At 37.4% G+C, this 144,179-nt stretch overlaps 3 protein-coding genes, 1 long non-coding RNA gene and 2 pseudogenes across 4 annotated transcripts; 1 reads left to right on the top strand and 5 right to left on the bottom strand.

Annotated features, from left to right (window-relative positions):
* Nucleotides 1-13,066: 13,066 nt before the first annotated feature.
* On the bottom strand, nt 13,067-14,686 carry LOC143541677 (uncharacterized). Its single transcript, XR_013136789.1, has 3 exons — nt 14,560-14,686; nt 13,635-13,703; nt 13,067-13,328 (listed from the first exon to the last, which is right to left on the bottom strand). It is a non-coding gene; the product is annotated as an uncharacterized LOC143541677 (long non-coding RNA).
* Nucleotides 14,687-35,684: 20,998 nt separating this feature from the next.
* LOC143541676 (uncharacterized) lies at nt 35,685-37,225 on the bottom strand. Its single transcript, XM_077034442.1, has 2 exons — nt 36,762-37,225; nt 35,685-35,850 (listed from the first exon to the last, which is right to left on the bottom strand). Exon 1 carries the CDS (start codon nt 37,214-37,216, stop codon nt 36,767-36,769), a length of 450 nt encoding a protein of 149 aa, XP_076890557.1. The 5' UTR covers nt 37,217-37,225; the 3' UTR covers nt 35,685-35,850; nt 36,762-36,766.
* Nucleotides 37,226-45,589: 8,364 nt separating this feature from the next.
* Nucleotides 45,590-47,712, bottom strand: LOC143541673 (uncharacterized). Its single transcript, XM_077034439.1, has 3 exons — nt 46,837-47,712; nt 45,712-45,926; nt 45,590-45,632 (listed from the first exon to the last, which is right to left on the bottom strand). Exons 1-3 carry the CDS (start codon nt 47,710-47,712, stop codon nt 45,590-45,592), a joined length of 1,134 nt encoding a protein of 377 aa, XP_076890554.1.
* A 5,188-nt stretch (nt 47,713-52,900) lies between these two features.
* Nucleotides 52,901-59,801, bottom strand: LOC143541672 (raucaffricine-O-beta-D-glucosidase-like). The gene is made up of 12 exons (XM_077034438.1): nt 59,648-59,801; nt 59,509-59,578; nt 59,362-59,420; nt 59,046-59,121; nt 58,801-58,966; nt 58,385-58,625; nt 58,173-58,294; nt 57,714-57,958; nt 53,644-53,678; nt 53,446-53,554; nt 53,235-53,343; nt 52,901-53,162 (listed from the first exon to the last, which is right to left on the bottom strand). Exons 1-12 carry the CDS (start codon nt 59,729-59,731, stop codon nt 52,901-52,903), a joined length of 1,578 nt encoding a protein of 525 aa, XP_076890553.1. The 5' UTR covers nt 59,732-59,801.
* A 4,588-nt stretch (nt 59,802-64,389) lies between these two features.
* Nucleotides 64,390-109,085, top strand: LOC143541671 (putative F-box protein At1g49610; annotated as a pseudogene).
* Nucleotides 109,086-136,855: 27,770 nt separating this feature from the next.
* LOC143541670 (R-linalool synthase QH1, chloroplastic-like) lies at nt 136,856-140,178 on the bottom strand (annotated as a pseudogene).
* Nucleotides 140,179-144,179: the final 4,001 nt, after the last annotated feature.

Genomic DNA, 144,179 nt, shown 5'->3' with positions numbered 1-144,179 from the left:
TCTTTCAACATTAAAGCATTAAATTAAAACATCATAAGTCTTCAGATGCCAGACTCTCGTTCAGTGCCATGTGTCCCCTCAAGCGAGCTGCCTCATTCTACTCACCTGCGTGCATACTAAAAGTCAGCTACGCTGAGTGAGTTCTAGATAATCACATAATCATACCATTCACATAACATAATGTTCTTTCATTCATACTTTCATACTTTCATACTGTATTAACTTACTGTCATATCTTACGTTATAAAGAGCATTACGCCCTACATTCCTCGAGTATTATTAGGGCTCGGTACCCTCCTTCCTCGAGTATTATTAGGGCTCGGTACCCTCTTTCCTCGAGTATTATTAGGGCTCGGTACCCTCCTTCCTCGAGTATTATTAGGGCTCGGTACCCTCTTTCCTCGAGTATTATTAGGGCTCGGTACCCTCCTTCCTCGAGTATTATTAGGGCTCGGTACCCTCTTTCCTCGAGTATTATTAGGGCTCGGTTCCCTCTTCGTTACCATACAACCATACATTATCATTTCTTTCTTTTATTATCTTTATCACGTTCATACACGTAAACATACATATCATACTTACCTTACACCTGGCGTTACAACCTGACAGTACGTGCAATATCCGAAGATCGTTCACGTAACATCAAGCAATCATTCATACATATCATATCATTCACATAAGGCATACACTTATCTCGTAGGATAAGTGTATTAACAAACATATTGAGTATGCACACAGCCCCGAAAACATAACACATAAGGGGGCTAGAAACTCACCTGAATACGGTTACGTTCTCCGTTGATTGTAATTCCTTTCTTTAACTGGGCTCGGCTAACTGTATAATATTTACACATATCAATTAACTACTACTACCCGTTTTCAATAACTGCCTTAACACATTTCCCATTAGGTTTTTAATTCATTTTAAAAAACGAACTTCGCTTCAGGCGAAGTTAAACCTTAGGCGAACTTGGAAACAACTTGGTTCTGGCTTGATTCGATCGAATAGGAACACGTTCGATCGAATAGGAACACGTTCGATCGAATACAACACGTTCGATCGAATACAACACGTTCGATCAAACAGGAACACGTTCGATCGAATAGGAACACGTTCGATCGAATACAACACTCATTCGATCGAATACAAAACTCATTCGATCGAATGAGTTGAAGACCATTCGGTTGCTTCCCTATTCGGTCGACTGGACTTGTTCGATCTACGCATTCGATCGAATGGACTGATTCGATCGACTGGTTCGATCGAATGAGTCTGGTTCGACTCCTTCAAGCTGGCGACGGAGAAACCCACGGGTTTTCCAGATTTTCCAGATTTTTGACCCAAAATCGACGTTTTTGACATGGAAATGCTCGGGATTGAAAGGGCTATCGATTCCTTGTACTTTTAAACACACAAGCTTGCATTTTGACACCAAAACAAGGCGGTTTTTGACCCGAAAACTCAAGTTACAAAAACGGGAGTTTTTGCTCGATTTGAGGTCGAAAATGGTTATGAAAACGGATGATTTTCAAGAGGGACTTACCAAAAACGATTAGGAACAAGATTGTGGACTCGGATTTGTGATTCGAGAACTTTCTCTCTCTAGTTTCTCTCTCTAGAATTGAGAGTGTTTGGGTGTGGGAGTGAAAGGGAGTTGGTGAAAATGGTGAAAGTGTCAAGAACTTTCGTTTATATACTACGGGTTTGGTTAGGCTCGGTTGGCTTCCTACGGGTCGAGACAGGCCGAGTTCATAAAATAACTAAGCCCAAGACCCGTTCCTTACTCGACATTAAATAACTAAAACGTGAAATTACTAAACATAACTTTCTTTTATTTATCATTATAAAAATTTCGGGATGTTACAAGTCTTCCCTCCTTAAAGAGGTTTCGTCCCCGAAACCTAACTTATTCCCTATAAAAGGAAAACTTCTTATATTTACACGCTTTATTGAATCGCCTTCGCTTTCTGAGTTACCCTTCTTACTTCCGGCTTTGCAGTCATCGAATGGTGGTCATGTGTTTTAGCTATTTAAGGTAGCTTGTCCATGAGACCCTCGATGCACCAAGACTCATCTCATCCTTCTAAGGGTTTCGATTAGTACTTTTAACACTATTGTCTAAATCAACATTTCACCATAACATAATAATCATTCTTAACCAAACTCAAAATAATTACACACCACAGATAAACATAAGTTTTAAACCTTAACACAAAACAAGTTCTTAAGCAAATGTAATTTAATAGAACCATTGCATGAGCAATTATTCCTTCATCAGGTGTTCCTCTCTGCAGTTTCCCAAAGTCTTCATCCTTTCGCACCTACCGCCCCTGATTCCTTGCAATCCCTAGCCATGTGGTCAGCTTTTCCGCATTTGAAGCACTTTGGACGATCAGGGCATTCTCGAGAATAATGCCCACTCTTTCCACACCGATAGCACCTGTCTGTCCCAGTCTTGCATTCTCCCTGGTGCACTCGCCCACATGTCTCACATGTATCCTTGTTCCCACCCTTGGCCTTCCTCTCATCAGTTGTTGTCACCATCACGCCAGACCGCTTAGTAGAGGTAGCCCATTTCTTTTCCTTCTCTCCCCCCACCGTTCTTGTTTCCCCACAATCCCTAGCAAAGTGACCCGACTTACCACACTTATAACATTTCTGGTCCTCGGTGCAATCACGAGTTATGTGTCCCTTCTTCCCACATCGGTAGCACTGATTTGGACCAGCCTTGCATTCACCTAGGTGCATCTTCCCGCACACTTTGCACGTTTCCCTTCCCGCGACCCTTGGTATCTTTTTCCCAGCATACTCCACGACATCTACAGATCTTTTGGTTCCTTTCGCTCCTCCCTTTTCATCATCACCACTCTCACTGTCCTTTCCTGCCTTCAAAGTGGCCCTTGCATGGTTTTCAGCAGACCTGTCAGTACGAAATTTCTTCTCTGTAGCAGCTACAGCGTAGGAAATGGCAAATCGAACAGCAGGATCCAGCTGATATCCTTCATCGCTGCTTGGTCCTTGCAAAGTTTCACTTTTCTCCTTTCTCGAGGTAGTAACTAGTTCTTCAGAAGGTTTTCGGACAACGCGTAATCCAAGAGGACGTCCAGTGTGACCTCCCTTTCCAACAAACCTTCTTGCTCCAGCCATTAGTATCCTTAAATGGAAAACACAAACATCATCACTCAAGGAACTATTTAGTACAAGGATAGCAAGGCTAACAGGTAATAACAGTGGCCAGTTGTGATTAGCTGATCACGTTACTTTCCGTGTCCTATACACTTCCCTTTATGAGTCTATTTTTGCCGGTTCTACTTAAGCAGTTTGTCAAATCAAACAATCAATTATTCCTATCCCTGACGTTCACATATCTTTCTTTTCTCATTAACATATATCATTTAATCATACACCTTACCTTTACTGTTCTTGCTTGAGCAACACATGGCATTCTTGAACTGGCATCTTCTTTCCTTTCTTACTTATATCTCATACTCTGTTCGAGTCTAAGCATGTAGGATGCTTAAATCTCTCGAACCTGGCTCTGATACCAACTTGTAAGGCCCCGTTACCGGAAGCCCTACTTTCGCGTTGGATTTACTCATAAACACAGTTCTAAATATCAGAGTTAATTAAAACATTTACGCGGAATATAAAACTTTCATAAAACTTTGCATAATTCATAACTTGTCTCAAAACATTCTTTGTCTTTCAACATTAAAGCATTAAATTAAAACATCATAAGTCTTCAGATGCCAGACTCTCGTTCAGTGCCATGTGTCCCCTCAAGCGAGCTGCCTCATTCTACTCACCTGCGTGCATACTAAAAGTCAGCTACGCTGAGTGAGTTCTAGATAATCACATAATCATACCATTCACATAACATAATGTTCTTTCATTCATACTTTCATACTTTCATACTGTATTAACTTACTGTCATATCTTACGTTATAAAGAGCATTACGCCCTACATTCCTCGAGTATTATTAGGGCTCGGTACCCTCCTTCCTCGAGTATTATTAGGGCTCGGTACCCTCTTTCCTCGAGTATTATTAGGGCTCGGTACCCTCCTTCCTCGAGTATTATTAGGGCTCGGTACCCTCTTTCCTCGAGTATTATTAGGGCTCGGTACCCTCCTTCCTCGAGTATTATTAGGGCTCGGTACCCTCTTTCCTCGAGTATTATTAGGGCTCGGTTCCCTCTTCGTTACCATACAACCATACATTATCATTTCTTTCTTTTATTATCTTTATCACGTTCATACACGTAAACATACATATCATACTTACCTTACACCTGGCGTTACAACCTGACAGTACGTGCAATATCCGAAGATCGTTCACGTAACATCAAGCAATCATTCATACATATCATATCATTCACATAAGGCATACACTTATCTCGTAGGATAAGTGTATTAACAAACATATTGAGTATGCACACAGCCCCGAAAACATAACACATAAGGGGGCTAGAAACTCACCTGAATACGGTTACGTTCTCCGTTGATTGTAATTCCTTTCTTTAACTGGGCTCGGCTAACTGTATAATATTTACACATATCAATTAACTACTACTACCCGTTTTCAATAACTGCCTTAACACATTTCCCATTAGGTTTTTAATTCATTTTAAAAAACGAACTTCGCTTCAGGCGAAGTTAAACCTTAGGCGAACTTGGAAACAACTTGGTTCTGGCTTGATTCGATCGAATAGGAACACGTTCGATCGAATAGGAACACGTTCGATCGAATACAACACGTTCGATCGAATACAACACGTTCGATCAAACAGGAACACGTTCGATCGAATACAACACTCATTCGATCGAATACAAAACTCATTCGATCGAATGAGTTGAAGACCATTCGGTTGCTTCCCTATTCGGTCGACTGGACTTGTTCGATCTACGCATTCGATCGAATGGACTGATTCGATCGACTGGTTCGATCGAATGAGTCTGGTTCGACTCCTTCAAGCTGGCGACGGAGAAACCCACGGGTTTTCCAGATTTTCCAGATTTTTGACCCAAAATCGACGTTTTTGACATGGAAATGCTCGGGATTGAAAGGGCTATCGATTCCTTGTACTTTTAAACACACAAGCTTGCATTTTGACACCAAAACAAGGCGGTTTTTGACCCGAAAACTCAAGTTACAAAAACGGGAGTTTTTGCTCGATTTGAGGTCGAAAATGGTTATGAAAACGGATGATTTTCAAGAGGGACTTACCAAAAACGATTAGGAACAAGATTGTGGACTCGGATTTGTGATTCGAGAACTTTCTCTCTCTAGTTTCTCTCTCTAGAATTGAGAGTGTTTGGGTGTGGGAGTGAAAGGGAGTTGGTGAAAATGGTGAAAGTGTCAAGAACTTTCGTTTATATACTACGGGTTTGGTTAGGCTCGGTTGGCTTCCTACGGGTCGAGACAGGCCGAGTTCATAAAATAACTAAGCCCAAGACCCGTTCCTTACTCGACATTAAATAACTAAAACGTGAAATTACTAAACATAACTTTCTTTTATTTATCATTATAAAAATTTCGGGATGTTACAAGTCTTCCCTCCTTAAAGAGGTTTCGTCCCCGAAACCTAACTTATTCCCTATAAAAGGAAAACTTCTTATATTTACACGCTTTATTGAATCGCCTTCGCTTTCTGAGTTACCCTTCTTACTTCCGGCTTTGCAGTCATCGAATGGTGGTCATGTGTTTTAGCTATTTAAGGTAGCTTGTCCATGAGACCCTCGATGCACCAAGACTCATCTCATCCTTCTAAGGGTTTCGATTAGTACTTTTAACACTATTGTCTAAATCAACATTTCACCATAACATAATAATCATTCTTAACCAAACTCAAAATAATTACACACCACAGATAAACATAAGTTTTAAACCTTAACACAAAACAAGTTCTTAAGCAAATGTAATTTAATAGAACCATTGCATGAGCAATTATTCCTTCATCAGGTGTTCCTCTCTGCAGTTTCCCAAAGTCTTCATCCTTTCGCACCTACCGCCCCTGATTCCTTGCAATCCCTAGCCATGTGGTCAGCTTTTCCGCATTTGAAGCACTTTGGACGATCAGGGCATTCTCGAGAATAATGCCCACTCTTTCCACACCGATAGCACCTGTCTGTCCCAGTCTTGCATTCTCCCTGGTGCACTCGCCCACATGTCTCACATGTATCCTTGTTCCCACCCTTGGCCTTCCTCTCATCAGTTGTTGTCACCATCACGCCAGACCGCTTAGTAGAGGTAGCCCATTTCTTTTCCTTCTCTCCCCCCACCGTTCTTGTTTCCCCACAATCCCTAGCAAAGTGACCCGACTTACCACACTTATAACATTTCTGGTCCTCGGTGCAATCACGAGTTATGTGTCCCTTCTTCCCACATCGGTAGCACTGATTTGGACCAGCCTTGCATTCACCTAGGTGCATCTTCCCGCACACTTTGCACGTTTCCCTTCCCGCGACCCTTGGTATCTTTTTCCCAGCATACTCCACGACATCTACAGATCTTTTGGTTCCTTTCGCTCCTCCCTTTTCATCATCACCACTCTCACTGTCCTTTCCTGCCTTCAAAGTGGCCCTTGCATGGTTTTCAGCAGACCTGTCAGTACGAAATTTCTTCTCTGTAGCAGCTACAGCGTAGGAAATGGCAAATCGAACAGCAGGATCCAGCTGATATCCTTCATCGCTGCTTGGTCCTTGCAAAGTTTCACTTTTCTCCTTTCTCGAGGTAGTAACTAGTTCTTCAGAAGGTTTTCGGACAACGCGTAATCCAAGAGGACGTCCAGTGTGACCTCCCTTTCCAACAAACCTTCTTGCTCCAGCCATTAGTATCCTTAAATGGAAAACACAAACATCATCACTCAAGGAACTATTTAGTACAAGGATAGCAAGGCTAACAGGTAATAACAGTGGCCAGTTGTGATTAGCTGATCACGTTACTTTCCGTGTCCTATACACTTCCCTTTATGAGTCTATTTTTGCCGGTTCTACTTAAGCAGTTTGTCAAATCAAACAATCAATTATTCCTATCCCTGACGTTCACATATCTTTCTTTTCTCATTAACATATATCATTTAATCATACACCTTACCTTTACTGTTCTTGCTTGAGCAACACATGGCATTCTTGAACTGGCATCTTCTTTCCTTTCTTACTTATATCTCATACTCTGTTCGAGTCTAAGCATGTAGGATGCTTAAATCTCTCGAACCTGGCTCTGATACCAACTTGTAAGGCCCCGTTACCGGAAGCCCTACTTTCGCGTTGGATTTACTCATAAACACAGTTCTAAATATCAGAGTTAATTAAAACATTTACGCGGAATATAAAACTTTCATAAAACTTTGCATAATTCATAACTTGTCTCAAAACATTCTTTGTCTTTCAACATTAAAGCATTAAATTAAAACATCATAAGTCTTCAGATGCCAGACTCTCGTTCAGTGCCATGTGTCCCCTCAAGCGAGCTGCCTCATTCTACTCACCTGCGTGCATACTAAAAGTCAGCTACGCTGAGTGAGTTCTAGATAATCACATAATCATACCATTCACATAACATAATGTTCTTTCATTCATACTTTCATACTTTCATACTGTATTAACTTACTGTCATATCTTACGTTATAAAGAGCATTACGCCCTACATTCCTCGAGTATTATTAGGGCTCGGTACCCTCCTTCCTCGAGTATTATTAGGGCTCGGTACCCTCTTTCCTCGAGTATTATTAGGGCTCGGTACCCTCCTTCCTCGAGTATTATTAGGGCTCGGTACCCTCTTTCCTCGAGTATTATTAGGGCTCGGTACCCTCCTTCCTCGAGTATTATTAGGGCTCGGTACCCTCTTTCCTCGAGTATTATTAGGGCTCGGTTCCCTCTTCGTTACCATACAACCATACATTATCATTTCTTTCTTTTATTATCTTTATCACGTTCATACACGTAAACATACATATCATACTTACCTTACACCTGGCGTTACAACCTGACAGTACGTGCAATATCCGAAGATCGTTCACGTAACATCAAGCAATCATTCATACATATCATATCATTCACATAAGGCATACACTTATCTCGTAGGATAAGTGTATTAACAAACATATTGAGTATGCACACAGCCCCGAAAACATAACACATAAGGGGGCTAGAAACTCACCTGAATACGGTTACGTTCTCCGTTGATTGTAATTCCTTTCTTTAACTGGGCTCGGCTAACTGTATAATATTTACACATATCAATTAACTACTACTACCCGTTTTCAATAACTGCCTTAACACATTTCCCATTAGGTTTTTAATTCATTTTAAAAAACGAACTTCGCTTCAGGCGAAGTTAAACCTTAGGCGAACTTGGAAACAACTTGGTTCTGGCTTGATTCGATCGAATAGGAACACGTTCGATCGAATAGGAACACGTTCGATCGAATACAACACGTTCGATCGAATACAACACGTTCGATCAAACAGGAACACGTTCGATCGAATAGGAACACGTTCGATCGAATACAACACTCATTCGATCGAATACAAAACTCATTCGATCGAATGAGTTGAAGACCATTCGGTTGCTTCCCTATTCGGTCGACTGGACTTGTTCGATCTACGCATTCGATCGAATGGACTGATTCGATCGACTGGTTCGATCGAATGAGTCTGGTTCGACTCCTTCAAGCTGGCGACGGAGAAACCCACGGGTTTTCCAGATTTTCCAGATTTTTGACCCAAAATCGACGTTTTTGACATGGAAATGCTCGGGATTGAAAGGGCTATCGATTCCTTGTACTTTTAAACACACAAGCTTGCATTTTGACACCAAAACAAGGCGGTTTTTGACCCGAAAACTCAAGTTACAAAAACGGGAGTTTTTGCTCGATTTGAGGTCGAAAATGGTTATGAAAACGGATGATTTTCAAGAGGGACTTACCAAAAACGATTAGGAACAAGATTGTGGACTCGGATTTGTGATTCGAGAACTTTCTCTCTCTAGTTTCTCTCTCTAGAATTGAGAGTGTTTGGGTGTGGGAGTGAAAGGGAGTTGGTGAAAATGGTGAAAGTGTCAAGAACTTTCGTTTATATACTACGGGTTTGGTTAGGCTCGGTTGGCTTCCTACGGGTCGAGACAGGCCGAGTTCATAAAATAACTAAGCCCAAGACCCGTTCCTTACTCGACATTAAATAACTAAAACGTGAAATTACTAAACATAACTTTCTTTTATTTATCATTATAAAAATTTCGGGATGTTACACATACACAAGGTAAATAATAAAAGAATATGCAAAATCCATGTTAACATTATATATGTTGCATGGTGATAATGACTATATGAGAGAAACTAACAAAAAGCACAAATACCCTAACTGAATAACTAAGACTAGGATATTAAAAAAACAACAAAAGAGGAGTATGATGGGGCTTGAACCTACAACCTCTCACAAGTAAAACAAGGGACTTTCCACTGTACCAGTTCAATGTTAATAGTATGGGTTCCAAGTATTAATTTTTATGGGGTCCTTACAAAATTTAATATACCGTCTCTAAGTAATTTTTAAAAAACATCGGTGTCCCGGGACCCCGATCGGACCTATGTGGGTCCGCCCCTGGATGTAACATACCTCCTTGAACCTTTCCAAGTATTGCATTATCCTTTAAGTCTTTAATCATGGCATCTAACTTTATTTTAAATAATCTACATAAAATATCAGGTCTGTCTTCTGGCTTAAGCATAGTGTCTTCAAAAAACCTCTTAACTTCTGGCCACTTTGGGTTACATGTGATTGTTATAAAAAAATCTGGATATCCATACCACTTACAAAGCGACATGGCATCTAAATAGTTTTGCAACATGTACCGTGAACTACCAGTAAAAGAAGAAGGTAATATAATACGCTGACCGACTTTCGAAACATCATTGTTTCCCTGATTTTGAGCAGAACGTAGATTTCCGTAAGTCTCGCATCTTAGTTTATTCTGTTGATTGCGTATGTAAAATAGTCTTTCGCTTTCAACCATAGTATACGCATCTACCATCAATTGTTGAAAAAGCCTCCTTCCATTTAGAGGCAAAGAAAAAGTATTAATTCTATCTTAGAATCTATACGCGAAGAACTCCCTCATTGTACATGTATTTCTTTTAGTGTTGTTTGAAGCCGAAACATCTTGATGGCCGATGTCTATTCTATAACCATCGTCACCGTATGGACAAAATATCGGATATTGAAGCGGTACATACGAAGGATGTAGTTCACTGATCCATTCTATTTTACCTGTTTTAGTCTTGACAATAATATCTCTAGGTTCAAAGGAGCTATCAATGTCTCCAACTATTAAAACTGCAACTTCGAAAGCAGTTGGCAAGTTATATGTCCTTCCATCTTGCTGTCTTTTTGCAATAAGGCGTGACTTTAGATCCGCATGAGGATTGTTGTTAAAAAAAATCTTTTTCCATTTTATAAGATTGAACCAACACATTATGTGAATCTAGCATGACCTTCAGATCTTGTATAATCTCAAGATCTATAGTATTTGAACTTGATGTGGACACATTGTTGGTTTGACTGATTAGAATATGTAAAATACCAAGTAAGTAACGATTAAAAAAAATAAATTTTTACATAAGTTTATTCTAAATAATGAAGAGAAATTACCCTAAAGCGCCTTGCCTATTTGCAACCTCATTTTCAGTGTCATATATATATATAACTGAGAGAATTTAGGCTTTGATCCATCCATTGGTAGGAGACTTCCAATAGCATGGTAATTTTCACCGCCAAGTCTATATACAAATGGAGCATTACCTCTGTTAATGGACGAATCAACTTTTCCACTCATTGATGTAAAGGAAAACATTGAATTGTAACGACGAATGTTTTTCATAAAATGTTTGCTTTTTGAATCCAAACAACTAAAAAGATTTTTATAATCGGATGGCGTCTCCTTCAAATCTGGAAGTTTAACTTTACCAAAACCGCAACATAGAGAAAAGCTTGATTTAGATTTTCCATGATTGCTTCGTAACACCTCATCCTTCCACAATTTTGTGTTACACGCCTAACATATATGACTTTGATCGCCATGATCCAAGTAATCTGTTAATGGTGTTTAGTAAGTTTTATTACTATCTTATTGTATGGCAGCGTTGTATAACTTATTTTTATAATAAATAAATAAATAGATATTGAATATTGAAAAGTACCTTTTGTTTTACCAGAAAATGTTTTCAATGAGTAGACTATCATCATGTTCTTCTTCTTCTTCTTCTTCTTCTTCTTCTTCTTCTTCTGGTGTAAGATATGAAGTTTCTGTTGATATATTTTCTTTGTTAGATTTGCATTTACCCTTCAGTCGCAAATTATTGGATGAAGATGCTTGAATATTTTTACTGAAGATACATATACCTACGAAGTGAAGTAATATTTAACATCCATGTATATACATTTAAAAAGCAAAAATATTCTAGAAGTCGATTGTACAAAGTTCTATTAAAGAAATATTTGTTACCTTGTTTAGTTTGTGATACTTGAATAGATTTTAATGTCATTGAAGACTTAAATGTTACAGGAGTACATTTAATCTTTGCCTTTTTGCTATCAACAATTTGTTTTATGATGGATCAACTCAATTTGTGGGTTGCATAACCATCATTTTTAATTGAAACTGTAAACCATGAAGTTTGCACTAACTATTAAAGTATGTATTTGAAAAAAATGAACATGAATGATTAAAAGAGCAACAAATAAATATGATATAGATGGTATAAAAAGATTTTTAGAATAGTAAAGCTGAAACGAAAATTGTTGGTATATAAATGATTGATTATTATAATGTAAAGTATATTATGTTATATCATTTGTAATGTCTGATAGAGGATGTGCAGCATGAGATTTTGAAGATATAACATTGTTGTGATGATATGGAATTGAATTAAAAGGATCAACAACTTCCTTCCAATAGGCTGGACTTCCGTTAGTTGTGAATTTGTTAGAGGTGACTTCAATGTTGTGCAAAGCTATTTTTGAAAAGAAAAAAAAGAAAAAAAAATCAGATTATGTAAAATGTTGTTTTAATATGAAAAATGTATTTAGAAACATTTTACCTTTAAAATTGTTGTTCTTTTTTGTATCGAACTTTTGTTTTCTGATTAGTCTTTTTTCTTTTGAATCTATAAAAAACCAAAACATACAAGTTATTACATAAAAACATAAAAAGAAATTCAGTATATGTGTACCATTTATAACGTTAGATAATGAGCTTCCAATCTGTATTGAAGAACCAATATTGGTATGCTGATATGGATTTGATGTATAAGGACTAATGACCGTCATGCAAGAACCGAAACTTCCATAATCCGGTAATGAGTTTAAAGTGTTTTGTATGTTATGTAGGCCTAACATAAAAAAAAGGAACTTTAAGATTTTTAAGGGTTAACAATTGGAATTTGTATAACATAAGTTTTGTATTATAAATGACAAAAGTAAACCTTGAACGACTTATATCATGATGCATTAAAAATATATCATGATGCATTAAAAATATGACCTTTGACGTTGCAATCGGAATGAAGTACTTTAGATCTTTTGGCATCCAATTTTAATTTCCTCTTCTTTCGCATGAGCATTGCATAAATATATTGGATATTTGTATCTGTTGAAAAAATTAAATGACTTAGTAAAAATCAAATATTTGTAATAAGTAAGACTTGGAATTTTTGTAAGAAATTCAATAACTTGGAATTTGTAACAAAAAAGTTTATAAAAGAATGCAGATTTTTGTGATTCGGATATAAGTTTTTAAAATTGTGTTGCAAAAATATAATAAAATAATGTTACAACAAAACCATCACATAACCAAAACATCATAATACTTTAATCAAATTGTCTTACATCAAATACTCCAACAAAAGAAATTAAAGTTCATAAGACATAATCCTAGGAATGACTCCAACAAAATGAAAGGAAATTAGAGTTCATAACACAGAATCCTAGGAATGAAACTAAGTGAAATAGAAGTTCTTAGGCGACGAACCTAATTGCAAGGACATTTAAATAAAATAGAACAGCCCAACATAAAACATTAAGATTTTAAGGAGAGCATTTTTCAATCTTGGGAGTAAGGAGAACTGGCTTGCCATCAGAAGGAGGCATACTGGTAGACAATTCTTTAATCATCTCAACATCATAACTGCTAAGCAAGTTTTTTTTAAAATCTGGATTTTTTGACTTGCGTTTAAATGTTGTTGATTCAACCACATGAGTATTTCCAATGCTTTTGTCATTCACATTTGTTGCCATCGGAGTAGCATTATCATTTATACTTTCAGCACCAGCCTAGACATTTATATAAACAAATGGTGTCATAAAAATGATAATAGACTACTTGAAAATAAAATATCTAATGTATTTTTCAATCAGGTCAACAAAATATAGTAGAATGCTAGTTATATATATGTTCTTAAAAATATATAGATGTGAATCTTTATAACATGAAACCTAAATAATTGAATACCAAAACCAATATTTAGTCACTCAATATTATAAAGTCCACTATTAAAATTGAGTTTTTAAAGTTTCAATCATAGACCATAAACCCTAGATCATAAAAGAAGCATGAGCATATTTATGAAATAAACATACCTTTAAGTTGGCAATTTCTTATGACTGGATAATATCCAATCCCATGGTAAGATCTTCAGAACTACCAGTCTACATTATAGTTCAAATTATTATTATCACAAATTTGAGTAATGAATAAATATTGTTGTAATTAGAGGTGTTGGCTGTCCGGTTTTAACAGTTTTTAAGTCAAACCGTGAACCGAGCGTTAGTAACGGTTTTTGATATCAAAAACCAAAACGAAACTCTTGAAATCTAAAACCGAATCATTACTAACGGTTTGGTTTCACGGTTTCGGCTACCTTTGAACTTTTTAAAATGCGCGATATACAAAAAAAGGCCGTCCATTATTATATAAAGCATGTTAGCTAAAAAAACACGTTGGTAAAACAAAATGTACAGAATTACTATGTCATAAAAGTATTAATCCAAAATGTAAATCAAAGTTAAAACAGTTTAAAGCTGTTAAAAATGTAAATAACAGTTTAAAGCTGCTAAAAACACAAAAGCTATAATAGCATATGATTTTTAGACTTTCAGTTACAATGAATTGTCTAAAACAAAGTTACAAAACCCAATCCATCAAATTTAATCGATGAATAAATATCCCACTTCACTTTCTTCTCACCGATTTGAAATAAATAATTAATAATATCTAATATGAAATATAAAAAAATACATATGAATCTTATGGTTCGGTCTGGTTTTTTTATAAACCATAAACCAAACCGTTCACTCCAGTTTGAAAATTTTGGAACTGACCGACCGAAAAAGTAAAGGAGAAAAACTGACCGCGAACAGAACCATGAACACCTCTAGTTTTAATAAATTGAAAACAATATGATATGCATGATAAATGGTTCAAAAGGCAATTTATAAAGTTTAAAATTTAAAAAATAAAGATATAAAACTGTGAAAAAAATATAGCAGTTTTTCAAAGCAATACCTTTAAGTCAGCAGTTCCTTGTGACTCGGTATCATTGAATCCATTGTTAAGCGAGGCAGAGTTGTCAACCTACATATTAATAAGATTATTGATTAATAAAAAATGAGTATGATGAATAAATATAACTTAAATCGACAACGAAATTATAGTCATACCTCAAAATTGTTGGCCTTTTTTTCCAGTTCGAAAATGATATCCACATCATCCGTTAGTTTAGAAATGCCGAAAACAAAGGAACCTTTGTCAATGTTGTATTGTGCTATGTCAATCTTAAAAGCAATTTTTTTCCCATAAGAACATCAAATTCAACCGGAGTGTTAGCGTTATCACCCCCCTGTGATATGCATTTATATTTTAATGACAGATAATCTTAAAAGTATACAATATAATACCGCATCGTACGGTAAACAAATCTTACAGTGACATATTTGTCGATTAGAGATGATGCGTTTGTTTTGAGAAGTTTGGAAGCGTCACGATCAAACAATTTCAAAGAAATTGTTCTGGTTGAGTCTTGAACAACCAATGGAAGTCTAAGCCTACATAATATATTGTTGTTAACTTACTCCGCAACTATAAATTATGAAAACAAAATGTATAAATTTTAACACCTTTGCAAATAGTGAATAACATTGTTATTGCAACTCGGAGTTTTGCACTCATAAATATCCTCTTCATCAACCAACACACCAACAGGCTGATCATCTTTGGAAGACTTTTTGGTAACTTGAAGTTAGAGGATTGAGATGTTAGAGGATTGAGTCGAACTTGAAGAACCAGCCGAGTTCTGCAAAAGGCTGTTAAAAGAAAGTAATTTTGATGATCAAAAGAAGGAAATGGAAAAATATTAAAAGCTAATGTTTTAGTATAGAAGTTATATACCTATTTCGAAAGGAGGTGATCTCATCAATGTCAGAGTTGATAAAAAGTTTTGAAACATTGAAGCAATCGTTGACAAAAGCAGATTTTCCATAGTATTTCAATGCACCAAATTGTAGGATGATAACAATAACACCATCTTGGTCTCTACTCTACCAATGCTCTAGCATCGTATCAGGATAATGACAAGTAAATTTTGTTCATCCTTCAACAAATTAATCAAGGAAAAGGTTTAAAGAAATTGTTAAGATTAAAAAAATCAATAAACATGATTTAGGAAAAAGACAAACTCTAGATCTTGAATAATGGCATTTAGTTTCTTTGTATCGGTCCCCTTTGTGTTTTGAACTTCTTAAGGTCACCGACATCCGCAACAAAACCAATTACATCTAAAAAAAAGAATTAATAAAATAATGACACATATAAGTAATTTAAGTTACAAAATGAGGTAAATTAGATGAGGGTTTTGTATTACCTAATGGTTGATATTCAGGAAGACTCTGATCAACGATACCCATAAAATTTGTGAATGAAAAGCCATATGTTGAGCCAGAGAAATCATCACAAGGGTAGACGTTTGTGTCACAGTAGAGTCCTAGATTGGTTTTGTTTTGAACATACTTGTACTAGGATTCATTCAAACTAGGTCAGTAAATGAAACGAACGTTCGTTGAACTATCGTGAACCGTTCGGAGGGAAGTTCGTTTGTGTTCATTTATTTAATAAACGAACGAACATGAACAAAAAAACTGTATTCGTTTAATTAAACGAACGAACATGAACACATGTTCCGTTCGTTTATTTATGTTCATGAACGTTCGTTTATTTATGTTCATTTATGTATTAATAAAAAATAATTAAATATTATCTAGATAGGTCATCTACTTAAAAGGTTTTATATTTGTTAATTTTTGTTCATTTAAGTGTTTACATTTAAGTTCGTTTATTTTCGTTTGTGTTCATTTACATTTGTTCATGTATGTTCGTTTATCTTTGTTCAATTATGCTCGTTTAGATTTTAAACAAACGAACGCAAATGACCCTTTTTAAATAAACAAACATGAACATGAATATTTTTTCGATTAAGTGTCTGTGTTCTTTTAAAGTTAAGTGAACAAATATGAACATGCCCTTGTTTGTGTTCATTCAATTCATTTACAGGCTTTCATTATTCACATTGATTAATTTATCGGTCTCAATCTCTAGGCTCTGCCGATATTATTTGTGTTCGTTTTTGTTCGTGAACCGTTCGTGAACACATTAATTTCCTTAATGAACGAACACGAACATAAAATCTCGTTCAGTAAGTGTTCGTGTACCGTTCGTGAACACATTATTTTCTTAACGAATGAACATGAACAAGGCCTTCTTCATGTTCGTTCGGTTCGTTTAGAGCCCTAATTTAAACCAATAGTAGGTTTGACAATGAAGTAACAGCCAATAAAAATATAAAGAAAGAAAAAAAATTAATGTTGATAAATGTAAAGTATTTTGGTAAATAATATTAAAACAGCGGTGTAATTCTAAAATGTTTTAACAGTTTTTTTTACATATAGTAAACTGTTGTAAATAATATTAAAACAGCGGGGATAATTCTAAAGTGTTTTAACAACAATTTTTTTTACATAAAGTAAGCTGTTGTGAATAATATTGAAGAAGCAGGGGTTTAGTCGGTTTGACAATTGAATGAAAGTTAATGACAAAATCTTCTAAAAAGTCAATTGTGTTGTACAGTAGAAGTTCTAATCTTGAAAATTCTAATGTTTTTAAAACCGGACTGGTTCAGCGGTCCGACCGGTCGGACTGGGATTTGGTCACCTTAACGGTCCGGTTCGATGTAGTTCACTCGCTTCTCAAAACCTGGATGGTCCGAACCGGTGCACCGATACGACTTGGGAACCGGGCCGGTTCAACTGGTCAGACCGGTGAACCGGACCGATTCAACCGGTTTATTATGGAATTCTCATATTTTTTTCATTTAACATGTTTTTCAGAATTTTTAAGTCAAGCTGGTCCAACCGGTTCGACCGGTGAACCGGTAACTCATCCGGTTCAATGTCCGATCCGGTTATGAAAACAAATAATACATTTATACTTAGTAGAATAGTTACTTATATATTTGAAACAACAAATTTTAATAATAATAATAATAATAATAATAATAATAATAGTGACATTAATATTATAAGTAATCTTGTTTCAGCCATATATTAAGATGTATAAAATTAAAAAAATCAAACATCAAAATGTAATTAGTAAATAAATATAACCTGATTCGTTCAGAAGATGCTCAAAGCGAGAAAACCAGCGACGAAGAACATTGGCTTGCATTGTTGTACCCTGTAAGGATAAAATGAAAAATCATTATGTGTTATTTCTAAAAAGTACTTTGCAATAATATAATAACTTAACAAACATATACATGTTCATCAACCAAAATCATTTCAATAGAGTATCACTCTTTAGGATTGTTGTACATGGGTTGTTTCCATAACCGGATGACCCGAACCTTTACCGTATAGTCACGGCGAGACAAGTCAAGGTTCTTCAGGTAGGTAATGTCACCGAGTGCAGGTAAGCTATACCAAAAATAAATGTTTATCATTAGTATTAATGCAATGAGTAAAGCATTAACAGTGAAACATATGAGGTTATATGAATCACTATTGTATTAAGATAAAAAAAATTGTTTAAATGTACCCGTGCTCCATGAGTTGAGAAGAAATCTTGAATAATGCAAGTAAGAGACACTAAATGTGAGCGTGCAAAATTGTGAGCATGTGGGGGGAGTACTTATAAAAAATTAGAGATGAAAGAAAACAAAAATCTATTTTAGGGTATGTGGAAAAAAGCAGATGATTGATCTTTCTTGGTTAGATACATGTATAACTAAATTGTGAAACAATTTGAAATGGTTAACTTGTCTTTATAGTTGACCAATATGAATAGTGTTTTATAGATTGAAATGAAAAGTTGCTAAACATATTTAGGTAAGGTCAATATTATTTTTCTACATCTTTTTGAAGTTCAAAGAAAGCCATACATCAAAAGAGGAAACAAACATATTATATTAAGATTTTGGAATTTGAAAGACTATTTAACATTTTATGGAAACAATGACATGTTGAAATATTAAATATTTATTGGTATAAGAATTATAATATTAAGAATTTAATGTTTGAAAGTTGAATCTTTAAATGGGAATATTTTTAGAATTTTGAATAAGTTGAAAAAAAATTTTTGGAAACACAAAATAGTTATATCATTTTGTTAAAGAGTATTCATCAATTTCAAACATTTGTAACATTACATACAGATTCAACTTAATAATAATCTAAGTGATTATAATAACATGAAAATACAGTTTAAAAGAAATTACTCATGAAAGAAAACAATAATATATTTTAGGGTATATGAAGCCAAAAAAAATGATCTTTCTTGGTTGGATAAATGTATAACTAAAATGTGAAACAATTTGAAATGGTTAATTTGTCTTTATAGTTGACCAATATTAAATTCCCCAAATATTTGTACACAGGTTCAAATGAAAAGTGGGTAAATTTATTTGGGTAAGGTAAAATATATTTTTTACATCTTTTAGAAGTTCAAAGAAATTCATATATCAAAAGAAGAAACAAACAGAATGTATTAAGCTTTTTAAACATTATTCAAACTTTTTGAAAATAGTGAAAACTTGAAAGTAAACATTTATTTTTGGTAAAAAATAAAGTTTTTAATTTTTAAATATGTAATTCTTTAAATGTGAAGATCACAAAAATATGAATTGTAAGGCCCCCGACCCGGGTGCCCTACTTTCTCGCTGGTTGGATTTACTCATTCACATAATTTGTAAAATTCAGAGTTAATTAAAACATTTCGCGGAATTTAAAAGTCATTCATTCATACATATCATAAACATCTTGTCTTAAAATAACATAACATAAGTCTTAAACATAAAACATAAATGACACGGGTGTCTTCTCTTCATAGCGATGCCAGTCTTCCTTTTATTTCCACGTGTCCTCATCAAGCAACTTGCCTCATTCTACTTGCCTGCGTGCATACTAAAAGTCAGCTACGCTGAGTGAGTTCTAGTTAATTAACATACATTACATTCACTTACTTACCAATACCCGTCCGAAGATACGTATTAATACTTATCTGTTCATCTATCATTCAACCATACATTCATACTTCTTACAGAACACATACCTAGGATACTAAAAATATTTAGTCCTCACTTACCTTAGACATTATAAGGGTCCAGACCCTACTTACCTCGGAGTTAATAAGGATCCGGTGTCCCACACACCTTGGATATTATAAGGGTCCAGTACCCTACATACCTCGGAATTTATAAGGATCCGGTGTCCTTCATACCTTGGATCTCCTTAGAGTCCAGTCCCTACTTACCTTGGATATTATAAGGGTCCAGTGCCCTACATACCTCGGTTATTATTAGGGCCTGGTGCCCTTTATCATACCATGTCATTCTAACTTCGTTACATTTCCTTTCTAGTTCCTTCAATCATAACTAACATAACATTACGTGCATATTAGTTAAACAATCCATATCATTCACATTCATACGCACACATAGATCTAATATACACTTACCATTTAAGTTAAGTGTATAACTCTAAACACATCATAGTATGCACACAGCCCCGAAAACATAACACATAAATAACACACCTGGATTCTGTTACGTTCTCCGTTGATAGTAATTCCTTTCTTGAGCTGTGCACGACTAACTGTTAATAATGTATACACTTAAATCTCTATATTTGTTTGCTATTTATTTTCTCGAGTTAACGGAGTTAACTCTTAAACTAACCGAGCCGGCATGTAACCCTCATAAACAAATCATATTAGTTATTATACTTAACTTTATTTTATTAACGAACCAACTTCGTTAGTTTGCATACCTAAGAATCTTTACAATTATCACACACACACACACACACACACACACACACATATATATATATTATACTTCTTTCTTTATTGTCACACCCCGACTTAGGGCCTAGGCATGACACTCGTAGTTGGTACAGGTTTTGAAAATATATCAGAGTTGCGGGTTATTAACGGAAGTCTTTTGTTAAAATGAAATATTAATTTATTGTGAAAATCTTTTGGATAATAAATATTCAAATATTTTGGTTTACAAACCTTTATTTACATTATTTTATTTATTTAAAACTGAGCCATTTCCATCTGCGAGCTTCTATATTCAATATTGACTCTAATTCCTTGCTATATGTGCTATACTTGTTTTCCTTTAATGAGGGGGAAAAATACGTCAGCGATATGCTGGTGAATCGTTGACTCTGAAAACATTTGACTAACAAGATAGTTTTGGAACAAACTCAGCAGAAATGTCTCTTATTTCTGGGAACTTGTGCCACTGCATACACACACAATTATGGTTCTCCAATAACTGTTGCCCATTGGAGAACTTCCGTTATGTCTGTTAGCCTGCGGCCACGTAGCCTTGATTGATAGGTTAACAGATATGTTTGGATCCAGACACATGTGTACTCGGTTTGAGTTACTTTTATTATCTACCTTGTGACTTAGGGATCACGTAATCCCTTAAAATTAAAAGATCACGTAATCTCATATTTGACTGACTATTTAAGATAAACAACCCGTTTATCTGACTGTAAAAGGTTTAACGTATTCACCTGTGATTGTGATTGTGATTGTCTTTTGTGAATGATGTGGTGATCTCGTTTGAAAACCCTTGTGAATGATTGATGATTGATCTATAATAAAATACCAGATCGTCTCTTGATCCAGCTACAGACCTTTAGTCTGGTTTTGATAGCTATAAACCTTGACTGATCATTTGTTTGAATAAAATATTTAGACTCGTAGTCTTTTCATTTGTTTACAAATTATGTGTTAAGTTTCTTCTTCACGAAGAAACATCGATTGATAGGTTTCTTCTAACAAGAAACATTGAATTGACTATAACCCTGGTATGTAAAATCTTAAGTTTCTTAGTTGTGAAGAAACTACTATATCTACTTGTATGTAAAAACTTATGTTTCTTAATCATGAAGAAACATCATTTTAACTATAACCTTTGCATGTATAAAGTTATTGTAAACGTAATTATGATCAAGGTTTTGGGCTATATCCCTGACTATGGTCTAAGCCATATAATAATAAAATAATACTTGGGCAGAACCCCTACCTTAATAAGTACTCGGGAATGTTAATACTAATACAGAATGACGGCTTGATTGGCAGAACCTTGTTTCCTATTCGCTTAACTGATCTACGATGCGTCAGAACTCCGATTCTTGCACGAACTTCAAGAAAACTGAACCTCGAACTTCACGACAGCCGGGCACGATCTCTAATGTTAAGTGTGTGATTGTAATGAATATGGTTCAATCCCGCAGCCCCCTTTTATAGGCAAAGTTTTGGGGACCGTCGCGTAATGCGATGGTCTTTTCTCAGGGCCATCGCGTAGCGCGACGCTGCAATTGCTAAGGTGTTGCCACGTGGTTGGCCACGTGTCCCCGGTTTGCTTAATGGGGTATTGCGTAGCGCGATGCCCCCTTGATTCCTGGTCATCGCGCTGCACGGCGCCCCCTTTTTCTGATTTCTGGGGAAGAGCATCGCGTAGCGCGATGATTTAATCCATCCACCCATCTCGTAGCGCGATGGGTCTAAAAAACCAAAAATTTACTTTTCACCCCCCAAAGTTCCAGAAATGACACTTTTAGCCCAATACTTGAATGGGGTATTTTCGAGATGTTACATTCTCCCCATCTTAGAATGAATCTCATCCTCGAGATTCGCTGACTTAGGTTCGAATGATTAGATTCTCTCTAATCTGATACTCGTATTTTAATTCCGAGTTGATGAATAGTTGAAACCTTTGAATCGTTGCATCTTAATTGATATTATCAGTCAATTGTTCAGAATATCATAAGTAATTGTAAATTGCTAAGCACAGTGGCCAGTTGTGTTTAATTATTTACCTTACCTTTTGTATTCTAAACATTTACCGATGTTAAATAAAATGTCTCTTGGATTCAGTCTTATCGAATCCTTTCAACTTATTCATCTTGATAACTTTCAATGGTACTTCTACTTGTCTCACGTTGTCCTTTACTTTATGAACTTGACAGATTTCTTTCGTTTATATCCCATCGGTTATTTCTTTAAACTTTCAGTGTTCATACAACCGATACTCATTTTTATCCAATTTAATGCATCATTTTCTTTACTTCATCTTTCTATAGATGATGGACTATATTAACTATATAGTCTTTACAATCTTTTTGTATTTCGGATAAAACCGTCTCTTTTATGAATATAAGCATTATTGTATAAAGACACGTTCTATATGCTAATATCTTTCTTTATTTACATTAGGGATTTAAAGACCCTATTACGGTACAAAACTTCTCGTTTAAAACGAGTTTTACAAGCAGTTTATAAGAGCTAACTTAACTATTAGTTATTTCTAATGCCTTGGAATCTTGCACATTCATTTGGCATACTCTTATCTGCTTCTATTCTTGATTGTCAGATGCCTTTTGCATGTTCAACATGTTTATTTTGGCGTTTCCTTTCTTAGCTCTGCTTCCACTTGCATTGTTTGTATTCTTTGGACATTCTGTGCTGAAATGCCCATTTTCTCCACAATTAAAGCACACCACTGTCTTTCTTCTGCAATAATTTTCTAAATGACCAATTTTCTTGCAGAAGGTGCATGTGACAAATGGATTGGTTTTGGGAATGTTATTTGATCTCAAACATCTCCCATGGTGTCTCCTTCCACAATTTGAGCAGATTGGTCTTGTGAATTTAAATGATCCATCTTCCTTTTATTTGTTTTTATTCATTCTCTTTACCTTATTTTCTTTTTCCTTTCGCTTTTCATATTTATCTTCTTCTTAATTTATGATAAGTCCATTCATGAGATAACCAGCCAATTCCATGGCCGAGTCAACAGTTTGTGGCAGATTGGTTCTCACCATGTCTCTAATCTCTCCAGGCAGTCCCCAGATGTATCGAGTCACTTTTTTATGTTCAGGCGTTACCATGTGCGGTACCAACCTACAATACTCATAAAACTTAGTATTGTATTGTCTGAGATTTGTGCCTTCCACTTTGTGATTCAAAAACTTGGTTTGAATAAGATCTCTTTCATGCATGGGACAGAACCTTCGTATTACAAGTTCTTTGAATGCTTCCCATCCCATTTGGTACAATATTTCTCTACCCATTATCATGATTAGGTCATTCCACCATTCTAGAGCTTCACCCTTGAATAGTTGAGACGCGTACTGAATCTTTTGAATCTCAGTACATTGACTTATGATGACGATAGACTCGAGCTCCTCAAGCCATCGTAATGCTGATATGGCACCTTGATCGCCATAGATTTGGTCCATAAACTTGGAAAATTTGAAATTACAACCTTGGATTACTAACTTTTTCTTAAAATCACGATTGAGACTGTTATCAGCGCTAGAACTATGAACGCTTTCTTCATGGTCAGCAGGATTTCGGTATGGATGAGGTCTAACAGTTTTGTTTGAATGCAAAGATTTACTTTTATGTGATCCTCCTTTCATTGCATTGATGAGAGGAGTGATTGCATTATTAATCATTTCTTGTACTTTGACCATAAATTGCTCAGGAATCTCCTGTTCATGTTCTGATACTTCTCTGTTGTTTCTTTGGTTTGAAGCTTCAGCATTATTCTCTTGATTGATTTAATTCGACATTTCTGTAAACATAATTTATTTAGTATAAAAGAAATATATTATTGATAATAAACGTTCGCAATAATTGCGTAATACTTAAATAGACAATATGGGTATAAAATATCTATTTATGTTATGATTTGTCGTATTTCAAGAGAAATTATAAAAGATCTCTTATTGACTCTTCCTTTTATTTTCTTTGATCTCCAATATCTCTTTCTTGAGATTATCTATATCACATAAGGCACAATCTCAATGCTTTTACTTTGATTAAAGGATGATGTTAAGATAATCGTGACAAATTCATGTATCCCATCACCACTTTGTGATTTTTTGATTAGATTTGTTCTTGAATCAGCAGACCTTGAGAATTTCTCTTAATTCTCTTTCAAGGTCTTTTCCTATTAAAATACTTTATCTCTCGTTGACTTGGAACAATTTATCCTTTGAAATCTGTCCACCTGGACTGTTCCTTAATCTTATTGATGGATCTTCTTTTACTTCTAATTATATCAGAGATATTACTCGGTGAATTTGTGCTTTTTTTCTTGATATACTACAATAAAATTTTAAAGAAAAGTTCAATATTCGGGGAAATTAAAACATATCTTTTATTCATCTTATTGTAGTTTACAAGAGTGCACAAAATTATTATAGCTACACTTGTTTATAGCTACTACTTTTCTTATTATTTATTCTTTCCAACGGATAATTAATTTCTTGATCTTGCTATCCTTCTTGATATTCTCGGTGGTCTTCTTTTCTTTTCCTTTTTCTCTTTCTTTCTCCTTCTCTTCTTCCATCTCTATATCGTTGAGCATTGCTTCGGCTATTTTTGTAACATCAACTCTATAACATGTTGAATCATCTCTGATGTACAGTCCTTCATAATCTGTGCTCTAGCCTTTATTGTGAGGATGAGCAAAGTATGGATCCTGATTTGTTGGGTAATTAAAATATTCCTGCCCCTGAGGATTTTCTTCCGGATCAGTCATTATTCATTTTCCCTTTGACTTTATTGACTTCTGGGATCTACTTGATCCACTTGATCCTGTTCCTTGCACACCTTGTCTTCGAATGATATGGGCTAGTGGGATGTTGGAATCGAAGGAATCTGAATTTTCTTCCATTGAGGTCTGATATGAATCTTCACTACTAGATATAGGGATTGGAAGTAAGTCTGTTGATGTGTTAAAAGTAGTTTAATAATTATTAACTAAATTAACTAAAAATAAACACTAAGTAGTACTCTAGACTCTCTAAAACTCAACTACTAATCGGCAAGTGAACCGGTCGACTCTAGTAAAGCTAAGTAAGTCCGGATATCGAACCCACGAAACTCTCTAAATTACGTTTATTAGCTAATTAGACTTGACTACAAAAACGACTTATTAATTTATATTTGTTTGGGGGGTTTTTATTTAAAATACTAATTTAATACTATAGTTAAAAACTAATTTAAGAAAACAAGTAATTTAAACGAAAGCAAAGTTTGTTGTGAAAATATGATGATGATGATGATGATGATGATGATGATGAGAAAACTACCTAGGCTAGACTCCCTTAAATTTTAGTAATGACTTGACTCGGGAAAATATTTAGTTATGGACTGGGATCGTAAAATGGATACTTAAAAGAAAACCTGAATACTACCCCTGACCCTTCTCAAGAGAAAACCTATGGATTTCTAACAAGTTTTAATGCACACCAGTATTAAAAATCAAGTTCGCTTACGGTCACCCAATTGTTTATAATTTAGTTCCTTTATACGAAATCCTACCTTACAGCGCGGAAATCAAAGGCAATTTACTATGATTAATTGATTTGATAAACAATAATAAATAATCAACCCTAGACGGACTCCTCACGAAGAACTAAATCTAGCAAGATTAAATAGTAAAGACTTATCAATAACCTAGCACTTTACAAATTTTAGGTTAGCAGCTCACTTAGGTTTATTTAACAATATTATTCCTATGATCTTATCACGAAATCAAATCACAAAATAATCAAAAACACAGAGTAATTGACCTAATAGCAATCCTATCAGATGACAAACAATAATCAAGGAAAACTATGGAATAAAACTCATCAAACAATCCTAAGCACTCATATTCATCAATTAATTATAAGCAAATATTTTACTAAATCATAAAAACCATAACGTAAATAATCCAAAATCAAATCAAAACGTCAAGATAAGTTCATCATAAGCCTAGGCAGTCTATAACGTTTAGCCTAGCATCTTAAAATTAAACGAAACAAACAAAGAAGAATTCATGGTGTAAAATAAATGAAAACGAAAGAAATAAAATATAGAACCTGTGTTCTTCGTCTTCAACTATCACGCACAACACCAGCTGATTCTTCCACTCCAAAACTGCTGAAAACTCTTCTCGGTCGCCTCAGGATTCACCAAATTCGGATGTGGGGTTGAGGTCCCCTTAATGGTGAGTTTAGGGGTCTTTTTATAGGCAACAGGGGTCCAAAAATAGGTTTAAGTCGGTTAACGAAGAAGATTCTGGAATTCGAAAACCGCCACACACCCGCCGCCCCGCACGGCAGGCTCCCCCACCCCCGTTGCGCGGCGCACCGGCCCTAGGGGGGTCTGGTTTAACTTGCTGGTCCGGTTCACTTCCTGGTTCGGTCCGGTTCGTTTCCTGACACGTCGGTTCTCCGGTTCGGCTTGCTTTTGCTCGTTTTTCGCCCTCTTTTCACCAGAATTATAACCCGAAACCTAAAACATAAAACTGAGTTAGTAGTATACAAATCTTTCAATAAACCGACCAAAACTAATAAAATATTAGATAAATTATACACTGGATTCAAGTATAATAAACGTTATATTAGCTGTCCCTATACACCCTTTTCCTTTACCTGATGGAGGATGAAATGATCCTTGGCTGGATTGACGATCAGACATCTATACGATGTTAGATTGGGAATACGAGTCAGGTCTCGGGTTCGGGTTTCTTTCAAATCCTTGCATCCATATAACTCCTTTGTTATTTGGCTATGTGGTACCATTATTAATAGTAAAGTTTTATTATTATTATTATTATTATTATTATTATTATTATTATTATTATTACCAATGCCCCCTACCACCCCCCACTCTTCTTCTTCATCTTTCTTTCTTCCCTGCTTGCGGCTGCCATCAACCACCGCAGCCACGCCGCTACCGATTCCGGCCATTCACCAATCCCCACCACCATCGTGCTTCCCTAGCGCCGCCGTCACCCTATGCTTCGCTCTCCTTCCGGCAACCACCATCGTGTCATAGAAGTTGATTCGCATGGGATTTCGCGTCAGGTTTTGCATGAGGGATTTCGCATAAAGGGTTTCACTTGGAGTATTTCGCTTGGGGTTTTTCGCTTGAGATGCGAATTTATTGTTTCGCATCAAATTGTGTCGCGCGATTGGCTATCCGAGTCCACAGGATTAGGGTCTGGCTGGGTTCAGATCTGGTTTGGACTCCTGGTTACGGCCGTCCCTGAGTGCTCACTAATGTTCAGACAGAGGTTCGGGTTCTGTTTGTTTGAAATTTGGGTCCATCTCGGGCCCGTATACGTTTTCCGTTTATCAGAAACGAGTTCCACCTCGTCGGAGATCTGGGTTCAGTTTCAATATGGGTTTCATTTTCTAGATTATATTCATGCAGACTTGTTTATATGTGTATACTCACATCTTTTTGTACATTTATACATTTATGTATTTATATCACTCTTGCTTGTTTAACCATGACCGATTTCTCACTAGGCTTGGTCGGTGTTTGTTTATGATGGCTTGGTTTGTTATTCGTTGGTTATTGAATCTTAGGATAGAACGAGATGAGAATGGTAAACGAATATTAAAACATACCTCAAAGGTTAGATCTTGATTAGATGGAGTTGGATTTGGAATGTTTGCACAGGAGATTTATGTTGTGTGTGTATGTGTGTCAATGATTGGAATGATGATGGTGAAATGATAAGGATGAAAACCTAGGGTTTTAGGGGTTTAAATAGGTAAAGCCCAAAGGCTTTTAGACCCAAATCATGCTTAAGTCCATTAATCCCTCCTTAACTTTATCCATTATCTACATATCATTTTAATTAATTTAACGACATTTCACGATACGTCAACTAACATAAGCCTGTAACATTTTATTTATTATTTATAAAACGTGGACGTTACATGAATGTTTAAAAATTGAAAATATTACATTCTGTATAAAATATTTGAAATATTATGCAATTAGAAATTGAAAACTTTAAATGGAAATGGAAATTTGATTATACCTTACCAGCATACATGATAAGAGAATTTGATTAGTGTCAATCTTGGTTGGAGTAACATAATGCCATATGTCAAGAGATGCAAAATGAATCAATTAAACAAATGTAACTCTTAATAAAAATAAATAGAATATTATAAAAATAAAAACACATGAAATAAAAACATTAATCAATAAAGAAGATGAAGAAGATGACTTACTATTTTGAACCATTAGACATGAAAAGCATAATATTGAAGCCATATCTCAATCCGGATTCTAGCTAAATTGATGTGTACTTGCAAAATATTAAAAATAATTTTGGAAAGTAAATAGAATTTACTAATGTGGACAATTGTTAATTAAATAATAAATCTCTATATATGAAGAGTCCAACAGTACCTGATAATCTTCATCTTCAGCTTCATAGTTGATATACAAAAACATGTAAGAATCTAAAAATCTGAAAAAATAGCATAAATACAGATGGTTAAAAAACAAAAATAGAAGCTAAGAAAACAAAAATTTTGCTACAATTTAAACAAAAATTAATTACACTCACCTTCAACAAAGACGACTGACACAGGCTTAGATGAATTGACCATAAATGTGCCCTAAATAATTGAAAATGTATGCACTTTGTACAATTCAAAATTAGAACATATGAACAACAAGTTTAGATAAAATTAGGAATATGATTGAGATAAACATGTGTATAATTCTAAATTAGAACATATGAACAACAAATTTAGATAAAATTAGGATATGATTGAGATAAACATATTAAAGGTCACCTTGAACAGTGGGGCTTGACGGCGGCGGAGATGATCGACAACAATTCGAAAAATTAACGGCGGCGGAGATGATTTGTCGGCAACAATTCGAAATTAATGAAGAGAATTGAAAGTGGAGAAGATGATTTGTCACAAGAAAGGAAGAGATGTGTGATTTAGAAGATCTGCAATCACATATTTTAGGGGTCGTGGAGAAGAGAGAAAGGAAGAATAGGCTAAAGTTTGGGAGAAAAGAGGTTAGGGTTTGGAAGAATACTGAGAAAGTTAGGATGAAAAAACCGGGTTCAACAAAATGAGAGACGTGGCTTCCTATCTTTTGAACACAATATCAAACTAAACTTGGTGCTGACACGTGTGCCGGAGGAATGTGGAAGTGACACGTTTGAGAACCTGTTTTCATTTATTAAAGATAGAGATTATTATTATTATTATTATTATTATTATTATTATTATTACTACATTTTAAAAAGTTAGCAAAAACACTAAACACTAACCAACAAAATTAAAAGTCTAAACCATTATATTAAAATGTTTAGTTACCATGTGGGAATATAATGAATTATTATTTTGTGTTGCATTGTTCAGGAGCGATGGTTGGTGGCGATGGGTGGATAGGTAGTGCTGGCAAGCGGTGGTGGGCGGCGGGCGGTGGTGGTGATGGTCAGGAGTGATAGTAAGTGGTGGGCGGTGCTGGTAGGTGGGGGTGGTTGATGATGGTGGTGGGTGATTGGTGGTGGCGGGTTGATGGTGATTGTGGTGGGTGATTGGTGGTGGCGGGTTGATGGTGATTGTGGCGGGTGGTGATGGTAGTGTGGCAATAGGGCAAGGGGCGGTGGTGGGAGGGTGATGGAGGTAATATAGTGTGAAAGATGGATGGAATAAAAAAAACAAGGGGGTGGGGGTTGGATGGGATGAATTTAGGATGTTTTGTGGGTGAATAAAATGAACATGGTAATGGGTGATTCCATTATATTGATCAACAAAACACTTTTTTTTATTCCCTCATAATGGCTAATTTCATTTCACCTCTCATTGTTGCATACCAAACACTACCCTAATGTGTCCTTTTAATCACCAAAAACCATTCTGGCTTGTGAGAGACGCCAATGCCTTTGCAACATAGCGAACAACCTTGTGAACCAATCATTAATCTAGGAATTCAAACCCTCTTCTTCTTATAGCCTAGAAAACAAGGTCTTATGTATCCTCGAAATCCATCTACAAGTCACGGGCCAACCTAATTGTAGCATCAACTTTCTTTGTGTTGTCGCGTGTTGTAAGACAACCCATAACAACATCTTGGGAATCATCAAACCCCTGACCCCTTAATACATTATGGCTAGAATGGATCAAACTTCGATTCTCACCAGAATTACCGTGTTTAGATCATGAATAAATGAGGGAGGTTTGAAAACTTCTATTCTCACCAGAATTACCGTGTTTAGATCATGAATAAATGAGGGAGGTTTGAAAGAAGAATCAGCAACGTCTGGACTAGAAAGTGGATTATTATACACTAAGCCTAATATTTCATCTTGACCAAAGGGGTCATCAATTCTTGGGTGCTTTTGGGATCGTGGCCTGGATGTAAATTTAAATTATGGTTTAAGAAATTTGAATGTGTAATGCTTACTCGGTTACAAACTAATTAAAACGAAATCGTTTAAAATCAAATCAAATTTTAATTATTTAAAACCAAACTTAGTTATGTATAGGATTTTTTTCTGATTTTTAACGGAACATGTTACGCTTTGGGAAAAAAAAACATAACAGCAAATTTCATAAATTTCCTAAATAAATGGTAAAATCCATAATTTTTTATAATCCAATTGGCAAAGGTTATATAGGTAAAGTTAAATTACGAAGGACAACAAAAATGAGAAGGGTGAGAAGGAATCTAATCCATTGATCTTAGATTTAAATGGTGAAGATTAATTTAAAAAAATAAATGATGAAAAGGGCATAAAGGTAATACCCACTTTTGTTGATTTTATCTTTCTACATGCAAGGCATATATCAATTTCCCAACCATTTTAAAACGTCCATAACTTTTTCATGCAACATTATTTTTTTAAAAAAATTTCACCATAATAACAACCGTTTTTTTATCTTTAATATGAGTACCATATTGTTATAAAAAAAATTAGTGGGCTTTTAATATTGTGTTACTGATTGTTCATTATGATTTTTAATTGGGCTTTTCTACGCATTGTGTTATAGATTTTGGTCACTGTGTTATCAATTGATACTCATATTAAAAATACCAATTAAAACAAAGATTACGTTATTGTGTCTTTGCGCTCATCATTTGTCTTACTACTTATCATTGTGTTTTAGTCATTGTGTATTACGTTCATGTCATTGTGTAATATGTAGTTTCCATTGTGTTTTACGTTTCAGGTAATTGTGTTATATGTATTCACCATTGTGTTTTACGTTTCAGGTCATTGTGTTATATGTATTCATCATTGTGTATTAAGTTCAATGTAATTGTGTATAATATATATTCATCATTGTGTTTTATGTATTAGATAATTTGTTGTTATTTTATCATTATATTTACGTATTATTATTGCACAACCATATTATTAGCATTTTAAAAAAACACAATGATGATTTGAAAGACACAATGACGAAAAAAACACACTAACAAACAGAAAGACACAATGACGAAAAGACACAATGACACAATGACATAATTTTTTTTTAAAATTTTTATATAACAAATTGATACTTATATTAAAGATAAAAAAAATGCTTGTTATTATGGTGAATTTTTTTTTTTAAATAATGTTGCATGAAAAAGTTACGGATGTTTTAAATAATGGGGGAATTGACATGTGACTTGCATGTGAAGAGACAAAATATGTAGTACTCCCTCCATCCCTTATTATATGTCATGGACCCAAAACACACAAATTAAGAAATATCTTATCATTTTATTTTATGAGCTTTAAAATGACAATAATGTCCTCCAAGTTAATGACAATAATGAGTTTTAAAATGACAATAACTTAGTGAGTATGTAATAGTAAGAACAAAACTGGAAATTGAATTTATATGTACAGAAATGACATTTAAATTGGAACAACCAAAAATGGAAAGGTGGACATTTAAAATGGGACAGGGGGAGTATTACTTTTATACCTTTTTATCTTTCGTCCCTGCTTGACACATGTCAATCAACTATGGCTTCTCACATTTCTCATTTTTATTGGCCTTTATAGAATAACTCAACCCAAGGTTATATTTGTCCAGGCGTCCGGTGTCCACCACAACTATTTGGTTTCAAATCCAACGGGCTAGTTTTGGCTGAACATGGAATTCAAATTTTAAGTTAATTGATTTTGACTGTCAATATTTTAATAACTAGGTTGTTAACCCGTGTATTACACATATGGAAATTAGTAAAATTATCAAGTAAACATATATGTGTATTTATTTAAAGATATATAAAAATTTGTATTAATATGAACAGATAAATTTATATAAGTAAAATAAGTTTATAAGTAATCATAATTTTGAAGGAATGATTAATTTATACTATTAATATAACTATTAGTAAAATCAAATATTATTACACTATAAATAATGTATTTCATAAATATTTAATAAAAAAGAAAAGTAGTTCAAAAGTTGAAATAATACTAATACAATACAAAAGAAACAAGTTGTCATCTTCATTCAAACCCCATAACTGATCCCAAACTGAATGACCAAAATTTGATTTTTTTTCGTGCCATACTATCAGAAAAAAATAAACTTAAGGTTTTGATTCATAATAAAGAGACAAATAAATGGATTGTTTAAATACCTTGAGTGATACATGATTCGAATAACAACGGCGGGGGGGGGGGGGGGGTAGCTAAATACAAAATAGAAAACTATTAGGTGAAGGGAAGCATCTGCCAATTGGGGTGTGTGCTCGAAAAAGATGATAAGTGGGTATTAAAAGGGTCTAAAGAAAACATGTGTTTTAAGGCCAACAATGACAATTATTAATCAGTTTCATAAGATAATCAAAACTTTTTAAGGTGAAACAACAATTTAGTTCATTCCAATTTAAATTTAAATGAATGCAATAATTATTATAATTATTCCTACAATTCAACTTTCTTTAATTATCTATAAATCGTAACCGCCTTATGTTTTAACTTTACTTGAATTTTTATTTAGTGATATAAATCACTTACTTCATAACAATCCTCCAATATTACAAATAAGTTTTAGAATACAAAAATTAATGGATTTAACATAATTAAATTGTTAAATTTTAAAAACACATTTTCTAACTATTAGCTTATTTAACCATTTATTAGGATTTGAAAAGAATAATGATTTAAACTGTTATTAACAATCTATATATTATATTATTACGTCATAAGCACAAGTTTAAATGGCCTCTCATAAAAAATATTAAGTTTACAAAATTTGAAAAACGGTTTCACTATCTAAATATTCGTATAAAAACATTAAACTTTAGGGTATTCCAAAAATATGAACGGGTTGGGTTTCAGGTTCAAAAATTGACGAATGTCACACTTTACAAAATCATACAATAAGAACATGAATTATCAATTATCTCATATAACTAACAAACGGGTCATGAAATATTTGGTTAAATGGGTCATGGGTTATAAGATGTAGTAAAGGGGTGTATTCAATATGAGTTTTTTTTAATTTAATATAGAATTATTTTAATAGTAAAAAGTTTTAAGGTTGCAAATTATTAATAAAAAATAGTCAAGGTAAGCAATAGGAAAGGGCCATGTGCCCAAAAAAGGTTTTTCTTTAATATAATATATATAGATATAGATATATAGATATAGATATTGATTTCTTAATTTAATTCTGAGTCGTTGCGTAAGAAAATGGTCACATGTTAAAAATTATTTAATTTAGTTACTTATAATTTAGATTGTTAATAAAAAATATTAAAAATAATAAATGATGTTTTAAAGATCCACCTTGACTATAGTAATGTATTTTAAGATAGTTAATGCATTGACTATGATTTAAAGATAATTAATTTATTGACTACGATTTAAAAATATGTCTAATGGCCATATGATATAAGTTGGCATTCAATATGAACTTAAAATTATTTAAATGTGAATAAAATCTAGAAATGCTTGATATTTTATTTTCTTATTGAATTATTTAATTATGAAGAAAATAAAAGAAGTGTTTGTTATATATGAAAGTAATAAGGTTGGACCAATAAGAAAAGACAATGTGTTCAAAAACTCTATTACTTAAAACCGTATAGTTAGATATCCAGTATAAATATAAAAAATTAATAAAGTAACGTGTCTGTCAACAACTTTTATAAAATGTATATGATATTAAATATTGATCTTGATATAAATAGTGATTATATTAAATAAAAAAAACAAATTAAAAAGGATTTTGTTCAGCTAAAAAATTCACACAACTCAAAGGTTGGAGGGTTTTGTTTTTTTATTTTTTATTTTTTGTTTCTTTATGTAAACATTTTCCCAATGCTCACGAGAAATATTTTCATAACCGTATCAGATAGAACTGGATGGGCTGCCGGTTCACCGGTTTAACTGGTCCGAACAATTTTTTTCTTAAAAAATACGCTTAAGGGTGAAAAAACGTTAAATTTGAAAGAAAAATAATTTTTCGTCATAGTAAACGGTTCAACCGGCCGGACACATGAACCACTCCAAACCGACAGGTTTTTTAAAAACCGAGCGAACTACATAGAACCGGACCAGTCAGGTGACCAATTCTCGGTCGGACCAGTCCGGTCTCAAAAACACTGCTCACGACTCATTTAAGAGTCGTTTAAACCTCTGATAAGTGACTTAAGATGAACTTTCTTAAACTTCACATTGAGCTGAGTAAGAAAAAAAATTGAGCTCAACGAGCATCACTAAAAAAGCGAGCTCGAGCTCCTACATCGTACTCAATTTGGCTCGCAACATATTGTTTGTTTATAAATATAATTATAAACATAATTAAACGAGTCAAACAATAAAACTTACCTATTGTTCGATTCATTACCAAAAATCAAGTTGGTTAAAGATATAACAGTTAAATGTGTACAAGCTCCTGCAACAATTTTACTAAACAATAACCTTTGTTCAATGTAACAAAAATACAACTAAAATTCAGTTGACCCGTAATCACTAATCCAGTCGACCATTAAATAAACTACGACACAGACTTATTTTGGCCCGTTGTCCGCTCCTTTAGACAAAATCTAGACTAATAAACAATGGTACCAAATCCAAAATATACTTGTACAGTAAAGGGGGTTCAAACATTATGAACTCACCAACCTGAACGCAGAACCTAAGCAATCTTTAGTTTCGTTTCTTTTACAGGATAATAAGTTCAAGTTCAACCAGTTTCTTTCTTTCACTCTGAATTTTATTTTAAAAATATACCCATGAATACACTTTAATTTACATAAAATTAGAAGACAAAAAAAAAAACTATGACCCGCCAGCAGGCAACAACAGTGATCACGAAAGCCATCAGATGGTTATTGCGTCGATCATTCAATAATATGCCATGATTTGAAGAAGAAAAAGTAACGGTCCTGCACATGAAGACCATGTTCCTAACGAAGCATGCGAACCTTTACATCGTTTACCTGATATAAGATGTAAAAGTTTTAGCCAAAAATGTTAACTTTTGGAGAAGAACAAAACAATTAGTCTATCTACCAATGCATAAAACTATAGTTGACAAAATACACTGCGGAATGGGCTAGGTAATGGATCAAAACGGGCTCTGGTTAAATGGGGTCAAAACAGGTTGCGTGTGCTTGGGTTGACCCGAAACAGTTTTAGTTCATAAATGTTAATTATTTTTAAAGAACAAGTGAGTTGAATATGATTACATAAAGTGTATTATTTCAAAAGTAATCCAACTGCTTGAATAAAACATGATTGGGAGATTTACGAATCAAAAAGACACCTTGCATTGGATGAGTTTCAGCCATTCGACCCGTTTATTTGTTAGTTCCATGTTATTTTCTCATTTGACCCATTATGACAGTCTTAATTAATTATATAAAATTTTCAAAAATGAACAAAAAGTGACTCGTGACTCATCCAAACGCATTAAAATGATACTAAACTTGGAAAACATGTTTGGTTGTCATACCTAACTCGTTCAATAAACATGTTTTATTTGGTATTAATGAAACACGCCAACCCGTTTACGACCCATTTAACCTATTTATCACAATCCGCCACCCTGCTTAACATGTTTAGAACTTGTTTACAACACATCTACAGCGCATCAACCCATTTAACTCGTTTAGCTAAATGGGTTGCACCGGTCATGTTCAAAGTGTGTACAGGTTAAGATTAATGTCTTTGACATGAACTAATATGCGGGTCGTGATTCAGATTCAATGATCAACCCACCAATCCGAAAAACCGTCAACCCGACACAGTTTACAACCCTAAGCTGACCAAAATTTGCATAATAAATATTAAAGAACACAAACTTTCATCATTATCAAATACACAAAATTACAAGAACTCAAATCATTACCCGGATCACCGACGATCACGGTCCGCTTGTTCCTTAGCAATCTGCTGCTTCTGCTTTTCAACCAACTTATCAAGAGCAGCTTCAACAGCATCATGCCCACCAATAAGCAACCGAGTAATTACTTCCGGGTCCTTCTCAAACCGCGCATCTTCAAACTCCTTTCGCGCATTCGCTCTCAACACATCCCGCCACAAAACACCGTGCGAATCCGGCCACATGAAGTAACGGGTTGCTCGAATTATGTCCCGGTACAGGCCCAGTGCTTCGCGATGAGTGCTTGTAAGTCGTTGACGAGTCAAGATCTCGTCGTCACTGTCATCAAAGGTTTTCTTTTTCTTGACTACGTGTCGGTCCAGAAGCTCTTCGACTGTGTCCGGGCCGTTATTCATGAAATACCGACAACGCAGGCGGTGGGAAACTGCAAGGGCTCGATGTTTGGTGATAGCGGCTGCCATTGTTCTGTTTCATGAGGTTATTATTAAGCAATTGAAATGATTAAGGGGCGGATTGATTGATGAAAACGTAATATAATAAAACGAGATTAAAGAGATGATTAAGGGGCATAAATTTTGTATTGATTGAAAGGATACCTGGCGTTGAATTTGGTTCCGATGAAGAAATTGGGGCTTAGGGTTTCGCAAATTCCATTGCTCTCACATCAATACCGCAAAATTATTATTATTATTATTATTATTATTATTATTATTATTATTATTATTAGTTTCTAAATTATATTTTTAAGAAAACCGTAACTTTTGTCCGGTGAATAAAAGTTTCTAGAAATGTCTCATACAAACACATCATTGACAGCGTGTTAGGTCTCAATATGCCTTTCATGACATGTTAGCCTCCAACGCACTTCTTTTACAACATGTTAGCCTCTAACACGTCTTTCACAACATGTTTGTTCTATTAACTGTTTTTTTAATATTACACTATTATAATTAATTTAACTCATATTTGGTTTTTTAATAGCCTGTAATGCATAAAGTTCTATAAAGTTACAAATATACTGTTGAGGCATGCTTATTTTTATCAATGTGTTGGCATAGACTTTACTTAAAACGAGCATGATCAAATTTTATTGAACATTTCAATATCAATCTGACACTCGATTTTGAATAAAATTTAAGACAACATGTAGAAAAAAATAAACGCGTCTCTATGACATATTAGAAATTATATATAAATTTATATATTACAAGTTATAAAAGAAAAACCAAATATGTATAAAATTAATTATACTAATGTAATATTGAAAAAAAAATAATAGGCCAAACATGTTGTGAAAAACGTATTAGATGCTAACAGGTCGTGAAAGATGCGCGTTGGAGACTCACAGGTCGTAAAAGACGCATTTGGTGACCAAACAGGTCGTGAAAGATGCATTGAGGCCTAACACGTCGTCAAAGATGTGTTTGTAGGGGACATTTCTAGAAACTTTTATTTGTTGGGACAAAATTGGAATCTCTCCCCATTCGTGGGATATTTTGGAGATTTTCCCTTTTTTCCCCTAATTGTAACTAAATATGTACAGTCATGGATCCGAGTTGGATTCGGGCACGAACCTAAAAACGGCCAAAGCAACGAGTGTCGGTGAAGGAAAACGCCAAAGGGAGAACATTCCACAGACCCACGCCTAAACGGATACGTTCAAGTAAAGCAGGTACGTGTGAAGCCACTGCGACAGCCACACAAAAGAGATTGCTGCATAGGGGGCAGACCAGACATTCTCTTGACACGTGGCCTGGTAAGGCCTAATAAGCACCCCATACCTCATGTTATAAATATAAAACTTCACTAAACTGTAAAAGTTACACACTCCCTCGCTCGACTCTCTCATTATACTTATAACTTACCATACGTATTCTCACGCCGGAGAGTGGTTACAGAAATACCCCTTCATGTAACGAGGCTACGACATTGTTAGTGTAAGGCCCCGAACCCGGTGACCCTACTTTAGCGTCGGATTTACTCATAAACACAGTTCTTCAAATCAGAGTTTATTAAAAAACTTTTCGCGGAATATAAAACATCAATCATTTGTTACAAACATTAAATCTTTTCTTTGATACCATAACACAAAACTTTATATTTTAAACATCTTTACTTCTTTCTTCAGATGCCAGCCGTTCAATCCATGCCGTGTGTCATCCTCATGCTAACTCTATAATCAGCTCACCTGCGTGCATACTAAAAGTCAGCTACGCTGAGTGAGTTCTAGTTAATCGAACGCCATACAATACATACACATACATACATATCTGCAGATACATATCCATACTTCACTAGTTACCCTTCTGTTCTACATACATACTCGCTACCATACATACATACATATCTACAATCACTAACCTCAGTCTACCGAGAGTACGTTCATAGTTCACCGTCTATACCTGTACTCAAGGTCGTGAATACGTACAAGGTTCGCAGTCCTTACCTATGTTCACCATTTATGGTACGTACAAGGATCGCGGTCCTTCCCTATACCATAGTACATCCACAACACGTACAAGGTTCACAGCCCTTCCCTATGTTGCAACCTAATTCATAGCACGTACGAGGTTCGCAGTCCTCCCCTATGCTACAAAATCAGCACGTATAAGGTTCACAGTCCTTTCCTATGCTGAAATACATCCACAACACGTACAAGGTTCGCAGTCCTTCCCTATGTTGCAACCTAATTCATAGCACGTACGAGGTTCGCAGTCCTCCCCTATGCTACAAATACAGCACGTATAAGGTTCACAGTCCTTTCCTATGCTGACGCCTATTTACATTACGTATAAGGTTCGCAGTCCTTATCTACGTTTACATATATCATCTACTTCACGTATAAGGCTCGCAGTCCTTAACTACGCCATCACCAGCCGAGTCTATGTCCGACAGAAGCTAGAGGGATTTGCCATCCTAACTTACTATGTCGAACGTAGAACTCACATGCCATTCGTGTACCTATATACACATACTTACATTATAACATGAGAACACTCTAGGCATTCCTTACCTCATTCATTTAACAACCATACCCCTTGTCGTTACGTGCAATATCCGAAGATCGTTCACGCCCCGACAAGTATTCATTTGAAATATTCATACATCTTCGATATATAATATTCGTACCTTTATTTTTAACCTGACAGTACGCGTAATATCCGAAGATCGTTCGCGTACCGACAAACAATCATTCATATCTATCACACATATCACATATGAAATACACTTATCACTTAGGATAAATGTATTAACAACACATCGAGTATGCACACAGCCCCGAAAAACATAACAAGGAATGGGGCTAGAAACTCACCTGAACACGGTTACGTTCACCGTTAATCGTAATCCCTTTCTTCAGCTGTGCACGGCTGACTGTATAACAAGTACACGTATCAAACAACTATCACTACTCATATCATCTTTCCAGTCTTAACTACTACCCACTACGAACGGGGGTCCGGGGGCAGCGCCCCTGGCAGCGGGGTCTAGGGGCGGCAGCCCCTAGCAGGGTCCAAGGGGCAGAGCCCCTGGCTGGGGTCGAGCTGCCAGGTCAGCTTGGAAAAATTTTATTTATATTAACTGTCTTATCACATTTTCCATTAGGTTTTTAATTTATTTTCTAAGCGAACTTAACTTTAGGCGAAGTTAAACCTTAAGCGAACTTAGCTTTAGGCGAAGTTAAACCTCAGGCGAACTTGGCTTTAGGCGAAGTTAAACCTCAGGCGAACTTAGCTTCAGGCGAAGTTAAACCTTAGGCGAACTTGGCTTCAGGCGAAGTTAAACCTTAGGCGAACTTGGCTTCAGGCGAAGTTATCATCAGGCGAACTTAACTTTACAGCGAAGTTGCCATCAGGCGAACTTAGCTTGCAGGCGAAGTTCATCAGGCGAACTTAGCTTGCAGGCGAAGTTCGTCGCGTTGAAGGCGAAGTTGCCCAGATGAAGGCGAAGTTGCCCAGACAGCCGCTGTTCGGTTTCTTTCCAGCATGTTGAGCGATTTTAACACCCTTGCTATGGTTCAATCTCACCCACTACGCTTCCCGAACATTCTCGGTCGCTTATACACTAAAAAAGCTTGGATCTTTAAACTTCAAAGATCAAGAATCATACCTTTGAGCTTGTTGGATCTCGTTAACCTGCTAGCACACTAATCTTTTTCTCTTGGACCTGCCCGATTCTTCCCTTGGCTCGGTCCGGTTCCGGCGAAGTTAGTGTGTGGTGTGTGTGTTAGGGAGTTTGGTGAAAAAATGAAAGATATTTTGGGTTTAGGGGATATTTATATCCCTGAAATCCCATGGACCTAAGGCCCATTCTCATTTAACCCATCTCTATTAATCCAAGTCCATAACCCACATCCATTACCCGACACTAGCCCGACCCATACCAACTCCTATTCTTTTATTTATTTCCTGATAACCCGAGTAAACTTTCCCTCTATTATTAAGTAATATAATTAATATTATCTTGAAATTTCGGGATGTTACAGTTAGTTTTGCAGATTGTAGCACATTGCACACTTGGATTCCGGACCCTCAACTGATTATACGCTGTGTGTAACTTCTAGGAAAAACTCATATTTATTTTGGACTAAATTTGCCAACTTTGAAAGTTGAAGGATTTAAAAATAATTACAAAGATAAGTAATGGGAAAAATAAGATAAGAAAAAGAAAGCATCTTATCTTAACGAAATAAGAAAAATTTCCATCCCACATGGAAAGATGAAAAAAAAGAGGAAGCATTCCACATGAGTATAAATAAGGTATGAAATTTTTATCCCACATGAAAACAAGCAAAGAAATGGAAGCTCTTTATAAGAAATCAAGTTTCCATAGAAATGTTTTAATGTGGCCAACCACTCTCCATAGTCCTAGCGGAGGGTGCGAAGCACCCAACGCGCACGGATTCGGACTCGGACTCGGGCAATGGGCGTAATGTGACGTTTTGATGGCGCACTTTGCACTTCGCACGCTCGCATCGCTGCATAAGAGCCACTTTAGTATTTTTGGATAGTACAAGGACTGAAAATGAAAATCTGAAACTTGCATCTTCACGATATACGAAGTTGCAGATAAGGCATCTTCGCGCTATGCGAAAGACAAAAGACTTGAACCGACTTTGAAGCATCTTCGCGATACGCAAAGTTGCACTTCTGCATGCGTGACACGTGGGGACACATGACAGCACCTGGTGACACGTGGAAACCCTACTGATGACTCAGCAAACCTAGAGCATCTTCGCGATACGCGAACCAACACGGTTTATACGCGAAGATGCAGAATTTCGGCTATAAATAGAGGAGGGTTCGACACATCACAACTCACACCAACCACTTCACTTCTCACACGTTTTGCATCGTTTTACATGTCGACCTCAAAAAGCGTGCCGACTTTGTGAAGCATGCCAAGCTCCGAAGCTCTGGTGATTTAAGCAGTAGTATGCAAAGTAGAGTAGAAGTGCTGCTACATCAATCATAGGCATTTAACTCCAAATACCCACGTGAGGTCCGAGATAACAGTCAACCAATCAATCAATGAACCAGAAAGCTGAAAACAGAAACAGGAATCAGTAACCGAAACTGATTTACAAACAGGGGTCAGTAGCAGAAACTGATCAATATACAGGAATCAGTGTCAGAAACTGATTACAATCATAAAAGGTGAATACGCCCAAACTTTTACAACTCTTTTAGAGTCTGAACTGTTTACATAGGATTTACGAATCTTTAAAACTTTGTGTTACAATAATGAGAAACGGGCCTACTCAATTTAAAAGTATACATGTGTCTGGATCCATACATACATGATGACTCGGAGTTTCTTCGAGGCCATGCATATCATCAAACATGCCTCTGGTAGTCTACGGGACTGATCAGAGAAATGATATTGTGTATATGATTAATTGTACATGTACTTAGGGTAATTGTAACCCAATTGAGTTGGGTGCCTAATGAGTATTGTCACAAAGGTATTATTATTGTTTATGCAATGGTATTATTGAGTCAGCATCATTCACCGGCTGTGTGCTGACGTATTTTTCCCCACATTACAGGGAAACTGTAAATGATACAACTGACATGCAAGACTAATAGAAGATTGGAGACATAGATCTGATGGCTCAGATATTTTATTCAAACTATTATAAAATGTTATATTTTGAAATGACTGGTATTTAAATTATCAAAACGGGTATTCAATTTCCCGAGTTTTCAATATAATAATATTTCATCTGAAAAGACTTCCGCTAATATTTTATACAATATTCAAACGGGTATTCTGACACAACATTTTATAAATAAATATTATATTTTAAAGACTTCCGCTAAAAAAAACCCGCAACTCTGATATATATTCAAAACAGATACCAACTAACGGGTGTCGCACCTAGGCCCTAAGTCGGGGTGTGACACTGTGGAGGTACCTGTTTGACCTTGGTCGAACCCGTGTTTCTTCAGTAACTATTATTAACAACCGACAAAAACAGAAAACAGAAACACCCCTACCCACAACTCGAAGAGGAGCGCCTACCACAAAAGTTACATAAAACTAAATTTATACCATTTGGACCAAACTATATACATGCATTTGGACCTATGTTTGAACCATAAAAAGTCTATGAGACTTAATATCACAAATTATGTCTTCAATCTTGATTTCTTTATCGTCAAACAACTTCTCCTTCCTAACTCTCCAGAATCTCCAACAAGCAATAATCACGATACCATGAAAAGCGTTCTTCTCCCGATCGCCCCAATTTTGAGCTAAGATGTAACTTCTACAAGTCTCTAATCGAAAAGGCGTATATTGAAGGCACTTTGCACCACGAGTTCACAGAAGCACAAACCACCGAGGCCACCAAGCACCCAGAAAAAACGCTCGATCTACTCGATTTCCGGATCACAAAGTTGAAAAGGAACTTGTATATTTCTTTTACTTAACACCGCCTGGGTAGGAATCTTGTCAACCTCCACTCGCCAAACGTGAATTTTGTACTTAATTGGGACCCAATTGCACCACTATGCCACACAGTTGTTATAATTGGCCTGACTTTGGACTAGAAGATTTTTGACCGAAACTGAAACCGGACTTCAGGCCCAATACCATGTGAAATTCTCGTCACCTTTTTCGATTATTTAACTTAAATAAAAACTAGATTGTAGTAACCTTTACAAAGGTTGAGATAATAGGATATATATTTTCAGTGGAAGTAATTAACTAACTATGTTAATTTCAGTGGAAATTGTTAGAAAAAAGACGGGGATGAAAACACTACATAATGTATAATAACGGAAACCAATGAAAATAGTTAGAAAATACAAGCAATTTTGTAGGGTGTTCTCTAATTTTTGTTCACTTTAATTTTGAGTTGCATTTAATCTCAATTCATTTATATGACCACACACATGTTTATTAAACATAATTGTTTTGCTTTAAATAGTTTTGTTTACATTTTGAAAATATCTGATGAGGAACTCTTACTTCTCTTAATTGGTAGCACCCACTTTAGTTTTTAAATTATGTCATTGTTTTTTTTTTTTTTTTGTCAGTCTTCTGTGAGTTTGCCTTTCTTGAACCGGTTTTTATATAGCTTAAATTAAAGTTGCTTTAATTATAAAAAAGCTTTTACTTTTAGTAATCTAAAGACTAAATATGGTATTTTAAGAATATTGTAGATGGAATAATTTGTTTGCTCTCGTCATGTTATACAAAACTTTGCAAAAACATAACATTCTTGAGATAAAATTCCTTGTATTGAATTTACGAAAAACAGTTTCAAAATTCTTCAATACAAAGTACTGAATTATTTTTTATATTTAGAATGGATTCTTCCAATGAAACTGATGTCCCTTTGTAGCATAAAGACTCTTCTTTCAATATGTATTTAAAATTTTAAATGTGGTAAGAAGATTATTTATTACCAAACAAATCATCAACAGGTGTAAAGTTTGTCATACACATGGAGCTTCCAAAATTGAATGGAAAATGTACTATTTGTCCCACATCGCTCAATCAAAAAGTTTGGTTTCTTTAATCATATATAAAGACTAAAAAACCACAAGGTTGCCATTTCCTCAATCTTATATACAGACCATTTTGTTCCCTTAGTTTCTACATCTTCACCGACGCTTTATTTCTTGGGTTGTGTGTCCCTCTTCTTGTATAAGCAGTGACGAGCAGTTGATCAGTATTTCTTGACAGTGGGCTAATACTTGGCATTGTCACATATTATTGATGGAAATGTCAGTACCCAACAATACTGATTATCTGCCCATCACTCCTTATACGAGACACGGTTACACACCAAGTAATAAAGATGGAAACCTAAACCATTTATTTTCCCTGCAGAAGTTGAATCAGCATTCATCCTTGTTATCAAGTTATATATTTCCATATTCGATTTACATTTCAACCCTTCATTCTCCCAAAAAATCTGCGAGCACCATTCACATCACATTAAAATGCTCGCATTTGGCTCACACCCTTTCTAAATCATTGAATTTAAAATCTTGATTGCTTCATAAACGGGCCTGAGTTAATCAGAACGAATAACAATCATTATACATATAATGGCTTAAAACATAATAATTGATACATTAACACATAGAGCAAACCCCATCCCACATGAGTGGACATGGGCGGTCCGAGGGGTGCCAGGCCAAACTGGTCTTGATGCAGGCACTGTATTTACAATAATCCCTTGCTTAGCTTATCCTATGGGATCTAGAGTTTCCATGGATCATATAAGCATGAAACATATATTTAAGGTCCTATATTAACGAACGGTTCCCTTTAGAACACACCTCAACGTTTTCCAAATTTGGTGCATCAGCCCTACATTAAATAAGATCGTCGTCAGATTGTTGAACGTATATATAATATCTAATGTACACAAGTCAGTTAACCATGTAGTCATTTTTACACCAAGCAATACGTAGAATGTGAAAAATAAAAAATATACTTCATGGTGCAATTTGCAAATACCTCATTTGATACCATTGTGAATGTGGCGCCTAGAGAACCGCCAAGAAAATACTTTTTAACTTCAGTAGACATAGTTACTTCACGTTGTGTTAGCTCTCCTAGAGTAACACGAGCCGGATAAAATTTTAAACTCTTTAAGTTGACAAATGGAGAACTTTGATCCGAGATTAATTTCACTAATGAAAAAAAAAGCTGCAAAAAAATATCAAAAAATCAGGTATAAAAAGTAAAGATATATAAGTCAATCTCACTCATAAAAATACACATAACAAGAACATTTCGTTATTTTATACTGCTTGGTTTAAAAAGGCGTGAGGCGCTCGAGGCGTTATGGAAAAACGCTTTATTTTTCGTGAAGCGAGAAAAAACATGAAGCACCCTGAATCGGCGCATCAGCGGGTGAGGCGTGAGGCGTTTGAGGCAGCACTTCATGTGATGCAGTCCAAATTTAATTAAAAATGTATCTGTTTGGGCCCATCTGCATAAATATTAACGTTGGAACTCATTTGTAAAACATTACCAGCCATATTATATAAATTTATCATTCCATCTTCAACTCAATTCACTCTTTAATTTTCAAAATCAAAGTTTACCTGCTCCTCAATTATTACTCTCATCTTTTTATTCGGTTCAAGCTTATCTTCTCCTAATTATTTCACATCTTTTTATGACTCAAGAGGTATGTTTTCTTCATTATTCTTTTTTACTATACATTTATACTTTCTTTTATTATTAAAAGCTTGCGTAATACATTTTTTATATTCAATCAGCTCGTTTTTTAAGAATGCATTAAGTGTTTTGCAACTTTTAAGTGTGTTTTTATAATGTTAAACTACATATAAAGTATTCATGTTTAGTTTTATAAATATGTTTTATCTTTATGATTGATTAACAAGTAGAATATGTCAGGTATAATTAATTTTTAGTATTTTTTGTATTGAGCGCCTCACGTACGTGAAGCTCTCGCCTCGCGCCTAGCGCTTTGCGCTTCGGTTTTTTGGACCAAAACGCCTCATCTCGCCTAACGCTTTTTTAAACCAATATACTGAAATCTTTATTATATATGCACATAATAAACATTTAGGGACCAGTACCAGCATACCTTGACAAGTTCAAAGTTAAGTGTAAGAAATTTGACACAATGGAGCTGTTGAAGCAGACAAAAAAATCTGCAGGTATAGTCCTTGAAATTATGGAGACAGTCAATACACATATCAACCTTCTCCATATGACGAAGGTCATTCGGAAGCTGTAACAGGCCATTATCATTATTCGTGTGAGAATAATAATAAAATGTATAGCTTAAGGAGGAAAGGTTGGGTGCGGAAATCACATGCACCCCTCGCCAATTTTTTATAGTGAGATTTTTGAGTTGAGGTGTAGTCACATCGATACACGTATTACCATTTTCAAGTGTTAGACTAGATAGTCTAGGATGACTAATACTAAAACTATCCAACGCCTTGCAATTCTTTAAAGTGAGATTCTTCAAGTTTGTACAGTTGGAAAGAAGACCGGCATAGTTGTCATCGTAGAATGTGAGACTCAACGTTGTTAAAGTTGGCAGCATCCGAGTCGGGAAGTTGAACGGATAGAACATGTAGCCAGACAAACAAGCGATATTAAGTTGTCGGAGATTGTGGGAGAACGCATAGTCCAAAATTCTTTGAACAGGCTTGTGGCTAACCTTTCCACGAAAAGCGAGATTAACAGACACGACTTCTGTTTGATGATTTCGACCAGATAGTAAATGTGTGACGAAATTGGAGAGCGTGGGCCACTTACGAAACTCCTTGGTTGAGAGATTGAGATAAGGCATTGAAGTCCAGATATACCTCCATCTAGATGACAAAGCACTCGTTTGGACGGCATGTTTAGTGCTGATGTAAGATAAGATTTTATGGATAAGCTCGCCCGGCAAGTTGCTTAGTCTGTCATCTTCTACATTCTCAACGATTTCATCACGCGCAGTATCCATTCTCGCCTATTTCAACCTTAAAAAGTTAAGAATTCAAGGGTATTTTGGTTTTTTTGTTTGTCTCTCGTTTGCTAAACCACCAGCATCATATCTTGTCTGCAATTTGGTTGCATTCAATAGTTAGGAGAAACTAAACACTCAAGATACAAGTGGTTACATAAATAATAATGCCTAATTGAGGGAATTACAGCTTGATCCTAGGTCTTGCAAACCCGTTTCAAACCGAACCCGTTCCGATCCGACCCAACTCTGTTCTGATCCGAAACCCCAAAAACCGGTCTTGGCCCGAAACCAAATCTGAACTGAATGGGCATTCCGTCTCGTGCGAAAATAACAAGGTGGAATTTCAACCGACCCATAAACTGAGGATTTGAAAGGCTTCGGGTCAAGATTGCCCCATCTACTTAATCCTAATAATTTCAAATTCTGCATTGGAGACAATTAATTGTAGGCTCTAAGATCCACAATTAATTACCAATGGAACAAAATTTAATAATTCTTTTGAAATTGAAACGATAAAAATATTATGTTACCCCTGTTTGTTTAAAACCCAACCAGTTAAAAAGTTCAAATCAGTTAAAACTCAAACAAAGTTTAAAGCCCAAAGGAAGGCGATCGTGATTATTGCGTGTTGGACAAAGGAAGGCGAGAAAGGAGAAGATCTTTGAAGGTAAACATGTTAAGATGGAAGAATTAATTGAAGAAATTAAATCGCTCGGTTTTCATTGGTAAAAGTACAGGTCAAAAATTATGAATATAGATTGGTCAAAGTGGTGTCAATTTTTGTTCATGTGGTTCTTTTCTTTTGTTTTGTTGGTGGCTTCTCTCCGGCTATGGAGGTTGAAAAGTATGTTTATGACAAAAGTACAAGAAACATAATTTAAACCGGCAACATTCATAATTGTACTTTTTAAGATGTTAATCGAATAAAGAATGGCAGGTTGTAGAAATAGATTGTTTCATTTAACAAAGCTTGATGGCTTTACAAAAGGCGGTTGTGTGGTATATGAATGCTTCTTTCTTTCTGTTTTTGGGTTCACATATTTATTAATTATACATTTTATACTCATTTTGGATAATGGAAACATAAGCAGGTTAGTGTATATGATGAGCTTAGAATTCCGTGCAATTTGTAGGTGCTAGTGCATTCCCGGCAGCTTATATCTATTAACTAAACTAACTAAACATTACATTTTTCTCTCTCATATACAATTAAATAATACTCTTTTTAGATCTTTATCATTATTTTTTCTCTCTTCTCCACTCACAACCATTTCAAATCACCTTAAGAAAAACACACTTATTTTATACTAGATATCTTTATTTCAATTATCACATATATTCTTACAAAATATTTTTGTTTTCTAAAACAAAAGGTTATAATAATAAAATCTAAATAACTTATTATATGTTTGCATTGTTTTAGTAACACATATCTGTGGGTTTTTGATACTTTGCGGGCGACAATTGGGAGTGAGTTGTGTTTGAACGCGTGTTTTTTACTTATCCTTCGTGTGCTTGCGCTTACAAACTTTTCGTGTACTTGCGTGTTTAGTTACAATCATTAACGGTAGGAGCTATGATTTATCCTTGAGACCGTGTCTGAGGGGTGCAGGTAGGGTAGGAAATGGGAACGATAGGAGGTATACATTGCGTGTAGGTTCTTGGAATGTAGGTACCTTAAATGGTAAGTTGTTGGAATGGGTAGATATACTTAAAAAGCGTAGGGTACATATAGCGTGTCTTCAAGAAACTAGGTGGAAAGGGCAAAGAGGGGCCGAGTGCAATGGGTATAAGTTGTGGTATTCAGGGTTTGATGGGGCTAGGAATGGGGTGGGTTTTCTAGTGTCTAAAGAATTGCACTCAAATGTGGTAGAGGTCATAAGGCATAATGACAGGATTATGGTGCTTAGGCTAGTACTAGGGGATAAAGTAGTTGTTGTGGTATGTGCTTACGCGCCACATATAGGACTAGGAGATCAAGAAAAGAAAGAGCTTTGGGATAGTTTAGATGCAGTTGTGGGGGCCATACCTAGGAATGAGATAATTTGTATAGGAGGTGATTTTAATGGACACATTGGGACGGAGAGGGATGGATTTAATCGGTACATGGGGGTTTTGGCTTGGGTAATAGGAATGAGACAGGCACAGATATTCTAGACTTCGCGGTGGCTCACGACCTGGGTATCATAAACTCATTCTTTAAAAAGAGGGATTCGCATTTGATTACGTTTAGCAGTGGGGGGCGCAATACGCAGATAGACTATCTTTTGATGAGGCAAGGGGATCGACGTCAGTGGAAGGACTGCAAAGTTATACCATGGGAGAAAGTAGTAACACAACATCGATTGCTAGTGACAGATATAGAGATGAGAAACAGACTGCCCCGAAGGGAGAAGAAATATACACCCAGGATTTGTTGGGGAAATTTAAAGGATGACAAGTTCCTCTTTTCAAGAATAGAGTTCTCTTGCTGACACTAGTTGGACTAAATGGGGATGCAAGCTGGATGTGGGAGTCTATGGCGGCAAAGATTACCCAAGTAGCGAAGGAGACTCTCGGGGTCACAACAGGAATGATATGTGGGCATAAGGAGTCATGGTGGTGGAATAAGGATGTGCAACACAATATAAAGGATAAACAAGAGAGTTTTAAAGAGCTTATGAGGTGCACAGACGAAGCAAAGAGAGTGGGTTTGAGGGATGCTTATAAAAAGGCAAAGAAAGAAGCAAAAAAGGTGGTGGCGGAAGCAAAGAACACCGCCTTAAACGGATGTATGAATGATTAGAAACAAATGAGGGGGAGCATCATATGTTCAAAATTGCTAAAGCTAGGGATCGTAAGAGGCAAGATTTAGAGGCTGTGAAGTTCATAAAGGGGGAGGATGGATGAGTGTTAGTCAAAGAGCAAGACATCAAGTTGAGATGGCAGACCTACTTCCACGGTCTTTTCAACAACGGGAGGGCCTACCATGGCGAAAACGAGAACACAACGACACAAAGACAACAAGGAAATATTTGCTACTATCAGCGTATCACACAGAAGGATGTGAGAACTGCAATAAGGAAGACGGGAAGGGCAAAGGCGGTTGGCCCAGACAACATACCCATAGAAGCGTGGAGATGTTTGGGAGAGGAAACAGTCTTATGGTTAACTAATTTGTTCAATATTATCTTCAAATCTGGTAAGATGCCAGATCAATGGAGGAGAAGTTTCGTAGTCCCCATCTATAAGAACAAAGGAGATGCTCAATGTTGTGGAAATTATAGAGGAATTAAGTTGCTAAGCCATACTATGAAACTATGGGAAAGAGCTATTGAGGCTAGGATTAGACAGGAAACTCAGGTTACGGTAAACCAGTTTGGATTCATGCCCGGGCGATCTACTACGGAGGCGATACATATACTAAGAAGATTGATGGAAAAGTATAGAGAGAAAAACGAGACCTGCATATGGTGTTCATTGACCTAAAAAGGCGTATGATAGTGTGCCACGTCAACTGCTTTGGGATAGCCTTGAGGGTAAAGGTGTACCTAGGAAATATGTAGACATAGTTCGGGATATGTATACTAGGATTGAAACAATCATCCGCTCGCCTATGGGGATACTGCCTCCTTCCCAGTGGAGATAGGCCTTCATCAAGGTTCAACGTTGAGCCCCTTTCTTTTTGCAGTAGTCCTAGACGAGCTGTCAAAGTCGATCCAAGAGATAATCTCGTGGTGCATGATCTTCGCAGACGATATTGTGCTAGTTGCTGAGAGTAAACAAGATCTAAACAGGAGGCTAGAAGAATGGCGAATGGCTTTAGAGAGGAAAGGCCTAAGAATTAGCCGCTCCAAGACCGAGTATCTCCACTGCAACTTTAGTGAGGTAAATGGTAATAAGGAAATCCAAATCGCCATCGAAGGCCATGTGGTTCCGTAGACAACAAAGTTCAAGTATTTAGGGTCGTTTGTACAGAGTGACGGGGACATAGATAGTGACGTGACCCATCGCGTCCAGGTAGGGTGGTGTAGATGGAGAGCAACTACAGGAGTTTTGTGCGACTTGAGGTTCCCAACTAAATTAAAAGGGAAATTTTATAGGGTTGCCATTTGACCGGCGATGTTGTATGGAATAGATTGTTGGGCCATTAAGAAGGCACATACATGTAAGCTAGAGGTATCAGAGATGAGAATGTTGAGGTGGATGTGTGGGAATACAATCTCTGACCGAATAAGAAACGGCATCTTTCGGGAAAGATTAGGGGTAGCCAATATATCAGATAAGATAAGGGAAGGGAGATTGAGATGGTTTGGGCACGTGATGAGAAGACAATCGACGGATCCTGTTAGATTAGTAGAAAACATTACTATAGAGGGTAGGAGGGGTAGAGGTAGACGCAAATTGACTTGGGATGAGACGATTAGGCATGATTTGATAAACATGCATCTCTCCGAGGATATTGTTGATGATAGGACTTCTTGGAGACGTAGGATTAAGGTTAAGGACTTCTAGGGAGATGATATAGTTTGTTTTTGAAAATATGTCTTAGAGTCATAACCTTACCTCCTTAGTATAATTTGTTTTTGTTACTATTATTGTTTATCTTACTACTAATACTGCTATTTATTATAATTATTCTATCTACTTTTTTTCTCGTTAGTACTAAATATTACACTTTCCCAATAGTCTATTTTATACGTCATTTACTGTTCTACTATTATGTTGTTTATTTTTGGAGCCGGGGGTCCTTTGGAAGCAGCCTCTCTATTCCCCAGGGATAGATGTAAGGTTTGCCTACATCCCATCCTCCCCAGACCTTACTAATAGTTTTACTATGTGTGGGATTTACTGGGTATGATTGTTGTTGTAAAAAATAAATATATGATGAACAGTGTTCCTTCAATTTACTCGTCTCTTTAATCGCTCACAACCACTTATAACCCTCTAAAAAAATTTAGAGATCTCTCTCACATAATTATTATAGAGAAGCTATTAGGAATTTTCTTAGGAAGGGGCCGAAGATCTTTAGCCTTTCAAGGCAGAAGCTTTAGTTAATGCCATTTTCTCACGAGGAAAAAGGTTACTTCAATATATTTTATTTATAAAAATAGAAACTTCAACATCTGTTTAGAGTAAGGTCTTTATTTAAAATCACATCGAAGTTGATTCGATTACAAATTTATTGTGACTTGTATATTTTTATTCAAGCTCTTGCCTTCTTCAATTTTTGACTGATCACTTTCTCTGCCTTTTCTTTGTTTACATGGGTCATGCCCCGTTTTAGTATCTTCTTGTAGTCTCCACCAAGAAAATTCTTATACCAAATAGCTGATTTTTTCGGGTACCTTTGTAGCTCTTTAGCGTAATCAACGTAGATCATACCGAATCTAACACTGTACCCAGAAGCCCACTCGAAACTATCCATGAATGACCACACGAAGTATCCCATCACATTTACATCTTGACTGTAACCATGCATTATGCAGTCAATCAATATTTATAAACTTTATTATTATATAAATGTTTTATAGACTTACTCTCGGGCATTTTTAATGGCTTTGAGATGATCTTTTATGTAATTAACCCGAAAAGTATCCTCGCGTACTTGTTCAAAAGTTTTTCCTGTTTCATTCTTATCAGAAGACCCTACACATGATTAACAACACATTACTCGATCATAAATTATAGTTACTAGTCATACATATAGAAACAAAGATCTGCGCATAGTATGTTGTAAAGTTGGATTACCATTCTCCGTGATGATAATATCTTTAGTAACTTTGTATGTTTCCTTAATATGAACTAAGAGTTGTGTAAGCTGTTGAGAACAAAGACAAACCCACGAGCCTTCAAACGACTGCATGTCACAAACCCGTTCATTAAACACGATTACTTAATTATGAATAAGTGTTTTAATTTTCACATTTAAAGTTTATAACGTCTTACCGGTTTTCCAATGTAGTTGCCATCAGGGTCTTGTTCTAAGGAAACATAATTAAGATTTAGTTACAAGTTAGCAAAAGTACCTCTAATATATATATATTATATGTGTGTGTGTGAGAAAAAGAGAGAGAGAACACTTTCTTGGCCATTAAAGTAGTTGTGATGATTGGTTTTAACGGGGATTTTTCGAAACCATTATGAGGACAGCGGTTATCCGACAGCCACCACCGTCTTTCCGAGGATGTCGGCTATCCTGTAACATGTCGGATTTTCTAAACCCGTATTCGTTTGCGTTTAACCCAACCCAGAATATTTTGGGATCTTTATTATAAATTAAAAAACAAATATTTATAAAACTTTAAGTTACTAATATTCACTTTAGGCCCTTCATACTTTAAATGATGTTCAATACTTAATTTATGCATAAAAGATTCATTATTTATCCAATTCTCAAACTACAAGGACTAAAAGCGTCAAAATTCAAATTCCTCTCATTTTGGCTGGAGCACCACGTGATGGGATGGCCGCCTTGGGGTGTCTGCACAATCATTTAACTTATTTTCTTTCCTAGTTTGCTTTTAGCATCTGAATCGCTTATTTTAGGCATAAATCGAGTGAATTAAGGTCCAAGAAAAGGATATTAACTAACATACAAGTCCATACCCTTAGTTTACTGATAAAGCATGAAATCTTTTGGTTTATTTCATCGATTTGGTCATTAAACTCTTATTCAATTTCCTAAACGAGTAAATATACTAAATATGGTTCGTTTTTATAATCTCTATATAAACACATCATAATTCTCCAGCCAGAAACTTCCTCATACCCTAACTCACTAATCCCAGCCGTCACCTACCTCTGTTCATCACCCTTCGGTTTTTACTTACACGTTGAAGATACAAGCTTGGTCGTTTTACTTTGCATGCGTTTGGATCTTTGACTCATCGTATTTGTTGATGCTTTCACTTTCCGGGTAAGTGGTAAACTTTAAATCATTCATATACACTCCCTAGTCAATAACCTTCAATCGATTTCTGAGATTGAAGGGTGTTGACTGGTCAATCGCTTTAAAACTCGATAAAGGGCAAAATAGTCAACTTGTTTGACTTAACTTTCTCTCATACTTCTGGTCGGATTCAACGTTCGGTCCAGAAGACTTTTATTCTCGTAACGTAATTTTAAGGCTACTGACCAAAACCCGACTTCTGAATCGCTGTTTGGATTATGGTCAGTACCAGCTCGCTTAAATCTTAAAACAAACATAACTTGAATTCCAAACGTCCGTTTGGATTGATTCCAGCGGCAACGAGTTTGTTTTTATTTATATTATCATATCCTAAAGTCTCAGATTCTAAATTGTTTATAACGTTTGACATGTAGTGGACGACTCGCTTATTCGTTAGCTCGCTTATTCATATTTATATTCTTTTGTCATTAATCTAAGGTGAGCTTATCATTCACCTATTTTACCAACTTTTCTAAACGTTTTGGGGACATATGCGTACCTATCCGTATTATATATATATATATATATATATATATATATATATATATATATAACAAATGCAAACGTGTAATTATGAGTGACTTAATCAAATATATGTGTTACATGCTATTGACCAACGCCCGATTCGCTTGGCAACGGTCTACATACTTGTTTATAGTTTGATAGCATTTACCGCATTTATCATGTTATGCTTATTATACTGACATGCAAAACTGGTGATATTTTCACTCAACTTTATGTTGACAAACTCTGTTTTCTACGCATAGCCAAGTTGCTTGAAGTTGAAGTATTGATACTTAGAAAGACCTTAGGGTCTTAGTGAAGACAAACGTCATGGATTTAAGCTTGTTATATTTGTTTACTTGAATAGTTTTGTTGTATTTGGATATTGTGAGTGCATTTAAAATAAAATAATTAAACAGATATTGTCACTTTTATATTATGATAGTGTCTTCGAGTTGTGAGCAATCGGATCACGCCCCGGCATTTCCGCCTTAGGTTGGGGTGTGACAGATCCGACAGCCGTCACCTTCATTCAACTATGCACTGCCACCATCGCAATCAACCATTTGACCATACACCGTCACCGCCTCGTTCAGCCAAACACTGTCGTGTTCAACCCCGTTCAACCAGCCACAAACACCAATCAAGTCAACTATCCACCGCCACCGCCGTATGTGTATTTTCCGTTTTCCGTTTTTCGAGTTTTCCGACCGCCATCGTCTGTGTATTTTCCGACCACCGTCTACTTATCTTATCTCTCTAAATCACCTATGTATTTTTTGTTTTCCGACCGCCATTTAACGTTGCCGGGTTCCGATCCGGTACCGTTGGTGATGACCGGGTGATAGCGATGCTGTGGTTTAGCGGAGTGCCGACACCGGAGTTAGGATGTTATGCGGATTGCGATGATAAATGGGTATGTGAAGTTGGGGAAAGTGTAGGTTGCACGCCAATTGTTTGATGAAATGCCGAAGAGGAATAATGTGTCGTGGAGTGGATTTGTGTGTTTTTGTTAATAAAAGTGTGTTTTTGTTCTTGATGTTCTTAGCGTTTTTGGTGTAGTGCTTTAAATTTTGACTAAAATCTGGTGCTTTTTTATAAAAATTTTGATTATTTCTTATTAAAAAACACTTTTATATATCTTGTTATGTTCTTGATGGTGTGTTTTAAATTTGGATTAAAAAATGATAATTATAGATTGATAATGTTTCCATATAATATATAACACACTTGACGATAATACCCCTGGAGTGTTATAAAGCAGGTATTAAAATAAAACACACTGCCTAAAAAACACATTTTCCATCTAGATTATCAGATCACTTAATCTAACACACCAGATTACTTCTTACTTTTTTTAGACACACTTCACTTTTTATTATAACTCCACCCTATATATATATATAATTGAAATTTCTTTCAATTCAGTTTCGACCTAACTAACCGCTTCATTCATGTTTCTGGAAAATCGTAAATCAATTCACTTTTATAAATCATCAACTAAATAAGACATCGTCTCATGCCCACTAAGTTTAGAAATAAATTCTATTGATATGATCATATGATGAAATCGATGATCGATTGATGATTATTTGATGATTACGAGATTATATTAAGCGATTTCAGTATCCAATTTCTTGTTATAGAAAGATTAATTTCAGATCTAATCTCGTGAACGTTTAAAGTTTGTTCCAAATCATATACTTTTATTCTGAACTTCTTAGCCTTTTCTCCTAATCTTTTTTTGTTTTGAACTTCTTCAATTTTGTTCGGAGCTTCTTCGTTTTTTCTTCTGATCTTTTTTTGTTCTGAACTTCTTAGACTTTTGTTCTGAACTTTTAGTTTTTTCTTCTGAACTTCTTTGACTTCTTGTTTTGAACTTCTTAAATTATTGTTCTGAACGTCTTTAAGTTTTATTTCTGAATGCTTCAGTTTTGTTCAGAATGTTTAAAACACAATATTTTAAACCCTAATCGTAGCTCAGTTGAGTGTAATGTTCTGTAATTTCATAACCAATTGATGATTCTAAAGCCTCTTACACACCAATTCGATTGATTAAGTCATAATTTTTTGATCAATTTGAAGATCTAGCACCTGACTTCTTTTGTTGGTATATCTACTTCAACAAATGATTGAAATGAATAAAATTTTAGGTGGAATTGAAGAACAAACTGCAATTGTTTGTTTAACTGTAAAAAAAATGACCGATTGTGTTTTGAAGTCATATTTGCAGGTAACATACATTTTTAGGGTTAGATAACTCAATTTAGTTTGATATGGGTCGACGGTTGAATTTTATTAGTACGGATAGATGCTCGATGAATCAGTTGATGAATTAGATCGTAGAGTTAGATTTAGGTTATTTACGATTATGTCACAGCGTGAAGTTGAAATTGACGTTCTAAAAGCTCGCGTACGTAATGCACCATAACTGATTATTATACAATAACCCACCCTATATATATTTTCATTCTATACATGCCCTACACACACATATATATATATATAAACTGTGGCATCATTAAAACATACACAGAGAAATTAATGAGTTAAACTTATGCACCTGATGAAACATAGTGACCATCCATGGAATATCCAACAGCAATTTCATCATCAGGACTTGGAGATCGTGCATAACTTGCTGTGTAGTAATTTATTCCTAAAAAGTCATATGAATCAATCAACTTTGTACGTTCATCGTCGGAAAATTTAGGCAAAACACGACCATCCGGATAGTCTGAAGTTGGAGTTTGAGCAAACTTTTGCATGCTTTCCGGCCAACTACCTTTGGTTATTGGTTCCATAAACCTGAAACATGTATGCATTCTTTAATTACATATAATGTAAAAAAAATACAGGGTTGGGATCGGTTGATCCCGCACCCTATAAAGTAGGTTCAATAGGTCCCATAACATTGTTGGTTTTTTGTTTTTTCATCTGAAAATGGTTGGACTTTCTGACCAATTTTCTTTGGCAGGAAAATTTGTCATTTTCTAGCAGTGCAATATATGTTTTTTCTTACCATCCTAACTCAAAATCGTAGGCGTAACTGACCGCTTGCACATCTTGTGGGTATGTCGGACCACGATATGGTTGGTAATATGTGCAATTAAGTGTAATTCCCACTCTACCCATTTGGGTGTCCTAAAAGATCACACACGTACATTACGTAAAAGTAGTTTGTTAATATGTACATGTCTTAGAATCAATTGGCTAATGTTAAGTAATATATACCTTGTAATCTTGGTAATATTTTGTATAAGCAGCTGCATGACAATTGAGTAAGTTGTAGGCTATCGTATATGGTTCACTCTGAGGGTCACCATCTTCGTTGTTCCCGCCTCGACCAGGTGCCCATGTACCTTGTACGTAACCAGACTCGGTGAATTTTTGTGGTTCGTTTAGTGTCACCCAATTCTTTACCCTATCTCCAAACTCCCAAAAACAAACATCCGCAAAGTTAACAAAGTCCTCCCTATACATGTATATATGCTTTTAAATTAGAACAACATTATTTATTTAGCTAGCTAGCTATCTGAAGGATATATTAACATAGATAATAGAAACATGCACGATTTTGGGACTTAAAAAACCTATATACTCTTCTTATAAAGCATTTGGAAACATTAACATAAATAATAGAAACATACACAATTTTGGGACTTAAGAAACCCATATACTCTTCTTCCAAAGCATTTGGAAGATCCCAGTGAAACAGAGTGACAAATGGCTCAATGTCATTTGCTAATAACTCATCAATTAACAGGTTGTAGTGGTTGATTCCTTCCATGCATTTACCCATACTTAGTTTTCCACCTATAATAATAATTATAATATTTACTTTAATTTGAACAAAAATAACCAATATATGGTTTTTATGTAAACAACTATTTACCTGGTAATATTCTTGACCATGAAATAGAGAACCTATAAGAGTTAACACCCATTTTCTTCAAGATCTGAACATCTTCCTACATGTATAGTTATTTAAACACCAGTTAAATAAAATAAAATAAAATAGATAAAAGAAAACAGCACTTGATATATATACATATAAAAATTAAATTGGTTGAACTTTTTATTATAAACAATAAATTAACCTTTACATAAATTTAAATATCTAATATATCAAGTATATATGTTCCAATTACATTGAAAAAGAAAATTGTAAACAGACAAGCTAAGTCGCTAAGCATTTAAGATATTTTTACCTTCAAACGTGAATAACCTTCGTCACTACGGCATCCATTTGCACCCCCTTCAGTCTTATCTGCAAACATCATATCATATCCAACAACAATTTAATTCCTTAAAAACTTAAGACATGCACGAGAGAGGTAAGAATTTATCGACTGAACCTGGGTGTCGCAAACAAAAACAATCCCAAATGCTCAAACCTTTACCGTCTGCTCTCCAACCCCCTTCAACCTGCAGAAAACAATGAACCAATTAGTTGGTATAAAAAGCATTTAACTTAATTCGACAATATACATTCACCTGATAAGCAGATGACCCTACTCCAAATATGAAATCATCAGGAAAGTCATGACGCTTGATTTCCATCATTTCACTGCTACTCATAACGTATAAGAGAATATCTCTTGGGCTTGAGATTGCATCATGGTCATATGATGCATAATTTATAGAACCCAAATTAGTTATAGACACCGACCCTCGAGAAAAGTTAAACCACTTGATGCCACTACGCAGTGGCGGATCTAGAACCAATTGTTAGAGATAACGCTCAATTTTTTTTTTTAAAACCGTATTTCATACAATGTAATTAAACAAAAATAGAAACACGATGATAAATAAATTTAAACACATGGGCTGCATATTTCTCTCCTTCGGTTTTTGAAAGCTTGAAATTGAGACATCACATCCTCTTCTTTTACTTTATCAAGCGTTTCTCTTTCGACCGCACAAATTAAAGAATTATTCAAATACTCATCATCCATTCAATTGCGCAAATCCGTCTTGATAAGCTTCATTTTAGAAAAAACATCTTTCAATATTTGCGGTTGCAACCGGTAAAAGCTTCAATATACAGTAAACCAAAGAAAAAGTGATGTGTTTTCCGGTTTCCACCATTACACGAGCAATGCCACACATTCCACCCAATTTTGCAAATTTATCATCTTCCTTTAAAGTGTGATAACATGCCGTAAGATCATCTGAAACACACCATCTTTCTTCATTACTAAAGTCATTCGGATGCATATAAGAAAATACCATTATCTTCGATATGTCAAACTTAGAAAGTGAATCACAAGGATTTAAACCGGACATATTTTCTATTAAATTAGTGGAGACCTCACTAAATCTATTTTCAAGTTTTTGAATTTGCATATCCAAACGGTATTAAAAACTTCAACCTCAAAATGATGTCGATTAGTAATGATATTCTTTGGTTTCGTTGATTACCATAACTTTTCATTATATCTAACATCTTAATCTTGTTTTTTTTCACAAAAAAATGTCACTCTAGCCAACATCTTGTCAAACTCGTTTTGTCTTAGATTATTCAATGCTCGGTTTGTCCCGCTTATCAACTTAGACGCTTCTAACATCTTAATCTTGTTTTTTTTCCATTATATCTAACATCTTAATCTTGTTTTTTTTCACAAAAAAATGTCACTCTAGCCAACATCTTGTCAAACCCGTTTTGTCTTAGATTATTCAATGCTCGGTTTGTCCCGCTTATCAACTTAGACGCTTCTAACAAGTCTTGATTTTTTAAGATGCTTTGATAGAGCATTTGTGAGACCTAAATTATCGTCTAACAAGTGTATATAAAACACAAAATCAAGAATCTTAAAATACTTAAGAATACTTTTCGCATTAGTTCGTTGTTGCACACTCTCTCCATCTTCTTTAATAAAAGCAAGTACCTCAACAACTTTCGGGTATAATTTTAACAAACTTACGATAGTTCTATACTACAATTTATATAAATAATTATAATTTTAGTTAAAAGTTGAAGAATACCTAAATTGAGAAACTATATGTCAAACCGTGAAAGAGGGTCCGAACCGGTGAACCACCTTTTCTCGGTTGCAGCGTGGAGCGGTGGAGGTCACCTGGTCAGGTGACCAGAGGAGGAGAAGGGCAGACTGACAAATGGCAGCCCGCAGCAACGCAGTGGTGTTTGGTCACGGTGGTGGCAGTTTTTGATTGATTGAGAACCGGAAATTTTGTTTTAAGTGTAACATATATTATTTTAAAGGTTAATGGGTTTTATTGGTTTGGCATTTACACCTTTGTTTGGCCTTTAGTTGGGTCAAAATTTTAAATTGGTTGGGCTTAAAACGCATAGGGGTAACGTTATTTCTTTTCAGGGGTAACGAAACACCAAAACCTACCTAAAATTTATTTTTTTACACTACCGACGAGAAGTTGAGGGGTAACAGAAGCTACCCCTCATATTACACTACATCTGCCACTACCACTATGCCAAGTGGCCATCAAAACAACAAATAACTATTTATCCCAATTTAAAAAATTAAACAATATCGAGCCCATTTAATAATTAAGTATCTCAATCCAACTCTTTTGCCGTGTAATTATTTTCACATAACTCTTTTGACGTGTAATTATTTTCATATGTTGTTAATTATTGTGCGTAATTAGTTATATACGTTGCATAATTATTTAACTTATAATTAACTAGCTTTCTACCCGGTGCGTTGCACGAGGCAGATTGTAAAACCCGCGCAGTGTTAAAGCATAAGTGTTGTCGGTCCAGAACGTTGAGGCGTTAATTTGATGCGAATTCAATTGGTTTCGGTTACATGCGTTATGATACAAGAACTAAAACAAAAAATTAAACCAAAAGGTATATGAAAATGGAGGTGGACCAATGGGTTGTTGTGGGTCAGTAAAACTCGGGCGTTGTCGAACCCGAACATTGAGGAGGTGAGACTACGCAAATTCGTTCAGTTTCCGTTACGTTCGTTACTGTACCGGAACCAAAACAAAAAAATATATACAATTCTCGTTACATTTCTTACGGAATCAAAACTAAGCAAAACACGACGAATCTATGCGAATTCGGTCGGTTTTCGTCACCTTCATTACGGTACCAGAACTATAAAAAATTGACATTCGGTCAGTTTTCGTTACGGTACCGAAAGTAAAACGCCAAAAAAATACAAAATGTTTTGACCAATATGGTGCCACCAAGTGGTCCAATTTGGTCTTGACGGTACCAAAGTTCTTAATTATTTATATAACTAGTGTTTTACCCGGCATGTTGCGTCGGGAGCAGGTCGGTAAAACCCGGGCAATGATAAAACCTAAGTGTTGTTGATCCCAAATGTTGAGGTGGTAAGCCAACGCGAATTCGGTTGGTTTCATTTATGTGTGTTATTGTACCGGAACTAAAACCAAAAGAAAAACGAAAAATAATAAAATTTAAGGTGAACCAGTGGGGTGACATCGGTTGGTAAAACTCAGGCGTTGGTAACACCCGACCTTTGTCGATCTTGGGCGTTGAGGCGGTGAGTGTATGCAAATTAGGTTGGGTTTTTTTTTTAGTTTTTCACGTTCGATACGATACCATAACTAAAACAAAACAAAATCGTTATTCGGTCGGTTTTCATCATGTTTGTTACGGTACTCGAACTCACGGCCGTCTCGTGGGTAAGCTAAATAAGGCCACGGCTTTAGGCCTCTAGTTTTATAGGCCTCCATTTAAAAGAGCGGTTATGTATTTTGGGTTTTTGATAGTAGATTTTTTTTTTAGAATTAGTAACTAAGTGATGACCATAAGGAGAAATGACTCATATCTATTATCCCTATCCATGTTCAATAATTCTCTCTAATGCAGTAATGCTATAAGCATAAAAAAGGACTCAACATTTTAAATAGCTTTAGGCCTTCGACTAAGTTGAGCCGGCCCTGCTCGAACTAAAACAAAACGTGTTGAGTCGACTCGAATTCGGTCAGTTCCCATCATGTTCGTTACAGTACCGGAACAAAAACAAAACAAAATACAAAATGGACATTCGGGCGGACCGCAACTAAAACAAACAAAAAGGACTAATAAGGTGCAGCAAAATGACCCGATCGTGACTTTGCGGCACCAAATTTCTGAATTGTATTATATAATAATAATAGTAATATAATTACTTATAAATATTACATAACTGTTATGTCTTAGAACGCCTCTGTACGCTTTTGTAACTTAAGCATCTTTGTAAAAAGCAAATTTAAATATGATTTTTATTGTTTTAATTTTCTGGGAATAAAATGATATTGAATATATAGTAGGTACAAAGAAAACCTTGCAAATGATATAGCTATTAATTTGTTGCGTTGGGTACTCAAACATCGACCCTTTATGTATTTGGTTTTATATAGGCAAGTACCACTATTTATGGCTTGTTCTCCATTTGCTTTATGCTAAACAACAGAATGTTTTCCATCAAGTCATCAACCTAAAATAATAATAATAATAATAATAATAATAATAATAATAATAATTTATTTATATGTGTCGTGTAAATGGTTATCTTACATATATTAGGCTTAAAATCCTTGCAATAACCAAAATTTATATTCCAGAAATATTAAATCTTTCATACACAAGATAATATGCATCCTTTGAATCTTTGATAACGCTAAACTAGTAAGAACCATTGATTAACACATTATTATTAGTGGCCAAAAGAGTTTTGTTGAAACATCCAACTAGCAGAAGCCATACAAACTTCTCATATGTATGTGTCCATACTCCATATATATAGCTCACTAAAATCAACACACCAATTCAGTGACGAATCCAAAAATTTTTTTAGGTGATGCACTACTTTTAGATGCTTCAATTTCATAGAGTCGGGCATGAAAAATTCCGGGCCGGTTCCAGGTTCGGGTGAGTTCGATGGTTCGGGCAAAGTTCATTACATAATAAAATTACGATAAAATAATAAAAAAGACACCGTCATTAGAAAGTAAAAAAACACATTATATAAATACAATAGTCTTTACGAGTTAAGAAGAAAATACTTATAGTTGTTTCCTACGAGTCTTCATCTTTTGAAATGGTTGTATTCGTACTTTGAGATTTAAGATCAGAAAATTGTTCCAAAAAGTTCTTGTTTTCTCTTCTAGTTCTTGGAGCCTAACATATTCTACGGGTCTCTGACAGAACTAAAATTTAAAACTAAAACTAATAAACTAACAAATTGAACAAAAAATTTAACAAATAACAACATCAAGAACAATTAAACATTTAACAAATGAATCTAAACCTACATTCACAGTGGGAGGATTCAAGGAAGAGTAGCAAGGCCGAAGGAAGAAGCAACAAACCAACGGTGCCACGGTGGTGTGTGGTCGGCCAGAAAAGAAAAGCTGCAACGGTGGTCGGTGAACGGCGGTGGTCGGGTAGTGGTGTGCTATATGTGCGTGAGTATGAAGAGGGGAGAGTGAGAGAGTCACGCTCTATGTAACTTTGTGTTTTATAAAACCTTAATTAATATTAGAGTGAAATAAAAAAGAAGTTCAAAAAATTCATTGGCAAAAGGAATCGAACCCTTAACCTTAAATTTACAAGACCAACAACTTACCAACTAAACAAGAACTTTTATTATAAATAAGGTGATTCATTCCTAATCTATAAAGTGATTCCCTCTAATATTTTTTTACATTCATACACTATTATTTCGAAACTCGGGTGATAGAACCACCGATTTGTTAGGTAGATTCGCCACCAATTACAAGACGTTTAGACTAAGCAATATGTGACATCACAACGTCATCACGTGTAGTTATTTCCTGAAAACTTGTCATAGTTGTTAGGTTAACTTTTATACAGCCAGCCCCCCACCCAACAAAAAAAATCTCATTTCACTAGTGACACGAAGTCCCATGGCCACGAGGCTCATTAGGGGGAGGGCCGGAGAGCCAATTATTATTTTATTCTTTTTCAATTCTTTATAATATTAAGCTAGGTTAGGTACCCGTGTATCAGGGTTGGATAAATTATATTGTAAAAAAGTCAATGAATATAAAGATGTACTTATAACATCTAATAAATTATAATTAAAGAAGACAAAAAGAATTACATGATAAAGCTCTCATAAATCTCTAAAAATCACTTTATATATAACGTACGTAGTCTTATTTGAAACTTGACCGTCTTCATAAAAAATTAGTACTTTGAGTCCTTCTCTTGTTTTAACTCTACATTAGAGGTGCATAATACGGTTTAAAACTCAAAACCGGTTTGGTTAAAACCTGTTCGGTTTGGCCAATAAAAGTCAAAACCGGTTTATGATCGGTTTTGGTTCGGGTTGAAACCGATTTCTTACCATGGTACGATCGGTTTCGGTTCGGGTTTTGACCGGTTTTTGCCCGGTTTCGGTTCGGTTAACCAGTTTGCAACCGGTTTTGGTGGAGAAAATTACAAACCGGTTCCGAACCTATCGGTTCCAAACCGGTTTTTACATAATCGGTTTCAAACAGGTTTCGTTTCGGTTCAGTTTTTGGGTTGGTTCGGTTAACCGGTTTATTTGCCCACCTCTACTCTACATATAATTATAAGTACGTAACTTAAGGAAAGTCATTAATTATTAATTGATAATGAAATTTTGTTTCCATAGAAGAAAAAAGTCAAAACAATATTTGAGTCTTAATTCTTGATACGTAAGTTTAGGGAAATCACTAATTATAGTTGACTACTAAATTTATAACTAAATATTAAAAAATCAAGGATTACATTTAGTTGTGTATAAGAGACGTAAAATAATATATACTTGATTCTTAATTTTTACTTAATTGACATAATTATTAAAATGTATAGCATTTACATAATATATTCTAAAGTAAGGGTATGTTTGGTTGGAGGTAATGGAATGAAGAGAGAATGGAATGGGAGAAGGAATGGAATGGACAAGGGAATGAAATGAATCATTACCATTCTTATGTCTTGTTTGGTTAACCTATAGGAATGAAATCAATTATTAATTTTTATTGTTTGGTATACAAAAAATTATAGGAATGAAATAGAAATAATAAAAACACTCATATCTTAAAATACTTTTTAACCAAAAAAAAAAAGAAAATAAAAACCAACAATGGCAACGGTGGTAGCTCCGGCGACGAAAATGGTGGTGGCGGCGGCGGCGGTGGTGTCGACGGAGTTGGTGGTGGTGCCAATGGTAGTGGTGGTGGTGGTTGTTCGGTGGTAGTGTTGTTGAGAAAGTAGGGTGAAGGAGAAATGAAATGAAAAAAAAAAAGAAGGTGGGTGGGAAGGAATGGTTTTGATGGAATGGGATTTCATGTGTAATGGATGATTCAATTCCATTGAGTAACCAAACACCACTTTTTTCATTCCCACGTAATGAATCATTCCATTTCTACTGTCATTCCTACATACCAAACGCTACCTAATTGTTTTAACTTACAAAATTAATTTCAGACACCAATTGCATGCATACATTGGAGATTATAAAATTTATATAATTGGATTACAAAAATAATAACTAAGTAATTAAATATTTCATAATAGATTATTATTCATATTTCATAAGTAATGACAAAGATAGTTCATACGATAAATTTAAACAAACCATAAGATAATAAAAAAAAAAACACAACTTGAACCAAATTGAAGACAGACATAAAATAGTTTAAATGAATAATTAGCATCTATATTTGTCAATGTTGAGACACCTTTTACTTGTTGAAAGCCGCATAACAGCCCTCACATCACTTAACCATTATAGGGTTGGAGCATCTTGACCTACACCTGAAGAGGTAGGTCCCAGCAAAGCCCAGTTGGACCCGCAAAACTCACCTAAAAGAGGGACGTCTGCGCAGAAACCAACTGGATCCGCAGGACCAACCATGCTCAGAGACGTGACGTCCTTACGCGCAGTACGCAAGCTGGTCCCGCAGGAAATGCCTCCCGATGGTGAAGGACTTCGCCTGTTCCCGCAGCCTCGGATACAAGCCATCAGGGAAGGCCACCCGCGCAGCAAGGCTACACGCACAAGGCACTTAGCTCTCAATCACTCAGTGTCACCTGAAGGAATGAGCGAAGCCGGGAACAATCCCGCACAAGGGCGGGAGGGGGAATACTCCCGCCCAAATAAGCCAGTCCGTACGATACAGGAAGATCTTCTGTACTGTACCTGACGAGGTATGGGAAAAAGATCTGACTAAAGATACGACAGCTTATTGACAACAGTATGGCGAGCAGCATGCTCCTGCACTGTATGTCACTATTAGCCGCTGCCTATTCACCAACTACTGCCATACCACGTGCGTAGCCGTCAGTTGGTGGAACAGGAATAGTATACAGTAGGCCTGATCGCTGTCAGCCGCTACCTACCCACCAACTACCAGCAGGGCACGTGCGTAGGCTACTGTTGGTGGAACAGGAACACTGTTGCAGCCGGCCATACCTCTTTGGAAACCTACCTTCGGCTATAAATACCACAAATGGTATGACCATCTCATCTTATCCTATCTTACTACATTATCATCATAATATACCTGATATCTGCTCTAGCAATCTCTTAATATACTTTTATATTTAAAGAGCAATCTAGTCTGATTCTCACGCCGGAGGGTGGTCACAAGGAGGAACCCCCCCCCCCTTCTCAGTGACGAGCTCACGGTGTCTGTTTTGCAGGTTATCAGAAGAACCATCTTCCAAGGGTCCAACCCCTCGTGGGAAACATCTCTCCAACCCCCAGGTTACCAGTAATCTGTCCGGGGTCTGGTTAGTGTTTCTTCATTGGCGCCATCCGTGCATAAAGCTAGAACTTTATCTCTCCAGTTTTTTCAAACTTTCTACAAAAGATGGTTAGAGAAATGCTGGTAACCACAACCCCAGCTACTGGGGTGAACACCGGTAACACAGTTTTTACAAACACTACCCCGGTTACCCAAGCCGGGGCAAGTGAAGTAAATTTTACGAACACTACCCCAGTTACTCAGGCTGGGGCAAGTGCAGTAAATGATCGCCTACTGGGATCCACTGATACCCAGGTTGAGAAACGAAGACTCCCCCGCCAAACTCTCGATGAAGTCAAGGCATGGGCGGAGGCACGACAAAAGGAATTCCAGGCTGAGTTGGACGAACGCCTGCGTTCCGTCCAACAGGCTGACGAATTCGAAGATTACTTGGATGACTCGGAGGAATCCGACTCCGACGCGAACCCTCGCCATAGGGCAAAAGGGAAGCGTAAGGAAATGGAATCCCAACCGAAAAGGCATTTTGGACAAGCCTTCAAACCAAAAAGCACAGGTGGAAGTCCACGAGACTTCTCCAAAACGTTCAGACCAAACATTGCAAATGTAGGAACGTCCAAGTTTGCAAGGGACATTGCCGAAGCAATCGCCCCAAAGAGTGCCAAACAAATGCCTAACATAGGCACATATGACGGTATATCCGATCCAGACGATCATTTGAACAGGTTCATAGCAGGGGCAACCGTCAGCAATTGGACGGAACCCACGTGGTGCTACATGTTCCAAATGACGCTTGTTGGGGCTGCTAGAGCTTGGTTTGATCGTCTACCGGTCAACCACATCTACGACTGGGCAGACTTCCAGCAGAAGTTTAGCCAACACTTCAGCCAGCAACGGAAGTATACCGAGGAGCAATGGACAATCCTCAAATGCATACGAGAAGAAGATGAATCTCTGCCAAACTTCATCACTCGCTTCAACTCAAAGAAGCTAAGTTTGGGCAATATCAGCGAAGATCTTGTTCGCGCTGCCTTCATCCAGGGCGCGCATGACCCAGAGCTCATCCACACCCTAACGGGTAAAGATGGCATGCCATCCACATGGGATGCCATCATGACAGCAGCAAAACGCTATGCGGAAACGGAGAAGCAACTGGGTAGAGATCTCCCCCAGAGCACAAACATCTACACTCAGAAAACGAGAGAAGACAACGTCCTCACCGCCCGATTAAATAAAAAGCGGAAGCTAGGCATTTGGCAGTCAAGGGTAAACTTTGACACCTCATCCGGCTTGCAACATCGATTGGGCGGAAGGGATAATGTACATCCGCACCGGAACTCCAGATGGACGCCACTCACCAAGAGCGTCACTGAGATATTCGCTACTGAAGAGCTCCCATGGCCAAAGCCTCCAATAATCCGACATCGTCATGATGCTGATCGGAGCAAATACTGTGACTTTCACAAGACAAAAGGGCACAACACTGAAGAATGCATAGACGTAAAAGACATGGTCGAAGCATTTGTCAGAGATGGGACGCTCGCGCACCTCGTGGCGCAGTAAAGGCTGCGCAGGCGGGTGCGTGTAGAACCTCAGCTGGGGAAAACACGAATAAAAGTTTCAGCTTCAATGTCGAGACTACATGCTGCGTAAAGAACGAGATCCCGAACCAGGTGCGTATCGGCTCGATGGCACTCCCATCCCAACATGGAAGGGAGCTCATTTACACAATTTGCATGTAAATCAATTCCAATTTGTAAAGAAAAGGCCAAGAGCCACTTCTAATGGAAATGATCCTCTTTAGAACATCGAAGCTGATGATTTTACTTTTCTGAACACTAGTATGCCGGCTTTCACCGCATAATTACGTGAAGTAGTTGCCTGGGAAGGCGGTCCTACCCGCACAAACCCAAAAATGTGAAAAAACCTTCACGCAGGTCAGTTGAAGGGAAAAGGTTCACCACCCAAAAATGAAAGTGCCGGTCTATTCGCACGAATCATAATGAGGAAACTGAACAATAACCTATCAACAACCGCGCGTAGAACGGTTAAACTATGCAACACTGGTGACGGCACACATTACGTGAAGTCGTTGCGTGGGAAGGCGGTCCTACCCGCACGAACCCAATAACGTGGCAAACCTTCACGCAGGTCAGTTGAAGGGGAAGAGTTCAATTATCCCATTAAATGAAAGTGCCGGTCTATCCGCATGAATCATTAAAGGAAACTGAACACTAACCTATTGACAACCGCGCGTCGAACGGTTCAAAACAATTCTTAAAAAGGATGAGGAAAACCTACACGCAGGTCAGATAAGGGTAAAGTTTTGCCATCCTACTAAGTGCAAGTGACGGTTCTACCCGCACAATCACGAAAGAGGAAACAAAACTTCACACCTATTATCAACCACGTTCAAAGGTTAACTTATCCTCAAAGGATGAGGAAAACCTACATGCAGGTCAGATAAGGGTAAAGTTTTGCCATCCTACTAAGTGCAAGTAACGGTTCTACCCGCACAATCACGAAAGAGGAAGCAAAACTTCACACCTATTATCAACCACGTTCAAAGGTTAACTTATCCTCAAAGGATGAGGAAAACCTACACGCCGGTCAGATAAGGGTAAAGTTTTGCCATCCTACTAAGTGCAAGTGACGGTTCTACCCGCACAATCACGAAAGAGGAAGCAAAACTTCACACCTATTATCAACCACGTTCAAAGGTTAACTTATCCTCAAAAGATGAGGAAAACCTACACGCAGGTCAGATGAAGGTTAAAGTTTAGCCATCCTACTAAGTGCAAGTGACGGTTCTACCCGCACATTTACGAAAGAGGAAGCAAAACTTTAACCCATTATCAACCACGTTCAACAGGTTAACTTATTCTAAACACTTGGAAAATTGCTAATTTAAACTAAGTATGCAAGTCATAAGTTTATAAAGCAAGGAACCCAAAGAAGGAAATAACAATCTTATACGCAAAAAGATTAATATTTCACAAATGAATTATTACAATGGCCGGGTAACTACCCGCATACGAAAAGAAAAATAAATACATTACAAGACTATCCTAGCAATGGGAAGGGATCTTCGGGATCAAGCCTCAGGGCCGCTTCCACTTGGACCCGCTCCATCAGAAGAACGGGCCGGTTCGAGGAAAGCTTTAAGGATAGCTAACCCATCATCAGCAGCAGCTACTTGGTTCACCTTCTCCACCACTGGATGCGGGAAGGCAGCATATTGGTTTACTGCTTGGTCATATATGGCTTCAGTATCAACATTGTACAAAGGGAAGTTGGAAGGCGGGAAGCCTTTCTCAACGAACCCTAGACCAAGCAGGAAGCCAGCCCGTTCCCCATCCTCGTGAGAAGCGTTGAGGGCTGCGCTCATAGCATCGTCGTAGGATGTCTGAGAAGACCCGATGCACAACCTACAAAGAAAATACAAGTGTCAAAACACCTTTTCTATGTACAAAGGAAAGCGTGAAGACGTAAAGATAAAATACCTGAGGCAACGCTTCTCGAAGAAGCCATTCCTTGGCAACCAGGGCTTGGGTGCAGGCGCGTTCGGCCTCGCTTTTATTGAGGTTGGCAAGTTGCACTTCCTTTGCAGCAGCCTCTTCAACGCCCTTAAGCTTCCGCTCGGTGTGGTCAAGCACGCCCCTCTGGTCCAGGATCTCTTGGAGCTTCTTGGCATCTTCCATGGCCAAGGCATCATGAGCACGTTGGAGAGCCTCTAGTTGGGCCTTGAGCTCCTCGTTCTCCATGCGTAAAGGCTCAGCAACGGCTTCAGCCTTGGTAGCCCTCTCAGTCGCGTTCCTCGCAGTCTCCTTAGCCAGCCGAAGCTGTTCGTTAACAGCTTGGGCAGCCTTGGAGCGGGCCTCGAGTCGCGCTTGAACTTCAACCTCGAGGGCTTTGAAAGCCTTCTCCTTCTCCGCAGCAGCTGCGGTCAATCGTTGGTTCTCCTCCCGAAGAGCACGCGCCTGAGATACGTCCTTGGCGCGAGCTGCTTTCAACTTGTCGTTTTCACGACAAAGCAGCTCGACGCGCGGCTGCATCCGGGCTTGGAGAACCCGAAGCTCATTGGTTAGCCTACCCTCCTGGTAGCTAGCCATGGCTTCCCCCAACGCACCATGGGGAGCAGCGTGGCGAGCCCATTCCACGCACTCCACAGGGGTGCGAAGGGTTGTTCCTCGGCGTATGTTCCATCGCGGAACATACACTTCATTGGAATCCGACACTGCAAAAAACAAAAAAGCAGTTAGGAAAAGATGATAAAAATAAAAGTGAAAAAGGGCCAAAGGAACCCTACGCACCTGTAGGGTCTATAACAGGCCGATAGCCGCCGAACCCATCACCTGAACCCAAAGGAAACCCATCCAAAAGGTCAGGCAGATGGGAAGGTGGCAAGGATTGGCGAGTACTCCCATGCGTACCTGATGAGCCGGCCGTCGGTGCCGGTGGCGGGGGCATGGTGGCAGCCGCCGCAGTCGCTGCCGCAGAATCCGCAGCAATCGTAACCGCCGGCTCGGAGAAGGACGACGTAAAAATCGCACTCACGGCCGGCGGTGGCATAAACTCGGCTGGAACAGTCGGCTCAGAGTGAGCAACTGAACCAGCGGGACCAGGCGCAGGCGCCTGGGTCGACGCCTCAGGTAGGCTGACCAAGCCTACCGTCATCGGCGGAGAGATACTCGGCACTTCACCCTGGAATGCGTCAACATCCACGCTTGCACAAGAAGATAAGTGTTAATAAATTTATGAAGTATGATAAATCTACAAAAAAGAATGTTTGTACTTACGGGTTTTCTTGAGCCTGAACGTACGGAGGGGCGGGGACAAGCCGATGGGGCCGGTCTCTTGACGCCGGTCACCGTCGTCGTCATTGGTTCTCCGGAGGTAACAGTCGTAGCCTCCGGAGCAGTGGTCTTCTCACCACCGGGGTTCCCCGCCACCTCTTCACTATCTGACTCGGTGTCAGATAGAAGCACCGGATCAGCCGTGGAGGCCACCTTCTCCTTTCCTTTCCCTCCGGCAGCCTTCTTCTTCCGCACCAGCGGAGGACCATCTGCGGATTCCTCAGAAGAAGACAGGATGTAAGGAAATCCAGCAGCAGGTACAGCATTGAGGGGTTGAGGATAGAATATCGCCTTACCTGGCCGCCTCTGGCTCAGGATCTCTTGGCCCGGCGGATAGACCTCCACAAACCGATCCGCCGTCTGCTCCAGGATGGGCAACTCATTCTCGTCTAAAGCACGAGTGCCCACCCGCACGGGACCGTCAGCTTCCCGCGGGTACAGGAGCGACTCCAAGTCATTCCCCTCTGAAAGAAAAGAAACAGTTATAAGACAAACTAATATCAGCAAGAAAGACAAGACATACCATAAGGAATAGAGTTCAAACCGTATTCGAGAAGGATAGGAAACCGAGACGCCTCCTTCCATACCCGGCTCATCCCCAGCAGCACCATCCCGGACTCCGCAAACCGGTAAACCGGAGATTGGACCCGGGATATCTTCGCAAACCATTCCGCCTCCTGGTAGCTGGAAGCGTGAAGGCTCGGAAGCGCTTGACCCTTCTTGAACTTCATGGCAATGGGGATGGCGCGGGCAGAGATGTAGAAGAACTCCCGCTTCCACGATCGGAGACTGCGCTCGGTCACGCAGATCTTCAAACCCTTAATACGGGTTGTCAGGGTGTACCACCCCTGGACGCACCTCCAAGTATAGAAGGTCATCAGGCGGTCCACGTAGGGCTCAATACCCAGAATCCGGCACACCCACTCGAAGTGCCGGACCTTGGCAATCGCCATCGGATGCACCTCGGTCAGGTGCACACCGTGCCTCTCCAGGACACGGTACATAAACTTTGTCAATGGAAACCTAAGGTTCCCATAGACAAAGAATGCAGCATATACCCCGATCTTGCCACTGGGGGCATCGTACACAGTCTGGTGGGATTCAGGAAACTCAGGCTCAAGAGACTCAAGCATGAATTTCCTGACGATATACTGGTACTGATCGACAGGTAGAGCACACTGGCACTCGCCAGCAGTACTCCTATCGTCGGCTACAGCTTCAGCATCATGAGAAGACATTTTGCAGAAAGAAGAAAGTGATTTCGGGAAAATGCTTGCCTGAAAAGGGGAGTATTTTCCGGAAATCACTAAGAAGAAGAAGAAAGGTGAAAGTGTGGATTACAAAGAGGCCTCTCCCCCTTTATATACTAATCGCAATTAATGCGGTGAATTTAATGCGGAGGAGAGAGAAATCGAAGGTGCAATGAAACTATGACACGTGGCAAAAAGCAGGCTGGCAACAGCTGTTGACAGGACGTGTGCCAGTAATTTCGCGGCCACGCGCCCGAAAAATCGCGCCCACGCGCCATAAAAAGCGTCTGGAATGACCATGTAATGTCACGTCACCATAACTTCCTGCACGTCCTGACACAGTCAGAAGAAACTGTCGCACGACGTTTCAGAGGTTTGGACTGTTCCTACCTTTCCACCAACCTTTCGAATTTCAAAATTCAAAATTTAAAAATATTAAAAAGTAAGCGGGAAAATACCCCCTTACCATGGTGAACAAGTAACCGTAAGACGGATGCGGGTACAGTGTTAAGGCAAAACCCTTCACATACCTAGCACCCGCAGGGAATTGAAGCCAAGTACCTCGGCAACCAAGTAACTATAAGACGGGTGCGGGTACAGTGTAAAGGCAAAACCCTTCACATACCTAGCACCCGCAGGGAATTGAAGCCAAGAAAACCTTGGCGAACAAGTAACCGTAAGACGGATGCGGGTACAGCGTTAAGGCAATCCTTCACATACCTAGCACCCGCAGGGAATTGAAGCCAAGTACCTCGGCAGCCAAGTAACTATAAGACGGATGCGGGTACAGTGTAAAGGCAAAACCCTTCACATACCTAGCACCCGCAGGGAATTGACGCCAGGAATACCTTGGAAGTAAAGTAACCGTAAGACGAGCGCTGGTACAGTGTTAAGGCAAAACCCTTCACATACCTAGCACTCCGCTGGGAATTGAAACCAAGAAGGATCTTCTGGGCAATGCTTGCGGAAACGGAAATAACATCCCCACATAGCGGGAACGTCGAGAACTACGTTGTTCGAAGCTCCAGGATGGAATTGGTGGTCTTAACATAATTGATCACTATGTTCAAAACCACCAAAACCTCAAGGAGAATCCACACAAGTGGGACTCAACGCTCCTGACGGGCGAGGAGATTACAGCCTACCCGCATCATACCCAAAGACCAAGCAGGAAACTCGGGCATTTCTGCAAGTGACAAGGACTTCCGCGGGAAGAATCCCCATGGAAAACCTTAGAAAAACCCTTTTCAAAACCCTCTGCTTAAGTCCAAAAGTTCACCTCACTTTATTAAACACTCATGAGAAGAACATTGGACTGGGGGGACTTGAAGAGGTAGGTCCCAGCAAAGCCCAGTTGAACCCGCAAGACTCACCTAAAAGAGGGACGTCTGCGCAGAAACCAACTGGATCCGCAGGACCAACCATGCTCAGAGACGTGACGTCCTTACGCGCAGTACGCAAGCTGGTCCCGCAGGAAATGCCTCCCGATGGTGAAGGACTCCGCCTGTTCCCGCAGCCTCGGATACAAGCCATCAGGGAAGGCCACCCGCGCAGCAAGGCTACACGCACAAGGCACTTAGCTCTCAATCACTCAGTGTCACCTGAAGGAATGAGCGAAGCCGGGAACAATCCCGCACAAGGGCGGGAGGGGGAATACTCCCGCCCAAATAAGCCAGTCCGTACGATACAGGAAGATCTTCTGTACTGTACCTGACGAGGTATGGGAAAAAGATCTGACTAAAGATACGACAGCTTATTGACAACAGTATGGCGAGCAGCATGCTCCTGCACTGTATGTCACTATTAGCCGCTGCCTACTCACCAACTACTGCCATACCACGTGCGTAGCCGTCAGTTGGTGGAACAGGAATAGTATACAGTAGGCCTGATCGCTGTCAGCCGCTACCTACCCACCAACTACCAGCAGGGCACGTGCGTAGGCTACTGTTGGTGGAACAGGAACACTGTTGCAGCCGGCCATACCTCTTTGGAAACCTACCTTCGGCTATAAATACCACAAATGGTATGACCATCTCATCTTATCCTATCTTACTACATTATCATCATAATATACCTGATATCTGCTCTAGCAATCTCTTAATATACTTTTATATTTAAAGAGCAATCTAGTCTGATTCTCACGCCGGAGGGTGGTCACAAGGAGGAACCCCCTTCTCAGTGACGAGCTCACGGTGTCTGTTTTGCAGGTTATCAGAAGAACCATCTTCCAAGGGTCCAACCCCTCGTGGGAAACATCTCTCCAACCCCCAGGTTACCAGTAATCTGTCCGGGGTCTGGTTAGTGTTTCTTCAACACCATATACAATTACCAGCCTCTTTATCTTCCTCCATCATCTCAAGCTTCTTTTGATCATCAATTTTAATGATACCTTCATTAGCCGTTATCATACCCGAATGTTTTTTTTTCCGTTCTTATGATTATAAAAATTGTCGGAACCACTGATATGGACGTCACAGACATGGCAATAATATTTACTATTGCTGCTCGATGCATCAATTGCCATTAGGACCTTTACGCATATAGTTATCATGTTAGAAATTATAAAATATAGAAGTAAAGTTATACGAACATTAATAACTAACCTTCTGAGAATGTGTTTTTGAAGAAGCATGGATACGGTACTTATCATAAGTTAAACACACAATTTAACAATAATTGTATTCGACCAAATTGATGGCCTTTGCACCGTTATCAAGCAAGACAAACTTTTTTGGCATTCATTAGAGCTTAAGAAAATATGATGCAAATATATATATATATATATATATATATATATATATGATACAATAGTGACACTTGATAATTACATTGAATAATAACATGTATTTATAGTTGAAAATTATAAAAGTAATTGCGACATAATATTGGTAAACAAATTATAAAAGTAGGTTTGATTTTTTTATTTTTTTAGTTTTGTTTTAGATGGATTTAACGTTATTTAGTTTTTTGTTTCGGCTTTTACAGTTTTTGTTTTCTGTTCAGTTTCAGATTTATCGGTTTTAGTTTTTTAGTTTCATTTCTGTTTTTGTTTTAGTTTTATTGGTATTTGGTTTTATTTAGGTTTTGGTTTAGTTTTTTCAATTTAGTTTCGTTTTGATTTGTATTTAGTTTGTTTGGTATTTGGTTTTAGTGTGTATTGAAAAATGAAAGAATATTAAGGGTTTACAAATTAAGTAAAAGGTTCATATGACTTTCAACTAGGTTGAAGTCGATGAAGCTTTATCTATGTTTTTTTTATCTTCACAACCAGTAGTAATAAATTTGCATCTAGTAGAAAGGAATTCAAAAGCTAAGAACGTTTTATGTGTCACCCTTCATTTTTCTTCTTAATCTTCAAGTGTGTTATTTAAATTTTCATTTATGAAAATGGGTCATTTTAGAAATATTTCGATTTGCTTTGGCTCGTGTCAAAACGGGTCATTTTAAAAGGGTATCAGTTTAGTTATGGTCAACGAGTCAATATAAAAAGGTATCGATTTTAGTTTGGTTTCAACGGGTCTTTTTGAAATCATATCGATTTGGTTCGGGTCATACTGGGTCAATTTTAGAAGATATCGATTTGGTTCGGGTTAAAATGGCAATTTCAAAACGTAACGATTTGATTTTGGTCATAAGATGTCATTTTAAAAAGGTTTCGATTTAGTTCTGGTTCTTAAATGCGCTTTGGGCGTGCTTTAGTTTATTAGGGTGCAAGACTATTCACATGAAATGCAAAAACAACTTTCGTAGTCAGTTAGTCACTATGTTTGTTAAATTAGTGTATGAATGTTTATGTCATCAACTATGTTCCTGGTCCAGGAAGAAAAGAATCCCGAATCATTCTTGGATGCTTATCGAAAATCTTTCTTGGATGCCTATTTTCTATTTTGCTTGTTTTCCAGACTAATGTTACGAAGTTTGTTTGTTTTCTGTTAATATTATTTTTTAAAGTTTATGAAGTTTATGTTTTAAAGTTTTAAAGTTCCTTCGTAAACATTCTGCTATGTGAAGGCATTCTTTTTAAGTTTATGTATTTCAATACTTTGCTTGCGTATGAATATGAATTGCAATTAAAAATCATATTGCTGTCTCAAAAAAATATATTAAAACATAACTTGTCGTTTGAAATTATATATGTGTTTACTGGACGAAATCTATATTTTCACCCATGTCGTGCACGGATAAATAACCTAGTTAATTAATAAATATATTAGAAATTATAGGTTAAAACATGAGAGTGCCACTTGTCAAATTATTAGGCCAACTAAGGGGCTTGTCGTTCAACCAACATTTTTATTTATTAGATTATAGAAGATATAGTAGATAAGGGAATGGTGGAGAATGACCCATACGAGGGCCGAGTTGAAGTGCCAGGTTAAATAATGGACGAAAAGCTGACGTGGTGTTAACGTGACAAATCAGGGAGAATGGCCAAGATGAGCCATACGGCACATACCCCTTAGACTTATGTAGCCTCTTTCAATTCTTTTCCATCCTGGGTTAACCTAATCGAGAAAAATAATAATGAGCATTCCGAACTTACACGTAACAAAGCTAGAAAGGCTATATACAAGCAGGAGGTGAGCCAGGAATTTTTTTTATGTGTTCACTATTTTTTAGAAATTTAATTTATTACTATCTAGCATCAAAGTTTTTGGGTCGAGTCAGGTCACTTAACATATTTGGTCACTTAACATATTTCCCAGTGGCACAATAAGCTTTTAACTGGAGTCACAATATACAACTTTTTACACAGTAACTAAAACTCTAAAAAAAACACAATTTTTATAAGACCATCCATAACAAGGCACTTCCAAGGGATGCTTTTAGGTGTTTGTCCACATTATCAGTTTTTTCTTATTGTGAATATAGTTTTTATCATGTGTTTTTGAGATGAGTTTTTTTCACAAAAACTACCAAAGCACCACTTTTTGCAGATGGTGGGGTTGGGTCTTGAATAATATATATATATTTTTTTTGTTAAAGGTGATGATGGCATGGCAATGTTTTTGGATGTTTTGAGGATTAATTATTGGGTGAAATTTTGGTGTTTTTAAAGAATTATGTTTTTATGACGTGACATCCGACTAGACGTATATATATATATATATATATATATATATATATATATATATATATATATATTGATGTTTTTCATGATGCTTACTGTGGATGGTCTAAGCTAGTAACCTTAACCCGACCATTTTATAGTAACTTGTTTAATTTATTATTGCTCTTTAGCAATAGTTTTCCAATGATATGTCCGTAAACCAGTGCTGTAAAAGTCAGATTTCAAGGCCTTGGAATTGGCGATTACAAGGTACTCGGACATCAACCTTGCCGCCTTTTCCCAACTTGGCCACCATTACTCGCCAAGGTCCAACTCGGTCAAAAGTCGGAGTACTCGGCCTCCAAGGTCAACTTGGCCACCAACTTTTGTTTTAGTAAAAAACTAAAGATAACAACAAAATATGAATTTAAAAAGTTTTAGGGATGCTTGGTCACCTCCACTTTGGTGGGATGGTAAAGGCTTCAGCCTTTGGGTGAGAGGTCCAGGGTTCGATCCCTGGCAATGACGGTTTATTGTAAATAGTAGGAGGCAAGCTTAAACATTCAAAAAAAAAAATTGATCTTTTATCCAACGGAAACATTTACAATATGCTTTCATCACTCTTCGTTTCCAAATTAATGGGTTCGTTCGCCAAAGATAAAAGGATTCATTAGTTAATAACTATACGCTCTAAATAAAACCGCTGAGCAAACACCGCAACCAATATACATGAGACAATTCCCCACGCGACAGTAACTTGGACCTGGCCCGCCCTGGCGGAGGAATGAAAACTTGATGCGGTGTGCCCACTGACTGCCCACATATGTAAGGATCCACACAAACTTATACGAAAGCCTGAGGCCAACCCTTACGTTTTCTTAAAAAGTTTTAGGGATGCTTGGTCCCATCTAAACTGTTAATGACTCGATTTAAAAAGTTGTGAAATTTTAAGCGTATTCACCTTTGTTATGATCAGTGTGTCTCACTTATTTATGTTCTGCACGTTACCTCGAACCTGTAGTTACGAAAATAATTTGTATCTACTATACTATTAAAACAATAACTATTTCCATAAATAACATTTATTCTCATAATTTCTTACTAATAAAATAATTCAAAATTAAATTAAATTACATTAAACTTAATCACATTCAATATATAATTCAATATAAATTAAAAACTATCAGGTTTTTCTTTTTAAAGTTTCATGGTAGTTATTCTTATTTTGGTTTCATTTCGGTTTTTGATTTTTGTTCGGTTTTAGTTTTTATAAATTTGTTTCGTTTCAGTTTCGTTTTAGACGGGTTTAACTTTATTCATTTTCTGTTTCGGTTTTTACAATTTTTGTTTTTGGTTCGGTTTCAGATTTATCGGTTTTAGTTTTTCAGTTTCATTTCGGTTTTGTTTTAGTTTTATTGGTATTTGGTTTTATTTAGGTTTTCGGTTTTAGTTTTTTTTTTTAGTTTTGTTTTGTTTCAATTTTTATTTAGTTTGTTCGGTGTTTGGTTTTAGTATCTATTGAAAAATGAAATAATATGAAAGGTTCACAAATTAAGTGAAAGGTTCACATGGGTTTCAACTTTCAAGTATTTTGAAGTTATTGAAGCTATATATTTTTTTGAATTTTCACAACCACTAATAATGAATTCACATTTGGTAGAAAGGGTTTCAAAAGCTAAGAACGTTATATGTGTTACCCTTCATTTTCTTCTTAATCTGCAAGTGTGTTATTTTCTTTTATGAAAATGAGTCATTTTAGAAATGTTTTTGATTTGCTTTGGCTCGGATCAAAACGAGTCATTTTAAAAGGGTATCAGTTTAGTTCGGGTCAATGAGTCAATATAAAAAGGCATTGATTTCATTCTGGTTTCAACGGGTCTTTTTAAAATCGCATTGGTTTGGTTATGGTCATACCGGGTTAATTTAAAAGATATCGATCTGGTTCGTGTTTAAATGGGTCATTCTAAAAGCGTAAAGATTTGATTCTGGTCAAAACATGTCATTTTAAAAAGGTTTTGATTTGGTTCTGGTTCTTAAATGAGCTTTGAATGCGCTTCAATTTATGAGGGTGCAGGATTTTTCACATGAAATGTAAAACCAGTTTTTGTAGTCAGTTAAGTTAGTCACTATGTTTGTTAGATTGGTATATGAATGTTTATGTCGTCAACTGTGTTCCCGGTCCATGAATACAAGAAGCCCGAATCATTCTTGGATGCTTATCGGGAATCTTTTCTGGATGCTTATATTCTGATTTGCTTGCTTTCCAGAATAATGTTAGTGAAGTTTGTTTGTTTGTTTTATATTAATATTAGTTTTTAAAGTTTTATATGTTCTTCGTAGACATTCTACTATATAAATTCATTTTTTGTAAGTTTATGTATTTAAGTACTTTGTTTGTGTATGAATATGAATTGCAATTAAAAATCATGTTGTTTCAAAAAATATATTAAAAAATAATTTATCGTTTGAAATTGTATATATGTTTACTTGACGATTTCTATGTTTCCACCCGTGTCGTCTAGTAAATATCTAAATCAAATCATCTAGTTTTAGAACTTTAGTGTAATTTATATATCATTAATAACTTTTCCCGTCATTTGGCTGAATAAAATATTTAGTTAAATAGAAACGAAAGAAAACAAAGTTGTGTATGATCGTGAAAAATGATAATTAGCGGGAACAGTTTTAGGGTTTGAAGCAGCCATCGGAAGACAAATGTACGGTCTTCTTCTACCCCTAACGCAGGTTTAGATTTTGATTTTTGACACATTAAGTTACGGCTTTTAGTGCGACTAACCACGGGTGGGGTGTGTTAATCCCGAATAGTACTATTCATATTGGTCACGTCTACAATAGTTAATCATCATAGATTCTAGGGGACTTTGGTTGCATTATTGTTTCCAACCCATGTAACAAAATGAGACCGCGTTTCTACTCGTTTCCGAACATGTGTTTCTCCATTCATTCCCCCCCCCCCCCCAAGGAGTTTTAAAACAGTTTAATTAAAAAGGGGTCGTGAGACTCACCTGATTCTTGAATGCGCTAGATATTATTTAAGTCCAAGTCTCGTCCTACAAGTTCCCTATAACGTGCAAGAACAATTTAGGTTTTATGATTCGTTTCCGACACTTCAGTATTTTATAATCGCATTTCACCTAACTTGCTAAATATGTTTCTTTTTACTAAACGTGATTTGACGACCCGTTGGTGACATGTCTTAGGATTACACGAAAGTGTGTGTGTATATATACACATATATATAGATGTTATAAATATTAAAAGGTCATATTTCATCTATGGACCCTTGTATGTAAAAGACATTCAATTTATAAAATAAATTACTTGGTATCTTAATTTGATGACAAGATTGGCAGTATATACCAAAACATATATTTATTTATTTTTCCATAACTCATTTAAGGTTTCTAAACTTTAGAAAATCGCTATCTACAGAGGCATTCCTAAACATATAAACATGCTTATAATATGCATCCGTAGGCTTCTTACTAACTAGAAAAGTTGGTATTTCAAGATCCATATATGTTTGTTTTATAAGAAATAAACAAGGTAGGACCCTTTGACTTAATTTATATATATATATATATATATATATATATATATATATATATATATATATATGAAAGTTTCTTATAAGAAAATTAATGTACATGTTACTATGTACATATTTCTAACCAATTTTTGTAAGTATAGATCACATGCTTAAACCTTTCATTTTCGTAGCATTGCAAACAAAATAAATTTGGCTAGATAGTATACAAGGTTAAAACACTTTAAAAAAACGAAAAAAAACCATGTATGAACGCATATACATAATCATGAGATATAAACAAATTGTTTAGGCGATAGATTCTATTATTTGGTGTAGTTTTATGTTGGGTGATGCGTGCTCATAACCAACTTAACAAAGTAAAAATTAGATAAATAATTAAGGTGTGGGTAGAAGGATCATGAACAAATTTCATATTCCAAAATATATACATATAATCTAAGGCAAAGTTTCACTTACAATACTAGCGAGGTTTAGGAGAGGTGAGCTAGAAAATGTTTCCTAGATTGAAAATGGCTCCAATCTTTACTTAAACTCCATGTTTCTTATATGATATTGTAAGTTTAAGCAGATGAATCAAGTAATATATATGTGGGTGGGGTGGTTAAGTGGGCTGCTATACATTGAGAGGAAGAAAAAGACTAGGGTGTGTTTTGATGATAAATGTAGAGCTAGTAATACATGAACTAGTAAAATATCTCTTGCAACATAAAATAAACAAAAGGGACAAAGATATGGAGTATGGGACTAGTGGCGTGTGAAGGGAGTGAAATAAAAAAAAAACACAAGGAGTTGGTGTATTTGTCAGCTAAGGACATGATGGAAAGAGTGCACCATAATTCTTGTATTTTGGAAAGTCAAATGTAGAGATTGGTTGGATAAGGCGGTGGGTTCGGTTGGGTATGATGAGTGAGCTGGGCAAGGGGTTTAGTGTGTTAGATTGATTCATTTACTTCTTTTACCACCATGCATAATAATATTATTATTATTATTATTATTATTATTATTAGTATAAAATGGCCATCTTATGACACCAACTATTTAAAATATGAGAGTAGGAAATGAAATAGTGGTAAAAATTTAACTAGTAGTGGTGGGGTCATTTTAAGTACTTTAAAGCACTTAAATATGCATGTTCAAAGTGCATTTATTTTGAATAAGGTTATAGCATCATTTTGTTTAGTTTTCCAAGTAATTAAGAAAACGAGCTCATGTGTATCTATCTTTTATATATATATATATATATATATATATATATATATAGCTTGTCACCTATAAATAACTATTTATGACACATACTTTTATTTGAACACTTTATATATTCGAACGCAATATTAGTTTATTTTCGTAAACTGATACATAATTATAAATTTATTTTCGTGGGTCCAATATTTTCATTTTTTATCACCAATATTCGTGTGTGTCAGACAAATTAATGTGTGACCCATTAATCCTTCAACCATCACCGATACTAAATTTAAAAACGTAGACTTTTGATGCACATGATAACCTGATCACTCCTACTCAACCTTTTCATGAACGTTTCAAGTTTAATATATATTTTTTAATTTTGCACGGGCAGTAACCCTGTTTGACGGGTTGTCACAGTTTTACCCGGCGCGTTGCGCAGGGACAGGTCAGTAAAATCTAGGCGATGGTAAATTCAAACGTTGTCGGTCCCAAGCGTTGAAGCGGCTGGTTTCGATTACGTGCGTTATTGTATCGGAAGTAAAACAAAAAAAATTATAAAAGTTGAGGTGGACCAATAGGGTGGCGTTGGTCAGTAAAAATCGATCATTGGTAAAGCCCGACCGTTGTCGATCCCTGGTGTTTAGGTGGCCAGTCTACGCGAAGTTGGTCGGTTTTCGACATGCTCATTACGATGCCAGAACTAAAACAAAACCAACATTCGGTTGGTCTTCGTTACATTTATTACTGAATTGGAACTAAAACAAAGCGCGCTGAGTTTACATGAATTCGGTCAGTTTCTATCATGATCGTGACAACACTGGAATTAAAACAAAAATTAAAAAATAAGTTGGCATTCAGTCGGTTTTCGCTACGTAGAAGATGATAGACTAAGCAGCTTGCCAGACGATCTTATCCATAAAATCCTATCTTATATCAGCATTACACATGTTGTCCAAACAAGCGCGTTGTCATCTCGATGGAGGTACATCTGGACTTCAATGCCTTATCTCAATTTCTCGACCCAGGATTTTCGTAGGCTGCCCAGGTTCTCCAAATTCGTTAAAGGTTTACTCTCCGGTCGAAATAATCAAACAGAAGTGTATTCAGTCAATCTCACTTTTCGTGGAAAGGTGAGCCACGAGTTTGTCCAAAGAATTTTGGACTATGCGTTCTCCCACAACGTCCAACAACTGAATATCACTTGCTTGCGTGCCCACGTGTACTATCTGGTCGAGTTCCCTCCTTCTCTTTTTAGTTCTCAGTCTCTCAAACATCTCACTTTGACCGGTCGTATTGCGATTGAGAATAAATACCCTGTTACGGCCACGCCCACTTGGGTGCTGCCAACTTTAACCACATTGACTCTCACATTCTTTGATGACAAGTGTGCCGGTCTTCTCTCCAACAGTGCAAACTTGAAGAATCTCACTTTGAAGAATTGCTCAATGTTGAATAGTTTTAGTTTAAGTCATCCTGGACTGACTAGTCTAACACTTGAAAACAATTATAGACGTGTCAATGTAGTTACGCCTAAGCTCAAGAATCTTACTATAAAAAAATGGTGAGGGGTACATGTATACAAATGATTATTATTCCTATAAGGACAAGGATGATGGTCCTTTGCAGCTTCTGACTGACCTTCGTCATCTAGAGAAGGTTGATATATGCATTGATCATCTCCATGATGTAAAGGCATATACTTGCTAAATTATTTGTCTACTTCAACAACTCCATTGTGTCGAATTTCTTACACTTAACTTGGAACTTGTCAAGGTATGTTGCTATTGGTCCTTAAAAACCAGAATGGCTAGACAATATAAACCCTATGGAAAACTATCTTGGGCTCGTCAGCTAAGTACAAATAAACCCTAACAATACAATTTAAAATTTATTACCCATAACTTTATCAACTATTAATTGCTATTATTAATTTAAAATAAATATATTTAACACTTTGATTACTTGATGCTCTGATTTAAGTAGAGCCTATTCTAATGTGAGCCATTCGTTAATATTAGGGTTGTAAATGAACTGAACAACGCCTTGTTCATGTTCGTTCGTTAAGCTTTTATCAAACAAGCAAACGTTTCACGAACAGCTAACCGAACGGAATTCCTTGTTTGTGTACGTTCATTAAGGAAATGAACTTGTTCGTCAATTGTTCACGAGCACAAATGAACTCAAACAATGTTTGATATGATTTAGCTAACCGAGAATGGCCAGTGTGAACGGTTCGGTCCAGCTATCAAGTTTGTGTTGGTGTTTTTTTTATGGCATTCATATTCATATGCTAATTCTACATATAAATTAATCACATAATAGATAATACTCATGTATATTTTTGTTGTATAGTTAATAATTTTGCTTAAATCTATATGACAAGATTAAAAAAGTCATTAAAAGTATTAAAAATTTTGCTTAATGAACATGGTCTCTGTTCGTGTTTGCTCATTCAGTTAATTGAACGAAATTTTTGTTAATTTTTTAAACAAGCGAATATTGATGAACTTCCCGCCGCACAGTTCGCCGAACATTCGTTTACAACCCTATTTAATATTGGAATTTATGATGACAAAAGAAGAGAATTTAATATATGATCCATGTAAACCTTGCAGGAGATTAGAGTTGTGAAGAATGTTACATTATTACAAAACCTTATGAGAGAATTGCAAGAAAATATAGAGCAATACAAGGAACCAACGGAGAGCCACATGGCAACAGCGCAAGAGCTATTGGTTGATGTGCGACGCAAACGTATAATGGTGGAAAGGATTGGAGCATTATGGAAACAGGTGCCTACATCCCATCGGGATAACGATAAGATGAAAACAAGGTTTTTTGGTTTGTGGAAAAAGGTGGACCCTATCATGAAACATTTGCTGGATTGGATAAAAATTCAATCTGATAACAACTTCCATGAACCTGCTGCATTATCACAACCGCGTTCATGAAAAATAGTAAGTTTTTGATTTTTCATTCCATATTCTTGCGCCGCGTCTGAAAATCTGTCAATTCTCTTTTATGGCAATTTACAAAAACAAACAAATGTAAAAAATACAAGTTGAATTAGAAATCTGCAACAAAAGAAGCATTAACATAACAAAAAGTTGAATTTGTATATCAGCTTTTGAAATTTAAGCTTTTGATAATGACCAAATAAGCCCTTGAAGTTTTATAGAATTTGTATATTATGCTTTGTAATTTTTTTGATGAAAGTGGAGGGAGATTTAAAAGACTTTTATGAGGTTTTTAAATAGGTATAAAATCCCAATGTTATAACAGTTTACATATATTTATATGTTTACTTAATATATAAATATCTATATACTGTTAATAATTATTTATGAAAGTTCTAAGTAAACTGATTATGTAATAACTTTAGAAATGAAAATAGGAAAAGGGATTTCTTTAAACCCAACCCTGTTTCAAGCGCCTGTACATAGCTGTTCAATGTGTCGGTCCCGCACAAGGCGCATGGGACGTGCGAGACCTGGCCAGGGAAGGCCCCCTGTCCCTAGGGGCCGTAAATATAAAAGTACTCTTTATATGTTTTTATTTAAAATAATTTTAAGTAAAACAACTTACAAAATGAGACTTTGGTGTACCGGAAAAGATGCTTGTTTGTGAGACTTCACTTCATGTATGACTCAAAAATTATGCTTACAACTTTTTTACATATTTACTTTTTCTTAAAATATTATATTTTATGGTTCATTTTTTCTACTCACCCCAGGCCCTCGGATTATTTAGGATTCTCGGGGATGGCCTCTTGCGCTGCGGGTGGTGCTAATTTGTCAACAATTTTGTGTAATGTTTTCAGGTTCCTAGCAGACCTAGATCGAGGCATCGAGCTATCTTCTTTGGGATGATGAAGTCTTATATTTCTTGTGGGACAGTTTTTTTCTCTTTTTCTTTTTGTTGCTACTTGTGATTTTTGGCTTGTAATATTTCTAGTTGTGATGCTTACTCATCACCTATCAGTATCACACTATGAAAAGTTTTAATAGTTTTTGGTAGTCACCTCTGCATTTCCAAAAATTCTTAAGATTCAAAACCATTTGGAAAAGATTTTGTAGTTGGTTGAAACATTATTCAAACATATTGCTCCAAATTTACTTTTGAATATTTTTAAAGTCTGCAGATGTCATTTTGTATTTTTAGAGAAATGAATTTCGCTTATGAATCCTACAATGATTTGGACCATTTAAATAGTTAAGGTTGTTGGAACTAATGTTTTCAGACCCGTCCCGTACATCGATCAGGACGCCTTACCGGGTCAAAGGTCGGACTGACTCGGGAGGGCTGACCGGTGTTTGACCCGGATGACGTCATAAATAATTTAAATATATATTTACACACACACACATATATATAATTCATATACATATAAAAAAAATAATAACCAAAAATAATAATAATAACAAAATTTAATGCTTATTTATGTTATACATTCCTTTTTAAATATATATGATTTATGTTTGATCAATATAGACATCAATGAAATTTGGTTGGTTGGCTTATGAGGTAATTATTAAGGTCTCTATCTCTGAAATGACTCAAGTTCGAATCCCGACATACATATTTCATTTTGGATTTAATAAAAAATGGGTTTTCTCCGGTTCACCCGCTAGGTCAACCGGGCCGACCGCCACCCGCAAAACCCGGCCTGGTTTTTAAAAGCGTCCCAAATACACGGACCCGCCCCGGTATAGGGACCGGATCCCGGTCGGACCGGTCTAACCGGCCGGGTTTCAAAACACTGGTTGGAACAACAAAAAGAAAATCATCCTTCACTGGCGAAGAACCGAAAGAAGCACATGAAACACACACACACACATATATATATAACTCCCGCACACTAGGAATGAGATTGGTACCAAACTGGTACTGCAACTGGAAAACACTGATACTGAAAACAAGTAAACGTATAATTTAAATACCATACCGATTTTATCGATTCAGTATGTTTGGTACTGGTACATTTAATATACCGAAAGCGAATGGTCCCAATTAATATTGACCTCCCAGGTGTTTGTTATTCCTTTAAGAAAAAATTACAAATTTTGTCCTTTTGAATTACCTAAATTACGAAATAGGTCCTTTTCGAAAATGGCTTTCACTCTTTATCCTTTATTTGCATGTTTGGCTCGATTTTAGTCCTTTACATTAACGACATGAATTTTTTTCAGTTAAGTAACCCCATGTGCAATGTATATGAGGGTACTTTTGTCCTTTTACCCTTTAAGGCCTATTTGAGTAAATAAACTAAAATTATAATATAGTTACCAACTCTTTTTCTTTGATATTTTTCTCTCTTTATATCTCTATGTCCATCACTATTGCGTGTAACCACCCACTACATCATCAAAACTGCTGCTGCCTCCACCCCCACACCACCATCGTTGGCCAATTTCCAATTTCAATTCCTATAAACCCCTTCGATGTTGGGTTTCAATTTTCCCCAACACCAAATTCCAAATTTCAGCCTTCAATCGCACGCAATTTCTATTAAGTTCACCATCAGAAGATGTGATCGCCATCAAAATCTGTAACAAGAAATGTTATATATGTTGAATCTGACTTCAATCTCTTAGATTCTGATTTCACACTACGGACCAAAAATTCACTGTTTATTACTTCATCGCCGATTATCATCCACGTTGATCTCTACAAACACAATCCATGGCAGCTTCTTCTCAAACCCTATACATCTACCTGTAAAATCCCGATTACAAATAGCGAAAAAGGGTGTGACTAAATTACAATTTTAATTAAATTACATTAATAGTCCTTAAGAGGTAAAAGGACGAAAAGGCCCTCATGTGCAGTGCACATGGAGTTATTTAACTGGATAACTTAACATCCGTTAGCGTAAAGGAGTAAAATCGAGCCAAACATGTAAATAAAGGACAAAGAGTGAAGGTCATTTTCGAAAAGGATCCATTTCGTAATTTAGGTAATTCAAAAGGACAAAATTTGTAATTTTTCTTCCTTTAAAGTTGGCTTGTCAACATTTGCAGCCAAACGAAAGCTAAGAATGAAGTCACCAGGTTGAACACGTTCCTCCCCGGTGTTTGGTACTCCTCGGATTGTGATTGCTCTTTTCGGTTGAGTTTCACATTTAATTAAACTATGTAGATTTAATTACATAAATAGAAGTGAAAATACAATCAACTTAATTCTGAAAGTTTTTTAAGAAAAGGTATATCCTTCTCAAAATTTGGTATAACTATCATATTATGTTACTAGCTTTAGAGCACGTGTCACACACAAAATGATTTAAATTATAAAATTACAAATAAAACAAATAGTTACATAATAAAAACATACTCGATAACGTTTTTTCTATTGAAAATTTCATTTTCAGTATCATATATGTATAATGGAAAGAATTTTAGTTATTAACCAATTTCGGAAATAAGACTTCTCAAACAATAGTAATTCTAACCACTCAGCCTAAATATAATCCATCGAAGGAAATGAGAACATTAAATTGTAACGACGGATGTTCTTTAAAAACTATGTTTTTCTGAGCTACACTATGAAAATTATTTTGACAAATTTTAGGGAGCTTCTCAAGTTGTCATACAACATAAAAAATAGCATGTTAACTCATTCTATTTTGTGAATATTTTGCTTCATTTGAGCATAGTTTTGCATGACATGCTTCCCACACAACGTTCTTAAGCATATATTTATAATTTAACGATTAAAAAATAATTTTGTAAAATGAAAGCATATTCGAGTTTTATTTTTCTTAACAATCTTATATAATATACACAGTACAATATGTTAATGATAATATTTGAAATTATATTCTTTTCAATCTATGATAAACATGGTTTATTATTGATTTTTGAATTTCACCATGTATTTTGGAATACATAGTAAATAATATGTTAATATTTATTTTTATAAAAATGTATAAATATAATATAAATTGAGTAAAAAAGGGAAGCGAATATTTATTGATTTATTACATACATTAGGGTTAATTAAAATATTTGTTTTAGAAGGAAAAGTATTGTGAGAATTAATTAAAAGATGACAAGTGTTCATAACTGTTTTACTTTATTACATACATTAGGGTTAATTAAAATATTTATTATGATTTACTTAACAAAAATCATAATATTAAATATACTCGCTATTCATGATAGCCTTTCTTTAAAGTTAAATCTTACCGTAGAAACCAAAAGTTTGGAGCGTAAGAAGAGGGAAGGGTATAGTAGTCATATTACAACTTCTAATTAATTAATTAAATGGTTTAAAGAAAAACTGCTCCTAATATTATAAATGTAGCTCGAGTTTTAGAGACGCAAATAACGCAGTGTAAAATAATGAACTTTTGTGATTGATTAATAATGGAAATTTTTTTAAAATAGGAAATTAAAGAAGGGTGAAATGGTTTCTAGAAGAGAGAAAGAGTTGTAATGGATTCTAGGAGATCCGTCATTTGAAATGGCGGTTCTCAGATTATATATAGGGCATGTCAGTTAGTGTCGGGTGAGGTGGACAATTATCTGATGCTCCGCCATTTGAAATGACGGATGTGGTACTTTTATTTTGTGTTCCGCCATTTCAAATGGCGGATGTCACTTTTTCTGATCCGTCACTTTGATTGGCAGTTCACATTTCCCAAAATTTCCTGCCCCTACATGTAAAAAAGACATCTGCCATTTGAAATGACAAGTGTCATCTTGACATCCATCTTTTCAAATAACAAGTGTTCAGTACATGTATTACCAGATTTGACATTTGATGATTGACAAATCTAATGTCCTTTTTCTTTTTATATTAATTAATATATGTTTTTTAATTTAATTTTATTTTTTAAAAAGACATTATTTATAAAGAAAAGGGTTCAAATAAAAATAAGTAGTTTACGTGGAATGGTAAGAACCAATAGATTTTTGACATGTGACATTAAAAATGATAAAAGAATAATTCTAGTAAACTATGACGGTTATAACGGTGAAAGAGTTATACTAGGAAACTATGTCGGTTTTTGGTAATTTTAAATCTCAACCATTGATTAACATGATTCAATGGCTATGATTTATTCCTAGTCTTCCTAGGAAACAACTTATTTTTAGGATAACTCTCCCCTATTTATAAAATAATATAATTATTTATAAAAAATAATTGTATTATCAAAAGGACTAATATGTTTTTACTTTTATTTTTTAATTATTAATAATTAATCACTATTATTAAAAAGCTAAAAATTAGTATTATTAACTAAAATTAAAAAATAATTTGTATTACTAATCTGGTTTTATTTTATTTTTTTAATTATTAATAATTAAACACTATTATTAGAAAGCAAAAAATTAGTATTATTAACTAAAATTAATAATCTAATAAATATAAAGAGAGAACCGCCATTTTGGTCCTTGTGGTTTGTTTGTTTTAACTATTTTGGTCCAATTTCAAACCCTTAACAATTTTAGTCATTAAAGTTTCATTTTTTTAACGATTTTAGTCCAATTAATAAACCTCATCCATCTTCTTTATTAAAACTAGGGGCATTTTTGTCCATCCTTATTTCCCCTTTTATACTTTTGTCATTAAAGTGTCTTACGTTGCACTCTCTTATCTTTTCCGATTGCTCACTTTTCTAATGTTGTTCTTCGATCGGGTTTAAACAAATAACGGGCCACTAAAGAGATGCATTTCATCATATCAGACATCAAAGAACATTGATCACATTAAATTGTGTGCAGGTGGAGAAGTAATGGCTACTTTTCATTGGTGTTGATGAAAAGACTTGGTTAATTATTAGACCAACAGCCAAAAACACCCAGATTACATTAGACCAACAGCCAAAAACATATATCTGAGTATCTACAAATCCAGATTACCCAACTTTTTCACAAAAGATTTGGTTAATTATTAACTCATTAGAGCATTCCCAGTGGATTCTCCAAATTATGTGAGGGGGTTCTCTATTTTGTAGAGATGGTTAAAAGTGGTTGTGAGAGGATGAGAGAGAAAATGTTACTGTTCATGGTTAAATTTGGAGATCCACACTATTCATCTCTTTAATTTTTTAATGTTTTTGAAAGTGGTTGTGAGTGAATGAGAGAGAAAATGTAATGATAAAAGTATAAAAAAAGTATTATTTAATTGAAATAAGAAAGAAAAGATGGTGTTTTTAGTGTAATTATAGAGATGGAGAATTGATTGGGAATGCTCTTAAAACATATCCATTTAATCTTATTCGAAACAGCCTTGAAAGTCACTCGAACATGATTGATTTTTAAAGAAAATATGGTAGGATTCTGCCCTGAAAGAATAAAAAATGGTAGAATTTATTTAAAATTTCAAAAAAATACTTAGCATTTGACAATAAGAAAAGCTTTATAACAAAAAATCAAAATACAGTTGTGAATAGGAACTTACCATACAACTCACAAGGATCAAATGGCTGCTTCGGACCACGAATATTCCAGCGATTAGACTCCAACATTTGTTCATATGAGATTAGGGTTAGCGATGGATCCATTGCTTGTTGATGGAATTAGGGATTTAACATACGGAGGTTACACGTATGATTCCTTTAAGGGTTATAAATAATATATTTATATTATATAAAAAAGTATAAAGGGGGAAATAAGGATGGACAAAAATGCCCCTGGTTTTAACAAAGAAGATGGATGGGGTTTATTAATTGGACTAAAATCATTAAAAAAATGAAACTTTAATGACTAAAATTGTTAAGGGTTTGAAAATTGGACCAAAATAGATAAAACAAACAAACCACAAGGACCAAAATGGCGGTTCTCTCAAATATAAAAATTGAGTTACTTTTGTTTTATTCGCTTTTTAATGTAATTAACTAGTGTTTTACCCGGCGCGTTGCGCAGGGACAGGTCAGTAAAATCTAGGCGATGGTAAATTCAAACGTTGTCGGTCCCAAGCGTTGAAGCGACTTGTTTCGAATACGTGCGTTATTGTATTGGAAGTAAAACAAAAAAAAATTATGAAAGTTGAGGTGGACCAATAGGGTGGCGTTGGTCAGTAAAACTCGATCATTGGTAAAGCCCGACCGTTGTCGATCCCTGGTGTTTAGGTTGCCAGTCTACGCGAAGTTGGTCGGTTTTCAACATGCTCATTACGATGCCGGAACTAAAACAAAATCAACATTCGGTTGGTCTTCGTTACATTTATTACTGAATTGGAACTAAAACAAAGCTCGCTGAGTTTACATGAATTCGGTCAGTTTCTATCATGATTGTGACAACACTGGAATTAAAACAAAAATTTTAAAAATAAGTTGGCATTCAGTCAGTTTTCGCTACGTACCAAAACTACAACAAAACAAAAAAAAAATTTAAAAAATACCACAAATAAAGTACTGCAAACCGGACCAATCAGGGCTTGAGTTACCATAGTTTCTAATTGTTATATACAAGGGGCATGGCGGCACCAAAGTTCTAAATTATATTATATAATAATAATACTAATTATTAGCTTTTTAATAATACTAATTAATTATTAATAATTAAAAAATAAAATTAAAATAAATAAAAATAAAAACAAATTACTCCTTTTGACAATACAAATTATTTTTAATAATTAATTATATTATTTTATAAATAATGTCTTTTTAAAAAATAAAATAAAAGTAAAAAACATATATTAATTAATATAAAAAGAAAAATGACATTGGACTTGTCAATCATCAAAAGTCAAATATGGTAGTACATATGCTGTTCACACTTGCCATTTGAAATGGCGATGGTGACGGTTCTCTCAAATATAAAAATTGAGTTACATTTGTTTTATTAGCTTTTTAATGTAATTAACTAGTGTTTTGCCCGGCGCGTTACGCAGGGACATGTCAGTAAAATCTAGGCGATGGTAAATTCAAACGTTGTCGGTCCCAAGCGTTGAAGCGGCTGGTTTCAATTACGTGCGTTATTGTATCGGAAGTAAAACAAAAAAAATTATAAAAGTTGAGGTGGACCAATAGGGTAGCGTTGGTCAGTAAAACTCGATCATTATGCTGTTCACACTTGCCTTTTCAATTGGCAGATGTCTTTTTGACACATAGGGGCAGACTACTTTGGGAAACGTGAACTAGTCAAAATGGCGGATCAGAAAAAAGTGACATCCGTCATTTGAATTGAAGGAACACACAATAAAAGTATCACATCCGCCATTTCAAATGGCGGAACACCATATAATTGTCCACCTCACCTGACACAAACGGACATGCCCTATATATAATCTGGCGGATCTCCTAGAAATCGTTACAACCCTTTCTCTCTCCTAAAAACATTTCACCCTTATTTAATTTCCTATTTTGAAATGAAATTCTTAATACTGCAGTGTAAAACAATTAATGGTTATAAGGTGTCCGGTTTGTTTGTAGAGAATTTGAATGTTTAAATTTTGAGTAGTTAAAATCAAACAGTAGAAGGCCCAACCAGTAGTTGTAGGTGCATACATTTTCAATACATATTCAGAACAATAAATACTCCCATAGACCGCTACAGAACAGTCGCTGATCGACTGAAGATGCAAAGAATTCTGACCGAATGAAGCTGTAATGCCGATAGAATGAAGATGGAATCACTGGGCTGGTTCGTGTGTAATCAGACCTGGTCGGTTTCTTTTGGGACACACCCGAGATTGAGAATCATGAAAAAATAGGACCGATGGAAAACCGACATTCACTAATTGCCACCTGACATTCGTTGTGCCGCTACAAGAGCAGAATTCTCTGGCGTAACACACGGTGGGACGAAATCCTGAATTGGCTCGGAATCCAAACTGACAGCCTTGTACAAGGTCTCACTCAAATTCTTCATTGCCAATATAAGTGACACATGTGGGGATCAAACTTGGGTTCTCCAGTAAGGTCTCCACTGGAGAACCAAAGCCTTCCTACCACTAGGCCATAAGTGAGGGATGGGTAGGATTAGTATCTGCACAATCCTACTAGCAACCATAGAACCAACCATGATAAGGGTGATAATTAGACAAGTTAAACAACGACAAGTTCAAAAGTGAAGATTAATCAGGTTTTTGGTTGGCTAATATAACTCGTTGTTACACAAATCGGTTACCACAAATTGATTTTATTTTTTCATTTCCTGTATTGATCAACAACTCTTCGTTTCCCCGAAACGAGTACATATGAACTAATTTTGTTAACATTCTAGGTTATGAATCTCCCCTCTACATTTTACTAGTCAAACTTAATTAAGCTTCTCAACTGTTTGAAGTTTGAATCTTATAGATGTAGGGTAGTAAAACTATCCGCGGATTACCATTGAGCATCCGCGAAAGGAACCCGCAGGCCACACAAAGGACCCCACACGCGCAAGATCTTCACGTGATATGGAAGAGAAGTTTTAACAAACTACTTCTAGAAGAATTTCCCAACATTCCCTGATAGCAACATCAGCCAATGAAAAGATCGCACCTGGACACCAGGTAACTGTCCCCAAACATGATCAGGCAGTCACATCCTATAAGCGCTCATATTTGTTTTCATTTTGATAGCTTAGTTTCAATTAGTTTCTAAGTTATATTTAATATTGTTTTATCTCTATGAATATCTTTTGCATATTTTATTTTTCACTTACAAATATTAAAACATAATGTTTTTTAAATAGTTATGAAATTTTTATTTTTATCTACGTTTCAGTATAAAGTTCGTTCAAAATCAATCCAGGTCAAATAATATGCTTTTAATTTCCTTTTATCATAATATAATGTAGTTATAAAATTCGAATACACCGTTATCACGTTAATATTTCTATGAAGGCCTCGATATAACAACTTCGCGCAATGTGTGAACAAAACATACGAGTAAATTTACAACTCAAAAAATTATAAAGACAAACTTTATTAACTTTATCTTTTTTAGCATTTCCATCACGACACGTTGGTTTACGCTTAGCAATGTTTCCGCCGCAACGCGCGAAGACGCTTACTAGTTATTATTAGTGGCTAGAAGAGTTTTGTTGAAACATCCAACTAGCAGAAGCCAAACAAACTTCTCATATTGTATGTGTCCATATATATATATATATATATATATATATATATATATATATATATATATATATATATATATCACCTAAAATCAACACACCAATTAAGTGGTGGATTCAGGAATTTATTCGGGTGGTGCACTCACTACTTTTAGATGCTTCAATTTCATAGAGTTGGGTATGAAAAATTCCGGGTCGGTTCGAGGTTCGGGTCGGTTCAATGTTCAGGAAAAGTTCATTACATAATAAAATTACGATAAAATAATAAATAAGACACCGTAATTAGAAAGTACAAAACACACAATATAAATACAATAGTATTTACGAATTAAAAAAAATACTTATAGTTGTTCCCTATGAGTCTTCATATTTTAATTTGGCTGTATTCGTACTTTGAGAATTAAAATCAGAATATTGTTCCAAAAAGTTCTTGTTCCTCTTCTAGTTCTTGGAGCCTAACCCATTCTACGGGTCTCTGATAGACCTAAAATTTAAAGTAAAACCAACTAACTAACAAATTAAACCAAAAATTTAACAAATAACTTAACAATTAACAACATCAAGAACAATTAAACATTTAACAAATGAATCTAAACTTACATCCACAGTGGGAGGATTCAAGGAAGAGTAGTAAGGCTGAAGGAAGGAGCTACAGACCAACAGTGCCACGGTGGTGTGTGGTCGGCCGGAAAAGAAAAGCGGCAACGGTGGTCGGGTAGTGGTGTGTTGTAAGTGCGTGAGTATGAAGAGGGGAGAGTGAGAGAGGCAAGCGCTATGTAACTTTGTGTTTTATAGAACCCTAATTGATATAAAGCTGAAATTAAAAAAAAATAGTTTAAAAAATTCACTGGCAAAAGGAATCAAACCCTTGACCTTTAGTTTACAAGACCAACAACTTATCAATTAGACAAGCCCTTGTATTGTAAATAGGGTGGTTCATTCCTAATCTACAAGGTGGTCCCATCTAATATTCTTTATATATCATACACTATTTTCTCGAAACTCGGGTGTTTCCGGAGAACCACCTATTTGTTATGTATATCCGTCACCAATTACAAGACTTTTAGACTATGCAATTTGTGACATCACAACGCCATCACATGTTAGTTATTTCTTGAAAACTTGTCATAGTTGTTTAGGCTAACGCTAACCGGTATATAGCCAGCCACCCCCCCCCCCCCACTCCACCCCACACAAAAAAATCTCATTGGTGACATGAAGCCGATAACCATGATCACGAGGCTCATTTGGGGGAGGGCCGGAGAGCCAATTAGTACTTTTTTATTTTTCAATTCATTATAATATTTAATAATAAAATGGTGGAGAATGACCCATACGGGGGTCGGGTTGAAGGGTCAGGTTAAATGATGGACGAAAAGCTGACGTGGCACTTGTTGGAGAATAATTGGTGAGAAACTGGATTGTGATCAAGTCCCAGATCAATAATCAAACACCAAAGTAAACGACTAACTCTCGTTTATACTAATTTGAAACTATAACTCAAAAATCTGATTACAGATATCTCAAACCCTAACTCGGTTTGACTCTTGATGAACCCTAACTCGGTTACATCTACTTCTTTATCTAATGTGTAACCATAACTCGACTTATATAGACTAACCAAACTTGCTAGTCAAGACATTACCAAATATAATAAAACCCTAATTAGAACCCCATAAACCCATTACACATCAATGGATTCCATAGGCCCAAAAGGTCAAACCCGGTCACCTACACGTAACGGGCCTATTAAGTTGGAAATTACTTCCAACAATCACCCCCTAATTTCCAACTCGAAATAGACGTATCTTTGTCTAAAAACTTGTCTTCTTCACATGTCTGATTCGAATCATGATCTTGACCTGCTTGGCTTTCACATCCATCTTGGTCTTGATCTCTTTGGAACTTCTCTTGATCCATAGATGTGTTCTTTCGGTTCTCCCGAACTCGACTACATCTGTGACCCTGTCTCTGACCATTCACTCGGTCGTATGAACTCGCATAACCACTCCTTTGGCTGCAACCCCGGTCATCCAATAGAGCAAACAACAATCTTCCTTGATCTTCTTTAGTTCCCGAATCAAAACACGAGCACATCTTTCAAATCAAACCTTGATTAAAACCTAACTTGTTTAACCCGGTAAAATACGAACTTTGAATTAAACCCGCTTGTTCAACCCAAATAAAAATCCAATAATAATGATTAATGATTAAACCCAACTTCTTAAATCAATAAATAAAAATAACAAACCAACTTGACACCAAAACAAAAGAACTTCTGTTGACTTTCCTTTTTTCTTAACCCCACAACCAATCTGAATGGATTAAGCTTCTTTTGTTTTTCGTACCTATGTAAAAGACCAATTCAACAAATAATCTTATGTTGACTTTACGCTTTGCACCAAAACAGAAACTTTGCTCGGAAACCAGACTTTCCGATTGTTGCCGCCTATTGTCTTTGTAACAGCAAATCGATCACCAGTTCACCACGACTTTGATCGGTTGATTGATAAACACTGAAAAGTTATTTCGGTTGCTCCACAACTTTGGAACGATGAAAAACTTCAGACCGCGACTTCGATCTCCGGCTTCAATCAACAGCAGTTTTTTTTGACCTGATGGAACAGATTCTTGATTGTCGTTCTCCTACTCGATCACGACTTCTCCAATAATCGATCCCTACTTATCAATCACGACTTTGATCGATAAACACCAAGAGTCCCAGTACGATAATCAAACACCAAAGTAAACGACCAACTCTCGTTTATATTAATCAGAAAATATAACTCAAAAAACTGATTATAAATCTCTCAAACCCTAACTCGGTTTGACTCTTGATGAACCCTAACTCGGTTACATCTACTTCTTTATCTAATGTCTAACCATAACTCGGCTTATATAGACTAACCAAACTTGCTAGTCAAGACATTACCAAATATAATAAAACCCTAATTAGAACCCCATAAACCCATTACACATTAATGGATTCCATAGGCCCAAAAGATCTAACCCGGTCACCTACATGTAACGGGCCTATTAAGTTGGAAATTACTTCCAACACGTGAAACTTGAATACGGAACCGGAATTTTTGACGTAGCCGCTAAAGCTTTTTTTTTTGGTCAACGTGAACTTGTAAGTGGGGTAATATAAATGTGTATTGGTATAATTGAATACGAAAGGAAGGCACTGGAGGTTTTCTTAACTTTCAAAAACTTAAAACCTCAACTTCTTATTATTAATAAAAACTTCAATAGTATTTATTGGCTAACAATCCTAACATGACTAGAAATAGGAAACTAGTAAAACAATTTGACTACAACTAGGAAACTAATAAAAGATAAACATAAATAAAACTTGATATATTTATATTTTGATCTCCTCCTTATCCTCCCTTTGAGATTGACCTAGCCAACCTCGGTTTTATCTTTAACGAATCGGGATTAAATATATCATTCACCCCCTTAATCTTGATTCGTTCCTTTCAGATCTTCAACCCCGAGCAAATTCCTCGTCTCTTCAAACTTTAACTTTGGTAGCGCTTTTGTAAGAATATCCTCCTTTTGTTTCTCTCCACTAATATGCTCAACTTGGACTTCACCACGTTCAATACATTCACGAATGAAGTGAAATCTAATATTAATATGCTTACTTCTTCCACGAAACACAGGATTCTTCATCAAATCTATGACAGATCTATTATCCATATGTAACGTCACCACCTTTTCTTCATGCCCGGTCAACTTGCTTAACAATCCTCTTAACCATATAGTTTGACAAGCCGCGGTTGCTGCTGCCATGTACTCAGATTCACACGACGACAAGGCTACAGTTTGTTGCTTTTGTGAGAGCCATGAGATCAATGAACCACCATAATAAAACGCCATTCCGGTGGTACCTCGTCCATCCTTTTGATCCATACCGTAACTACTATCACAAAAACCAATCAACTCTCTACTACCACATCCATACGTTAAACCATATCCACTCGTGCCTTGTACATATCGTAATATATACTTCAGAATCTGCATATGGGATTGTTTCGGTTCTTGCATGAACCTACTAGCAGCTCCAACTGAGTAACTCAAATCAGGCCTCGTATGTGTTAAATACCTTAAGCTACCGATTATTCTCCGATATTCGGTTGCATCAACGGGTTCTCCTTCTTCATCTTTCGTTACTTGCAACCGATGTTCCATAGGAAATCGAGTCGGGTTGCACTCACTTAAACCAGCACTCATTAAAATTTTATTAGCACAAGCTTCTTGTTTCAACTTTATCTCATGCTTCTTTTGTGTTACTTCAATGCCCAAATAGTAAGAAAGCATTCCGAGATCTTGCATATCGAACTCATTCTTCATTTGACTTTTAAATTTCTCAATCTCGGCTTGACTCGAACCAGTCACGATAAGATCATCGACATATACACCAACAATGAGAATGTCAGTTCTTGTATTCCGCTTGTACACCGCTGGTTCTCTTGGACATCGAATAAAATCCAAACCTTTCAACGTTATGTCGAGTTTTTCGTTCCAAGCTCGTGGGGCTTGGCGAAGACCATATAAAACCTTTAGTAACTTATATACCATACCGTGTTTCCCGGGAACTTCAAAACCATTAGGCTGCTTCACGTACACTTCTTCCTTCAACTCACCAATTAAGAATGCCGATTTAACGTCCAAATGGTAAACCAACCAACCATAATTTGCTGCAATTGCTAAAATCAAACGTACGGTTTCCATTCTCGCCACCGGGGCAAAAACCTCATCAAAGTCTACCCCGTTCTCTTGCACGTACCCCTTCGCGACTAATCTTGCTTTGTACTTTGTTATTGACCCGTCTGCATCACGTTTGGTTTTAAACACCCACTTCAAACCAATCGCCTTGTGACCCAGTGGTAGGTTACATAAGTCCCACGTATTGTTTTGTTCGATTGAGGCTAATTCGGATCTCATTGCTTCTCGCCATTTTTTGGAATTCTTTGCCTCTTCAAAAGTAGCTGGCTCTTCATCTAGGAGAAGACATTCTCCTTCACAAAACATTACATAATCTTCAAATCTTTTAGGAGGGACCGATTAACGACCAGTTCTTCGCAGCTCAGGTTCGGGATTTCCTTCCGGTTGATCTTCAAATTCAGGCCCGTTAAGGTCTGTTGGGTCTTCGTTTTCAACTGGTTCTTGTTGAACTTCTTCTTGAACCGGCTCGATTATAAATTCAACCCACTCAGGTCCGGTTCCAACTTCACACGAGTTGGTATGTCGAGTCCAGTCAAACTTTTGACTTTCTTCGAAACGGACATCCCGGCTCACATAAATACGGTTCTGAGCCGGGTCGTACAATCTGTAAGCTTTTGATCCCGGTTCGGTTCCGAGATGTACAACATCCATGCTTCGGTCATCTAATTTTTGTAGGTTGACGGTGGGTATCTTCATGTACGTTAAGCACCCAAACACTCGTAAGTGTGTAATGTTAGGCTTTCAACCCTTCAAGGCTTCATGGGGGTTACCGTCATCAATGCTTTAGTAGGTACCCGATTCAACACGTAAACTGAGTGTCTCACCGTTTCACCCCATAAGTTTTGTGGAAGGTCCATAGCTTTCATCATACTTCTTGTTGCATTTAGGACCGTTCGGTTCCGCCTTTCGACCACACTGTTTTGTTGAGGAGAGTAGGAGCCGTAAACATTCTTTTTACTCCTTCTTGATCACAATATTCGGTGAAAAGTTTGTTGAGAAACTCGCCACCTCGATCGCTTCTTAGAGCTTTAACCTTTAGCGAATGCTCTAACTCAACTTCCTGTTTAAAATTTTTGAAAATACCCAAAGCATCATTCTTATTTTTAATAGTATAAACCCACATGTACCTTGTATGATCATCTACAAGAAGCATAAAGTACCGGTTTCCTCCCAAAGTAGGAGGTGAGATTGGTCCACATAAATCGGTGTGAACCAACTCGAATGGTCTCGTGGCACGGAACGTGACGTTTTTAGGAAACGGGTTTCTACTATGTTTGCCAAGCATACATGCATTGCAAACATGCTCACCATGCAAAGTTTGAATATCACCACGTACCATATTTTTCGACTTCATATTAGTTAATGTTTCAAAATTAACATGACCAAGTCTAGCATGCCATAGCCATCCTTGGTCTTTAATGGAAGCTAAAAGACATACCGGGGTTCCAATTCTGAGCTCGATCTTATAAAGACGGTTTGGACTTCTCGGGACTCTCATTAGCAAGCGATCTCCTTCCTCGTATAGCCACAAGTAGTCGTTTGCTATCCAAACCTTACACCCTTCTTCAGTTAACTGACCGATGCCCAATATGTTGCTACATAAGTCGGGTATGTAATAGGCGTCATTCATAACCCGTTGCTCACCATTCTTGCAATCGAAAACAATGGAACCTCTCCCTTTAATATTCACTTTGGACCCGTCTCCAAATTTCACCAAACCGCTCACTCGATAATCAATTTGGGCAAAGTGAACTTCACATCCGGTCATGTGATTAGACGCCCCATTATCTAAATACCAAATTGAATCGCTTACCGAGTCGTTTGCATAACGGATTGGATGAACCTTCTCCTCGTTCAACATAACTTGTTCTTTATCAACTTCAATGGAGGCCATCATAAGAGTTGGTGGCTTGGCCTCGGCTTGGTTCAGATTCGCTTCTTTAGTCGGTGGTCTCAGACATTCCCACGCAAAGCGGCCCAAAACATTGCAATTATAACACCGAACACCGCTTTTATCTCTACCTTGATTTTGATTATTTTGAATATTACCTTGATTTCCGTCTCTGCCTTGGTTGTTCGTGTTCGGTTGGTTACAGTCTCTTCAGTTATCATAGTTTTGATTGAACCGACCCCGTCCTCTACTCGAACCTCTACCCGGCCTCTTCCACGGCCCCGTTGGTCATAACTCGAGGAGCCACGACCCCGAGCATAATTTTTCCGATCATGATCGGTGTCCTTTTTACCTTGATTATTGTTTTTGGCATACAATAATTTTCCCATCTCGGCCATTGCTTCCTTGCCTTTGATTCTTTCTTCAAAAGCCTTTAATATTGCTATACTATCTTCAAACACCATAGTGTTAAGATCAGCCCACTGTTCGATGGTTGCTACAATAGCAATAAAACTGTCCGGAACGCTATCGAGTAGTTTTTTTACGAGTTCATGATCTTCCATCGGACTACCCAAGCTATCAAATTGCGAGGCGTATCCCGTTATCTTCCCGGCAAAGTCTTCAACGGATTCTTTTTCACCCATCTTCAATTGATTAAAATCTCGCTTTAATGATCGTAAGCGAGCTTGTTGCACACGATCAGCCCCAATACCCGTAGTGATTCCCAAATCTCCTAAGCATCACGGGTTCTTGCAACTTGCATCAACATGTTTTCCGGTAAGGCTTGTAAAATAATAGCCCTAGCCATTTTGTTCTTTCTGTCATCTATGGCTTCTCCGTTCACCACCTCCCATAATCCTTGAGCATCAAGGATTGATTCCATAATTACAACCCACGTGTTGTAGTTTGTTTTCGTTAACTTTGGACACTGCAACGAAATTGAACTTGGTTCCCTTGCTTGCACAACCGGTCTTTCATCCGCCATGATACCCGGTCTTCGAGTTTCCGATTTGATGTGGTTAGTCGCCCCACACCGTTCTTGAACTTCCCAAAGATCGTAGATCGCCTACGCTCTGATACCAGTTGTTGGAGAATAATTGGTGAGAAACTGGATTGTGAAACTTGAATACGGAACCGGAATTTTTGACGTAGCCGCTGAAGCTTTTTTTTTTTGTCAACGTGAACTTGTAAGTGGGGTAATATAAATGTGTAATGGTATAATTGAATACGAAAGGAAGGAACTGGAGGGTTTCTTAACTTTCAAAAACTTAAAACCTCAACTTCTTATTATTAATAAAAACTTCAAAAGTATTTATAGGCTAACAATCCTAACATGACTAAAACAATGTGACTACAACTAGGAAACTAGTAAAACAATGTGACTACAACTAGGAAACTCATAAAAGATAAACATAAATAAAACTTGATATATTTGAATTTGATCTTCTCCTTATCCTCCCCTTGAGATCGACCTAGCCACCCTCGGTTTTATCTTTAACGAATCGGGACTAAATATATCAGCGCTGACGTGACAAATAAGGATGAATGACCAAGATGAGCCATACCCCTTAGACATATGTAGCCTCTTTCAATACTCTTCCATCTTAGGTTAACCTAATCGAGGTAAACAATAATGAGCATTCCAAACTTACATGTAACAAATCCAGAAAGGTTATATATAGGCAGGAGGTGAGCCAAAATTTTCTTTTAAGTGTTCGATATTTTTCAGAAATTTAATTTATTATTATTATCTAGCATTAAAGTTTTTGAGTCGAGTCAGGTCACGTAACATATTTACCAGTGGCACAATAATCTTTTATATGGAGTCACAATATATAATTTTTTACATCGTAACTAAACTCTAAAAAATTTAATATTAGACCATCCATAATAAGACATTTTTAAGGGGTGTTTTTGAATGTTTGTCGATGTGATCAGTTTTTTCTTATTGTGGATATAGTTTTTATCATGTGTTTTTAGGATTAGTTTTTTTTACAAGAACTACTAAAAACACCACTTTTTGCGAGTGGTGGGGCCAGATGGAGGGGTTGGGCCTTGAATAATAACTTTTTTTTGGTTAAAGTTGGTGATGACATGACAATGTTTTTGGATGTTTTTAGGATTCATTATTAGACGAGTTTTTGTTGTTTTTAAAGAATTTTGTTTTTATTACGTGACATCCGACTAGACATGTTTTTTTGATGTTTTTCACGTTGCCTACTGTGGATGGTCTAAGCTAATAACCTTAACCTGGGCATTTTATAGTAACTTGTTTGATTTATTTTTAGCAAGTAATTTTCCAATGATAAGTCTGTAAATAATAAAAAAAAGATTATTCAATTATGTATCATGTTAAAAGGATAAAAAGAACTTTAGAAAAAGTTAAAATTTTAAATAAATCTAATTATTAATAGTAAAAGCTATTCCTCAATTATATATTTATAATTTTGTGAGAAAGAATACTAGAAACTCTAGCGAAAAATGGTGTTTTGCCCTTGCATGTCTAGTCAACTGCTGCTCCTCAACGTATTTCGGGGAAAACCAACTAGCTCTAAGTTCGAGCGGCATTTCACCCCAACCATAACTCTCTGCTGAATCACATAAAGAAATAAATATTCTAATTAAATACAGTAACCGTTAAATAAAATAAAACTATTGTATGTATGAAAAATAAAGCCTAGAAAGTTAACCTGTTACTATCTCTCAAATTAAAATAAAACAAAATTTAAAAAGATTTTTTAAATTTTGTTGGTGTTTAACCAATGCATAGTGAATACAAGTATTGAGTACTTTTAAAATTAATTAACCTGAAATAATAAATCACTTACATTGTTTCCTTTTCACCAAATAGCCTTGACTAGCAATTCCGCCATTAATCTATTTGTCTTACTGAAACATTTACGATATGCTTTTCATCACCCTTCGTTTCCTAATTAATGGGTTCGTTCGTCAAAAATAAAAGGGTTCATTAGTTAATAACTATACGCTCTAAATAAAACCGAAAGTAGAACGGGTTCCGCCAAACGCAGATCCATATGAGTAACTCAGCCACCGTATATGGGTGGTGGGGGTTTATTTCACCCCTAATGAGCCATTTACCCCTCTCATTTTGCAAGTATGCTTGCATACAACTAACACTCTAACAACACATCAATATTCAGTTCATTTTCACTCACAGCGTTTGTTTGTTCACTTGTTTGGTTTGTTAGATGAATTATTTTAAAAATGAAATTTGGAAAACGGCCTTAAAATTTTATTTCGATTTAGGTCTCCAGAATACTTGAGTCGGCCCCGTCAATGTTGAATAGTTTTAGTTTAAGTCATCTTGGACTAACTAGTCTAACACTTGAAGTAGATAATTGATACGTGCATGATACATATTACATATGGCCATACCATACATATGGCCATACCCACGTTTTAATTCTAGTTTCTTTGGTTTGTGTTATTATTTAATATTCTAGGTAATGGATCTAAATATTAGGATAGTGGGTCGTTTTCTTATTTACTTGTTGTGCCTATAAAAGATTGTTTCTATTAAAATTGAAGTAATGAAAAATATGATGAAAAGTTATTCCTTTGCCTACTACAAAAGGCTATCTATCAATAATAGGCATGTCAATGTTGTTACACCTCAACTCAAGAATCTCACTATTAAAAATTGGCGAGGGATACATGTGATTTCCGCACCAAACCTTTCCTCCTTGCATTAGACAGAATTACAGAAATCATCCTTTAGTTTTACCCCAAATTTCACTCGTGACCCTTTATCTTCAAAATTGATCTTTTTTATCATTTACGTTTCAAAATCCAACAGCATTTGTCCTTTTCGCCTAACCCAGTTAATTTTTCTCGTTAAGTCAGATCATGTGCCTTGCATATGAGGGCAAATTGGTCATTTTACCTATTAAATTAAAAAAATATTTTAATAAATAAAGAAAAACAATAAAAAGCAATTAATATATATTTATATTCTTTCTCTCTCTCTCCCCCTTCTTCTTCTTCTTCCTCCATAGCCACCTCCCGCCAAAGCAGAAAAGCAAAACCGTTGATTACTGTAGACAACTTGCTTCCCATTTGAACCAGCAGCAACCCACTTGTTAAAGGTTAAAACCCCACACACACCTTCAATCTACTTCAATTCCACCTTTACCCACTAACCTAATTTCATCATCAATCATCACATCATACTCATTCACCAGATCCAAACACCACAATTTATTAATTTAATCATACCTTCAATGGGCGCATCAGAATCCGGACAAATCACAGACGATGAAGAAACCCAACACCATTGAATCCGAGGTGTTGGATTTTTAGAGAAGTAGTACCATAATGTTGAATCCGAGGTTTCTTCATCTCCATTGAATTGTTAAAACCACCGTAACAATAGCTAACGTCATTCTTCACATCAAGAACCACAACATATCCATATCCGGGGTTAGATCTGGAGGCCGGAGACGACGGAGAAGATTTTTAACGGAGATGGTGTTGGGTTTTTTTTAACGGAGTTAGGCGAAAAGGACAAACGCTGTTGGATTTTGAAACGTAAAAGACAAAAAAGATCAATTTTGAAGATAAGGGACCACGAGTGAAATTTGGGGTACAATTTTTGTAATTCTGTCCCTTGCATTATAACGATTATTCTTCTTACAAGGATAATGATGATGGTCCATTGAAGCTTCCTACCTGCCTTCGTCATATGGAAACGATTGATATATGTATTAGATCTCTCTGTGATGTTAAGGCATATACTCTTGCAAATTGTTTTGTTTGCTTCAAGGGCTCCATTGTGTCAAATTTCTTACACTGAACCTGGAACTTGTCAAGGTATGATGGTATTCGTCCCTTAATCTTTTGTCATACACTTATGATAAATATATATTCAATATAGACACAGAATATTTTTGTGATTGTCAAAAAAAAATCACAAAAAACAATAGTATGAGGTATTCAAGAAACATGTCTTTAGGAGAACACATATATCTCTTTACCTATGATTTTGAGATAACATTAAATTATTCTCTCTCTCTCTTTTGCATGATGTTTTTGCTATATTTTGCAGTTTTTTTCTTCATCAGTGGAATTAATCTCGAATAAAACTTCTCCATTTGCCTATTGAAGTTAAAAACTATTTGCTTGGTACTGGTTCTCCGGGTGCCACCTTCATAATGGTTTCATGAGGTATTTGCACAATGAAGTATTTTTCTATTATTCACGCATTCTACTTATTGCTCTGTCTAAAATGTCTACATGTTTAACGGCAAATGTATAATTACAATGGAGAGAGAACCCTTAATGTATATAAGTGAGAATTTAATATTTCATCCATGTAAACCCTGCAAGAGATTAGAGTTGTGAAGAATGTTACGTTGGCACAAAACCTTATGAGATAATTGCAAGAAAATATGGAGTAGCTCAAGGCACCAATGGAGAGCCTCATGGCAACAATGCGTGAGCTATTGGTTGATGTGCGACTCAAACTTTCACTGGCGCAGAGGATTAAAGCATTATTGACAAAGGTACCTGCATCCCATCGGGATAAGGATAAGCTGAAAGCAAGGTTTTATGGTTCGCTTACAAAGGTCGACCCTATCATGAAACATTTGGTGGATCAGATAGATATTCAATGTGATAACAATTTGCATGAACCTACTACATCATTACAACCGTCTTCATGAAAAATAGTAAGTTCTTGATTATCCATTCCATACAATTGCATCTGAAAATCTGTCAATTTTCTTTTATAGCAATTTGCAAAAACAAACAAATATGAAAATACAAGTTGAATTGCCGGCTTCAGCACTGAAATTTGCTTTTAAAATGGTGCTAATTGCATATCAGCCTATGAACTTTAAGTTTTTGATAATGACTAAATAAGCGCAGACGTTTTATAAAATTTGTATATTAAGTTTTCTAAAGTTTTTGAAAGTGGGGGGAAATAAAAGAATTTTATAAGTTTTTAAATATGCATATAAAGTCTCAATGTTATAACAATTTACACATACATACATTTTTCAAGTTTTTTTTTAATATATAAATATTCTTTATATATATTGTTAGTAGTTTTCTTATGAAAGTTCTAAGATATATAAAAGTGAACTGATTATTTAATAACTTGACAAATGAAATAAGAAAAAAGTGTTTTTCTTTTAAACCTAACGCTGTTCCAAGCACCCATACCTAGCCCGCTCAATGGGACGGTCCGGCATGTTAATTTATTAACCAATTTTGTGTAATGTTTTCAGGTTTCCAACTCGCCAGATTGAGCTATCACTCCCTTAAGATGGTGAAGGTTTATATTTCTTGTGCTCTTGTACTTGTCTTTTCAAGGATATGCTTTATCTGTTGCTGCTACTTATGATTTTTGGTTTGTAAAATTTCTTGTTATCATACTTACCTATCACATGATGAAATGTTTTTCGTCTTTTTTGTAACCAAGTCTACATTTCCACAAACTTCAAGTGTATGCTTTGATTTTTATCCCTGGTTGGGGCTATACGTTATAGGCTAATTGTTAAGTTTCATAACCATTTGGACAAGATTTCGTAGTTGGTAGAAATATTAATCAAATACCTTGCTACAACTTTACTTTAGGATGTTTTAATAAAGTCTAGTCTTCTCTTTTGGAGCCCGGACATTTATATATTAATATTTTCGGGAGACTTAGTGCAGCATAAACTGTACCTTACGTTTATGATGTTTGTACCTGGCTTATTTCAATTTGGTTAACTGATGTATTGACAGATGTCCCTTATACGTGTTTGTTTTTTGTTTGTAACTTTTAGGACTTTTCGATTTTCAAAACTCACTGCTTCATCTCTCTATAGATTTCTTCTTGGATGATACCGATACAAACGGAGAGATGTTGATTAATTTTGGTCATCGTGGACATCTAACTTCTACCTCTTTCTTTGTTACACGGATGATCAATGCCATTGGGCCCAATGGCGTTTCCGGGTTCGGATTCGGAACCCTTGGTGGCGTCGGATGGCAGTGGGGTGGTGGTTCACCACAGTTGTCGTCGACTGTGTCTCTCTCTTGATTATCACCCTCAGCACCTACTGTTGTCGTGTTCGATTTATAAACTCTAGGTGGCGATGGTTGTAGGATGTGCTAAATGTTAAAGCCACAGTTTGTGAGACAGTTACCGGCTTTGATTTATGAACTCGGGTGGTAGTGGTGTTGGCCGTTGACGGGTAAACATGGTCAATTTTCTCACTTTTGCTACATGAAATTATTTGTTTGAATACTTCGGTGTTCCATTTTAATTACTACTTATTGACTTCTATCTACACTAGTAGAAAAATGAACTTTTGACGCAGTTGGGTTATTCAAAAACCCCGTCTAAAAATGCCTCTCTTATTAAGCTGATAAATCAGGGGCCAACAAATTAAATTGCTTCTAAAGGTCTGTCTATAACTGCGTCTAAAGATTGAGACTATGGTTTGTTATTCCTTATTCACTGCATAACCCTAACCAATTCTATCAGTTTTCTTTTATCATCTTCTCAAGCACGTCTATAACCTTAACCCTCTCCATATCACCTCCATTCTCTAATTAGGAGCGACTTTGGGGCGATTTTGACCATCCAATTCCACTCCTTTAACCACCCAAATCCAATCAATTTCATACCCAGTTCAGGTCAGATGTGTAATTATTAATCTAGGGTTTCTGTTCAAGGAGGTCCTTGAGGCGAAAACCATCAGCGGCGTTGAGCGGGTGAATACGGAACGGGATCAGGTGCGTGTGAAGAGGAAAACCCTTGAAGCAGTTCTTGATCAGTGCCAAAGAGCTCTTGAATTGCTGAGTAATACTCGGTGTATTGAAGATGATGATGATGAAAGCTGTGATGATGGTGATTTGGCTGGGCCTAGTACCAGCCGCCGTGTCTCGCAGTTGCAAACGCAGGACGGCGAGGCTGATTTGGTAATTTAGTGTTTTTGTTTGTTAAATTGTTGAACCTGTGAATGGATTGTGTGATTTAGGGGTAAAATTGGGTGAAATTGGTTTTGGATTTGATTAAGAAGACTGTAATTTAGGGCTGTAAGTTTTATCCGATACCCAAAACCGGACCCTAGAAACTGCTAACCCGAGAGTAGTTGTATCTGTGGAACCCGAACCCGAATTCATGCCACCCGACCCGAGAAAATGCTAACCTGAACCTAAATTCGCGCTACTCAAACCAATAAGCAGGCTTATGTAATAAGTATTGAATTTGGAAGTTCATTCTAGTTCTCGATTTTGTGACTAGCTTTGAGCGTTCAAATCCAAGTTGTTTTTGCTGTGATGATTGTGGTTGGTGTAAATTAATGTTACAACTTTAGGAGTGGTATGCTTAATGCCTTAATGTGAATATCATATAATTAATTAGGGCCTATATGTTTTTCTTTTATATAACGTATTAGGCATTTAGTGAATAACCCACCTATCGTTTTTCCAATTTTATTCCGAATTTTTGATGAGTTTTTGTTTTTTTTGATTCAGAAACTTTTTTCGAGTGGCGGATTCTGTATAACTATAAACCGGTTTCTTAAATTAAGTTCTACTCGGCGATTAAGAAAGTGTGCAGGTACACCTTTTTGACTTTTTTATGTCAAAGATGTTGATTTAAAGTTAAATAAATTCATATTTATTAGTTAACTAGTGATTGACCCGGCGCGTTGCGTTGTGCTTGGCTGTGCGGTAATTGCAAACACAGACCAAGTATTGTTATTAGGATAGCATTAAACAAACATTCAAGTATTTTTTGAGCATTACACATGATAGTTCAAACTTGCAGGCTTAGTCACAGCATCATTTGTCTGATGTATCTGGTTAGCACAACACCACTTGATTTCTCAATGTACTGACTCTTTAGCAAATGCTAATAGTTGACAAAGGGTTAAGTTAAACAATGTAGTACTTGTGAAATACAAGTCTGTTATTGCTGTCTCAATTCATCTATTAGTTTGTACTGCAAATGTAATCCAAAGGTTTCTAAATTCTGTTTGTTTATGGGCTTTGCTCATAAAAGCTATGCCAATCTTTGTTAAATTATTTCCGCACATATTATCTAACATTTGTTTTGTTTTTTCAAGATTCATTATTGTACCTTGCATCTTTCTTCAATTACTTAACAACCACATTTTTGATCGAAAAGGAAAAAGAGTGCTTGGAATGTCACTAAGAATACAGTTTCTGTATTGGATTGGAAAACAAAAATTGAAAAAGAAATATGGAGAGACTTATGGTTACAAATTAAGGTATTGTGTTTTATGTTTTGTAAATCTTTTGAAATATAAAATATGTTGATTATTATAAATGTTTAACTATTGCTTTGTATATAATTAGGAGACTTGGCATATTACAAATGATGATACGGAGAAACGAACAATTACAAGAGCTAAAAAATAGATTGTGTTTTTTTAGTATGCTTTATAGAAATTACACTCTAAAGAGGTAGGTCCCAGCAGAGCCCAGTTGGACCCGCAAGACTCACCTTGAACAGAGACGTCTGCGCAATGACCAACTGCTCCAGCAGGACCCACCATGCTCAAAGAACCTTACGCGCAGTACGCCAGCTGTACCCGCAGGGAAAGCCTCCCAATGGTGAAGTACCCCGCCTGTTCCTGCAGCTGCGGATACAAGCCATCAGGGAAGGCTACCCGCACTAACAGCAAGGCTACACGCACAAGGCATTAACTACTTCAGTAGTCACATGAAGGAATGAGCAAGGCGGGAATACTCCCGCCCAAGTGAGCCAGTCCGTATGCTTCTGGAAGGTCTTTCGTACTATACCTACTAAGGTATGGGCGGAACAGACAAATTGACCAGAGCAGCCCATGAACCAATCACAGGGTGACAGCTCACCGACAACAATACGAGGAGGAGCACCCTCTAGTACTGTTTGTCACTATTAGCCGCTGCCTACTCACCAACCCTTACGAGGGGACGTGCGCAGCCTACAGTTGGTAGAACAGTGCGTAGCCGGCAGTAAAGGAACAGTATACAGCCGACCTTTACTGTTGGCCGTAGCCTACCCACCAACCAGCATGGCCTGTGCGTAGTCCACTGTTGGTGGAACAGGAATACTATTCAGCCGGCAGTACCTTCTAGGAAACCTACCTTCGGCTATAAATACTCCAACACCTTGGAAGGGTAAGACCATCTGATATCTCAATCTTATCTAGTAATCTCTTAATATACACTTATATTCAGAGCAATCTAGTCTGATTCTCACGCCGGAGGGTGGTCACAAGGAGGAACCCCCCCTTCTCAGTGACGAGCTTACGGTGTCTGTTTTGCAGGTCTCCAGAAGAACAACCTTCTCTGCTGGACCTCATCCCCGTGGGAAACATTACTTAACCCCCAGATTATCTATAATCTGTCCAGGGTTCACTTAGTGTTTCTTCATTGGCGCCATCCGTGCATAAAAGCTAGAACTAATTTAGTTTTTTCAAAATTTCTGAAGAAATGGTTAACGTTACTCCGGTCCCAAGGCCAGTAACCGACCAAGAAACCCCGGTAACCACAACCCCAGCAACTGGGGGGAACACCGACGGTTATACAATTCTTACGAACACTACCCCGACTACCAAAGCCGGGGCAAGTGCAGTAAATATTCCACTGGGGTTCACTGATGCCCAGTTGGAAAAACGAACAAGGGTCCCTCGCCAAACACTAGATCAAGTGAAGGCGTGGGCCGAAGCACGTCAAAGAGAGTTCCAAGCTGAATTGGACGAACGCTTGCGTTCAGTTCAACAGGCTGACGAATTCGGCAGTACTCGCCAACACCTCAATATGAACAGTGAGTGCGAGTACTCAGACGACGAGAGGGAAGAATCCGATACCGACGCAAACCCTCGCCATAAGGCGAAAGGGAAGCGTAAGGAAACGGACTTCCAACCAAAAAGGAATTTTGGGGAAGCTTTTAAACCAACAAATGCGGAGAGAAACCCGCGTGACTTCTCCAAAACCTTTAGACCAACTGCTACAAATGCAGGAAAGTCAAAATTCGCAAGGGACATTGCGGAAGCAATCGCCCCGAGAAGTGCCAAACAAATGTCCAACATTGGCACTTATGATGGTCTATCCGACCCAGACGACCATTTGAACAGGTTCATTGCGGGGGCTACCGTCAGTAACTGGACGGAACCCACGTGGTGTTACATGTTCCAGATGACTCTGGTCGGAGCGGCCAGGGCATGGTTCGATCGTTTACCGGTCCACCACATATATGACTGGGCGGACTTTCAGAACAAGTTCAGCCAGCACTTCAGCCAACAGAGGAAATACACTGAAGAACAGTGGACGATCCTCAACTGCGTGAGAGAGGAGGATGAATCTTTACTAGACTTCATCACCCGCTTCAACTCCAAAAAGCTAAGTCTCGGCAACATAAGTGAAGATCTGGTTCGCGCCGCTTTCATCCAAGGCGCCGAATACCCAGAGCTTATCCGCACATTGACGGGTAAGGATGGCATGCCATCAACATGGGATGCCATCATGACGGCGGCAAAGCGCTTTGCCGAGACGGAAAAGCAACCGGGAAGGGATCTTCCCCAGAGTACACACCTCTACACGCAGAGGACAAGAGAGAACAATGTTCGGATCGCCCGGCAGAACAAAAAGAGGAAGCTAGGTATCTGGCAGTCAATGGTAAACTTTGACACCTCATCCAGCTCTCACCCTCTTGTTGGCGGAAGAAATCACACACACCCTTCAAGCCAAAAGAATCGGTGGACGCCACTCACCAAAAGCGTCACGGAGATATTTGCCACTGAAAAGCTACCGTGGCCAAAAGCTCCAATGATCCGGCAGCGACCTAATGCGGATCAAAGCAAATCCTGTGACTTCCACGGGACAAAAGGTCATGGTACGGAAGAGTGTACATCCTTGAAGGATATTGTTGAAGCATTCGTCAAGGATGGAAGACTGGCACACCTGGTGGCATCAATCAAGAAGGGAGGACGGAACGACAACCGATACCGAGGCAACGGACGAAAGCCCGTTGACATCAGCATCAACATGGTTCATGGCAATATCAGAGGAAGAAAAAGGCGAGCGATAGAACCATGTGCGTGGATGGAAGCTGAGGTGCGCTTCCCGCGAGTGCCAAGAGGACCCAGCAAAGAAGGCCCTATCATCATCAAAAGCCAGCTGGGGCACTACATCACCTCCCGCACTCTTGCTGACAACGGCGCCTCGTCTACGGTGATGTACAGGCAGTTCTTCGACAAGCTAGATGATGAGGACAAGGAACGCCTGGAAACGATCTGCGCCTCAATGGAAGGGTTTGATGGCAGCACAAACACCCCCTGGGTATCCTATCTTTCCCCGTCACTCTTACGGATGGGAAACACTCCCGCACAGAAGATGTGGACTTTGTCGTGATGAGGAAGGCACACCACACATACGACATTCTCTTCGGGAGATACGGGATGGCAAGATTCAACGCCGTGGTATCTTCAGTCCACGGCATGATGGGATGGCCAACAGCTGAGGGTGTAGCGATGATCACCGGCATTCCCCAGGTATGCATCGCATCTGTCTCATCTAAACCCAAGCCAAAGATGGCTAAACCGACCATCACCGAACCAGAAAAATGGGCCTTCAATGGCAAGTACCCAGACCAGGCCGTCACCATCGGCCCGACAATTGTTGGTCCCACACGCACCTTACTCAAGCGCCTATTACAAAAAAACGCTGACATCTTCGCGTGGACACCAGCTGACATGACTGGTGTGCCCCGAAGTAAGGCAGAGCATAAGCTCAAATGCGATCCGGCTGTTACGCCGATCGTACAAAAGCGCAGAGTAATGGGGCCAGAACAAACTAACGCGTGTAGAACCCAAGTCAAGGAACTCCTTGACGCAGGCATCATACGCGTTAGTAGATATCAAACTTGGGTTGCAAATCCCGTTATGGTACCGAAGAATAACAAACAATGGCGCATGTGCATATATTTCAAGGACTTGAACAAAGCATGCCCCAAAGATTGTTATCCGTTACCCGAAATTGATCTTAAGGTGGATTCGCTGGCACCGTTCCGCCTTAAATGCTTCCTGGATGCGTATAAGGGGTACCATCAAATACACATGGCCGTTGATGATCAGGACAAAACCGCTTTTCGGACGCCCGATGGCACATTTTGTTACCAAATGATGCCATTCGGACTTAAGAATGCCGGGTCCACATACCAACGCCTGATGGACAACCAGTTTCATGCCCAAATTGAGAGGAACTTGGAAGTCTACATGGATGACTTGGTCATCAAAAGCCCTGACCCAGAAGTGATGTTGAAAGACATCGAAGAGACTTTCAACACGCTCAGGAAGATAAACATGAAGCTCAACCCGAGCAAATGTGCCTTTGGAATGGAAGAAGGGAAGTTCTTAGGGGTCATCGTCACTAAAGATGGCTTCAGAGCGAACCCTGAAAAGGTCGAAGCCATTATCAAAATGGCATCACCTACTACCATCAAACAGGCTCAGACACTGAATGGACGACTGGTGGCACTTAATCGCTTTTTGGCAAATCACGCGGATAAGTCGTTTCCCTTCGTGTCAACGTTGAGAAACTGTTTAAAGAAAACGCACTTCCGCTGGACACCAGAAGCGGAAGCAGCTTTTCAGGAGATTCGGTCACGCTTGATCGAACTCCCAACACTCACAGCACCAAAAGCGGGAGAGGAGTTAATCCTATACCTTTCCGCAACAGATAGAGCAACCGGGGCAGTCCTGCTAGTAGAGCGAAAAGGCATCCAGATGCCAATCTATTATGTCAGCCGTGTCCTAACAGACGTAGAAACCCGGTACTCTACCCTCGAAAAATTAGTCTTAGCACTTATACACGCTTCACGCAGGTTAAGACGATATTTCCAGGGCCACCCAATCACAATTCTCACTAACTTCAAACTCGCAAACGTTCTAGGCAAACCCGAGTTATCGGGACGCCTAGCCAAATGGGCAATTGAGTTGGGAGAATACGCGATAAAGTATAAACCAAGACCAGCCATAAAAGGTCAGGTTCTGGCCGACTTTATTGCAGAAGTGCTCGCATCGCGGGAAAAAGAGTGCCAGGAAGAGGTTCAACCCTCTCCAGCACAAGACATCAATGATGTCTGGCAACTCTACACTGATGGAGCAGCCAGTAACGTGGGTTCAGGCGCAGGGCTGAAACTAACCAACCCAGCAGGCCAAGAATACAATTACGCTATTCGACTGGATTTTCCAAGTACGAATAACGAAGCCGAATATGAGGCATTCTTGGCTGGGTTGAGAATTGCGCGTAAGATGGGGGTGAAAAACTTGGAAGCCCACGTGGATTCCATGTTGATAGCCAATCAAATTAACGGGACGTACACGGCCGTGAACGACACAATGGCCCTGTACCTCGCACAAGCAAAATCCCTTATGCGCGATTTCAATGACTGCAAAGTCATACACGTCAAGCGAAGTGAAAACAAATCTGCGGATGCGTTAAGCAAGCTTGCATCATTAGCCTTCACCCACTTAGGAAAAGATATCCGCATTGAACTCCTCGAGACACCTTCGGTCCCGCACAAGGAAATTTGTGTCATCCAAACCAGCTCAGAAACGTGGATGACACCAATAATAAAATACCTTGCGGCAGGTACACTACCAGAATCCAAAACACAGGCAAGAAAACTACGCTGTAAAGCACTGAATTATCAACTCATCGATGACATCCTTTACAGACGTAACTTTCTTGGCCCACTCTTAAGATGCGTGGACAACCAAGATGCTGACTACCTCCTAAGGGAAGTACACGAAGGCATCTGTGGAGTACACGCAGGTCCCCGCGCTGTTGTAGCTAAGCTAAACAACGCGGGATACTTTTGGCCGGGGATGCATACGGATGCACTGGCATACATCAGAAAATGCAGGTCTTGCCAGCTTTACGCACCCAACACGCACCGCCCGAAGAATGAACTTGTTCCAGTCACTTCTTCATGGCCATTTCAGAAGTGGGCCATCGATGTGACAGGCCCATTTCTTACAGCAGCAGGAAATGTTCAGTTCCTTGTGGTAGCCATCGACTACTTCACCAAGTGGATAGAAGCAAAACCTTTAGCCCAAACAACCGCAAAACATATCAAAAAATTTATTTGGGAATTTATTATTTGTCGTTTTGGACTTCCACAGAATTTGGTGAGCGACAACGGCACCAACTTTGCTGACAAGAAGCTACAACAGTGGCTGAAAGAACTTCAAATCACCCACACCTTTACCTCAGTGGCACACCCGCAAGGTAATGGTGAGGTGGAAAGAGCAAACAAGAGCATCGTCGAAGGCATCAAGAAAAGACTCTTGGAACACAGATCCGGCTGGGTGGACGAGCTTCCGCACGTCCTTTGGGCAAACAGAACGTTGAAGAAGGCCAGTACGGGAGAAACCCCGTTCAGCCTCACTTATGGCACGGAAGCCATGGTCACGGTCGAAATTGGTTTACCCTCACCAAGGATCTTGATTCAGCCAGAAGACAATGATGCGGAAAGACGGTTGGATCTTATGCTGACCGAGGAACGCAGAGACTTAGCCGCAGTGCGTGAAGAGAACTACAAGCGACAAATGCAAAAGTACTACAACACGCGGGTAAAACTCTGCAACTTCAATATAGGAGACTACATACTGCGTAACAACGAGGCTTCGAACCAAGAACGCCCAGGAAAGCTGGCCCCGGTCTGGGAAGGGCCATACATTATCAAAGAAGTCCTGGGAAAGGGCGCATACCGGCTCGAAAGGCTCGATGGCACTCCCATCCCAAGAACATGGAATGGAGCTCAATTACGCAAATGTTATATGTTGATCAATTCCAAACTTGTAAAGAAAAGGCCTAGAGCCACTTCTAATGGAAATGATTCTCCTTTCATAATGTGTTGATAACTTTACCTTTATACTTATGAACTTCCCACACTGGTGCCGGTATTCACCGCATAAATGGGGAAGAAGTAAGTCGTTACGTGTGGAAGACGGCAAAACCCGCATAAACACAACGCTAAAAATAAGGAAAACCTACACGCAGGTCAGATGTAAGTAAAATTTAGCCATCCTTGTAAGTGCAAGTGACGGTCTTACCCGCACAATCACGAGCAAGGAAGCCAAAACTTCAACCTATCATCTACCACGTTCAAAGGTTATCCTAAAAAAGGATGAGGAAAACCTACACGCAGGTCAGATATGGGTAAAGTTTAGCCATCCTACTAAGTGCAAGTGACGGTCCTACCCGCACAATCACGAAAGAGGAAGCAAAACTTCACACCTATTATCTACCACGTTAAAAGGTTAACTTATTCTAAAACACTTGGAAAATTGCTAATTCAAACTAAACTATGCAAGTCATATAACGTTTATAAAGCAAGGAATCCAATGGAAGAAGCGGTCTTAGCCGCACAAAGATTTATATTTCATAAATATTCGTTACAAGAATGGCCGGGTAACTACCCGCCTACAAGAAAGTAAATCTATACAAACTAAATCTATCCTAGCAGCGGGAAGGGATCTTCAGGATCAGGCTTCAGGGCCACTTCCACTTGGACCAGCGCCGTCAGTAGAGCGTGGCAGTTCAAGGAAAGCCTTAAGGATAGCTAGCCCATCATCAGCAGCAGCAACTTCATTCACCTTCTCCACCACCGGATGCGGGAAGGCAGCATACTGGTTCACTGCTTGGTCGTAAATAGCTTCAGTATCCACATTATACAAAGGGAAGTTGGAAGGCGGGACGCCTTTCTCAACGAACCCTAGACCAAGCAGGAAGCCGGCCCGTTCCCCATCCTCGTGAGAAGCGTTGAGGGCTGCGCTCATAGCATCGTCGTAAGATGTCTCTGAGAAGACCCGATGCACAACCTACAAAAGAAAATATACAAGTGTCAACACCCTTTCTATTTACAAAGAAAAGCGTAAAGACATGAAAGCTTACCTGAGACAATGCTTCTCGAAGAAGCCATTCCTTGGCAGCCAGAGCTTCTTGGAGGGCAGCTTGAGCTTCGTTACGGGCGCGTTCGGCTTCACTCTTGTTAAGGTTGGCAAGCAACACTTCTTTAGCCGCAGCCTCTTCGACGCCCTTTAGCTTCCGCTAGGTATGGTCAAGCACCCCCCTCTGGTCCAAGATCTTCTGGAGCTTTTTGGCGTCTTCTATCGCCAAGGCATCATGAGCCTGCTGGAGAGCCTCTAATTTGGCTTTAAGTTCTTCATTCTCCACGCGCAGAAGCTCAGCAACAGCTTCAGCCTTGGTGGCCCTCTCGGTTGCGTTCCTCGCAGTCTCCTTAGCCAACCGAAGCTGTTCATTAACAGCTTGGGCAGCCTTGGAGCGGGCCTCGAGTCGAGCCTGAACTTCAACCTCGAGGGCCTTGAAGGCCTTCTCCTTTTCCGCAGCCACTGCGGAAAGCCTTTGGTTCTCCTCCCGGACAGCCCGCGCTTGAGCAACTTCTTTAAGGCGAGCTGCTTTTAACTTGTCGTTTTCACGACAAAGCAGCTCGACGCGCGGCTGCATCCGGGCGAGGAGAACCCGAAGCTCATTGGTTAGCCTACCCTCCTGGTAGCTAGCCATGGCTTCCCCCAACGCACCACTGGGAGCAGCGTGACGAGCCCATTCCACGCACTCCACAGGGGTGCGAAGGGTTGTTCCTCGGCGAATGTTCCATCGTGGAACATACACTTCATTGGAATCCGACACTGCAAAAAACAAAGCAGTTAGGAAAAGATGATAAAATATATATATATAAAATGGGCCAGAAGAACCCTACGCACCTGTAGGGTCAATAACAGGCCGATAGCCGCCGAACCCATCACCTGAACCCAAAGGAAATCCATCCAAGAGGTCAGGCAGATGGGAAGGTGGCAAGGATTGGCGGGAAGCCCCATGCGTACCTGATGGACCGGCCGTCGTTGCCGATGGCGGGGGCATGGTAGCAGCCGCCGTGGTCGCCGCTGCGGTCGCCGCCGCGGAATCCGCAGCAATGGTAACCGCCGGCTCGGTGAAGGATGCTGTAAAAATCGCACTCACAGCCGGCGGTGACGTCATCTCGGCTGGAACAGTCGGCTCAAAGGAATGAGCAACTGAACCAGCGGAAGCAGGCGCAGGCGCCTGGGTCGACGCCTCAGGTAGGCTGACCAAGTCTACCGTCACTGGCGGAGAGGTACTACTCGGCGCTTCACCCTGGAATGCGTCAACATCCACGCCTGCGTAAGGAAGAAAAGTGTTAAAAGATTAAGCTATGAAGATAAAAGCTAAAGGAAAATTGTACTTACGGGTTTTCTTGAGCCTAAAGGTACGGAGAGGCGGGGACGGACCCTGATGGAGCCGGCCTCTTTGCGCCGGTCACCGTCGTCTTCTTTGGCTCTCCGGAGGTGACAGTCGCAACCTCCGGAGCGGTGGTCTTATCACCACCGGGATTCCCCGCCACTTCTTCGCTCTCGGTCTCCGAATCAGACCGAGGCGCTGGATCGGCAGTGGAGGCCTTCTCTTTCCCCTTCCCGCCGGCAGCCTTCTTCTTCCGCACCAACGGAGGACCATCTGCGGATTCCTCATCAGAACATACGATTAAAGGAATTCCAGCAGAGGTTTCAACATTGAGGGGTCGAGGGTCGAATAACGCCTTACCTGGCCGACGGGCACTAAGGATCTCATGGCCTAGGGGATTGACCTCCACGAACCGATCCGCCGTTTGTTCTAGGATGGGCAACTCGTTCTCGTCCAGAGCGCGAGTACCCATCCGTGCGGGACCGTCAGCCTCACGCGGGTTAAGGAGCGACTGCAGGTCGTTCCCCTCTGAAATAAACAGGAAAAAAGTTAGAAGTAATTCAGAATCAACAATAAGAGACAAAGCATACCGTAAGGAACAGAGTTCGAACCGTATTCGAGGACGATTGGGATCTTTTGCGCATCGGCAGCCTTCCACACTCGGCTCATCCCCAGCATAACCATCCCGGACTCCGCAAACCGGTAAACCGGAGATTGGACCCGAGATAACTTCGCAAACCATTCCGCCTCCTGGTAGTTGGAGGCGTGAAGGCTGGGAAGTGCTTGCCCGTTCTTGAATTTCATGGCAATGGGGATGGCACGAGCGGATATGAAGAAAAACTCCCTCTTCCACGCGCGAAGACTGCGCTCGGTCGCGCAGATCTTTAAACCCTTAATCCGGGTTGTCAACGTGTACCACCCCTGGATGCACCTCCAAGTGTAGAAGGTCATCAGGCGGTCAACATAGGGCTCAACACCCAGTATCCGGCACACCCACTCAAAGTGGCGAATCTTGGCTATCGCCATGGGGTGCAACTCGGTCAAATGAACACCGTGCCTCTCAAGGACACGGTAAACAAACTTTGTCAATGGGAACCTAAGATTCCCATAGACAAAGAATGCAGCATAAACCCCGATGTTGCCTCTGGGGGCATCGTATACCGTCTGGTGGGATTCAGGAAACTCAGGCTCGAGAGACTCGAGCATGAACTTCCTGACGACGTATCGATATAGATCGCCAGGCAGAGCACACTGGCACTCACCAGCAGTACTCTTATCATCAGCTGAAAAATCGATATCACAAGACATTTTGTAAAAGAAGAAGAAAACGATTTCGGGAGAATGCTTGCCTGAAAAGGATGAGTATTCGCCGGAAATCGCTTAAAAGATGAAGAGAAGAGTGAAAGTGTGGATTACAAAGAACCCTCTCCCCCTTTATATACTAATCGCAATTAATGCGATGCATTTAATATGGAAGAGAGAGAAAACGAAGGTGCAATGAAACTATGACACGTGGCAAAAAGCAAGCTGGCAACAGCTGTTGACAGGACGCATACCATTAATTTAGCGGCCACGCGCCCAAAAAATCGCGCCCACGCGCCTGAAAAAGCGTCTGGAATGACCATGTACTGTCACGTCACCATAACTTCCTGCACGTCCTGACACAGTCAGAAGAAACCGTCGCACGACGTTTCAAATGTTTGGACTGTTCCTATCTTTCCACCAACTCTTCGAATTTCGAAATTCAAAATTCAAAAAGATTCAAAAGTAAGCGGGAAAATACCCCTTACCTTGGCAAACAAGTAACCGTAAGACGGATGCGGGTACAGTGTTAAGGCAAAAACCTTCACATACCTAGCACCCGCAGGGAATTGAAGCCAAGTATACCTTGGCAACCAAGTAACTATAAGACGGGTGTGGGTACAGTGTAAAGGCAAAACCCTTCACATACTTAACACCCGCAGGGAATTGACGCCAGGAATACCTTGGAAATAAAGTAACCATAAGACAAGTGCGGGTACAGTGTCAAGGCAAAACCCTTCACATACTTAGCACTCTGCAGGGAATTCAAACCAAGAAGGATTTTCTGGGCCATGCTTGCGGAAACGGGAATAACATCCCCGCATGACGGGAACGTCAAGAACTATATTGTTTGAAACTCCAAGATGGAATTGGTGGTTTTAGCATAATTGATCACTATGTTGAAAACTACCAAGACCCCATGGAGAATCCACACAAATGGGACTCAACGCTCCTGACGTGCGAGGAGGTTACAAACCTACCCGCTTCATACCCAAAGATCAAGCAGAAAAGTCGGGAATTTCTGCGTGACATCAGGAAAACCGCGGGAAGAATCACCACGGAAAACCTAAAAACTAAACCCTTTTCAAAACCCCTAGCTAAGTCCAAAAGTTCACCTCACTTATTAATAATTCATGAGAAGAACATTGGACTGGGGGACTTGAAGAGGTAGGTCCCAGCAGAGCCCAGTTGGACCCGCAAGACTCACCTTGAACAGAGACGTCTGCGCAATGACCAACTGCTCCAGCAGGACCCACCATGCTCAAAGAACCTTACGCGCAGTACGCCAGCTGTACCCGCAGGGAAAGCCTCCCAATGGTGAAGTACCCCGCCTGTTCCTGCAGCTGCGGATACAAGCCATCAGGGAAGGCTACCCGCACTAACAGCAAGGCTACACGCACAAGGCATTAACTACTTCAGTAGTCACATGAAGGAATGAGCAAGGCGGGAATACTCCCGCCCAAGTGAGCCAGTCCGTATGCTTCTGGAAGGTCTTTCGTACTATACCTACTAAGGTATGGGCGGAACAGACAAATTGACCAGAGCAGCCCATGAACCAATCACAGGGTGACAGCTCACCGACAACAATACGAGGAGGAGCACCCTCTAGTACTGTTTGTCACTATTAGCCGCTGCCTACTCACCAACCCTTACGAGGGGACGTGCGCAGCCTACAGTTGGTAGAACAGTGCGTAGCCGGCAGTAAAGGAACAGTATACAGCCGACCTTTACTGTTGGCCGTAGCCTACCCACCAACCAGCATGGCCTGTGCGTAGTCCACTGTTGGTGGAACAGGAATACTATTCAGCCGGCAGTACCTTCTAGGAAACCTACCTTCGGCTATAAATACTCCAACACCTTGGAAGGGTAAGACCATCTGATATCTCAATCTTATCTAGTAATCTCTTAATATACACTTATATTCAGAGCAATCTAGTCTGATTCTCACGCCGGAGGGTGGTCACAAGGAGGAACCCCCCCCTTCTCAGTGACGAGCTTACGGTGTCTGTTTTGCAGGTCTCCAGAAGAACAACCTTCTCTGCTGGACCTCATCCCCGTGGGAAACATTACTTAACCCCCAGATTATCTATAATCTGTCCAGGGTTCACTTAGTGTTTCTTCACACTCGTACAAGTGAAAATCCTTGTCTTAAGAATCTCAATGCAACGAAATGGGAAGAACACGTTACGTCAAGGTCTACTGATGAAGCTTTGGTATATGGTAAGTATTGTACACTATTATTATTGTCATGTTATTGCAATGATTCATAATATAGTCTGTTGATTTATTTGTAGGCAAAAAGTGCGAAAGCAAGATTAGTTCGCTAGCGAACAAACACTCGCCCGAACGACACTTCGGATATAGGGCTTTGATCTAGCAATTTGACAAAATATGGCCCCATTCATGAGCAGATATCGACAACATACTCAAGAACATGATGCTGTAACTTTTTGCAGACTTAGGTATTTGCATAATAGAGTATTTGTCGTTTCGATTTATATATAGTTTGATAGATTTTAGTACAGTTTGTAGCAGGTTCTATTTGGTAGAAAATTGTATTTTGATGAGCTTGTATTGTAAACTTTTAGATTGAATGCATTTTGGTTTATTTTGTGATTTTTGGTGGATTTGGATTGCTAAAATTCTGCATTAATATAGATTTGGCTGGTTAAATCTAAATTTGGCGCTGAATTGCAATTTATTTTTTTAAATGTTGTGTATGCTTTTGACACGGTTTAGAAACCGTGTCTAAAATTGATTAATAGAAAATGTTACACCCTTTTTTGACGTGCTTTAATGGGCTTTTGCCGCGGTTTCCAAAACCGCGTCTAAAACCAAACTAGCTTTTGCCGCCCTATTTTTTGCCGCGGTCTAAAATCCATTTTCACCGTGTCTAACAACCATTTTTCTACTAGTGTCGGTTTATTGACTCAGTTTCACTATATAAGTTTAGAAAGTTAGTGTTTTCATACATCAAATCGATGTTCCCAAATTGGCTTTGGCGTTGCCAGGTTCCGGTTCGAAAACCTTGGTGGCGCCAACGACAGTGGTGTGGTGTAGAAGTTTGCAGATTTGTGTGAGTGTGGAAGTTCCAGTTATCATGCGTGATGATTATTACAAAAGGCTCATAAATGACTTTACGTTCCAGAAAGTACACTGATAAATTTAGATCATTATCGTCGGGTTCCGATTCAGAACTCTTAATCTGCATTAGGAGTCGTGGTGGTCATAGGCTGTTTGTTTGCCGACTGTTGTTTATTGTTTACTGGCTCACGACTTCATGCCTTTACGTTTGTTTGGTCGGTTTGGTTGCTTTGTAGTTTATCATCGAGTGGGGGCTTTACAGTCCACCCTATGGTCGGTTTGATCGCTACTGGCTATGATGATCATACATCTGAGCCTACGATGATTATCATCAACCGTTGTTGGGTTTTGGTTCGGAACCAGGTAATCATTGGTTAGGCAACAAGATAGGCCCATCATGTCTTCTGCAAATTCAATGAGTTTTTGGATGTCAAGTTGTTCATGGTTTCTTCCGTTGTGATGAGTTCTTTTGTGGCTAGTTAGTTTGAGTCTTTTAAGGTTACTACTTCATAGTTTCTACTAATTTGAGTTTTTATATGTTAGTTTAGGTTTATTCAAATTTTGAGTTTTTTAAGATTAGTTCATGTTTCTTTATATTTTATAGTTTTTTAAGGGTAGTTCATGATTACAAGAAGTTTTGACCCTTTAAGGTTAGTTCATGCTTTTAGCAAATTTTGATTTTTAGATTGTTTATGGGTTTTGCAAATTTGAGTTTCACATATTGCAAGTTGTGACAAACTATAAGTTGTAGATTCTTTTGACTAACTTTAATTTGTCGTTACTATTTTTTTTTTCATTATGTTCAAATCGGCCATTGCCCCCCCCCCCCTCCCAACGCGGGGTTCAAAATACTAGTTACTTCTATATGTTGACGATATTCTCCTAAACACCTCTACCGATGTCGTTTTCCATCGATCTGTTAATGCGGGGTCCTACAGATGAATTAGCAATGATGGACCTCAAGCCACTAAGCTTCTTTATGGGTTTGTCAGTCTCAAGAAAAGGAGATGATGTTTTTATCACAACAAGCATACGCAAAAGATATTATAAAACTTGCATGTATGCAAACATGCATACCCGGGTTTGCTCCGATGGACACAAGCCTGAAACTTGGGCCAGCCTGGTGCTGTTTTTACAACCCGATACTATGCAAAACTCTCATCTGTGCATTAAAATATCTTACCTTCACCTAGCACGACATTTCGTATGCCGTGCAACAGGTCTGTATGCATATGCATGCTCCTCAAACGGCACATTTGGGTGCGTTGAAGCGCATTATATGGTATTTATATTTAGGGCACCTTACATCTTGTCACACCCCGATCAAAGGCGGCGGAACATGCCGGGGCGTAATATATTTGATTGGACAGTAGCTCAAAAGACACTAATTAAAGCGATAATAATTATTTATTTGATTAACATTAAAACAAGTATGCAAATCCAATAATCGGAATAACTACATCATAATTTTGTATTTTGAAGTAAATATCCTAAGGTAAAACTAATGTCTTCGATCTTGAACAATATCAACTATTTGTACTTGTTGCATGTATAAAAATAGGGTTTGTCAACACGAATGTTGGTGAGAATACATAAGTTTAGTTTTTTTATATATATAGACAGGTAAATGACAATTCATAAATGGCGAGCATTACAATTCTTATGAAAATGTAAACAACTAAATAGATGTAGACCCGTTCCTACTGATACAAAATAAACGTACTTGGGTAAGTGTATGATCATACTAGATGAGGATGAGATACCAGCCACCAAACATAAAATAAATAAGCACGTAAGCATATAGAGCATAGTCATAGATCATGTAATCATCAGACATAACATAAATTGAATTGTGTTGAATAGATCCGGCCAAAAACATAAGTAATGTAAACAAGGTATACATACGACCCCCAAAATGTGTAAAAGATAAAAAGAGGTATGTAAACTCACATGAAACATATAGAGGGCGGTAACGAGTTATTGGTTTAAGCGAGGGGAGCGGTCACACATCTAACTTTAACGAATTGTCCTACGTTAAAAGTACGCTCGAAATAAATATCCTAACGAAATCAAATGAATAAAACACAATATAACGTTTTATAACTAATTTGGGATCGCTAAAGTTTTAAGTATATTTTATACAATAGCAATTAAAGAGTGATAACAATATAAATGTTCTTAAATCAAGTTTTACTTGGTTTTTAGTTAAGAATATATATATATATATATATATATATATATATATATATATATATATATATATATATATATATATGCGTGTGTGTGATTATATATATACACATGGAAACACCAAAATAAAAATATTATTTTTAAAGTTTAACGGTGCCTGGTTTGTTAAACGAGGGAAAATGGTTACCGGTTTTAAAGTTATTTATTTAATTAATTAAAAGAATTTTAAAGAAAATAAAAGAAAGTAATAATAATAATAATAATAATAAATGCAACAAAAAAAAGGTGTTTGGAGAGACTCAAACTCGGGTCTCTCTATGTCAAGAGTTTTAACAAATTATGCACCAGCCACACGGGCTGGTGTCTCACATGGTTATATGCTGAAACTAAAACTATGTATACACATTCATATAATCCCCCAAATTGCATGGAAACCCCCGATAAAATCCCAAATTGAAGATTGAATACCCCTGTTAGTTGAAATTGAAAGAAGGATTCGATTATTTTTCTAAATTCGAACCAAAACCATGTCTTAATTACCCGTTATGAATGAGAATTGGCGGTGAACAAGAAACTAGGGTTTCGGCTTCAAACATAGGACTAAAACGATCCTAGACTGTTTCTGAGGTTAAATTGATATTGGGTTTTGATTCAGAATGATGGAGAGATGGTGTATGACGAGTTAATTGAATTGTAAACGTGTATTTGTAGGGTAATTTGAACAGTTCAGCCCGCGGTTAGTGTTAATACATTGGTTGTCAATCTTCTTATAAGGCCTCGCTCCCGGTGTTCTACATTGGTGTTAGATTTTGAAACTTTTCACGGAATATAAAACATCAACCATTCATTACATAAAACTTTAAATCTTGTCTTAACATCATTCAAATTTATCTTTGCAAAATACAGCATAACCAAACATAACATCATAAAATTCTTCTCAAGGTGCCAGCTTTTTCAGTTCAATGCCATGTGTCTCCCTCAAGCCAGCTGCTTTAACCTATTTCCCTGCGTACATACTAAAAGTCAGCCACACTGAGTTAGTTCTAGTTAATTAGGCATCATACATTACATTCTCATACTTACATATACACATTCGAAGATACATATTACATATATAACCTACTTACCTTTCCTTCATACACACGTACATACAGGCATGCATTCTTTCATACATTCATATCTTCATACTACATACGTAACTATATCTACCATCTTAGATATTATAAGGGTCTGGTCCCTTCTATCTCAGATATTATTAGGGTCTGGTCCCTCTTATCTCATATATTATTAGGGTTTGGTCCCTTCCATCTCAGATATAATGTAAGTCCCATAAATGGATCTTTCAATGTGATATCAAGGAAATTCGTTGTTAGGCGGAATCTAACAAAGAACCAATTTAATAACAAACATATAAACATAGTAAACACAATGATGCTTGCTTCAAAACACACGTATATTACGTCGGGTGCTTAAGTCCTTAATGCTACTTACACGATGATTCCTTTCTCCCTATGTCTCACTCTTTTCGACCCCACCATTCACACCATATATATAGTCACATCTAAACCTAAGCCCAAATACATTTAAAGCTTACCGAAATCCCTGATTTCGGTTTACATAGTGTAGCCCAAACAAAACCCAATAACAAAAGCGTCAACCATTAAGTATAGCCTAACATTCTCCCCCTTGGTTTATTGCTTGATTTTCACTCGAGCTAAAGTATGTCAGCATCAACTTCTTTGTAAGCACCTACCCATAACCCTGTTTGTATAATCGACCCCACCATACTCGTGTACTCCTAAGCGGCTAGTTCGTAAAGTGGTTCAGCTATAATCTGGAAGCCGCTAAGAGTCTTTATATCCTTCTCGCCAAATTTCCGTAAATAATTCCAGAAATATTTTTATAAAAATATACATATTTTAATTGGTAAGTGTCTAAGTTTTCATAATCTAATGATAAGCGGATCAATAGTTGTCCTAATCTGAATGTTAAGCAAATTCGATTTTGATAAAAACCGACGGGTTTGTGATTAACGAACCTGTTAGAATATCATAACATCAAGAGTGATCAAAAATCATATTTTCGAGTTAATTAAGTAAAAACGAACTTTTTGTGAGAAATCCGGACAATTTTGATAGATTATGCGCGTTTTTCTCTAAATCAAACTGAATAAACGAAAACGGGCCCGTTAGCAAATCCAGACCCCTAATTTGTGATCTTTCTTTATAAATTATCAACAAATACGTTTACTCGAGTTTACATCCCCATAACTGTTTTCCAAACGCGTAAACGAGCAACTAGTCCCAACTAGTAAAACGGGGAAACTGAACCAAGTTCGATTTTAAACATTAGATTGAACAGCATCACAATCTAAGCCTATTGACACTTTCTGGGTGTTATAGCCACACCTAGACTAGCTATACAGCACCGCTTAGTATGAAGATTATAATAATATTAAAATACTAATATTATTGTAATATTGACTATAGGGACTAAGTCATAGTAAGGAAAACGAACCCCGAGCTAACCTCGCGTTGAGTGCCTACAAAACCGTGAGTTTCATGACCCCGCTCTTTAAACTATTTTACGAACATTTGGGGTGAAAATCATGTTTATACACATTATGTATCTGAAAACGATTCAGGATACAAATTATCTGAACATTTATATATGAAAAGTCCCTACAAACAAAATGATTGACTTTGTGTTGATGAAAGGTGATTATTATCGTTGATTGATATATTAATTGGAGATAGTACGAATGACAAAGCATAATGAAATTACACGTGACAACATGTATATACCAACATGTTATGTAATGATAAACATAACTATTTTGGGAAACAACGTGGTCTGTAATGGCCATGAGGATAACGTGGTATGTGATGATCATGAGGCTATTGTGAGCGGAAGAGTGGGGGCACAATAGTAAAAAACTAAAGTTGAGTATGGCCTATGAGCCAAGTTCTGCTGCAACTTAATAAACTAAAGTTGAGTATGGCCTATGAGCAAAGTTCTGCTGCAACTTAATAAACTAAAGTTGAGTATGACCTTTAAGCCAAGTTCTGCTGTAACTTAATAAAATAAAGTTGAGAATGACCTATGAGCCAAGTTCTGCTATAACTTAGTAAACTAAAGTTGAGTATGACCTATGAGCCAATATCTGCTGCAACTTAATTAACTAAAGTTGAGAATGAGCCAAGTTCTGCAGCAACTTAATAAACTAAAGTTGATTATGGCCTATGCCAAGTTTTGCTGCAACTTAATAAACTAAAGTTGAGTATGGCCTATGAGCCAAGTTCTGCTGCAACTTAACAAACTACAGTTGAGTATGGCCTATGAGCCAAGTTCTAATTCAACTAAACAAACTAACTTGATTATGGCATGAATGCCAAGAAAATAATGTGATTATGCATATTGTGGGCGGGAGGGGAGCCAATGTGATTAATGATACATGAGATACTATACGTGTATATATATATAAACTATGTGTAATAGTTGATCTTAAGTGGAGCCGTTGTGGGCGGAAGGGGAGCCGCAGTGGTTGATTTTATGTGGAACCGTTGTGGGCGGAAAGGGGGGACACGGTGGTTGGTTTTACATGGAAAATGAAGGCACGTGGTACGAACGGACAATCACGATTTTATCGTAATTTCAAACTTTTATCATAAACTTACAAAGACACAGATGTACATATACAAACGTAAATACATTTTCATACATGCGCGCGTACATACAAACTATGACTGTCTGGTACGCAAAAATGATTTCGTTAAAACTTATTAAACTCACCAACTATTCGTAGTTGACCTGTTTTTAACATGCTTTCAGGTATTTAGAAACGCGAAGTAATGCGCTTACATACTATCTGTTTGGGTTGTGATCGATGCTATGTAAACTGGTACAATCATTCGAGTTAGAAGTGAAGTAGTTGAAGATCTAGTTTTGATTGTATCACCTAATTTGTAAAAGATGTTAGAACAATGTAAAATATTGTAAATTAGTTAGTAATGTTTCTTTATGAACAATGTATTTGATACCAGTTGTATCTATTACATTCCCATTTTACGCTTCCGCAAATCGCTCAACGGGGTGTGACAAATAAACCTTAAACGAACCAAGTGCGAAAGATATGAACTTTGAGCTAAAACGATTGAACAAAAGTTTATATAAATACACACACACACACACACATATATACATACATACATACATATGAATGCTTATAGATTCGGTTCAATACGGAGTGGAACTCCGGGTTAAAAATGATCGACATAAACCGAGCTCGGTGCACATAGTGTACGACTTGGAGGGTTATGGTCGTGCTCGAATTGAACCGAGCAAGATATGGAACCAGACCCTACGGGCTGTTCATTGAGCCAAAAGAAACTTGGATCCCGAAGCTGGCCCAAGTCAGGAACTGGGTTCGAGTTCCGGCAAGGTGGAATGCGGCTCCGGTGGATAAAAGTGTAAACCCGATCCAAATCACTAACCCCGGTACTATGCGACCCGATTGGAAACCGCTCGCGCGACTCATTCCTCATGCGACTCGTTTGAGAAAAACAATTCGCCCCAATTTTTTTTTCATATGAATTGATTTGGTGGGACTCGATTTCATGCGAATGGATTTGGTGCAAGTCGATCTCATTCGACTCGATTTCATGCGAATGGATTTCAAGCGACTTAAATCCTATGCGACTCGATTAGGCCTTGTGCGACTCAGTTAACGTATGCTAGGAGCAAGGGAGGTGGCGGCGGTAGTTGTAGATCAGTTAACGTATGCCAATCCAGCCCCCTTACCCCTCGTTATTATGGTCGCCGGAAGCAAGGGAGGTGGCGGCGGTAGCTGTAGATCGAGACAAGGAAAAAGGAGAAGGTGGGTGGGTACGGTTTAAATAAGATAGGGATGGGGAGGGCAAAATAGTAAATTGGCAGCTAAGCTTTTAATAATAATAATAATATAATAAAAAATAATGATAAAGGAAATGAGGTAAACAAAACCCGACCCGAGGCCCGACTCGTTTAAAACCCGTAACCCACCTCAAACAAAAGAATACGATTAGAAGGTAAACCGAGCAACTAACTCGCTAAGAAAGGAATTCATTAACGAGTGTTAACTTATAAATATATATACATATGCATATATATATATATGTGTGTGTGTGTGTGTGTGTGTGTGCGCGCGCGCGCATGTGTTTGTGTGTGTGTGTGTGTGTGCGACAATAATAGATATGAATATTAGAACTTAAACCAAGAAAGAGTCGAATATAAACCTGACACGAACCCGAATTCGCTTAAGGAAACGTTAACCCATAAACGCGTTAAGAATGTGAACTAATAATAATTAAATAAGTATAATAATAAATAAATATATAATAATAAATATCGTTAAGAATACAAACTAATGAAGTCGATTCATTAATAAAATAAAGTTAAGTATATTGAACTAATACGATCGGTTTAAGGAGATTATATGTTCAGTTCAGTTAACTTAAAAGTTAACTCTGTTAACTTAAGAAAATAAATAACAAACAAATATAGAGATTAATATGTATACCTTATAAATAGTTAGTCGGGCACAGTTGAAGAGAGGCATTACAATTAACTCCGAGCAGAACCGACTACAGGTGAGTTCTAGCCCCTTTTCTATGTTACGTTTTTCGGGGCTGTGTGCATACTATGATGTGTTAGATTAATACACTTACCTTAAATGGTAATAGTATATTAGATATATTATTGTGTATGTATGTGAATGATATGGAATGATTAATTAGTATGCACGTAGTTTGATATTGTAAGTGCACGGATTTGGTGTCGGTAGCTGTTCGATTAGGCTAGGGGTAGTTTAATCTTTATGTTAATGTATAAAGGCTCATTTGCTAAGCATGTTTAGTGAATGAGGCCTCATTCGTTAAAGACTAGGTCCATCCGTTAAGTTAGGAGCCCATTCGTTACTACAGTGTAACGAATGGTGAGTTATTCGTTAAAGTATACCCATTCGCTAAGGGTGTTTAGAGAATGGGCTATGGAAAGACTTATTCGTTAGTGATGTTAACGAATGAGAATGCTAATTCATTACTACAGTGTAACGAATGAGACCAGCCTATAAATAGGCCTTCCATGGTAGACTTGCATAGAGATCTGTGCCATATTTATGTTTATCTAATGTTATATATGCTGTCGGATTTTCCCTGTAACCTATTCCTCCATTAATGTATCAATGTTTAACGTATTGTTCACGAACTTAACGTATCGGTATTGCGACTAGATCCTTGGCTCGTAATTACGTATTTACAAGATCGTACGGGGAATAGCACGAAAAACTAGAAAGCAAAATAAAAAAAATGAAAAAAATCTGGACAAGAAGTTCTCCACATATTGCGGGAGATTAAGCTAAGTTCCCCGCCATGCACGGGGAACTTAGAAGATTGAAAAACCCCAGAAGTGACTATTTTTTCCCCCGCGTCTTGTGGGGGAATAAGCCAAGTTCCCCGCGATGTGCGGGAACCCTTATGTCGGCAAAAGTTTTGGAAACTCCTATTTAAACAATTTTAACAACCCTAGATGACATATCAAGCCTTCCAGCCGTCATATATTCTGTCTAGGGTGATTTTGAAGAAAGAGAAGCTTCTGGTTTGAGAGATTAAAGGCCAGATCTTGAGTTTGAAGTTTAAGCGAGTCCCGGGTTTGGTTTAATGTTTTCTTTTGCATATTCTTGTGTTTTGGTAGAATGTTTACTACTGATTTCATTGAGTTCTTATTGTTAGACATGATTGTTGGCTAAATCTTATGTTATCTAGGATGGGATTGATGTTTTGTGATTAATTAAAGGTTTAAACCATTTTCGGGAATTGTTTATTGGATTTTTTGGTTAATTAAATGTTTTGATTAGATTTATTGGATGTGTCTAAGCGTATTTACTTCTGATTTGTGCTTGAATGAATGTTTCACGTGTCGCTTGATTGAATATCTTTCGATTATAGGTGCATGTTAGGGTTGTTTACTGTGTGCTTACAACTTGTTTATGGTTTATTGAGCTCGTTCACCATAGAAACTGATTTTTAGCGTATTATTAGAAGTTTATATTCTTACTTACTTAGATATCCGACGGGTGATAAGCTGTCGGGTTTGTCTTTGTCATTAGGGTGCTAGGTTAAACTGTATGACAGGAAGTTTGCCTAGTTTTCCTTAGTTTCATTGTTTACCCGTGTCCTTTAGATCTCTTCTAAACCACCCCGTGTACTTAGGTGCATCGAGATAGTAAAGCCGACGGGTTAGCTGTCTTTTAGGGTAATCAATCATAGTTAGTGAGCTGACGGTGAACCAATAGGCCAGTGTTTTTACATGATCTTTAGGATTTCTTCTTAGGTGACACCTTGAGAGTGATCAAGGATCCATTAGGTTTCCTAGGGTTTCATATCTTTAGATTTCTAGTTCCAGTAGCATTTTCCCGTAACCGATAAAAGCCTGAGTTGTCACAATTCTGATTCCTTGCCTTGGTAACCTTTGTTCTCATTTGAAGTTGCTAAAGTCTTATTCGGTAATTTAATTTTCTAGTTTAATATAGTTTAATTAGGTAATTAGTTTAATTAATTATTAGCTTTAAAAATAAAATAAATAAAATCCCAAAAATAATCATTTCTTAATTATTAATTTAATTAGCATTTAGAATCTAGTTTCGTTAATTTAATAAGTGTCTCTAGGGTTCGATATTCCCAGACTTTCCATAGCTAGACTACACCCGATAGGTTCACTTTCCCGTTGCTAGTGGTTTGGTTTAGGGTATTCTAGGTTTTTATTACTCGTTGTGCTTGGTCATTTGTTGCTAAATTTTTATATACTACTTTACGCACATCGGTGATGTGGAACATAAATGTTGTTTAATTGATCAACTCAACTGGACTCTTATGGGTCTATCATGGGCTAAAAGCTGGTAAATATATACAATGAATCCAACATAATGGGCTTATGTTTGTTGTTTTTGGTTGCTTGTATCATGTTTTGTGTTTTGTTTTTTATAGTTGAGATGGTTTAGTGTTTGATGTTTTTGTTTGTCTGTTTTTTTTCTTATCTGTAGGCTATGCTATGAATTTTTTATGATGATGTGTTTAGGTATATAATTTTCTTTTGAAAAATTTTTCATCTTGTGAATTAAATTTTCATAATTTTACATAACTTTCTTAGTCACTTCATGCAAGATTCAAGGAAACCTCTCTTAGAGACTCCGAGGCCCGTGCTTCGGTAGATTTTTTACTGTTGCTAGTGACATGAGAACTAGATGGTCTACTACAGGTTATGTGTTTATGGTGACATCTAGTGCTATCACTTGTTGTAGGAAACAACGACCAACCATTTCGTGGATGGCTTGTAAGAAATCGGGAAAATACTTTTATTTAAGTTTGTTTCATCAATTGTTCTTGTTTTAAGTGTTTGAGTCAGTTTATGCATTTTTCTTATTTAAGTATAAGTTGATGGGTATTATATTAACCCGGTTCTTAAACACGGTTCTGGTATTTTTATTAAGTACAATTTTTAGTCCAATTATATTCCGTCATGATTGATAAATTATTAGTGGGATGCCCGTAGCATGTTTTTTTATTGATAAAGAGCCCCTCCAATACACGTTCTCGACTATTTTTTTCTTTGGATCGGATTAAAAAACAAATATGATACATGGGGTTTAGTTATATCTGGACGACCCTGACCATCTCCTTCACTGAACATGAATTGTGCCATCCTAGGTACAGTTGTAGCGTGGTCGATGAACTCACGTGAAAAATGACAATCAGTGTGTGTCCGCTCTTTGTTAAGTTTCTTCCACGTCTCCATGATCAATTGTTTGATGTAACTTCTAGCTTCCTCTTCGGTAGCACCACTCTCATGCATGTAACACTGAATTGATTTTGGAACATCCCCTCTTGCCAAATTCATCCTTAAAGGAATAACAAAATGTGTAAGTATATATGCTAACTAATAAGATATACCGTGGATGTCCCCAAGTTTGAATAAATTACATTACACAAAATATGAATGATGTTATAAACCCATAGTATACAAGTATATGTGCTAACTAACAAGATGTCGTACCATGGATGTTCCCAAGTCATCAGCCAGTCTAAAATTTTGTGATGCGTAGTAAATGAGTTTCTCAAGTCTAGGCATGCATTGTAAGATTTCATTACTTGAACGAACTGGTATTAAAAAGTTAACATGCATGAGTACTAGTGGACCCGATATTGATATATACGCATTATCCAAGTATTCTTGTAGTGTTGGTATATATCCACTATTAAACCACCGTGCTTCAACTAGGCATGCCTTGCATAAATCTCCCCACTGCAATGTTACCATTAAAAAAAAAACATAATATCTAGATTTGCATCATACAAACCATTTTATAGATGAATATTGAAATGATTTACTTACTACTTTCTTAAGGTACGGAAGGCTGTGAAACCCTATGCTTGTCAACGTGTCATATGCAATCTCATTAATCGTGTTGTAGAAACCAAGGAAACATATCTTCATATACTCTGGGAGTTCCTCGATCGCATTAATATCCCATCTAGTAATTAAGCTTTTTTAATAGCTAATAACATGAATATTAAGTGAAGTAAAGTGTAATTGACCTAAGCATAACGTCAGTGAACTGTTCAAGTTCATCCAAAGTACCATACACATCGTATATATCATCAATAGTAGTAATCAAGGCAAAAACCTTTGTTAATGTTATCCTTCCATAGCTATGCTGAGGTAGATGGCCAAAACCAATAGTCCACAAGAAATGTTCCACCAACCGGTCTCTGCTAAAGCTAAGCTTCTTTTCCCATTTTGTAGATCTCCACCATCTATCATTATTAGTACATCAAAAGCCACGAGCTTTATTTTTTTTAATAGTAAAAAATAACGAGCTAAAAGGGTTTACATGAAAGAGAAAAAGATTTGAAGGTTTCTAGGTGATCAGCCATTTAGAATGGCTGATTTTAAAATAATGACAGGTTTTGTCAGATCTTGTCTGTGAGTTGGACTTTTATCTCGTGTTTCGCTGTTTTAAATGGCGGAAGTGATAAAGTTATCTTGCGTTCTGCTATTTCAAGTGGCGGATCCCACCACCATCTAATCCGCCACTTTAACTGATAGATCTTGTATATCGAAGCAACCTACCTTTTTTTAAACTTTTGAAAAACATCTGCCTTTTGAAATGGAAAATGTGAATCATACGTCGGTCATTTCAAATGACAAGTGTATGAATAGCGACTATTTTGACCGATTTTACGACTAACGCATATCCTTTTTGACCACTAGAAATGGCAAGTGTTAAATAATATTTATATGTATTTTAAATGTATAAAAGTATACAAATATTGTAATTATTGTTTGAAAATTCTTTTTTATTTTCGATAATAGTTATTTTTTATTTTATTTTTTGAATGGCTATTTTCGATAATACTTTTTGAATTATTTTTTATTATCTATAATAAAATAATTATCTGTATTTCTTTTTAAATGAAAATTTAGATCATTAACCGGTCACTGGTCCGCTCTCTCATCTCCATTCTCGAGAGTACCGGAGACCATTATTAGCAGGAAACACATCAAAGGTTAATATTTTTACGCTTTACATAGAATTATTATTAGTAATATTTAACATAAATAATATTTGTATTCAAGTTATAAATTTAAATTAATTATAAATATTATTTAACACTTGTCATTTAAAATGACAGATATGAATAGTAGTGGTCAAAAAAGACATGCGTTAGTCATCAAATTGGCTAGAAAAGTTATGATTCACACTTGCCATTTGAAATGATAGATGTATGATCAACACTTATCATTTCAAATGACAGCTGCCTTTCAAAGGTTTAAAAAAATATAGGGGTAGGCTACTTTAGTTTTTAGGGTGGTACATAGTCATCTAAAAGTAGTAAGTCATAGGAAAGTATCAATCGGACTCTACTATATCGTCGAACTCAAACTAGTAGCATTTAGTTTTTAGGTTTTCGCTTTTCAATATCTAGCTTTTATATGTTTTTGAATTTTTGTTCAGATCATCGTGTATATGTATTTATCCTTATGTTTTTTTTTCCGCCAAAGTGTCCTTTTACCTCAACATTGTGTCTTTTTTTCCCTGAAATTGTGATATATTACTTGGCATACGTTATATTTTTGCTCGACATTGCGTTAAAGTTTACGATTCGTTGTGATTTTGTACCCTCCCTAGATTTAGGAGACTGTGCGGAATAACTTAACCCTAGTTTTTAATATGAACTAATAAACTTCATGAAGGAAAACTAATACAAATGTACATCTTAAATTTGTGGGGAATTTTAATTTGCTTTGTTTAAGTTCTATTGTGAACACAAATTTATTATAGTGTAGTACCTTGAGGAACCTGATAACCGTGTTGTCTCGGTAATCGAAATCCAAGGGCTTTCAGGTTCAAAATCATGTCATCCCAGTGTTCATGAGTTTTGTAGTAACTGCCGTAAATCGTCTCCAGGAGACTACTTATTTCATCTTCGAAATGATACGATATTCCAAGTCTTTGCAAATCATCTACCATCTCTAGGGAGTCCAGTTGATTTCTGGTTTTGCGTATCATCATCTTCACGGCACCCTTTAATGCATCCGCTCTTGCCTTGTGATGTTCTTCCTAATTTGTTGAATATTAAACAAATTATGATATAACTACTAGAAATTAGGATAACAATAAGCAATTGGAAATAACACTGCAATCATACTTTGTATTCACTGGAAAGTGATTGAATATAATCAAAAGACCATAATGATGGCGCATAGTTTGCAGATCGTCTAGGGACGTGCTTTGCTGTGACAGCCATTACGGTGGATCGGGATGAAGATATTGGCTTGCGAATGTCGAATTGCCTAATTCTGTCATGATAATAACTTTTGTAACTAATAATTGAACAGGGAATGGACATTGAAGCCATGTTCAAAGAAGAGAGATGCTAAATAGTAATAAATTGTGTGTAAACAATTGTTATTATGCGGGTATATATAGAGGAAGATGTAAACTTACGCATTAATTGCACACATTAAATTATGTTATCATCCTATCTAAAATATAAAAATATATGTGGTGTGCAAGTTAATAAACTATTGGAAACATTACTACCCTCCCTAATTATGATATATCACATCATCTAAAAGATAAAAGTTTATGTAAAAATAACTTCTAATAAGGCTGAGGGGTGTGGGGGGCGCGAGAGGGGGCGCGAGTGAGGGCTCCAGCCAATAATATTGTGACGTGTGGCAGAGAGAGAAACTTGATAAGATGGGTGTTGGTTGTGGTGCTCGCGCCCCGGGCCCTGGTGTGGAGGGGCGCGAGAGGGGGCGCGAGCGGTTTTTTTTTATTTTTTTATAAATGTATTAAATAAACGTATTATTAAAAAAACTCATAAATTATTTAAAAAAACACACATTAATTAAAAAAACACATTAATATCTAAAAAAAAAATTAAAGTACTAAAAAAAAACATTATTCTTATTCTTCGGCTTGGTCTTCTTCGATCAACCTCTTCCGGATACGTTCCTTTTGTTTTTCCATCAGCATTTGGTCGACCGGATTTAGGTTACTGAAGTCTCTTGTAAGGAAGTCCAAATCTCTCATTCTTTTTTTTTTTCCTTTTTGTCATTAGAGACCACCTCCATGGTTTTGTTGAATTTATTGAGGGATTCAACAAGATCGGTGATGTTTACGGCTTCCCTCTCAGCCGGTTTTTCCCCCCTGGCGTCCCTTCCCAATGGCCGCCTCCTCGGCGGTGAAGACGTTTCCTCCCCCGCAACGTTTAGGTCGAATCCAACCCGGCAATCCGACCCGGCGGAAGTGCTATACGCTCCAGACGAACTAGTTTTAGTCCGTTTCGGCCTTACTTCCGCATCAAGGTCCGGCGCCACCAGCTCAACCCACTTAGAACACCTTCTCAACCTCTCCCACACCTTTACATCGTCCCACGTCTTCACCGTCCCATACCTCCGCAGGCACTCCTGCTTCCACTCTTCGACAGTGAAATTATAAACCGCCAAATCGTCACTGCCACTTGGTCTCATACGACCGGCGTTCCTGTTGAACAGATTAGTAAACAAGCCGACAAATTTTCTGATTTCGGTCCACCGACCCGAAATCATATCGGCGTTCCGCTCTGTACTCCCAACGAGCGAATAGAACGTCTCCCTAACCTTTGTCCAAAAGACCTTGCTCTTTTGGTAGTCCGCTGCAAAATGCATAAATAAATTTGTAAGTCATTTAACTTTTTTATTTAACTTTTTTATTAAAAATCATTTTTAAAAACGTTAAAACAATTACCGCAACGCCGATCCTCAGAAATGACTATCCAAGCCCGACACAGGGCTTCCTTCTCATCCGATGACCACGGAGTGGTTTTCCGTTTCGTCCTTCCAGTCGAAGCCGAACCCGACCCGTCCGTTGCAACTTGTTTTTTCCGGTGGACGCGTCTTCTTTGTCCCGCAGCTTCACCTTCTGGTTCTTGTGTCTCCGGAACAACAAAGTTAGGAGACGGTTGTATGTTGGATGGTTGAAAGCCGGATGATTGTTGCGACCCCGAATAAAACATCGGTTGGTCCGGTGCCGACCATAAATCGTCGTAACTGTAATCTGAATCTAGGTTTGGGTACCAATTTCCAGCCATGTTTTTAAAAAATGGTTTCGAAGATGGGGTGATTTTGGGTTTTGGGTGTGGTATGTGATATTGGTATGTGATATTGGTTTTGGGTGTGGTATGTGATATTGGTTTATATAGAGAAAAAAATTTTTTTTTTAATAAACATTATGAGCCCAACGGCTCTATTTACGCAACCCAAGGTTTCCCAGACGCTACCCCTCTTGCGCCTGCCTCTTTTTCCGCGCTCGCGCCCCTCTCGCGCCTCGGTGGTGTGGTGCTCGCGCCCCGGGGCGCGAGCGGATGGGCTCACGCGCCCCCTGTCGCGCTCCACACCCCTCAGCCTAACCGGAAACTTGAGACTCTAAAAACGTCTATAAAAGAAAAATTCATAAAATTGTCTATGTTGGACCAACACATTTAAAAAATAGCCTATTATATTCTCTAAGAATTTAAAAATGGCCTAAAAATTTCCCTTGGATCCGACGGAAATAAGAACTGATCTGACGGAATTCTTGGACCTTCAAAATCGTGTTGCGTGTCAACGAATTAATAGATCCACGGAATTCATTAAAAACCGTCGGATCCCACGGAATTTTTAATGGATCCGACGGAATTCTTCATCTTCTATCTCTCAACACCTAAACCTTCATAAGCAACTTCCATCTCCATCTTTCTTATTTTTTTCACAAAATCAAGTAAATTCATAGTAAAAATCACTTAATTTTCGTGGAAAACACAACCATAATGTTGAATTTCACTATTGAACTCAAAATCAAAGACCTCTGAATTGAATACATACGTTTCGACAAAAAAATTAAACAATCGGATCCGATGGAAGCATGAATTGAACTGTCACATCCGACTGCTAGTTATTACGTCGCCAAGAACACGAATCAGTCGGATAGCTTAAAAAAACGCCGGATCTGCCAGAAAATTTGAGTACATGTCAACATCTTAGGCAATCCGTCGGATCAGTTCTTGTTTCTATCAGATCTGACAGAATTATTAGGCCATTTTCGGGATTTTTGGAGAACATAGGCTATTTTTGGAAATTCATGGTCAAACTAGGCTATTTTTGGAATTTCCCTGTCGTATATAAATAGTTTAAATGATCGTGTTCAATATATATATATTTTTTAACGACAAAGGTTATATAACGTTTAATCGGCAAGAAGTCGAAAACTAAACAAATAACTTACGTTAAGAGGAAACTAGGAAAGGTATTTTTTAACCACTTGTCCCAAGAAAATAAAACTTTACAGTTCCTATGAGCATATCTTAAATACAAAAAATAGATGATGAAAGATAAATGTGTTCCTATATCTCAAAAGCACCAACCATGTCGAGAAAATGACCGCATCAACAAACATTTTCTTCTTAGCATTAATCCACATACCATCAAGTAACTCCATCAAGGTTTTAGGTAGTGCCGCCACCAGAAAATCAATGTCTATTCGGGCTACAATCAAGTTCATGCCCTAGAAGCGACATCGCACTAACCAAAAACAGTATCACTATGCTCAACCTTCATACAACAAGAGGGACAAAGTATAGATTGAATATCGAGTGCAAGGTGTCACACCCTGATAAAGAGGAAACAGAAACATTATATCATTGCGTATGCTTATAAAGATAAACTCACGGGCACAAATATTTTATTGTAATACTAAAACGTAGCGATTACAAACTTGGGGGCTCTAAGCCATATTATACATTAGAAAACTATTATAACTCTTCAACATCAATTCAAAGCTTAATACATGTAATCATGATTACATTTAATCTTGACCTGAAAAACATGGATAAAAACGGTCAACTAAACGGGTTGTTGAGTTTGTAGGTTTTATCTAATACATTCAAACAAAACAAGTTATAAAGTATATATACGCAAACAAACTATTATTACGAATAAGCCCACGCAGGCAAAACCCTGATTCTAGTTTACCATTCGACTTGTCTACACCTGATCAAGTTATATAAATAACGTACACTCACAAGGACCAGCACGATCAATCAAAATGGGAGTTTTTTTATCCCAATAATACTATATATTCATGTTATTTAATGGCCACAACCGAGTTAATTGCTTTGTGTTAATCAAGGGAGGTCATTGGTATACAAACCAACATCTTATTTACGTATTATGTTCATTAATGCATATATATCAACTTTCAAACTTCAACAACGATAATCTACGTTTTCCCCCCAAAATAGTTTAAAAACATTTAAAAGGAGGTCTACAAGAACTCAATTTCGATTACTAGAGCATAAAGCTATCGTTGGCGGAGAGGGTATTTGATCATGATTCT

Source organism: Bidens hawaiensis, unplaced genomic scaffold (assembly GCF_021521415.1).
Source record: "Bidens hawaiensis isolate Kalapana, Puna unplaced genomic scaffold, B.hawaiensis_p1.1 tig00012635_1, whole genome shotgun sequence".
NCBI classification, from domain to species: domain Eukaryota; kingdom Viridiplantae; phylum Streptophyta; class Magnoliopsida; order Asterales; family Asteraceae; genus Bidens; species Bidens hawaiensis.
This window is presented reverse-complemented; position numbering and strand designations above follow the sequence as displayed.

What these genes read in the sequence shown, in the direction of transcription:
- LOC143541676 (XM_077034442.1), bottom strand. Translation starts at nt 37,216, where the DNA reads ATGGCAGCCGCTATCACCAAACATCGAGCCCTTGCAGTTTCCCACCGC.
- LOC143541673 (XM_077034439.1), bottom strand. Translation starts at nt 47,712, where the DNA reads ATGGATACTGCGCGTGATGAAATCGTTGAGAATGTAGAAGATGACAGA. An exon ending in TTAACTTTGAACTTGTCAAG is followed by an intron (nt 45,927 to 46,836) that starts GTATGCTGGTAC and finishes ATTTTTTTGCAG; the next exon opens with CTTTTTTTTTCATTAGTGAA. An exon ending in TTTGCAAATTGCACCATGAA is followed by an intron (nt 45,633 to 45,711) that starts GTATATTTTTTA and finishes TGTGTACATTAG; the next exon opens with ATATTATATATACGTTCAAC.
- LOC143541672 (XM_077034438.1), bottom strand. Translation starts at nt 59,731, where the DNA reads ATGAGTAGCAGTGAAATGATGGAAATCAAGCGTCATGACTTTCCTGAT. An exon ending in GCAACTACATTGGAAAACCG is followed by an intron (nt 53,555 to 53,643) that starts GTAAGACGTTAT and finishes TGTGACATGCAG; the next exon opens with TCGTTTGAAGGCTCGTGGGT. An exon ending in GCCATTAAAAATGCCCGAGA is followed by an intron (nt 53,163 to 53,234) that starts GTAAGTCTATAA and finishes GCATGGTTACAG; the next exon opens with TCAAGATGTAAATGTGATGG.